We start from the raw sequence: 108,041 nt of genomic DNA, 5'->3' as shown, positions 1-108,041 counted from the left end.
TGGAGTGAACAGGTTCACACAGCTAGGCTGCTGACATTAAGTGACTCAATAGATAAACCGTGAAGGAAGCCCATGTTTGGCGAGGAAGACCCATCCATGAGTTCGACTAAAAGCAGCACGCCAGAGTAAACACGGCTGATAAATGGAGAGTATGTAAACATTTGAGCTGAGAGAGAAATGAAGGGAGTCAGGCAATGACTCTGGAAACACAGGGGACGTCAATGGAGAGAATCTGCTGCAGAGAGGGAGGTGTCGCCAGCCTAATCATGTGACCACGTGTTATCGTGGGCTAACAATCCTGTGAAGATAAAGATAACAAGTCTTTTGTTCAATGCTCTGTGAGAGGGCCTAGGTGGCTAGAAATGCAAGTCCATGCATGACAGAAGTGGGTCAGTGTAAGGGATGAAGAGGCCCTTTGATGAACGCTGTAATGGTGGTAGAAACTGTATGTCGTGAGTTCAGCAATTCAAATAGTCAAGTGTAAGCTCCTGGTATGATATTTCACAGCAGATTTAAGACCGTTAATAGGTTGGCTTTTACTGTATTATTAGTGTATAGACTGTTGACTAAAGACAGAGAAATCCAATCTTCTAAACTTCAGTTATTTTGAATGACACAAACGTCACAGTATGATTTAGTAATAGTGACTGGACACACAAATCGACACAACGACATACAGATGAACATCCACACACATCATATGGTTAAATGGATCAGTAATGCAAGTCTGGAGTGTTAGGGAGACATTAGGAGTTTGTTGGACCAAGCATCAATACTGTATGGGTCATAGAGGTGTGGTTGGTCAAAGCAAAAAGATAAGGACTATGTAGAGGAGATCAGTACCATGTTGAACTATCCTGGAAATTGTGTCTTGTGGTTGGAAGGTTGGAGTGCTTTTCGTAGCCTGTAGGTTTATCCTCTATGTAAGTTGTGGTTTAAAAAAAAATATATAATAATAGTTAGTAACATTTTTATAGCACCTTTTTCAGAGCTCAAGGACGCTTTTTCGCATTGTGTTTTGTGCTTTGTATTTGTTTAGAGTCCATCTTTCCAGAATACAAACATGCCGCACATTCCAGCGCTGGAAGTTATACTGTTCGACTGTCTAGCTAGGCCCGTTGACTTAATTTAAAAGTTTATTATCCAGCTAAGTAAATATAGGCTACTGTGTCAACTTATTCTCAAAATAAAATACAGTGTTTGCTCAAATTATGAAATTGTGTCTAACCATTCTAGGCAGTTTTGTCAACCAATAGCAATAGCATGTAGGTTACTTAGAAGAAGTCTGAATTAATACAAAACCTAAATAAATAAAACAGGACATGACGATTCTTCATTGTCTTTTTATTTACTTGACGTGTACAGTTAGGGCCTACATCAGTAAGAGGGCAGTAATGGATTTAAAAGGGCAAAACGCTGCCTTTGTAGTCCATGAATGTGCCATTCTGCTTCTCAGTGAGGGACTTCATCACACGCAGAAGTCCTTCCACACTCTCTGGTGCGTCTATCTCCCCCTGGTGGTCATAAACACACACCACACGGTGTCAGCTCAGAAACAGATCAGCACAGAAGAGTCCCTTGATAAGAATTTCCGAGCATTTGTGTTCCTGTGACAGTTGAGGCTCCCGTTCCCACATCACAGTCACCAGAATGTGGAATGCCCCTCCCTCACACAGACCTGCACCCCATTCACTTGAGAAGTTCCCCTCCCTTACTCTGTCACTGTCTTTATACCATTCAAGCCCTGATACTTCCCTGGAAAGTCTTTTCAGTGTTTAGCCTGCAATTCTGAGGATTTAGAATCAATCTAAATTCATCAGTATAACGGGTGTACAGACTCTGTCTTTGCCCAACCTTGTCTCTACTCTCCCTTATTGACTATCTATAGAAGTTGTGATAATCGACTGTGGGTGCAGTGAATTGACATCCACACCAACCCTTGCCTGTCCCCCCCGTACCTGCTCTGTCCAGCCTTGGATAACTCCCTGCTCCCGTACGACCCATACCTCTGACCTGGCTCCCCCTTTTGGATATTCTACTCAGTCTGCCTGTTGTCAATAAAGCTTCCCTTGAGTCGATGCAGTTCCATGTCTAAACACTTTCCATTAAAGCCTTGCTGCTTGCCACAACTCAGTCCGTTTGTGGATTGCTTAAATACAGTTTTTCTCAATTGTTTACACACAAATACTGGTACTTGAGACACAATGACCACAACATGTAACTCATGCACCAACCCCATGAACCAATTCTGCTAAACTACAAGCACAATTCCTGCTTTACACTCAAATTGCAGTTCTAAAACACACTTTTTTCAAAACACTACACACAATTCTCTGCATTTGGAACAATTTTCATGAAGAAAATCTTTTGTTTTCACAAGGAACACACTGCCATTCAAATACGCACTCTGACTCATCGCAAGGACAAACACCTGTCACACAGTTTTACAATTAGCAATCAGAGCTTTAGCATAAAAGGGCAACAAGTGACCTCTTCTGTTTTTGAGCAATGGATGCCAACATTGGAAACGGAGGCAGAGGAGTGAGAGTAAGAGGAGGAGGACGGGGAGGACGAGGATGAGGAAGGCCAAGGACCATAATCTCTGATGAGATCCGAGCCGCTTTGGTTGACCATGTAGTCAACCATGGTCTAACAATGAAGGAGGTTGGGCAAAGAGTACAGCCAAATTTGAGCAGGTACACTGTAGCATCCATCATCCGGACTTTCCGAAATGAGAATAGGTAAGAAATCTACTCTCACTACAAAATTGCAGTAGGCCTACTGCATATCAATACAGTACTCAATGAGTACAGTAGTACAGTATTGCCTGTGGACTGTTCTGTAGGACTGTACAAATAAAGTATGTTTCAAGTATTTGGGAAATGTATTCCTACTTTGTATTCCTACACAGTATTTACAGTATTTTACTATTTGTTTGGCAGAACTGAAAGATTACCAACACAAGGTGGTCGGGAACATCTTCTGTCTCCTGAACAGAAAACTGAAATCATGAACATGGTCCTAGAAAATAACGCCATAACATTGCGGCAAATACAAAGAAAAATAATAATAATGTAACTGTGTACACTATACAGTAAATGATTATGTTGTTTTGTATGTAGAGCACTGTATGTGCAACTTTGTGTTGGTTGGGATGTACACTGCTTACATTGTTTTTCTGGGAAAAATACGTGAAATATATTTGTTACCGTGTATTTCTGTGATCTGAGTATAAAAACAATATTCTCAATATTTTATAACACACTGAACAAAAAAAGGCCTAAATCACTATGATGATAGTGTTTTACATTGAGCACATCAGTGTTCAAATGGTTCTTATAAATGTCGATTCATATGATGGGTTGTGTGTGTCATTTGAAGACAAAATACCATTTTGAGAAGAAATAACATTGTTTTGAATGTAAAGTTTAATTTTGCAGGAGAAGTGAGGGGTTTTGCCCATTGTGTGTGTGTTTTCTTGATTTGTGTGTAGAGTTCTGAGAGTATGAGATATGCATTCAGAAAATGTGTGTAACCAATCGAGAAAAACTGTAATACTCCCACGCAACGATGCGGTCAGTTGAAACAGTCAGACTCACCCCCTCTCCTCCCATGTCAGTGCGAACCCAGCCGGGGTGCAAGTTAGCAAACAGAATCTCATCCTTTTTGAACTCTTCCACTGTACACATGGTCAGCATGTTCAAACCTGCCTGAGAGAGAGAGAGAGAGAGAGAGAGAGAGAGAGAGAGAGAGAGAGAGAGAGAGAGAGAGAGAGAGAGAGAGAGAGAGAGAGAGAGAGAGAGAGAGAGAGAGAGAGAGAGAGAGAGAGAGAGAGAGAGAGAGAGAGAGAGAGAGAGAGAGAGAGAGAGAGAGAGAAAGGTAGAGGGTGTGAAGGAGGGAACAGGAAAAGAGGAGGGAGGGTGTCAAAGAGGAGAGGATGCAGGACAATAGAATCGACTGGATGGTCATGGCTGTGAGAAGGCCGGGTGAGGTAAGATTAGTTGACGCTGGAAAGGGAGAGAGAGTTCACCTCACCTTGCTGACACGATAGGACACGGCGGGGAAGAATGAGTATGACGCTTCAACCAAAGCCATGGATGCTAGCGCACTGGAAATGTTGATAACAGCTGCCTTGCTGCAGGACATCCCTGGTTTCCCACTGGCTTTGGCTGCTGTCTGTAGATAGGGCAGAAACTCCTAAGGAGGGCCAGAAAATGAACAATGAGAATGATCCAAAAATAAACAATCAATCAGATGTTTGCAAATACCAATACCTTTTATTGTCATTGCAACTGTACAAAGGAGTGAATTGCCTCCACTGTGGATCAGAAGTGGGTTCTTTAGAACCCGCTCACCTTAATGATGTTCATTGGGCCCATCACGTTTGTGTTGAAGGCAGACTGCATGTCTTCAGAGCTGGTGGTCTGTATGGTGCCATGGGCTAAGACGCCCGCGTTGTTCACCAGCATGTTGAGCCCCTCCTTCCCCAGCAGGGAGCCCACGCGCTGGGCAGACTCCTTAATGCTGCAGGGGTCCGTGGCATCTGATGGGGATAGGGCAACATCAGGACTCACAAACTGACAAGCGGCAATTGGGACTCTTACACTAAATGTGGAGTTTGTGGAGTCAGGTGGCTGAGCGGTTAGAGAATCGGGCTAGTAATCAGAAGGTCGCTGGGTCGATTCCTGGTGTCAAATGACGTTGTGTCCTTGGGCAAGGCACTTCACCCTACTTGCCTCGGGGGGAATGTCCCTGTACTTACTGTGAGTCGCTCTGGATAAGAGCGTCTGCTGAATGACTAAATGTAAATGACAGCACATGCTAGGTTAATCAGAGAGAGAGAGAGGGATAGAGAGAGAGAGAAAAAGGGAGAGTAAGTAGATAAGTGGTTACCTAGACGAATGACGGTGATGATTTTAGGGTGCTTCTTGGCCAGGTTTCGGAGATTCTACAACACAAACGGTCCACGGTTACTCACAGGGATTGTGGGGACAAGAGCCTGTATCAGATTCAAGACCCTGGTATTGACCTTCCGAGCAGTGAACGGGACTGCACCCGTCTACATCAAGTCTCTCCTGCAGCCTTACACCCCCACCCGTCACCTAAGGTCTTCTTCAGACAACCGCCTGGTGGTCCCACCGCTCAAGACCGCCCGGTCCCAACACAAGCTCTTCTCCTGTCTGGCCCCCCAGTGGTGGAATCAACTCCCCACCTCCATCAGAGACACTGACTGTCTCTCCACCTTCAAGAAAAGGCTCAAGACGCACTTGTTCCGGGAGTACAACGGTACTTAGGAACGGTTCGCTTGACCCGATGTTAGTTTCCTCAAGGATCACAATGACTCTTGCTCAGAGACTTGTTGCTCTTGTGGTTAGTGGTAACTGATTTAAATTTTTGTTCTCGCTGTGATATATTGTTTTATTACTGTTGCTTTTTTCCACAGGTACACTTGCACTTATAGCTGTTCATGTTGTTTAATTGTAACTTGTTTAACTACATGCTCTTATGGTTCTTCCCTTTGGCACTTACTTTGGTTGTTCACAATGTGTGCTTCATATTTTGGCTACTCGCGATGTTTTTTGGCTATCTTGTTGTTATGATCAGTGACCTATGCACTTTGTAAAGCTCTCTCTTGGAAGTCGCTTTGGATAAAAGCGTCTGCTAAATGAATAAATGTAATATAGAAGGGCTCCTCTCACCTCAGCTTTGGGACCCTCTGGGTCTCTGCAGCAGGCGAACAACTGGCGGACAGGCTGTGGAGCCTCCATCATCTGTTTGACCATCTCCAGACCCAGGCCTCGGTTTGCTCCTGTGATCAGGACGCTACAGGCTTTAGTTGCTGCCATTCTCAGTGTGTACTTCGGCCTCAGTCAAGACGATGTGAGGGTGGAATAAATAAGAGCTGGAGGCTCCATTTATAAGACCTGAGTGGTTGAGTGAGTTGTTGGCCTGGGAAACACTTCACAAAGGAAAACAAGAAGTCATGGATGCTGAGTCACTCTGCAACAGAGAAACTGTGTATCTGTGTGAAACGTACACAAGGCTTATATAAGTGACAGGCTGACTAACAGGACATGACATCTGTATCAACGGTCCCGCTCTGAAAGGGAGGCATGACAGCCTAATCACAGTGACTTGGCACTTGTGTCTACATGTTATGAGTGACTCTATAAAGATGTCTAACTGGCAATGAAAAGGTTTTTGTACCAACAAAAATGTGTGTGTGAGGTTCTAGGTGCGTATCAGTAATCAAATGACGCATTACATGGAGATGGAATGTTTGCAGTAGGAAGATTGAGTCAATAATGCACAGAAAGTGGGTCTTAGTGAGAAATGATAGAATCCTTTTGATGATAGCTTTTAGTGTAGCGAACACATAGCCATCGCATATGAGTGCTGTGAGTCATGTAGGACACACACATCATCACATACAGATGCACACATACACACACACACACACACAAAAAAACACACACACACACACACACACATAAATGAATCAGAATCTGGAATCAGAATCAGAATTTGGTTTATTCGCCATGTAAATTTATACAAACACGGAATTTCCTGTGGCAGGAAGGTGCATACAATAAATATACAGATCTTAAATATAAAAAAGTAGAAATGTACAACAGTCTAATTCTAAAAACCAAAAAATTTAAAATATAGAATATATATAAAAATAATAATAATAATAATAAGAAGAAGAATAGGACAACATAGTGCAAATGAGGTCAAGGTGGCTTGTGCGGAGTGGAAATAGGTACCGGATGAGGTCAATGATTCAGTAGTGCAGGTCTTGGCACCCTCACAGTATGAGTCATTGAATGGTCGACGAAAGCAGAAAGAAAAGGACCGTGTGGAGACCAGAGATATGTGGGTATTGTATCTACTTTAGGTAAAGGGGACATTGGGTTATGTGATGATATGCAAATGTGGGAAAAGGAGAGGGCAGAGGGCTGTGGCCACGATACAACAGACCTATGAACCAACTTCCTGTTTGGTGTTTTTGCTGCCGAATTTGATTGGCTGTACCGGATGCCAACACAGCAGGATTGATAGGAAGTGCAGTTGTAAGTGATTGAGGGATACACGTTCCTCTGACTCACAGCCAAATGCACTCTCGTTACTTTATATTATATTTTATTGCATACTGTTCAGTTTTTGTTAGTATTTTGTAGTATTTTGTTGTAAATAAGAAAAGAAAAAAAATACATTTTATACTTTTTATATTTAAAGACTGCACACACTTTGAGAATGCTTATATGTTTACTGTATGCACCAAGCCACCAAAGTAAATTCCTTGTTGTGTAAAATACTTGGCTAATAAACTGTATTCTGATTCTGATTCATAGGAAGGAATCCACGACTTCCATGTGCACGTTAAGTCAACAGTTACGCGGAAACATTCAACTGGCGTCAGAACCATAGTGAGACAGACAAACATGAGATTGACTGACTTTATTCATATCTACATATTTTCGTCTGGTTGATGGTACTGTAGGTGTGCTGGCACCACTGCAGTACAAGGATGCAGGGCAGCATGCTGACCACTAGGGTGCACTGTCTCTCACACACATTCACATAGGCTCGATCAGCCAAAGTACTTGCTCAATACATGCATGAACCTCCAACATGCATGCCAACCACAGCAAGCTGGTGACACGACATGGCACACTGGATGGTGACTAAGGGAGACAGAGAAGGGCTCTGCCTGTCGACAGCTCCTCACTGAGATACACAGAAAGCAAGAAAACCAGAACAAGCTTCGCTCGACGAAATGTGTCTCGCTTCACAAACAGTCCCTTACGCCGTTTGTCACACACACTTCAAAACACGATTATAGAAAACCCATGAGTGCTCGGTGCCTGCTAACTCTCTATATGGCAACATGCTGCTCTTTGGATCCCTCTGGTGCTGGTGAGCTGAATGTTTGAGCAATACAGCAGACAGTGAAAAGCTACAAAAAGAAGTGTTGAAAACCGAAGGCTTTTCCTGTTTGGTACACAGTGTAACAGAAGCCCCCCCCAGTGCGACAAGAACTACGACATAAAGAGACACTGAAAATAAATGTATCGCTCAAAATCCATTTGGGTTCCTTTGGCTGTCCAGAGAAAATGGCAGTGTCTGGCTCTCTACATACATATTATCACATGCACATACACAGACACAAACATGGGGCACTTCTGGCTCTCCTGTGCTCCACTATGAACATAAACCGGTGCATAACTGTGGTTCAAAAGGGTCCATGCAAAGTCCTCTGACTTCAATGTGACAAAGTTCGCAAAGGATGTGGAGCACATGCTGTATCTCTGACCTTTGGACTCTCTCCGTGTCTGTCTGTCTGTCTGTCTGTGTCTGTCTCTCTCTCTCTCTCTCTCTCTCTCTCTCTCTCTCTCTCTCTCTCTCTCTCTCTCTCTCTCTTCATCTCTGTCTCTCTTTCTCTCCCCTCTCTCCCTCTCTCTCTCTCTCTCTCTCTCTCTCTCTCTCTCTCTCGGTCATCTCTCTCGTCGTAGGCCCCCGTTCCCTCTCTCCCTCTCTTGTCTCTTCCTGTCTGTGATGTGCTTCATGGTTCATGTCCTCCTCTGGCAGGGCTCATGCGATCGTCTCTTCCCTTTTACAGATGGGTGCTGTCCTGGGTGTCAAACCTGTGACCCTCCGATCTCCCTGCGTTGCCCTTCCGGCTGCTCCCCTGGCTGGGCACCAAAGACAGGGGGTCGGGCCTGATCAGGTATCTGGAGGGGGGGACCACACACAGGGAGGCACACTCAGATGGGGCCTAGATAAGTGTTCACCTGTGTGACAGGAATGCGTGCATTGAATTGTAGCCCGGTTTCGATGTGATCAAGCGTCCTGTACTCACACTACGTCGCGCAGCTCCAGCCTGGTGTCGGGGGAGGGGTTGATGAGAATGTAGGATAACCTGTTGCCCTGGTCTGACATCCCATCTGACACAGGAAGAACACGGTATAGCACAAGTATTCAACAAGACCGTCATACGACAGCACAGCGACTACACAGTTACACTACAGCACAGCTACTCCACAGCTGTACGACAGCACAGCTACACGACAGCACAGCTAAACCGCTCCACAACTGTGCTACTGTACAGCTGTACTACAACACAACTATAGTAAAACCCAGCTATACTACAACCCAGCTATACTACAACCCAGCTATACTACAACACAGCTATACTACAACCCAGCTATACTACAACACGAGTAGATACTCACTAAACCCGGAAGGCGAGAGGCCCAGGTGTTTCATGCGCGTGCGGACCAGAGCGTTCAGCTCCTGTCTCTCAGAGCGTCTGAACAGGGTGAGTCTCTGCTGGCTGATCCTCTCCGCCGCGCTCCCCGGGCCTCCCTTGGAGCCACTGGGCCCACGGCCCCCCCTTCCTGCTCAGCCTCCGCGCCCACTGCATGCTCTTCCTCCTGAGCAGGGGGTGGTCCGAGGAGTGGGAGGAGGAGGGGGGCTCGGAGGAGGTGGAGTTGCGATGGGGGCCCGGTCCTGGATAGCAGGGGCTCTCTGGGTTCCCGTGTGTCCTCGTAGTCTTCCACGGTAATGGACACCTGGGACTGAGACCCACACATATACACACACATGCACACACGCCCCCCACACACACACACACATTTTTGGTTTGTTTATCATTGAATTGGTATTCGGCGAGTGACTGCAAATCTTGGATTCCTCGTATCGATCTGTTGTTCCACAGGCTGAATTGAAACTGTAATGAACTTATTTAGAGATAGGCTTCTAAACTGTGTGTGGAAGCAAAGTGCTGGGCCCGGGTGGGGTACCTCAGAGACAGGAAGCTTGTGGGCCTCAGTGCGATAGATGCCAATGGGAATGTCGCCATTGGAGGAGCACAGCTTCTGGTAGAGTCTGCCGTAGGTGCGGATCCACAGGTCTTCCTCTGTGATTTTCATCTAACAGAACCCAGACACCAGCCCTCGTCACCCTGATTTCTGGGCAGATACACTGCTGTCTGACCAGCATCAGTATACAATAGACTACAAGGGGAATGGTCACATTGGGTCTCATGGCTATGGATCTATTTTGTGTCGTGTGAATCAAGGGATCTGGCAGGGTCTGAGGTAGCCTACTTACAGCACACAGGAAGCCGGAACCAGGCATGGAGTCCAGCCCTAGTAACAGTCTGGTGATGGAGATCATGTAGTCCTTCACAAAAGACTGGCAGGAACCCCCCCCCCCCCACACACACACACACACACACACACGCACACACACACAAGAGTTCACATGCACGCAAACACAGGAATGCACACCCATGCAGGCACGCGTGCGCAAAAGACAAGGAAAGGTCATGAATGTGATCCACAGACAAACATCTTCAAGGTTTCGCCACATTTGCTACCGCTCCATTGAATTTGCTCTGAATGGGTTTGTTTGGAATGTGTAGCCGGACTCAGAGTTACCTGATAGAGCAGTGTGTCCAGCATACTGACGCTGAACACCTTCCCTGCAGCGAAGGGCAGACGGAACATGAAGACCAGATTGGAGCCTTTCTCTCTTTCCTTCTACAGAGAAGACACTCACACACACACACACACACACACACACACACAGAGAAACATGGAAGACGTGGAGGAAGTTAGGAGGGAGCAGAATTCTTGGTCGAATTGGATGCAGAGTCACAAGCTGGAGAGAACAGACAGGTCACAGGCCAAGTCAGACGAATACCTTCTCCAGCTTGGAGAGAGCCAGGGAGTAGTGGTCTTTGACCTTGAACTGCATGAAGCGCATGTTGGCAGGGTGAGTGAGCTCAGTGATGATGCTGAGGGCTGGGAACAGTCTGGGAGGAGAGAGGGAGACCAAGAGAACGAGTGAGAGAGATAGAGAGGACGAGAGACCGAGCGAGTTTCGACATAGAGAAGACGAGAGAGAGCGAGTAGAGAGAGAGAGAGAGAGACACGCGCAGAGAGAAAGATGGAGAACACAGAGAACGAGATTGAATGAAGAAAGAGAGTTGAAGAGATTTAAAACAGACACACGTTGACCCATCCCTCTGAGAGTTGAGCGAAATGGGGGCCGGGCTCACCTGAAGAGAGTCTGGACGTTGACGATGGTCTTGGCGTCAGCCATGTAGTCCTCCTCAGCGATCATGGAGCTCTCCTTGTCCACCACCACCATGGTGTCAGCAAACGTCACGCCGCACCGCAGCAAACTGTCCAGACTAGAGAGCGAGAGAGAGAGTTGTACAAAGCTGTACACCTGTGTGGTGTTGTTACACGTATGCATATGTTGAACCGTGCGCGTCTCTCTGTATGTGAGTGTAGGATCAATATATATAAGGCTGTGATTTATATCGATTAATATTTCTGTAATTCCACCGTTGCTCTGGCAATATGAACATTTGTTTTTTTTTCATGCCAATAAAGCCCATTGAACTGAATTGAGAGAGAGAGAGAGAGAGAGAGAGAGAGAGAGAGAGAGAGGAGAGAGAGAGAGAGAGAGAGAGAGAGAGAGAGAGAGGGAGAGAAGACAGACACGGAGAGTCCAAAGGTCAGAGAAACAGCATGTACTCCACAGAGAGAGAGAGAGAGAGAGAGAGAGAGAGAGAGAGAGAGAGTGAGAGTGAGAGTGAGAGAGAGAGAGAGAGAGAGAGAGAGAAGGAAAATGAGACGCAGAAAGAGAAACAGAGAGCGTTAGCGATGGCATAGCGCAGGGAGAAAGGGTGAAAGGGGGATTCCAAATGAAACTCCATCAACATGCACCACGGGAACGCAGAGAGAAAACGAACAAACAGGCAAGAGGGCCACAAGAGTACAACTCGAGTGGATCAGAGGCAATGCTAGAAGCCGCCTTACTTGTCGACGGATCCAACCGTGTAGAACACCATGGGGAACCAGCAGATGGCCTCCAGGAAGTCCGCTTCTGGTCTGGATCAATCACAACATACACGGCTCGTTTCCTGCCTCTCAACATCTGAATTTCATGCGTGTCACAACAAAGCGACAGATCCCCACCGTGACCTAGCAGAAAGACCACAGCTCCACCGGACGATGCTGCCAGCTCTTTGGGCAACAGAACACATATTACAGCATGACTCAGCCTTTTATCGGCCCTTCATTGGATTCCGGCTCGATTTGTCAACTCACGTTTGTGAACCAGACACATGTGCGGTCATGCACAGTGTACAGCACCTCTATTGCTGTAATGTGGTACACCTTGTTTTGGGCGGTCTGTGTGTAAGTGTGTGCGTGCATGTGTGTGTGTGTGTGTGTGTGTGTGGGGGGGGGGGGTTACTCACATGCTTTCCAGCAGCAGCACTATGGGGTTGAGTTCCTTCCTGGGTCTGTAGTAGGCCCTCAGTGGGACTATGAAGTTGTATAGCCCGTTCCCTGCACTCTCGGCCGACACGATGATGAGCTTGTTCTTAAAGCCGTAGGAACGCGCATCCTCAAATGGGATGTGGTGGCAGGCCTGGGGGAGAGGCGGTGGGGGTCATCAGTCAGTGTGTGTGTGTGCTGTATGGGGTGTAAGGCTGTGTGAGTGTGTGCTGTGTTGGGTGGGTGAGAGGCTGCGTGGGGGGTAAGGGTGTGTGTGGAGTGTTGGGTGGGTGAGAGGCTGCGTGGGGGGTAAGGGTGTGTGTGGAGTGTTGGGTGGGTGAGAGGCTGTGTGGGGTGTAAGGGTGTGTGTGGAGTGTTGGGTGGGTGAGAGGCTGCGTGGGGTGTAAGGGTGTGTGTGTGGAGTGTACGGTGGCTGAGGTCCCACCTTGTCCATCCGCAGGCAGCAGAAGGGCATCTTCTCCTGTAGTAGGTGGCAGAGCGCAGGAGAACTGCCAATGTAGGGAGAGTTCAGCGGGTACCCCTTCACCCACCTGCCACACACACACACACAGACAAACACACACACACACAGTTACTCCAAATGACTCAGAGTACCTAAGCAACATACTGTATAGTTTCCAGAAGGACAAAACCCTGTCTAGCAGACAGTGGTCTGTACTCACTCGCAGTGTCCTCCCCACCAGTTGGACCTCTCGTCTCCGTCGCTCTCCTCCTTCTCCTCCTCCCCCCCCTCGTCCTCCGACTGGTCCCCCAGGAGGTCGAAGGTGGCCGTGTTGACCCCGTCCACCAGCTCCAGGACTGGGGCGATGCTGTGACGCCTCTCCTCCGCAGAGTCTGCCATAGCTGGGATGGCCAAGGTGTTGGCACCCCCTGACTCCGTCCTGGAGCCACTCCTGCTCCCTCCCCCACTGCCCAGGCCCATGCCCCCTGGACCCTGACCCTCAGGACTACTGTCACTGGAGTCCTGCAGATCTATGGCCACCGTGCCTGCAGAAGGTTCAACCAAAATATTCATGAGACATTTGGTAAACCCCATAATACAATGCACTATTATTTGCCATAAAACAAGAACTATAAGTACATGTCCCACAGGGGAAATCCCTGATTTGAAATAAATAACAGTATTTAATTTTAAGTGCGAAACGGTAGTGATTTTAAATGTGTCCACCAGGTGGTGTGATGGTTAAACCAAATTACAAACAACAAATTCATTTTCATTTGACATTTCAGTCATTTGGCAAGTTCTTCCATAAATCCAACAATAAGATACAATTGAAAATGTTGTTCCCTGTACAGCTCCCTCTTTTCGAAGTCCTCCCACTGTGCATCGCGATCAGCTCATGGTATAATCAATTTTTTTTAGAGATCAGTATCTTTCTGCGTCACTACAAGCTGGAGAATTGACGCCGAGGCAGGGTGAGAGGAGAGGAGAAGAACAAGTCGCTGTCTCAGTGACTCACTGACCCATGCTAGCGATGATGCTGTGGACGGGCAGACGAGTGAGGCCATGGTAGATGGTCTGGGGGACCCCGCCCCGGCTGCTGCCCCCTGGCCCCCCCCCTGGAGGGCTCCCTCTGGCCTCTGACGAAGGCAGAGTTCTCCTCCTTGGAAATGTTGATGTAGAAGCAGGTGTCGGAGCCCCCCATGATGTGACAGGGGCCGGGGTTGAGGAGGATGTTGGTGGTGTCGAGCCTGCGCACGCCGATCAGACACACGCCGTATCTGCCGAGAGAGGGCCAGAGGGCAAAGTGTGTTGGTCGGTTTATTTTGGTGTGTGTGTCTGTGTGCGTGTGTGTGTGCGTGTAACCTACTTCTTATGCGCATGAAAGGAGGCAAACGTGAAACTCTTCCCCTGGTACTCTCCGAAAAATTTGCTCTCCTCCAGGCGGATGTGATGCACCTCATTGGCTGAGCAGCGGCGGTACGTGCGCTGCCACTGGTCAGCTGAGCAGGCTCCGCCCTCCCTGAGACAGGAGCAAAGCCATTGATTGGAGACGGGAGCGAGCTGATTGATTGGTCATGAGCGGACAAAGCTGACCTTTGAAACGCAGCGCACACAGCTATCACCTCAGCATCGCCGGCACATCAGACACATTTCCTCACAAGGCTGACGCAACGATGGTTTACATCTCTGTCAGAGGCCGGGATCGATACCATGAGACCACTGACTAAGGCAAGGGCACAGAGCTCTTTAAGAGCAGGGCGACCCTGCAGCTCAGTCGCTGCTAGGTCGACCGGAGCAACACATTCACACACAAGCCGTGCTCAAGCGGACAGCCTCCATGGAGGCCGAGGGGGCGAGTGTCTGGAAGTGAGAACTGAAGGACAGCGGTGTGGGGGAGTGTGACGGCGTGGGCGGGCACCCCGTGGAAAAGAAAAGGATTGCATCGCACAAACAATCGCTGTGCCAAATTCACAGTTCATAGGGACAGTGTGCCATGCTGGGTTGATGTCATGACACATCAGGGGGCACATTCTGGCAGGGGGGGAGGGGAGGGGGGGCGGTCGGGGCAGGGAAGGTGGGTGGCGACACGCCGACTGACCTGATGAGGGGCTGGAAGACTCTTGCACGTTGCTTGAAGGCCTCTGGGGGCACTGTTCTGAGAGGAGAGGCGTGGTGAGGCAGCAGACTGCGACTATATTGCCAAAAGGATTTCACTCGTCTGCCTTCACACGCATATGAACGCGAGTGTCATCCCGTTCTTAAACCATAGGATTCAACATGATGTCGGCCCACCCTTTGCAGCTATAACTTCAACTCTTCTAGGAAGGCTTTCCACAAGGTTTAGGAGTGTGTTTATTTGGACCCTTCTTCCAGAAGTGCATTTGTGAGGTCAGACAGATGTTGGACGCGAAGACCTGGCACGCAGTCTCCGCCCTACTTCATCCCAAAGGTGTTCTATCGGGTTGAGGTCAGGACTGCAGGCCAGTCAAGTTCTACCACACCAAACTCGGTCATCCCAGTCTTTATGACCCTTGCTTTGTGCACCTGAATTCAATGATTTGGATAGCTGAGTGAATACTTTCGGCAATATAGTGTATATCTGGTCTACTCTATAGCTGGGCCACCACAGGTCTACTGTAAGTTAGGATCAACCGGCTCTAGATTCAATACACAGCCTTCAGTGGTCTGTCTTTGGCAGATCAGATAGAGAGAAAGAGAGGGAAAGAGAGAGAAAAGAGAGTGAGACAGAGAGAGAGACGGACATAAAGAGAGAGAGAGAAATAGAGAGAGGGAGAGAGAAGAGAGAGAGAGAGAGAGAGAGAGAGAGAGAGAGAGAGAGAGAGAGAGAGAGAGAGAGAGAGAAGAGAGAGAGAGAGAGAGAGGGAGAGAGGAATGGAGGGAAATAAAAGAGAGTACTCACTGTCCTCTGGAGGAGTGGATCAAGAGGGTGATCAGGGTGGAGGTGGCTGGACACACACAGTTCAGGGCCAGCATGGCGTACTTGAACTCCTCTTCACACACCACATGATCTGCACACGGGAAACAACATTCAGCTCAGAGCGGGGAAACGTCCCACGGTAAACACAACCTCTGCCTCACCTCCTGCCGCATACTGTAAAGTCACTTCTGACTGACAGACTGAACGAGAGTCTGTTCGTATTCGTACGTGTGGAACAGAGGGAGACAGTGTGTGTGTATGTGTGTGTGTGTGTGTGTGTGTGCGTGTGCGTGCGTGTGTGCAGGAGGCTAATGGATTTATGCCAGTAAGCAAAGCAGCCTCATTAGTGTAGGTGCAGCCTAAATGGTTCCGTAATTGGTGGTGCAGAGGCTAAGATTAAGTTAGACCCACAAGCTCCTGCAAACGCACATTTATGTATTTGACCAATTACCTCTGACAAAAACAAAAATCACCCAGCTCCTCCTTTCGTGAGTGCAACTAGCCCACCTTTATCCTTTTTTTTTTTTACTACATGAAACCTGACAACAAACAAGAAGGCAACGTGTAAAGTGAAACAACCAGCGCTCTCGCCTCAGCTGACTTTTACCCTCTAATCCTCCTCACTCACTTTGTTCAGCCTTCTGGTGTCTATTCTGGGTTGTTGTTTTGGCCTGTGTTTCATCTTGGGGTGTTCGGACACCCTGGGTGGAGGGGCTTATTACACAGCCTTCTACTTCCCCACACATTCAACTCATCCTGGGATGGAGCCAAGCGACACAAAACTGAGCTAACACGGATAACGGGTCGTAGCTTGCCCCTTAGCTTGTTGCCCTTGGCGTCTCTTTGCAAGCAAGAACCAATACAGCGATTAGTGTTTTATTAGCCTGTGGAATGATGACCAGGGACAAGCCATTCCTCCTGCTGTGTAACTCTTGATTACATTATCTGTAATCATAAGCAGACAGACAAATTAAGGCCACACCGTTTTCTCCAAATTTAAGCTCGTGTTTTAAAAGCCCAGTGTTCTCTGCATTCGAAATGGATGATAGAATTGCCCCAGTAAAGCGATGGGTCAGAGAAGGATTGACAGTTGTCAAGCTGCACAGTTGACTAACGAGCTGTAGAAAAATATACACAAGGCTTGGTTTTTTTTACGAGGCTTTCAGGTTTGGCGTCAATAGGAATACTCCAAGCAGTCTACTGCTTTTAAAACTCCAAAAATCTATTCAAACTCGATTAAAACTCCTTACTACTTCAAAAAGGCTGATTTGGCACAAACATATTGGAAGAAAGCGCCAGCTAGTGAAATTAGAAAGGACACACAATAAACGTGGATTCGAAGTATAACCACGGATGGCATCAGAGAGCCGTCGGTGAAATGAACCGTACATCATACGTGCTCTCACACAAATCCTTACGCATGTCCGACACACACCTAATGAGCTTCTCTCTCCCAACGTGGTTTTCTTTACCACTCTCAGCGTTTGTCTTCCCTCCATTTACCCCCATCTCCTCCTCTCCCACTCCTGCCCTCCGCCACCCCTCCACCCTGCCCTCTCTCCTTGAGATCTACAGTGCCAGTGTCTCCGATTAACCAATTGCAACCAATTACCTGACCGCATCAGCCGAGTTTGCTGTGACAGCTCAGATAAAACAATACTGTGTTTCTTCCCTTTCAAGGCTGCATGTTGTGTCTCCCCATATGAGGCGTGATGCATTGCGTTTGTGTGGGTGTCGATGCGTGTGTGTGTGTGTGTGTGAGTACACACACACAATACAGCTGAGCCTCTGCGTGTTTGTGTGTGCGGCGAACAATTTGAGCTGATTATAATTGCGGACCATAAAGTGGACCACCCAAAGCTAACATGAGCAGGAGACTGTAGCTCGGAACGATTGACCACTGACGTGACCACACCCCACAGAAAACCAGGGACAGAGCTAGACTATTGTTGCTTAAAAGAATAGCAGCTACATTATTTCCTAGTTTAGCACCCACAAGCCAGTGTTGTGTCAGGATAGTTGCTCTGTCTTCAGACAGCTCACATCTGCTTTTTAGAAAGGATTTTTCCGCCAGATATGATCCTTCCTAGTGAACATTAGGCCGTTGTTAAGCTATTTGTGGGGATCAAATCAAGTCTTCACTCCATCTCATTAATGCCACCCACGCTGGCACTTAGCGCCTCTATTCAGAGCGATGTCACAACGTGGAGACAGTTCTAAAAGCCCATGTGATTGCATATTGATTTGGTCCTCTAGCAGGCTCGCTGAGGCCGCTTGACCGATGAAAGGAGGCTAAATAATAAAGGCCCCGTTATATTCATGCGAAGGTCTCTTGCTGTTTGGGATTTACATAAACGTGGGGTTCTCGGAGGAAAGTGGACCTGCATTAAAAGTGACACCAGGGGTAGCACTCTCAATCATCATCAATCAACTATTCATGTATTGTAAATAAAGTAAGGATATTGAATGCGAAATGCCTGGTAGTAACTGCCCAGTACTAAACATGAAGCCTCACCTCTTCACATCAAAGCATCCCTGTACACATTGCACCATCCCCCCCCCAAAGCCCCCCCCACCCCCCACACACACACACACACAGCACCAGCCAGGACAGCCACTCCACTCCTACCCCCTCACCCCAACACAGCCATTCAGATAGGCAGAGAGATGGAGCAGATAGGCAGGGAGACAAGATTAGATAGCTGCATGCTATTTCATCATCTCCCCTCTAATGCCTCAACCTGAACTCATGCAAACCCAATTATAGAGATGGAATTCAGGCTGGAAAAATGGCAGGTTGGGCCAACGGATGACTGGTTGTCTGCCTGTATGATACCTTGTCTGAGGCACACTGCTGAGGGAGGAATCGGAGAAACTGGCTTTTCCGTAACTAGCGAAGGTAACCGCTAGTTCAGTGATTTCAGACAGCTGGGATGAAGGAGCGAAGCTAGAATTGAGTTCCCAGGGCTGTAGTCAGAGAAGTGAGACAAAGAGAGAGAGAGCAAGAGAGCGAGAAATAGAGAGGAAGGGAAGGATGGAGGTAGGGGAGGGAGGGAGGGAGGGGGAAGGAAGGAAGGAGAAACAGCAGGAGTGAGAGTGGTGTTGGCCTCCTCATCTTTCTCTCTTCCTCCTCCTCCTAACAAGTGCTTCTCTATTGGAGCTTTCTGTTGGTAGGCTGGCGACTGGAAGATAAGCTTTTTTTCCCAGAAGGCAATGTGCATACTCACAGACACCCCTTGTGGGGATACTGCCAACGCAATCTGTCCATCACAGCACAGTCGAGGCAGAGTAGAGAAGGGGAATTTATGGGGTGAGTGTCTGTATCTGATAGGACTGAACGGAGGTTGAAGGCATTTGGAAGCTTGTTGTAAATCAGACAACAAGCTCAGGTGGAAAACAACAAGAGGATGATACATATGACAGACTGCCCACGCTACCCACACACTGACAAACACACTCACATACACACACACACATACACCCACACACAAACTATACTAAACTACAAACAGGCAGGCAGGCAGACAGGCATGTTTCCCTGCCGCATGTTAATGCCTGCCCACCCAGGGATTTCCACAGCTAACTGCCCTGACCTGCGAACTTGACGTGGAACTTGTTCTCAGGCTTGAGGATCTGGACGTATAAGGGGCAGTTTGGGGCAAAGTCCTTCACCGCCCAGGCTCTCAGAATGGTCTGGTGGTCCTGGGGGAAGAAGAGAAAGAGAGAGAGAGCTTCTTATCGTTAGGAGCGGGAGGTTAGACGTGAGCTCATCCTTGGAGCCCGTCTAATAGGCCCCGTCAGCCGACGTTAGCCCACATCTGTTTCTGGATGGGGGGACATGCTGACATGCTCCACAGGTGCAAGCAAGTAGGTGCGTTAACAACCACACGACGGTCGAGGAAGAAAGGGAACAAAGGCACCGGCCCTCCGAAACGAGCCATTCTTTTTTTTTTTTTTTTTTTACTACTGCAAAAAACGGTCTTAAGATGTGGTCGTGTGGGCACGGACAACGGGAGGGGGAAAAAAGCACAGATGGATTCTGAGTGAGGTGAAATAGGGGAGGGTGGAGGGGGGGGGGGGGAGGAGGGGGGGGAACCATGACAGCTAGCGTATCGAAGTAAATAGAAAATGGTTGAGGAACATACAGCGGCAAAGCGATCCACCTCGAAGCGGTTACTGAGGATAAAGCATGCCTCGGCGTCGTCCATCCTGCGGCCCGTTAGCAGAGCGGGGCGGGCCGAGCCGGGGGGCACAGGGCCGTACAGACGGCGACGGGGAGGGGGGGGGGGGGGGGGGGGAGAGGGAGAACGGGGAGGAGAAACGAGGGGAGGAGAGAGAAGAGGAGGAGGAGGAGGGGAGGGAGGGGGGAGATTATTGAGCGAGAACAGAGGAGAAGCAAGAACGATCGAACAATAAACGTGTCATTCGAGCCCACGCCGTTCGGCGCCGAGATGTGTGCGGCAGAGCCGGGGACACGACGTACGTTCTCCTCGGGTCCTCTATTGTGTCGGGCAATTCCAGTGTATGCAGCTTGTTTCGTTGTTATTGTTATTATGGGATGCTTGAGGAAAAGCCCGATCAATCTAGAACTCATTCAGAACAATGACTTGGTTGGTTGTTGTCTGGGTCTTTGGGGAAGTTGGTTGACTCACTTGGCCCTCATGAGGTCCTGGTCCTTGAGGGCCGACCCCTGCAGGTAGATGACCCTCTGGGCCCACAGGGGGACATGAAGGACCCTCCGCACCTGGACATCCATCTCCGCTGGGCACAGGATCACCACATAGTAGTCCTAAGCACACATTCCCAAAGTGCCACCACACTTGGTTAGTTACATGAATATTAACCGCCACACACAGACACACACGCGCGCGCACACACACACAGACAGACACACACACACACGCACATCCAGTCTTCCTCTCAGCCAGGGGCTCAGTTAGTAGAGACACACACTCCGGCATCTGTTCCTCCTGAAATAAGCGCTGTGTGTTTGATCTTTGCAAATACTGACTTAATCCCATGTTTTCACCTCAGCTGGTTCTGCTCCTGGAGAGGATTAGAGAGACATCAAAAACACATACACAGACACACACACACGTGTCCTATTTCATGTGATTAGAAGAGACCTGCAGCCTGGGATGAGCGAAGAACTCGTTGAGGAAGTCCATGAGGAGGTCGATCTTAAGGCAGCTGACACACAGCACCACATGCTTCTCCGTCTGCGCCCGGTAGCGGCTGTAGTTCCCGCCAGACTTCTGTCTCTCCATCCACAGGAAGGCCAGCTGTTCAAACTACACACGAGACGGGGGGAAATCCAGCCAATTGAAAAGAGAATGTGATTACGTGAGGCGGGAATGGGAGGGAGGGGACATGTGGGACTTCGGAGGCCGGGGCGGTGGGGGGGGGGGGGGGCGGGGCGGGGGGGGGGGGGGGGCATGAGAGGCAGGAGAGGTGTGGGAGTGGGAAGGTAAGCGGCGATGTGATTGACGAGGCCGGCGACGGCGGGCTAGGCTGCACAGCGTGGCCGGGTTGGAACGGAGAGCCGGCCGGGGGGAGGAGTGCGTGTCGTGTGTCGGATGAGGGAGACGGCCAGACATCTGTGTAGGGCTGCAGACACAGCACGGCCAGCGATGGAGAGCAGCGTGCAAGGGGGGAGGGCGGGAGGTACAGTAGCGACAGAGAGTTAAAGTGGGGTAGAAGGGCTGTGTGCTCCAGGGGGTCCCAGGCAACGCGGCAGGCAGACGGACGGGCAGACTGCCGGCTCTCCATGACAGGCCTGAGACCCACACACACACAGGGGGGTCGAGGGTTTGAGGGGGGGGGGGGGGGAGAGGGTAAGGGGCGGGGGCGGTGGGGGGAGGGGGGTAGCCGGTAAATGTCAGGGGGTATTTATGGATGAAAGACAGGAAGGCGGTGCGGGTGGGCGACATGGCTCGGTGTGCCATTTTTCTGTCCTGCGTGGACACGCTATCCCCCCCCCCCCCCCCCCCCCCCCCCCCCCCAATCTCCCCCCTTTGCAGCAAGGCAGTCCCTCAAACACTCAACACGCATTAAAAAAGACCTGTGACTTCAGTAACACGGTCGGTGGTGTGAATGCGGTGTGATGTGCGATGAGGTCTGCCCCCCCTGCTCTGCCCCTCAGGGGTCTCTCTAGGACACCAGGGAATGTCAGCAGTGGGATCTGGGGGGAGAGGAGCGATGACACTCATTTCCGAAAAGATAACACGCAACGCGGCGTCTTGTCACAAAGCCCACTGACACAGACACACGACGGCGTTTGGGGCTGCGGGTGCGAGTGCGCACGTGTCCCTGTCGCTACGTGTTGTCAGCGGAGTGGAGAGAGTCGCCCGTGCAGAGAAGCGGCGCCCGCGTTGAGGTCACATCGAGGCGGCCCATTAGATTCGAACCTGGATGGGAAGCACGATGAGGGCCACGAAGATCATGATGACCACCAGCAGCTGTGAAGGCCAGATCTGTGGGGTGACGTCTCCGAAGCCCACCGTGGAGAAGGTGACCACGCAGAAGTACAGAGAGTCAAACAGGGTCAGGTTGTTCCCCGCGCGCTCCAGATGCTGGATCCCACAGATACTGTGGGAGGAGGAGGGGCAGGGAGGAGGGGAGACGAGGAGAGGAGAGAGGGAGAGTAGGGCACGAGTGGATGAGAGGCGGCATGGAAGGAGAGGAGGAAGAGGAGGGGGGAGGGGAGAAATGAAAGGGGTGGATGAGAGGGGGGGATGGAGACAGATAGGGAACAGAGGGAAGAGAGGGTGGAGGAGGAGAAGAAGTAGACGGATAGAGGAGTGGAACAGGAACAGTTGGAGGAAAGGGGGAAGGGACGGGAGAGAGAGGGAGAGAAAGAGAGAGAGAGGGAGAGAGAGAGAGAGAGAGAGAGAGAGAGAGAGAGAGAGAGAGAGAGAGAGAGAGAGAGAGAGAGAGAGAGAGAGAGAGAGAGAGAGAGAGAGAGAGAGAAAGTCAGCGCAAATTAGCATGAACAGAGGGAGATGCGCAGTGGAGTGTGTGAGCTTTAGGTGTGAAAGGTTTGAAGTGTTTGATGACAGTTGGCTTACAGTGCGCGCGCGCGCGTGCGTTTGCACACGCGGACCTGTGAGTGGGTTTGCCTGTGCATGTCGGAGAGACTGTGTGTGCTTGTATGTGTGTGTGTGTGCGTGCATGTTTACCCAGTGTTGAAGGGACAGTTGAGTCAACATTCAGCTGTCAGTACTGAAAAGGTCAGATGGCCTCATTGAAGCCGCTTTTCCCCCTCTAAGACCTCCTGTTGCCCATTAGCCCGCTTTAAGCAGCAGGCAGAGATGCTACCAAGTACCCAGTAACACCTCATCGACTCTACACCTGACACCTGGCTCACACACTGTAAAATAACCCCAGCCTTTGTTTCTGTGACAGCTTATCTTCCGTAGCTCAGGCCACTAATTGTACAATAAGGGTTTTTCGACTCAGTATTTTGTCAGCATGTTGTCTCTCACAAATTCCTTACTTTCACTCTCTTCCATTGTTGTCCGCTGTCTCTTCGGTGGCCAAACATTTCTCCTGTCCCTCCCTCTGCATCCCCCCCCCCCCCTCCCTTGCAAAATGGCTGTGATTGCTGGAACTCACCAGGTGAACATGAGGCAAACCAGAGTGCTGATGAGAATGAGGACCTGGTTAAACATGGCAGAGTGGGTCCGCTGAATTGCCCGGTGCAAATCGTTCTGAGAGGAAAAAGATGATAGGTCACGGAAATTAGACAGGTAAAAGGTGCTGTGTTCGGATTCGAGACAATTCTGCTTGATGACGATCGACGTGTTGTAGTACATAAGAACAGAAGCAGACACGGGTGACGATACAGTGAGAGAGAGAGAGAACTGTAATTAAAGATCCATACAGATTAACAGACAGGTGCACACAGAGCTGTGAGAACAACAGAGATATACACACCTTCCTATGACACCTTCTGAAGAGAGAAAACCAGAGATAACATGGTGAGAGGAACGGTGTACATGTCCGTACTCACGATCATGTTCTCCAAGGCGTGTTTGGCCAACCAGCAGTTTAGAAACACCGGGATGAAGAGGTTTCTAACGGAGGGCAAAATCACCTGATGAGGAGAGAGAGAGAGACAGAGAGACATATCCTGTATGTATTTAATATGGCGGGGGGGGGGGGGGGGGGGGGGGGTGTACACAACCACACCGTTGGCACAGAAAGGCAACAAGTGGAACATGTGATTCGTATGCCAGTGGGGATTCAAAACTTTGCTCAGCCCAGAGCAGACGAAAAGCCCACAGACAGCATGTGCACTTCCTGTTTAATTAGGCGAGGCGCCACTCACAGTGATCACGAAGGGAACCGCGCTGATCATCTCCAGAATGAAGGGAACACGCAACACTTGCTCCCAAACGTTGCCCTGGAAACAACAAGCACACAGGGAACCGACGCGTCATGGCGACCTTGGGGATTACCAGATCAACTGTGGATTTGCGGGAGACACTGCCCCATTTACACAGTTGAAAAGAGAGGCGGACCAGGGTTAGTCCGCGAGTCACATTACTCACCCTATACTAAGCTCCCTGGTCAATTAAGATGTCAGAACAATCCGTTTTTATGTGGCTGCTGCCTGTCTATAGCTGACATAAGTCTGGGTAGTGTGGGCAGACAGACATTGTGTATGTGCCGACAAATTAATGGGATCAAGACATTAGGCCTTCACTAGCACCTTCAACCCCTGGCAGAATAGCAAGGCCGGCTCTTAACTGGCATTAATGGCTGGGCAACCCTCTCGCTGGTCCTCTAAAAGGGAACATTTTGGCTTGAAGGCAGAACGTTCCACGGATAGAGGATGCCCCTGTGCAAACAAACACCAGTGTATGCACTGATGAGGAGGCATTGTGTGAGGATGTCTGGAGTCCATGAAGGAGCACAGGGTCTCACCTTGTAGCTGAGATACACCAGCAACATGGTCTCAGAGAAACTGATGAAAGCCACGAGCACCTGGAGAAATAGAGGAGAGACATATAAAGAGGGAGGAAGAGAGAGAGGGAGAGAGAGAGAGACAGAGAGAGAGAGAGAGAGAGAGAGAGAGAGAGAGAGAGAGAGAGAGAGAACCACTGGGTGTCTTAAGCAAGTGATGTCATAAACCAAAGTGTCAGCAAGAACTGAAGATGTCTCTGTTTGTGTGTGTGTGAGAGAGAGATGGATATTGTGTGTATTTGTGTTTGAGAGAGAGCTGGCTATTGTGTGTATTAGTGTGTGTGTCTGTATGTGTGTTTAAGTGAGAAACCACAGCAGTCTGACCTGTAGAGCCCATAGAGGCAGCGGCCTCTCCACCCAGATTATAAGGGTCCTGACGAACGTCGATAGAGAGAAAAAAGAAATAGAGAGAAACAACATTTTGGAAAATGAAAGACATCAATACAAATGCAAGCAAATAATCATAATCATTCAAATAACATCTCATAATATTGTCCAGGCAGAGGTTCCCTGAATTACCAAGTGACCACTTGAAGAAAATCATACCAACAAAAACAATATTACACAACAGAGGAAAAAGCCATTTTTGCAGAAACATTAATGTTTTTTTGTGTGAGGCAGAGCCCTTTACGAATGTATGCTGGAACCTATCATGGCTGCCTGAGCAGCCATCGCCTGTTCTCTGGTTTGCTCCTTAGAGTCTTCTGCCTGGAGCAGGAAGCTTTATTGAGCCTATTCTGTCATGTTCCTTATTCATTTGGAGCTGGAGCCTCCACAGTGTCACCCGCCACCAACTAGATCAATAGGTCTGGGTGTATCCCAGGCCTGGCAGAGGCCTGCTATAGGCCCGCATCACTCCACCATACTTCTGATTAGGCTGTGTGGCCACTACTTATGTGCATAATGTTGGCATGTAATCCATACTGGCACTGTGATTCACTCATGTGACATGGTGAGGTTCAATATAAGGATTTCAGACCACTTTATCACGCTGAGCTCCATTGATCCTGTGGCGTCGTGTGGTCTCATTAAGCTGCTGTGTGGCTGTTCAGAGGCTGACCTCCTGTGTGAACCGCTCTGCTTTGAGACCACGGTCATGCCTCTCTTACCAGTCAAACTCACTCCGGGGACGGCTCGACGCGTTCTGCTTCGGACAATCGCTACTGCCTCGGGCAAATGAGGGAGAGAGTGAGGGGGGGTGTGGGAGGGAGGGAGGGAGAGAGGGAGAGAGAGCAGAGATAAAGGAAGATGGTCAGTGAGAGGTGCACCGGTGCTCATACCTTCTGCCTTACACTTAGTAACTGCCATTTGCATCTCGACTAGCATCTGCAGTACTATCTTGCCATATCCCCATACATTTACTCATCCCCATTTACATTTACATTTAGTCATTTAGCAGACGCTCTTATCCAGAGCGACTTACAGTAAGTACAGGGACATTCCCCCCGAAGCAAGTAGGGTGAAGTGCCTTGCCCAAGGACACAACATCAACTGACACGGCCGGGAATCGAACTGGCAACCTTCAGATTACTAGCCCGACTCCCTCACCGCTCAGCCATCTGACTCCCCCCTCCCTATTTACACATCCTTATCCTAGCCCTCCCCTGCCCTCCCTCCCTTCCCCTGCCCACCCTCCCTCCCTTCCCCTGCCCACCCTGCCTCCCTTCCCCTGCCCTCCCTCCCTTCCCCTGCCCACCCTCCCTCCCTTCCCCTGCCCACCCTCCCTCCCTTCCCCTGCCCTGCCCTCCCCTCACCAGTCTTGTCTCTGCTCCTGTGGGTTGTCCAGCAGGACTCTGACGATGTACAGGCAACAGCTCAGCACTTTCAGAGAGAAGTTGAACATGCGCACCCTCAGACCTGCAACAGAGGGCACCAGCACATGCAGTCAACAAATCCGCACGACTTAGACCATCAACACGGACACAACATCACAGGAAACAGACCCAAGCAGAGGACACGGAGCGAGTGGGTCACAGACTCACGACGGAACCCATCAAAGCACAGGAACACAGGGCACATTGAACAACCACTCCCACGGAGAAAAAGAAAAAAGGAAGTAGCACAACTGGTCGACCACTAAATGGCACAACTCATAAGACACAACCCGGTTCCCCAAACACAGACAACTCACTGGATCTTTGGTTTTTGATGAAGAACAGCTTGAGACGCTCCTTGAACGTGTTTTCGTTCACATAGAACTCGACCTGCACCCTAAGAGCGGGGTGGAGAGAGGGATGGATAAACAGGAGTGTCAGGGACGTGCGAGGTGACTTGGGGAAACAGAGGAGTGAGGGAGGAGTGCCAGAGATGTGTGGCGAGATAGACGGTCGTGGAGCGAGTCAATAATGTCAGAAGAGAGAGAGAGGATGAGAAAGAGAGATATAGACAGAGCATCATTAAAGACACCGCGGGGAGGGAGAGGATAATAATGAGTTTATGAACGTCAGTAAGTTGGCAAGTAAGGCACAGTGCAGTTTTATTCGACTAATAGGTTTTTAGAGGAAATGATGATCCTGCCTTTCTTCCCTGCTTGCCATGTCACAGACAGCGGCAGTCGGCCTCGTTATCGCTCCTGATTAAATATAGAGCAACAAATTACTTCCCTCTGATGTTCTGCCGAACATGAGAGTCCATAATTACTGCTCTTTCTCCCCTTCCAGTCCCCACTGGGTGAGGAAAGGCCTACACACTTTTGCACACCTGCATGTGGCATTAAATATATTATACACACATGTAAGAGCACTCCCAAGGATGCCACACACACACACACAGTCTGCTACATACACACTCAAACACACACAGTCTCAAGATGTCACATTTCCTGGTAGACCTTCTCAGGAGAGATTACTCCCACCTGTCCTTTCATCCTATGGGCCCTGCTGGCACGCAGAGGGAACTGGGTGACTCAGACACTGGTTGAGACCGCGGCAATGATTTCTGGTGGTCTCTGTGCCACACGCACACACACGCAAAAGGCCACCATCTAATCTTCCAGCCGGTGGGGGATCTTCAAAGGCTTCTAACGCTGCTGAAAACTAGGAACCCCCTCATGGTCAGTCAGACGCGCACTCCAAGCAACACCTGGGGAAACTTTCGCTTTGTGTTGCCATGGTGACGGAGCATCCCTCTTCTTCTCCCTCTCTCACACGTGAGCAGACGAGCAAACACACACTTGAGAGTGTGAAGTCGTTGTAACCAGCAACTGCATTCAAACTTGATAATACTGTGTAGCTCCTTTGACTTGGAGCACTGTGGGTTTGCAGTTTGTGCTTGGTCTGGACATGCAGGGCTCTAGGCACTCTGCGCCCAAAATGTGTACGGGTGCGATTACATTTTTTCCTAGGTCGCACCGGTACACCTAACCTCCTCGCATCCGCTGTCTCTCCACAAACGAAGCGTTTGTTATCATAAGACGGAACTGACACTCTTGGTTGGATCATATCGTGGTCTAAACCAATCAGAGACAGAGATGGGGCGGGTCTTTTCCTCTGATTGGCTGTGGTCCAGATATTCCTGTAGCTACGTGCTGTGTGATTGAAATTACGACCTGAGCACCAGAGTCAGTTTAGCAGACCTGGGCATTGTATGGCCCGCGGGCCATAACCGGTCACAGGCTGTCTCAATCCGGCCCGCGTGTGGTAAATCAAAAATTTAAAATAAATAAATGTGTTGAGCGGTACTAAATATTTAGTCCTGAAAGACTACAGTGATCAGGCGATTTACATATGTGCACTTGCGCAACCTCACCGACGGGAGAGTTAGCTGTTGGTTAGCCCTCGAAAATGAAAAACTTTGCCACTGATTAACTTTTAACATAGACTAACTTTTAGACATGGACTTTTAAGTATTTGTTTACTGAGGTCAAAGTGAAAGCTGTGAAGAAGAAAAAACTAACGCGGACATAATAAGAACTTGACTGATTCAGTGGGCGCGGGCTGATGGTTTGCTAGTTGAACTGCAGACCCTGATCATTACCTGTCAGCTGTCCTTCGCATATCCACCTCAGACATTCAGACAGATTTCGATGCACTTGTTCAAGCCCATTGGATTTCTCTCACAGAACAAAATGAACTGAAAAAACGTATTGCTTTTTGTATAAAGTTGATCAATTCCACATCTTTAACATACTGCAAAACAACTTTTCAGTGTTTGTGAAGATTAACTGGTTACAAATAAAATGAAACACTGTTGTTGTTGTTTATACTGTTTATTACTTCTAAAATCTTTCCTATTTGACCTACACCAAAATCTCAAATATTTATATAAATATTTACAGAATATCCTTAATCTTCTGATAACCAGTAGCAGCTAATCAAAATATATACTTTACTGCTTTTTGTTGATCAATTCCACATCTTTAACATACTGCAAAACAACTTTCAGTGTTTGTGAAGATTAACTGGTTACAAATAAAATGAAACACTGTTGTTGTTTATACTGTTTATTACTTCTATAATCTTTCCTATTTGACCTACACCAAAATCTAAAATATTTATATAAATATTTACAGAATATCCTTATTCTTCTGATAACCAGTAGCAGCTAATCAAAATATATACTTTACTGCTTTTTACAATGGGAGAAAATGAATAGTGAGCAAATTGATGAGGCCCTCCAACACATTTCAGGTTTCTCATGTGGCCCCTTGTAAAAATGAATTGCGGACCCCTGAGTTACGAAGCTGGGTCATGGAGCTAATTCATGGAGCTAGGATTTTGATGCTAGGGAGAGTGTGGCAAGATGATTTAGCCAAGGCCATAGGGCAAGAAGGCCAAATTACATGTGTTGGCCATCTGAAAGGCATGGGACAGCAAGGTGGGACCCGCTATAAGACTTTGAGCCATGAAATGTTAGGTCTCAGTTCAGGGAAGCACTTTTAAACAGTAGCACTTTCTATTTTGAAATGTTTTATTTTGCTTAAAATGTTTTAGTTTGGTAGCTCATTGAAGCACTTAAAAGATTTTTTTTATATATATATATATATACAGTATGATTGTGCTTCAAATAAAAAATATATTTACCTACACTTTATTCTTGTTTAAGATCATTTACATAATATATATGAATGTATATGGAGCGTGATAAAAAGGTGACCTTGAAATTGTGGCGACGCAAGGAAAAATTTGGGTGCACCTAAATTTTGTGCTGGTGCACCTAAATAAAAAAGTTAGGCGCACCAGTGCAACCAAGGCAACAAGTTAGTCTGGAGCCCTGACATGGGTACTCTACAACACCGGATCACTGAAAGGAAGGGTGGATGGTTGCACACTCTGAAATTAAAAGATGATCTCCAATCTAATTTAAGGAAAAAGAAAATCTTGACACTCTTACTACCAGGGTGGGACGTAAGCCTGGTAGGGGATGTACTTCATTTACTGTACACAAATCCATTCCTAGTCCTTGTAAATCCTAAAAGAAGCTACCACAACTTTCTAAACGTGCACAATACTCTCTTCCCCTCCTGGTGTTCCCTTCTGAGAGGCAGCTTTTCCAATTACAGTAAGCAATAGAAGAGGACAATTAAACTGAAGCCGCAGCCCAATAAAGATGGGGGAACTGTGGGACAGAATCTATGATGTGTTATCCAAAGGAGAGAGAGAGATAAGACACAGGGAATTAAATCTAAACAAAAACACCAACAAAAAAGAAAACAGTGAGGCAATAATTCTTTAGAAAAGGCCTGCAAAGCAGCCCTTTGGAATTTGAAGCAGGACTTGATAATTGCCCAGGATAATTGCTTTGGTAGATTAAATCGCTTAAATGATCTGAAACTGGAAAATGGTTGTCTATAGCATTTCAACCTCTTAATGCAGTGTGATGTTGCTTTCAATGTCCCCTGACATGCTCACAAAAAACATTATACCAATACAAAACTATCTTCAAATTGAATTAACATAAGTGTAACAGTTAAATTACTTAAAAGGCCACAGGTGTAATATTAAAATGACAACTGACAGTTTAAAATGTCCTCAGTATTCCATTGTATCACCGCATTTACACACTGACCGTGGAGGAAAAAATCAAATAGAGGCTCAACAAGGGCTTCTCAATGGTCCACCATGTTGTGTTTGACGAAGGTTTGTCCATTTCAAATAATCTTCCAAAGTACACCCATTTTGCGTTGAAATTAAATGTATATACCGTGGCAGAACATGTTGATGTCAGTACACAACAACAGCTGATCCCAGATGTTTAAACATTTTATTTTGTAGTAAGGGCAAAAAACTATTGAGGCATGGTGGATGCAAAGCAAGATATGCAAAATAAGGCTCATGGGAGCTCATTTGCATGTACCTTCATGGCAGAGAAAGAGAGAAAGAGATAAAGAGAGAAAGAGAAAGAGAGAGACATGGGAGAGAAGGTGAGAGATACAAAGGGAAAGGCTAATAGAGGGAGAAAGAGAGTGCAAAAAAACCCTGCTCTCCTGCTGATTCCTGTTTGTCTGTGCTCTATAATGACACAGCACTGGCACACTAATGGCAGAGAGGAGGAGTCGAGGGGCAGAGCTCTGACCATCACCATCCCTGCTGACTCACCATTACCTCAAAAGTTGTTCAAAAGAGGCAAAAAAAAAACGCTAAATTACTTGGGAGAATACCGATGTCCACTTAAACAGTTAATTGGCAAATGTACCTTCAAGGTGGCTTTTTTTCTAAGGATGATACACAGCACAGGAAGCTGAGGGGGAAAACACCTTTAAAAAGAGAAGGTTTGTATTGAGCCGTTAAAAGACTATTTCAAAATGATTTTGTATGATGAACACATTGGAATACTTTAACTGACAGAATTCCTTTTATATAAAGATGACAAACCTTATGACAATGGAGGCAAATATTCAACATTGGATGATGGAAGACGAATACAGAACATGACAGCAGTAATGGGAGAAAAACTGTCAAAGATGACATGAAACACAGGAGAGGGACGGCAGGGCAAAGCAACAATGGCAAATACACAGCCTCCAAATGAGAGGAGGGGAATTCAATGGGGCTACAGGAAGCAAATAAATTGCACACCTCCACGAGGCCTGCTTCACAGATTGAGAGGCGAGGTGTCCTCTGCTTACACCGAAAGAAGAGAGTCACAGTGGCAGCTCGACCCTGACCCACATACACGCCGTGTAGACCGAGCCAAGAAAGCACGGGGAGAAAACTTCAGGACGTGAAAACAAAACTGGGACGTACAGGAATACATTACATTTAGTCATTTAGCAGACGCTCTTATCCAGAGCGACTTACAGTAAGTACAGGAACATTCCCCCGAGGCAAGTAGGGTGAAGTGCCTTGCCCAAGGACACAACGTCATTTGGCACGGCCGGGAATCGAACTGGCAACCTTCAGATTACTAGCCCGATTCCCTAACCGCTCAGCCACCTGACTTGAATAAACGGTCGAAAGATGCGTCTGTCTCAAGTGCTAATGGGGGAAATTATCATTAGCCATCATTATTTCACTCTGTATCTCTCTCCCTCTTTCTCTCTCTCTCCGTCACAAACGCACGTTCACACACGGGCTGTGCAAGGGTCGAGAAGGAGAAGAAGCCTCCATTGTGCATGGTGACGGATGAGAGTGCGTATCCCCGTCTGAGGCAGCCGCGCTCACCCGTCCTCTGCCCCCGCGTTCACACCGCCCCGCAGACTAAATGAAAGTCGTCTTTCACTAGGACGGTGCAAGCCACAGTGACAGTAAGTAAGTGTGCTCAATCGCTTTTTAACTCAAACCCATTTCCTCACTAGGTGCGAGTCTTTGCAGACTAAGTAACGCCATACATCATCGGTTTAACTGTCATCTATTCATCCTCTCTTCATCCCTCCATCTAAGTGAGACCAATGTATCCTCCCTTATTATATCTGTCCTCCTTTTGTCTTTCGCAGGTAGCGCGGCACACAGTACACTGTACAAAGCATCTGCACTCTCGTTTGATAGAAGTCTTCTGGAGACACAGGGATAGATCTTCTTACTTAGCAGGCTTACTCACTAGGCCCTGATGCATTGCACCCTAAACAGTGTTTAGTTCGAGCCCTCATTTCACCTCGCTCGAACACACCATGAGAGAGGGACGATTAACCGTGTAGATGCTGAGCTAAACACATAAACATAAAAGATTTACAAAGTCTTTTAAAGTCTGTTCCAAATACCATATTGAATTACCCCTGCAGGGGACATAATTGCCAATGTAAATGACTGATATCAGGCATGGATTCCTCTCACGGCCCTTTCTTCGGTACCTGCAAGGCTGCTCGGAGCAGAAGACAATTCCTGCTGCTTATTAAGTTAACATGATTTGGGACTCGGGGAGATAGGATCAGTGTGTTGGTGATGCCTCCATAGCGGCTGATGTTACTGGAGCATCCAGCGCCGACTGACCCCCAGGCTAGCCCAGAAAACCACTGCCAAATAGCATCCACCATTCGATGGGTTCTTCTCAGGGGTGTCATGGCTGGCTTGGTCCCTCCTGGAAGCTGCCTCTGGCCAAGTCTTTAATGCCTGAGAAAAAGCCCAGGGCATGATGGGTAGGCCAAAGATGATCTGGAGGGATGGTTTGCCACTGAGCTCTACTGTACCTCACAGGTGCTTTTGGCATGAGCTTTCATCAATGAGACCTGGCTGGTCTTTAAAGCCACTGCATGTGATGTTTGGTGAGTGACTGAAGAACAACACACTTTGGGATACTAAAGGGATGCTTTACAGAGGGCTCTACGCTGACCGAGAAGGGGACAGGTTATATCAGCATGTCTATAATGTGGCACACATTATACACAGACAATCCTGTGAGGACAACGTTAGTGGAAATGTAAAGTAGGTAAGAGGGACAAAACAGAACACAATATTTTGTTTCCCAGTAATCCCTTAAGATGTTCGAAGAATCTCCATTTGCCCTCTCTGCAGGTCTGACTCTCCCACTAATTTATTGCGTGATGGCCTGCCCACCATGTCCAGATCTGCCACTAACCTTCTCTAAATTGACAATAATTTGGTGCTTTCTTTAATTAAAACCAGGGAAAGCGGGCAGTCTTCTATTTGTCAGTGCCCTCTAATGTTCCACTCCTGGGCAGGGGCTTCATTGTAATCTGTGCCAATCAGAACATCTCTACCCAATGAATTCCTATTAAGACCTGAGCGTTTTTAGGACGGATAACATTACATTAAACCACAGAGAGCTGGGTGACATGCTTGCTGTGACGACCTGCCAGATGTTATCAGACCAATGTGATTAGCTTTCATTTGCTCTGTGGTCATCATCCAGAATTGAAGCAAATCAGGGACCATATCTGATATCAACACCCTCCCACCAACCAGATCAGGATGGAGAGCTTTAAGGCCACACATTCGGACGAAAGGCTTGGCAACTCTATTTACTCTGTGACAAGCTTATCACCAGCCCTCGTAAGTTCTGGCTGGCCATGTTTAGTCATCTGCCATTCCCAGAGTAACACAAGAGCCTTTGCCAGTGCTTGATTAGCGCCAGTGTAGACGGTGTTTCATCAAGACTTATACAGTGCATACTGCTCTTTGCTTGCAAATGAACTACAGTAAAGAAGAAGATCCTGCCACTGCGATATCGTATGTTTATGCACGCTACATCTAAACACCTGGAGACGCCCTTCAAAGACTCCTCAAGCGCCTCTTTTATGTTTGCGAGCTACTGCTTTCACGGTGACACATAATATGGGCTGATAACACAGATAACATGAGTGGTAGAGGAGTCCCTTGGAAGGAGAAATGAGCACAGTATATGTTGGGTGTGAAGAGGTACTCCAGTAATCGGAAACAAACAACAAACAGAGAGCAGACGAGGAGGAACATTATAGGGCTGCATGTGTGGAGAAGGGAAGAGAAGAGGAGGGAGGGAGGAGGGGAGGGGAGGGAGGGAAGAAAGGGAGGGAGATGAGTGGTCCATAGGGAGGAAGAGGAAGGGATTACTGGGCTCAGCAATGTGTTTTTTTTTCCTGCACAAGATGTGTATAAGGGATATACATTACGGACATGGGAACGATGTGTGTGGTTTTACGTGTGTGTGCATTTGGGGGTGTAAAGGATTCTGTCTTGGGATTCATAGAGAGACTAAGCCAGTCCAATGCAGGACACAGAATGACTCAGGTTGTCACCATTAATTGTCCCACTCTCTTCGGCACCGCTCCATGTTATACGTGTTAATATTCTCTTGCCAGTGAGATCAACACTGTGACCCATCACAGAATGTTCACCCTGCACCCCCACCTCTGCTCTACCCTTTCACGCTGCCACACACACACACACACACACACACACACACACACACCCACACACTGGTACACACATACTCCACTCCTCCACACCAGTCTCACCATGCAGTTTTGTCACATTGCTTGCATTAAAATCCCAGTCTGATATGAGAAGAGTGGCACTTAGTTCTCTGTTCATGTCATTACAGCAGAGGAAGTGTGTGTATATGCCAGACCAAGAGGGATCCAAAGTGAACAAGCCATGAGTGTCATGCAACTCAATGCCCACTAGAACCTGTGAAGTGAGAACCATCAAGTCGTCTCTCTCACTTAAGCCGACATTTCCCGGGGAACACATTCGATATGGAGCAGTGTTCTCTGGGAGTAGTTGGAGTGCATTGGCTGCAGTCTGTAACCTGGGCTCTCAACCAGACAATGAGGACAGTCACAATGTTTACAGCTTCGGTTGTCCCCAAAAAACGCCTACTTGCTTTCTGACACATTCAATCCTTGCAGACACTTGGATACGGAATTTCGGTTAGCCATCACCTCAGCCTCCCGCTCAAATACTCAGACACCCACACAGTATGACTTTCTCTTCAGTGGTAACAGTGACCTACTGTAAACAACCAGCCTCTCATACCACCTATAACCAGATTTTACAGATCTGGATGAGGTTACAATGTCCTTTCTCTCTGTAATATCAGTCCCTGGGCCATTATTGAAACTTGAATGAAGGCCACTGGTGAGAGGGAAGAGGTCCAGACACAGTATTGTGGGGCCTTCAGGAGGACAAGGCGAGTGATGAAGATGTAAGAGAGATCTGTATCTGTGAGACATGTAATATAAATGTAATATCAAATCATCAGTCCTTGAGCGTTCCAGGATAGATATTGTTTCAGTAATATTATACCCGTTATTGACAGGGCAAAAGTTGTGTAAGCCTCTGTGTTAGTCTCTTTCATTGTATAACGTGGCTTAAACGGCCACTTTCTCAAACCCTTTCAAAAGCAAGGGTTGCCAATTATCTGATTCAAAACACCCACTCAAGACCACAAGAAAGTGTTCTGGTCCTCATTTCTAACCTGGCAACCAGGGGGGGCAAGTGTGGAATGGAGGTTCCATTTTCCATTAATCTCTATAATGAAATAGCCAGACCAAGTGTTGCACATCCTTATGTAATATATATGCATGTGGAAAAGGGTGCCAAGTATATTGTGCTTGAAATGGGAAGCATGCACAGGTTAATTGACAGTTGGGGGGGATACCTATAAATTGCCCGGGCATATTGTGAAATTGTCTGACCTGTGTAAATGTCTTTGATTATGTCAGGGACATATATATATATATATATCTATATATATATATATCTATTATGTCAAATATATGAATAATTACATGGAAGCTTTTACTGTAAAGATCAAAAACCATGGTGGTTGCCTGATAATAAAATTGATTTATGCTCCAAATGCCTGTTTTATATCACGCGCACACACACCGCAATTTATTTTTCCTTCTCATGTCTGCATTATATCAGTAGTAGTCTTACATAATTATACCATGAAAACTAATCACTGAACCTTTTATATTTAATAATCTGCATTTGATTTTACAACGCAGACATTTCTTACGTATGTGATGATCTGAAAATAAAAGAGCACTGAATTATCAATGTTCAAAACGACGGTGTCTATTGCTTCTTTTAGGAAGTTCCTTACCTGTCGTCTGCCTGCCAGTCACCGAGCAACAGGTCTCGGAACCGGTACCGTGGCGGTAGCGGGAGTACCTCCTTCTCGAGCTCAACCATTGTCCACGCTTCAGCCCCGAACCCACCGGCGAAAGGTATCAAAACTGGAAACGCAAACGGAGACGCCTCGATTTGAGGATATTCTCCAAACCAACCACTCTATTGTTACATAAAATTATTTTGGTCTACGAAATACAAATCATGGCATTCCAAATTAAGTTGTTTTGTTGCTGTCACTGCTACTTTTCTACAACAGCAACAGGTCGAAGATGCTCTGCGGTGAAGCGTAGGTACTTTTGGCGTGACAGCTTGAGAGCAACTGGTTGTCTCATGAAAAATCCCCTGGTTCCTACAGACGCGCTCTACCACTTCTGACCGGTTGGACACGCATCTTTACAATATGATACTTATGTCAAAAACCACATACCTTTAATCTATGACATTCTCTTACATTTCACATGGTTTACGTGCAAAATCTCCATTAATTCTGCTCACGCTTGATTCTTAATGTTCACAGGGTAAATAAATTAGTTGACACATTTTCTCAGAATTTATGTTAATCCATTTAGTGGCATCAAATTTCATTTTGGTAAAAAAAATCTGAGCTTAATAATTATGTATGAGGCAACATCCCAGTTTTATTTGCAGCACTCCGATAAAGAAACCTCTGCGCTTTAATTTCCCAGACACGATTCCGCCACGCAATATTTTCAAGGCAACAGTGCGACACAGATATAGGCAATAAGCACGTTCGTTTACACCATTCAAACAATGGTAACTCAACCATCAATGCAAAATACTGATTACATCAATTTAGTAAGCGTCGGCTGTTTGTCTGATGAACTTTATTACATTTAATAGCCAATTGTGAAGCAGCCCCATACAAAAACAGTTTACCATATTTGAATTATTCAATTGACAATTGTTTTTTTTATCAAACTGTATACAAATCAATGTATTGAGCATAGTTGAAAGGTTGCCTGCATTATTGGGTCTACTCTGTTTAACTTGCTAGTCTAATAAAGTCCAAAACATTATATTTTTTACATATTTCAATGTACAAATGACAATACCATTTAACAGAATTATTTATTTGTCAAAATCACAATGCAAAAATTAGCAATACAACTTTGTTCAACTGTTTCTTCCAAGTTGTGGGTTTGTATAAATATGCTTTGTTCTCCTGGGTTATTATGACAGCGGCAAGTCATAATACTAGGCATCATCATGTGTTCATGACAGTAATGCTTGGAAACAGACACAGGAAATTGTGATGCTAAAAAGCCTCCCCCAGAGGACTGCTTTGAGTCTCTGCCTTCTGCATGCAAATCAGACAGAACCATTTACATCTGGGCCAATGTCCTTTCTTCTTCTTCTAGGAAACATCTCCAGCGTGTCAAACAAGCAGAGAATGTAATCAATTCATTGAGTAATTTTTCCACAGATTGTCTATTTTGCCCTCTAGTGGCTCAATATCACAAGCACATAAACTCAATCTGTCCATGAGTCCACTAAAACATCCCAACAAAACAGAACAGAACCTTCACTGGTTCATTACCTCTGGCAAAGAGTGATTACAAACCTCTAGAAACCTTCATAAATAAGCAACAAAACAGCATGGCATTTACAGAGGAAAGGCCGCTGGTCTGTAGCCATGGTAACAACAAAAAGTGCCTGAATAAATGAGGAGACAGTTCCTGGATTTCAACATTCATCCGGTCTCACATTACCATACTCCCAAGTCTACAGTCAAGACCACTGGTTCACAGGGTCTGACTACTGTCAGCTAAAATGAGATGTCTGGTGCACAGCATGCAGCACTCTGTTTGGAGAACTCCAATGATTTAGCATAGCCAATGGATGAAAATCCAAACAAACACGAAATAAAATGTGACTGCCAAGTAAGCGGGCTGCAAGACCACCAACCTAAGAGACCTATGCTCATATGTAGACAAGAGTGTAAAAAAAAAAAAATTCTGTCGGAATGTGTTTTTCCAAAAGGCATTTTCCCATAAAATCCCACAGGTCTCTGTAGGGGACAGTTCCAAAGTTTCTAATTAGCGATTCAATCCAGTGTGATGTTGACTGATGCTAAAGCGTCAACTGCCCAAGTGGGATACTGGGCACTGTTGGGGTACATCCTCTTCATGAAGGCTCGCACAAATTCAGGGAACTGACCCTCCACAATACTCTGTCTCACTGACCGCATAAGAGTGAGCTGGGTAGGAAATAAACAATGAGATTATCAACAATCGATTCCAATAATTAACATTCTTCCAGTGCACTAAATTATGAATGAAATTAAGACTTTTGCCTTGTCTACTGTACCTGGTAGACAATGTTGTGGATGGTGATGTGATGCATAGCTGCAGGGTCACTCTTGAACAGGGCATGCAGGTAGGCCCGGGTGTGTCTGACAAGATCGAAGGACAAGTAAACACCAAGTACACTTACATTTCTATTTCCTTTTTTGTTCCCAGCCAGATTCAAGACTTATAACCAGTTGTCAAAAAACATTAGGAAGATAACACAAATCAGGGAAATCCATCTTGCAATTAAAAACAGTAAGATAAGAACTGCACTGCAAACTCAAGCAGGTAGTGTCACATGTTTTTTAGGCACACATCTATCACTGACCCCATCCCCTGTGACATGATTACCAGATCCATGTTATTTCTTTAACCCTCGCACATTAGAGAACAATATTTTGGGCTATAGACTCTCTATAAACTTTTTCCCCTAAATGTGGTACTCTCATGGCTTGGCTGTCAGTCTGGAGTTCAGTAGAAAAGCACACGAATGGGCAATCCCATCATCTTTCTTCAGAAGAGGTACCAGTGAATAGCAATTTGTGTGCATTTGACAAGTAACAAAAGCACAATTTAATAGACTAGAAATGTCACTGCAACAGCAAGCAGGCCTGCAGACTTGTGAAATTCTAATTATTCTCATTTGTGAAAAACCTAGGTTTAGTTTCCAAATGATGAGCTTTCCAAGAGAAGCAAACAAATTTCTATACTTTAACTTGAATATAGTTTGGTAAAGCATGAAGCGTGGTTAGACCTTTTACCTCTTACAGGTGGGACACTGGCAGTCTGGGTCAATGGGCTGGAAGTCTTTTGAAAACTGCTTATGTTTGATCTGGAGAGATCCCCATGGCACCAGGGCTGATCCGAACCTCTGAGACAAGAGTAACAACATAAGGATAATCCGATAGACAGCCTGGCATATATGCTCCGTAAATTATCAATATTGCTGACAAAATCAGATGAGTACTTACTGCAGTACGGGTAGGGAACACGCAGTCAAACATGTCACAGCCCAGAGCGACACATACCACCAGGTCCACAGCATAGCTGGAACATTCATAACAGTCACACATAACCTCCTGTATATTTGATACCGTTTTTTGACAGATAAACATGCAGAAATACAAAGAGATGGTAGCAGCCGTACCCAACACCCATTAGGTAGCGAGGCTTCTCGCGGGGCAGGTGATCGGTGCTGAGTGTAACCATCCTCCAGAAGTCATCTTTCTCTTCACCTCCACTCAGACCACCAATGGCAAAGCCGGGCACGTCTCGTTTGGTCATTTCTACGAAGGTGTCAGAGATACTTGGGTATTTTAAATGTATGTTTAAGAAAAAGTCTGTGCATGTTTAAGAAAGGCATCAAGTCCTACCATCTAAACAGGCCCTTCGCAGCCCTGGGTTCAACCCTCCCTGAATAATGGCAAACAAATTCTGCTTGTCTGGATTTTTATTAGCGGCTATGCAGCGGTCAAGCCAGCGAATCGACCTCTTCATAGCCTCCTCTACCCGGGGTCCGGTAACTGTACTGCTGACCACATCGTCCAACTGCATCATGATGTCAGAGCCTGGAAAACACATACGTTTTCAAACGTGAACTAGTCCTAAAGTATATGGATGTACAACTGTTCTGTGTCATGTTTACCTAGACTATTCTGAATACTGATGGACTGTTCAGGACTCAACAGGATCTCCTTGCCGTCATAAGGGGATCTGAACTTGACCCCTTTCTCGGTAACTTCTGAAAGTTCAACAAGAGACACCATCTGGAACCCTCCACTGTCCTGTGAGGAAATAATACATTGAGTCCAGAATGGGTGGAGTGGATGGAAAGATGCATTGAATTTTAAAATGGATTTGTTCGAAATAACAATACTCACTGTCAAAAGGTTTCTCTTCCAGTTCATGAAGCCATGCAGGCCATTTGCCTTCTCAATCAGTTCAGGACCCTGAGGAATAAAATAAAGGAAAACAGTTATGGGGCACTAGCTATCATGCACACCAGACCTGAACAGCTCTCTGTCTAGCGAGCTGATGATACATTATTATGTAAATACAAATCCTGGAGGAGTGAGCACGTATTAAAAATTATCCTTATAAAACATTCAGATATGTAACATCACCTACCGGCCTCATACCTAAGTGGTATGTGTTGCCAAGACAAATTTGACATCCAAGTCCCTCCAACTGATCCACCGTGATTCCCTTCAATGTACCTTGAGTTCCTACCGGCATGAAAACGGGGGTGCTGACCGTACAGTGTGGAAGTGTAAGATCACAAGCTCTCGCTTTGGTTACCGGGCATTCAGCAACAATTCGCAAAGCTAAAGGAGAAACAGTGGAAACAACTTTCTTAACAGACATACCAGTTTCAGATTCTTTCAGCACATTCGCAGCCATGTTGTTGTATGAGCACGTGAACAAATGGCAACTGTTGTATGATTGACACTTCAGTTGATCACTAACAGCCAATAACGAGACGGTATAGAGAGAGAGGCAGTGTGATTGACCAATGATTTCGATGGTTTCTATGACAGGGTGGGAATCACCGGCCAGGTCGGATGTCGACGACCGGATGGTGTTTGGTGGAGGAAGTTTTGTGAGTTTCCCGTCCGTTTTGGTTGACTTCGTATATTTTACGTGTTTATAAAAACACGTAATGACATTTCATTTGATTTGTGAAGGACACAAGTGATAATACCTTAATTTTCTTTGACAAAAAAGAGCACTGACGGGTTCGTAGGTGGTGGACCTCAACACTTCAGAGTAACCTGAGCACCAGTCTCCAGCAAAAGAGCCTTTCGTTTGGGAGCCGAACCGATCCAACGAAGCCATGGGGAACCGGGGGATGGAAGATTTGATCCCCCTTATCAACAAACTTCAGGATGCTTTCAGTACCATCGGCCAGAGCTGCAACTTAGACCTGCCTCAAATTGCTGTAGTCGGTGGACAGAGCGCTGGGAAAAGCTCTGTCTTGGAAAATTTTGTTGGCAGGTTGGTTCGGCGCTTCAAACTATCTCGTTAGCTGTGTGTCGCTAGGCTAACTAGCCTAGCTAGCTAATATATTCCCTAGCTAATGAATGTGAAAATAATAATTATGACCAGGTAGTTTGCTACTTGTACAATGTAATTCCTTGCTAGCTAGCTGTATTTGCATAGATATGTTCTAATTGTTCACACTGGTCGGGTTTTTAGCTAACAAGCACTAGCTAGCTCTAAAGACAAAGTTAGTATTCTTGATATGCAATGTTTGCTAGCTATCTAGCTATTGATTGTTAAAATTAGCTAATTATAAGAACCATTCTCAAAAACCATTTACACTACCATTAGCAAGAGAGCACTGTGTACTTGTCTTTTAGAGAAGAGCAATAAGTGACAGTGAGTGGCACAAACATTTTACATAAGTTACTAGTTAGCTACTGTAGCTCTACTGGGTTGGGGCGACGTTTGCCTGACTGAAACGCTTCGGGAGGTGAACCATAATAGAAAGTTGTTTTGAGATAACAATGGAGAGTTACCAAATCACATGATTTATTTTATTGCTGAAGGTTATGGAAAGGAAGTTAAATTCCCCGAGAGGTATCTAACGTTACTTCCAGAGCCTGGACTTTAATAAACAATGTAAGGCCGAACGCGGAAATGCAGTTGACTGATGTTTGGCTTCCCTGCAGCAAGATGTCATGTATAGTTCATAGCAGTAATGTTGTGGCATCTCTTGCTAAGTTTTCCTATGTTACATTGTGTGTATGCTTTGAAACGACATGTTGCTCCTCCATATTAAATGGTTTAGTGTACAATACTTTTCTAACCAGCATTGTTTGTTTTTCCAGTGGTGTTTACACAGCTCACCTCTCCCATTTATAATGGCGATGACGTGGGATATTGTTAGAGTTAGATGTTCTCAGCATCTAGTCTATAATAGTGTTATTATGAGCTAGGCAGGCAATATGGTTTCCCTAATAAAATACCATTCTGTTGCCTTTAGCCCCAGGCAGTTTCCTGAGTGAGTTGAGTGTACTGTAGACTGTAAGTCTAGCTAATGAGTAGTGAATTGTCTTGTGTCATGCCTCTGTTTGGCCCTGGCTACAAAGGAAACTGGAGTGTGCCTTTCCTTCCCATCTTTTTATAGTTTCATGCCACACCCAGATTACTACAGCAGGAGGCAGTGGACTTAATGCTTTTTGTTTGAAGTGTACTGCTACCCTCTCTCATGTACACTATTCCCTGAGGCTTCTGAAGTGAAATGTATATTCTCTACCGTTGCCCAATAGTCTGTCATCCGCCTTCTTAGTATTGTTGTGTTGTGACTCCAGTAACACAGGGAAGGTATAGCAAACAAGTGTTAAACTACTCGCCTCAGGATATGGACTAAGGTCTCACTGATGTTTGGGTTTGGTACACTTCCTATTTCCCAGCAGTCAGTAGAGAAGAGCTCTTTTTTGTTTAATTTGTTTGTATTGGCTTTTGCAAAGAAGCGTCGTCACTCGAGACGTCCTGTGTGAAATGGGGGTTACATGTCTCATAGTGGGAGTTTCTCCCATTCCTCTGCCACCCACTCTGTTGTGCAGTTTAACCCAAAGGCCTTTTTAACAGGCTGGTCCTGTCTCTCTATCCTGCATCAGCACTGGGTGAGGTCAGCCCTGCAGATAAAGGAACAAAACAAGTGCTCTCAATAGCAGCTTGTTGAGCAGGTTTCTGTATTCACACTGAAAAACCGAACCTGACCCAACCCACAACACATGACTGTGTTTATACGCACACTCATGCGGACGCGCTCACAGACACTGGGTCAAATGCGCTGCATTACATCTGCTAATCGTCGACGCTAGGTCTAACGCATACAAAATGCCAGTATTGTTGAATATGTACCCTAGCTGCACACACAGATTAGCTTAGCCTACCACTCAACACGCTTGTGTGTTCAAATGAGAGGGACTTTGTACAGCAGGGGCTCCTGACACTTTTCAGCTGTAATTAACATTAGTCAGTTGCAGTTGACCTCAATTTTCCCGCCTGAGCGGGCCTTCTGCATTGCCTCTGTTGACAGCTCTTAAACACACACGCACGCTGCACACACAGACGCACACCAACAGTCACTTCTGCTATTAGGGCTTTGAAAAGTGGGCGTGCGGGCTAGACATAAGTGTGATCTAGGTTCAAGAATGCAGACATGTCGTCTTACAAAACGGCATCCAGGATGTGTAAAATATTCTTCAGCAATAGATGATTAATACCCTTAGTGTGCGGGGGCGTAAACTAGGAATTGCCGAAGGGCACAGTTTGACAGGAACAAGCCCTTGGTGTCCGTACGTGGGCACTGTATGAGAACAGTTCCACATGCAAGCTTGGTTTCAAGGTCAAGACTAACTGAAACACGGAAGGGTTCGGTTGTTGTAGCTGATTACTATGACGACAGCAGTGATTGCCGCTTGCATTGAGTTGCAATAGCATAGAGGTAGCATGCCAGAGAAAATCTGTCTGACCGGCTGGACAATGGTTTCATGCAGGGAATTTGTGGGTTTCGTTTCATATTTTGATTGCACAAACTGAAATGAAGCAACACCTCCACGCTGTTGCGAGGGTGAGAACTCTCGGCTGTGGTGCTGTTTGAGAGTGAGAAGGCTGTGAAACGTGTTGGAGATGTTGCCGTGTCCTCATCGCTCCTTCATTCTGCTGCACCACCAAAACTAGAGAAGCTAGCGGTGGGAAACCACCAGGGGAAATAGTCTAACAAGCCGCCCCTGGTTCCGTTCTGCCTGTGTCTTCTGCATTCACCACTAGTGCTCTGATGTCATTCGGCTGCAATTGCAGTACTGTGCAATGCAAATCTTGGTGACATTTGACCTTTTACAGAAGACTCTCAGGTGCTCTGATGCAGATCCATGCTCTAATAGTCCAGGTGCCATTGAGTTTGTCTTGTATTTAGGCCTTGTGGGAAATTGAGTTTCCCCAGAAGTTGTTCTGCGCTGATCTGACCAAAATGGGTCGTGTCTGCTAGCCATTTTTCTTCATCCAATCTTCTAGCGCCATTCTGACTCAGGAGCACTGGTGTTGAGCTCATGTCGATGATCTAGTCTTCAATCTCTACAGAGAATGAAGACGTACTGAATACTGGCTGACATCTCAGACATTATGTGACACTTAAGAAATATTCTAAAAGCCTGTATGCATTAAGCTGCACACTCTCCCTCGCAATCTTTAGAAATACACAATGTTTTCTTATTTGCCCATGCCTGCTTAAATGTCATTAGGCGTGCAATAATCAACAAACACACTAAATTAAAATAAAAAACAACAACTCTGACCCGCCTAATCCTTTTTACCAAAAAGGAAAAGGAAAATGGTACCATTAACTCAAATGGCTTCCCCGTGAGCAGAATTATCCTGGGTCTCGCTCACTGTTATTTTGCCAGACGGCCTTTCAGCCATTTAATGTGTACTATTGAACCGTGAATAACATTTCAATTTATTCCAAGAGGAGGATCAGAAAGTCCCCATCTTGGCTTTGTTTGCGCGCGGGCTGATGTCATAGTCCCTGGGGGCAGGAGTTATAGAGGTCATATCTGGCACAGCAGGCTGCGCAGGGCGGGGCTCTTATCTGCTCCACTGTCACAGTTGTAGGCAGGCTAAACTGGACCCACAATCAGCAATGCGAGGTTGATGACAAAGAATGGGGCCGTTACGCAAGATCCGTATGGTCTGCTGTTGCAAGGAGACCTCCTGGCTTTTGGTCTTGCTCGGTTCCCCTGCACGGGCGGACTGAGGCTGGAGTCCCAGCTTTTAGCCCCCGGACACTTGTTTTGCGTTGCACGCCCTATTGTAGGACCACGTTGGGACCGCCTCCCTGTTTCCCAAGCACGCGGCCCCGCTGAAGTGCTCTGTCGAGGAGGTGTGCTGCTCTCACGCCTCCCTCCAAGGCCCCCCTCGCTGTGGCAGGAGGAGGAGTCCCCCATCCCTGGGGCCGTAGCTAGCCAGCATGCCTGGCTGAGAGAGGCAGAGGCTGGCAGAGCAGGGAGCGGAGGAGGGGACTTGGCTCTGTGTGGGATTCTGTCTCCCCTCTCCCTCTCCCCCTCTCTCCCTCTGCCCTTCTCTCCTTCTCTTTCTTTCACTCTGCCCTTCTCTCCCTCCTCCCTCTCTCCATCCCTCTGCCCCTCTCCATCTCTCCTCCCCTCTCCCCCCTCGCTCTTGCTCTCTCACTCTCTCTCTCTCTCTCTCTCTCTCTCTCTCTCGGTCCATGGTGTTGGTTGACGCTCAGAGAGACTGCTAGATGTGGCCTCGTCCATCCATAATGCATGCAGATGATACACAATCTGCTCAGCCTCCTCTATCATTTACAGCACATCAATAATAGACACGCCCCCCCCCCCCCCCCGGAGCCCCATTGCCTCGTACAGTAGGAGCGTGAGGACGCAGCTCTGCGTGGGCGTGTGGCTGGTCTGTCTGATCAGCCGGTCGGGTTCTGGATGCGTTTGTCCCTGTTGTCGGCTGATTCTGATCAGGCTGTTCTCCATGTACGCGGAGCGGAGGCTGGCTCTGCTCCGACGGGCCCCGGCTGGGCCTTTTGAGGCCCAGCGCAGGTGAGGCTCGCCGGAGTGTCTCGCTGGGGCAGCTCAGCGAGAGGGGTGTAACTACAGACGCGCTAATGCACTAACACTCGCAGAGGTCGGCCCTCGGCCCCCCCCCTCCCTCCCACTTACCACCACCACCTCAGCGGCATCCAGTCCATTTAGCTCCTCTACATCATCCTCTGCTCCCCCCCCCTCTCCCTCTCTCTACCCCTTTATGTTCTCTCCCTCTTAGTGACAAACGGCTGGCCGCTCTGCATTGTGTGCAGCGGACAACACTAGCGCTGAACCCAGGGCCATCCAGAACGTTCCCCACTGTTCGGCAGAGGGAGAGAAACCCGGCCTGTCGCTCGGTGGTTTGCCCACGCACCAGTACCCTGCCCTGGGCGCCGAATGGGAAGAAAAGACCCCTCCTCTACTCCCCCCACTCCCTTCAGGCTAGTCTGCATGTGGAATTAGTTGGTTGAGGAGGAGGAGAAATGTGGGTTATGGCCATCTTGTTAGACGTTTCCTGCCCCCCCCCCCTGGTCCTTCAGCTAATGATCCCCTCCAGATGTAGCCTAGCATGTTGTACTCGTTCCAGCCAAGGCAGGCAGACGGACAGCCAGGGGGAGGGAGAGGAAGGAAGGGGACTGCAGGGTGGGGTAGGGGCTCTGCCCTGCTCTAAGGGGCTGACTCGGCGCTCCTGCTGGGGCTGGAATTCCTTAAGGGGGTGGGGGCTGTCACCATAAGAGGACGAGAGACCCACTGGACGGTGTCTCACCCCCTGACGGAGCAGCTCTGCGGGCCGTCTGGGGAAAGGGGATTTCAGAACTGTGTGGTCGGTTCTCCACCCGTAGGAGGTTTTTATGATTATTTGCACTGCGTTGCACCATGGACGCCAGAGATAAGCGAATGCCTTAGTGTTTTAAGTAGGCTACATAAAACGGTGGTATTTTCCTGTTCGACATAACGAGGGGGAAGAACTCGAGCTTTGATATCGGCCTCTCTTAGCATTCTGGCGTCGCCCCTTCAGACAGAAAAAACATGGTAAATTGCGTGGCAAGATATGAGAGTGAAGTGCCTCAGTAGCACTCCGTTTCCAAATCGATGCATCCATGATGACGGGAGTGGGTGTAGACGACATGTCAGGAATCGATCAGCAAGGGCATTATGATGTGACTGGTGAGGAGTCAAGTCGGAGGGTGCGTGACCCTTTCCCCTTGGCTTTTCAATCTAGAGGCACGGTCAGAGAGAAAGATCCTGACTGTAATAAAGATTTTCTTTCGTTCTCTCTTTTGTTCTCTCTCGTTCTCTGTGTATATTTATTTTCTTTTGGCAATTTGTATAATTGTCTGCTCATTTCTTCCTCCGCCTTTCTGCCTTTCACTTTCTCGCTCTCGCTCTCTCTCTAACGCACACTCGCTCTCTCTCTCTGCCTTTGTCTTTCCTCTCTCTAACCGCAGGGACTTTCTTCCGCGCGGGTCAGGCATCGTCACCCGGCGACCCCTCATCCTGCAGCTGGTCAACAACAAAGCCGGTGAGCTTCCCTCCTCCGGCAGGCCTGCCCTGCTGTGCGGCCCCACTCGCACAGCACACCGCCGCCGGCTCAACCCACCGTCTGCCCGGAACCTGTGTGTTGTTGTCCCTCTCACCATGCCTCTCTCCCTCTCTCTCTGTCTCTCTGTCACACTTTCACTCACCGTTCCTCTTTGTCGCCTTGTCATTCTCTGTCTGCCTCTGGCCTGTCTCTCTCTCTCCCCCTCCTTTTCTCCTGTCTCTCTCCCTCCTCATTCCATCTGTAGAATATGCCGAGTTCCTGCACTGTAAAGGGAAGAAGTTTGTGGACTTTGACGAGGTGCGGAGTGAGATTGAGGCGGAGACGGAGAGGATCACAGGCTCCAATAAGGGCATCTCTCCCATCCCCATCAACCTGAGGGTCTACTCCCCAAATGGTACTTACACACACACACACACACACACACACACACACACACACACACACACACACACACACACACACACCGGTACACACATACTCCAGTCTCTCCATGTTGGTACTACATTCGATCAGTCGATCCAGAATAAGGATTCCCCATTTTGAATGTTTCTTTGTTATAACCCTATGTTACTGTCTGTGCCCGCAGTGCTCAACCTGACCCTGATCGACCTGCCGGGGATGACCAAGGTGGCCGTCGGGGACCAGCCTGTGGACATCGAGCACCAGATCAGGGACATGCTGCTGCAGTTCATCACCAAGGAGAGCTGCCTCATCCTGGCCGTCACGCCAGCCAACACCGATCTGGCCAACTCCGACGCCCTCAAGATCTCCAAGGAGGTGGACCCGCAGGGTGAGGGTCCGGCTGGGCCCGGTGCTGCCGACCGCCTCGGTGTTGGTAGGGGTGGGGTGGGGGCAGGACTCACTGATCACTTCTCCCCGTCTGGCTGTGTTGTCAGGGCTGCGCACCATCGGCGTGATCACCAAACTGGACCTGATGGACGAGGGGACGGACGCCAAGGACATCCTGGAGAACAAGCTGCTGCCGCTGCGTCGAGGTGAGGATGAGGACACACACACACACACACACACATTGTCTATCACCGGCTGTAGAGCGGCGTGTTAAGCCTGCGCGTGTTGCCAGGCTACATCGGCGTGGTGAACCGCAGTCAGAAGGACATCGACGGGAAGAAGGACATCCGCGTGGCCCTGGCGTCCGAGAGGAAGTTCTTCCTGTCCCACCCGGCCTACAGGCACATGGCCGAGCGCATGGGCACCTCGCACCTGCAGAAAGCCCTCAACCAGGTCAGCGTGCGCCCACTGCCGACCAACCCCCCTCTCAAACCCCATCCTCCAAATACCGCCACCCTGTGTCCCCTCTCTCCTCCTCACGTGGGTGTCTCTCCTCAGCAACTGACCAACCACATCCGGGACACCCTGCCGGGGCTCCGCAGCAAGCTGCAGAGCCAGCTCCTCTCCCTGGAGAAGGAGGTGGAGGAGTACAAGAACTTCCGCCCCGACGACCCCACGCGCAAGACCAAGGCCCTGCTGCAGTGAGTAGAGGACGCATCCGGGGTGGAGGTTTAGGAAACAAGGCGGGGGGGTGATCCTAAAGCTAACCCGCTTGAGTCGTTCACTACCCCCCCCACCCGCTCGACTGTTTTAATACAAACCAATGCCTCTTGAGTGAGAACCCGCGAACCTCCGTTCAACCCCCTCTGAGAGCTGCTTCCCTGTGCCCCCCCTGCCCAGGATGGTGCAGCAGTTCGGGGTGGACTTTGAGAAGTGCATCGAGGGCTCCGGAGACCAGGTGGACACCAACGAGCTGTCGGGAGGCGCCAAGATCAACCGCATCTTCCATGAGCGCTTCCCCTTCGAGCTGGTCAAGGTAAGGCCCCTGCTCGCCATCAGGCCCTCAGCCTCGTGGACGCCGCCGTACTGACTCTCTCTCTCTCTCTCTCCCTCTCAGATTGTGTTTGACGAGAAGGAGCTGAGGAGAGAGATCAGCCACGCCATTAAGAACGTCCATGGTGTCAGGCAAGTGGAGAGGAGAGGCCCAGAGAGACGCAGCAGGCCTTGCAGTGTAGCACCACACCACAGAAGCCCCTACCTGTACCCCAACACTAGCCTCCTCACTGCCCCTACCTGACCCCCAAAACTAGTCTCCTCACTGCCCCTACCTGAACCCCAACACTAGCCTCCTCACTGCCCCTACCTGACCCCCAAAACTAGTCTCCTCACTGCCCCTACCTGAACCCCAAAACTAGTCTCCTCACTGCCCCTACCTGAACCCCAAAACTAGTCTCCTCACTGCCCCTACCTGAACCCCAAAACTAGTCTCCTCACTGCCCCTACCTGACCCCCAAAACTAGTCTCCTCACTGCCCCTACCTGACCCCCAACACCAGCCTCCTCACTGCCCCTACCTGAACCCCAACACCAGCCTCCTCACTGCCCCTACCTGAACCCCAACACCAGCCTCCTCACTGCCCCTACCTGAACCCCAACACCAGCCTCCTCACTGCCCCTACCTGAACCCCAACACCAGCCTCCTCACTGCCCCTACCTGAACCCCAACACCAGCCTCCTCACTGCCCCTACCTGAACCCCAACACCAGCCTCCTCACTGCCCCTACCTGAACCCCAACACCAGCCTCCTCACTGCCCCTACCTGAACCCCAACACCAGCCTCCTCACTGCCCCTACCTGAACCCCAACACCAGCCTCCTCACTGCTCTCACTCTGGCAGCTGGCCTCTTTCTCATAAATCTGCCCCCATCACTCATGTCTGCCCCACTGCAAGGGCAGCCGACACAGACCAGCACAGAACGCACTCCTCTCTCCTGAAACATGTTTACCTGTCGTATGTGAGATCCTAACATGATCCCCTTTCTCCCACTGCCTTTCCTCTTCCGCTTTGAGTGTGTCCGTTCCTCCTCTGCCCATCCGTTCTGTGTGTGTGTGTGTGTGTGTCACTGTCCGTCACGACGCTGTGGCGTGCTTGAGTCTGTGTGACTCTGTTTGTTTTGCTGTTTGTTTTTGATTTGTCTCTGCATGTTCATGTCTTCCTGTTGGTCGCTGGTGCGATAAACGTCTTACGATTGTTGATTCTGGATCGTTCTCGTCTCTCTGCTTCTTTCTGATGGTGTTTGAATGTCTCTCTCTCTCTGTCTCTCTGTCTCTGTCTCTCTCTCTCTCTCTCTCTCTCTGCCTATTGTTGTCGGTCTCCTAACCCTTTATCTCTGGACTGTGGATTAACCTGTCTGTCCATGTCCTTGTCCGCCTGTCGTCTTGTCTGCCTGGCGCGTCTCACCTGTCCGTCTGTCTGTCTCTGTCTTCCTGTGCGTCCTCAGAACGGGCCTGTTCACCCCAGACCTGGCGTTTGAGGCCATCGTGAAAAAGCAGATCATTAAGCTGAAAACGCCCTGTCTCAAATGTATCGATCTGGTCATTCAAGAGCTCATCAACACAGTCAGGCAGTGCACCAACAAGGTATTGCAGGTGTCCGGCATCTCCCGACCAAGCCCGGCCACAGGGGGGGGGGGGGGCGGCGCACCTGGGGGGGGGGCACACCGGCACAGAGAATCCTCTCCACCCGTCCACGGCCTCCGTAGATGCCCTAGAGTTACCTCTCTCTCACCTGTAGCCCAGTGGTCCTCAGGGCCCCCCCCCTCTGCCCCTGCATGTTTTAGATGTGTCCCTCTTCCAACACACCTGCTTCAAATGAACGGCTCGTTACCAGGCTTCCGCTCAGCTCCATAACGAGCCCTTCATTTGAATCAGGTGTGTCGGAAGAAGGAAACATGGGTAAAACATGCGGGGGGGGGGGGGGGGGCACTAGGACACTGTCCTCGTGTTCCCTCTCCCACCTGTAGCCCCTGGTCCCCCGCCCTAGCCCGGCCCAGCGTCCTGTCAGGGCCAGCGGAGGGCGGAGTCTGTGCAGTGTGCCCCTCCCTCGTGCCGCCGTCTTCGCTCCTGTGGACGGGGCGGCGCTGTCGTCTCGTGGAGTGTTGTGACGGGTGTGGTGGTGTCGTCGTGGAGACGGGATGCTCAGGGGACGTACGGTCCCCCCCGAGCATTTTTCCGTCTCTCCCGGACAAGCTGCAGGTTGCTTAGAAGCAGGGTGCGCCTAGTTGCCGTGACAACAACACGGTGTCTGACTGTCATAGGCCTTAGTTGCTTAGGTATGAGTTGAAGGTGCTGTACTCGCCTACAGATCCTAGTTAGATGCCTATCTCAGGTAGTTTGATAGAAGGGGCCCTGATCAGGGAAGATAATAAAATAAAATAAACCTGCGGCTTGTCCTGTAGTACTGGTTTGTTTGTCCTTAATTAGATAGACATGACTAACTAAACTAAAGTGCTCTATTTCTGTCTTCCTCTGCCCTCTTTCTGTTTCTATTTCTCTCTCTCTCCCTCCACCGCCCTGCCGCACAAACAATCCCCCCCACCCTCCCTCCCCCAGAACGGGCTTGTTCACCCCAGACCTGGCCTTCGAGGCCATAGTGAAAAAGCAGATCCTCAAACTGAAAGAGCCCAGCCTGAAATGCGTGGACCTAGTGGTGTCCGAGCTCACCGCGCTCGTCATGAAGTGTGCCGTCAAGGTAACCGTGGGTAGACCACTCCCACCCAGCCGCCCCTCCCTTTCCCACGGCGAAGACGGGAAGGCCTCGCGACAATCACCTCGATAGACTGTCGAGCATAGCCGCTCACCTGTGAATGCTCATCCTTTTACAAATGCTCTCCCCCTTCACCCAATCAGAACCCCCCACCCCCACCCTCCCCCCCATAATCAGCTCCACACCATCCTCAGACTACGTGCGCTCGTCCCCTCTGATTAAGCCATGTCTTGCGAATCAGGTGTGGAATTTTAAGCCCGTCTTAAAATGCCCCCCCAGTACCTTCCACACATGCGCCCCCACCGTTTTTGATTTCAGCATATGAATGTGATTGTTCATCACCCTCCACTCCCCTCCACTCCCCTCCCCTCCTCCAGGCTCAGGCACGGTGTGTCAGACTTGGACGAGGCCACGGCAGAGCCCTGCTGGTGCGCCCCCACAAACCCAGCTCCCCAGATCTGACACTCTTGACATCCTCCCGCCTCCCCTGACCGTCACCGGGAGGCTCGGGGAACAAAACCAGGCCTGGCCTCTGATGCCGGGGGCCGAGCCTGAAACCAGAGTGGGATTGTGGGGGGGGTGGGGGGGATGTGGAGCGTTACCATAGCAACGGCGCTCCTCTGCCACCTGGTGGACGGAGGAGGGATCTCCGTGACGTCGCCCACGTCCCCCGTCCTGCAGCCCGCCGTCGCCCCGGCCTGCCGTCCGTCACAGAACCGCAGCTTCAGGAACCGTCTCCCACTTGCCTGTCACTTTCCTCTCCATCTGTCTCTCCCCCCCCCCACCACCACCACCTCCTCCTCCTCACTAACCTCTAACCACACCAGGAGTCACCCCTAGCAGGGAAAGACCAGTGTTATACGTGAGCCTTCAGTAAACGTGTCCCACGCCACATGAATGTGAACCAGCGCGGTAGAGCGGGGTGTTTTTCCACTGGGGCTTCAGAAGGCTCCTCTGTCGTAAACTGGAAGTAATTAAGGCAGCATTACTCATTGTTTCCTCCCTGGTCCTCCTCTGCTGAGGGTGAACAACTCGCTGCTTCATAAACCGCAGGCATTCATCATAGCCTGCCTTTGTAGCCGAGTGCGTGCGTGCGTGTCTGTCTATCAGTCAGTAAATATGCAAATTCCCTTGCTGAAAATGTCTTGCTCTGTCTTGGGTGTTTGCGTTTCCTTTCGCTCTTCTGCGTTTCCCTCCACCGGTAAGTCTGTAACTTCACCTGGGCTTATGAGTGGGCGTGTGTTAGTGTGTGTCAGTGTGTGTGTGTCTGTCTATACTGTCTGTGCTGCAGTGTGGTATGCTTTCTTGCAGTTGAACTCTTACCCCAGACTGAGAGAGGAGACTGAGAGAATTGTCACCACCTACGTCAGAGAGAGGGAGGGCAAGACCAAGGACCAGGTTAGTTCAGAACACTGCAAAAACACCCGAGGAAATTGAAGTGCATACATATTAGTGACAAGCTTAAAACTAGTACATTTTGCTGCCAGTGCAGTAATACAACGTTTTACAAGACAAGATTTCTTAAAATAACGTTGTTTACTCACCAGATAAACCATTTATCCTAGAAACAAGTCCAACAAGATTTCTAAATCGAAAAACAAGATCATCAAACTTGGTTAGATGTAGAGTTTTTGCAGTGAATGCATTTACATTTAGTCATTTAGCAGACGCTCTTATCCAGAGCGACTTACAGTAAGTACAGGGACATTCCCCCCGAGGCAAGTAGGGTGAAATGCCTTGCCCAAGGACACAACGTCATTTTGCACGGCCGGGAATCGAACTGGCAACCTTCAGATTACTAGCCCGATTCCCTAACCGCTCAGCCACCTGACTCCCATTTCCTTTGACGCATTTCCTTTTATTGGGTAACAAGTAGGAGGCTCACATTGAACCGCACAGGACATACAGTCGAGTGTGTCAGCGCTGAGACGCACCAGCCCATTTGCTCTGCCTCCGTTCTGATCGTGTCTCCCCCACCCAAGGTCCTGCTGCTGATCGACATCGAGCTGTCCTACATCAACACCAACCACGAGGACTTCATCGGCTTTGCCAAGTACGCATCCTCTCCCCCGGCCCCTCCCTCCCCCTTGCTGTGACGTGTAGCGTCTTCCCAATTCCTCCCCTACAGATGCCCCTCCACCCGAACCACCCTTTCCCATCCTGTTCCCCTCCATCCCTTCCCCCTCCTCCCCCTCCTCCCCACCCTGCTGCCTGTGTTCCCCCATGCAAGCAGCACAGCCTGGTGTGTGAGACGAGAGCTCTCCACTAACTCCCCGCTGCCCCAGAGGCAAGCCTGTTGTAAATGCTTTCTGACAGCCCCCCCCTCCTTCCCTCCCCCCGGCCAGGGGTGAGGGTGGGAAACCCTGTACGCGAGGGGATCTGTAGGACGGGCGTTGGGACATGACTGTCTTCTAGGAATACCTCAGTCGCCTGTATACTCACTGTAGAAATGCAGAGGTTGAATACGGGAGTTCAAAGCTCAGAGTTGGAAGCTGTTTTTTATTTTTATTTTTATTTTTGTGCGAAAGTGGGGGAGGATGAGAGGCAGGGGAGGGGGGAGGGTGGTTGGGGGGAGGGGACGGAGAGAGTGTGAGAGAGGGATGGGGGGAGGGGGGGGATGGAAATCTCTACCATTGATCCTGGCCTCTGTTGGGGATGAGCGGTCCTCCATCTCTCCTGCATGGTCGTCCACAGCCCTCCCTCACCTCCCTAACCAGCCCAATCAAGCATGCTCCACGCTGTGTGCTGGTTGTGGTGTGCCCCCTGACTGACCCATTCGATTGCGAGGAGCCTTAACGGGAGTGCCCTCGCTTCCCGAGAGGCGACGGGAACGGTGTCGTGGTTAGCACCGATCGGCGACACAGCAGTGTGGTGGTGTGCGGGACCTTGATTGCACGCTGCCGGGCCAACTAGCCGCTTATGAGAACAATTCCTTGGTTAGTCTTTGCCTAGTCCCCAGAGTAGCATTGACTGTAGGCCCGGACTTGGAGCATGGAGCTGTCTGGAGCTCTCTCCCCAAGGTCTGGTGCCTGCCTCCCAGCCGGGTGGTGCCTGCCTGCCTGCCTGCCTGCCTGCTTGCGTGGGGTTTCCCGCATGGAGAGTGCTGCAGTGCGCGGTTGAGGCCAGGTTAGGGCTGTTTTTAATGGCTCTCCCCGACATCACTTTCAGTCTAGACTTCAGGAGGATGGATCATGATGGTAGCCCCCCGGGGTACAGCAACAACAGGTGGGCTGTCACGTGCCACGTGTCACGGCAGGGGTGGGTGAGTGTGTCACCCGCACCCTACCCCCCAGCCAGACACCCCCCCCCCCTTTCCAAACACCTTTTTGTTTGTGTTATTGTAGTTCACTCTCCCCCCACCCACCCCCACCCTCACCCTTTCTTCCACTCTCCCCGCAGAACTCCTGTCCAAAACAGTTATTGTTATACTGTTTATCTTTCTTCTCTCTCTCTGTCTCTCCCCCCCCCCCCTTTCTCCCCTCCCTCCCTGGTTGTGTTCTGATCTCTTGTCCTCTCCTTCCAGCGCACAGCAGAGGAACACCGCCACTAACAAGAAGAGAGCCATTCCCAACCAGGTACCCTGTCGTCTCCACCACGACCACAATCCCCCCCCAGCTTCCCATCAATCCTTAGTGTCTACAGTAGCTGCCCCCCCCCCTTCAACTCACTCCCCAATCACCTGACTAGAAAGTAAACCCACGTTATCAACGACTATATCCCCATTTCATAAATTACAGATCGAAACTGACCTTATCCCATCCAATCCATTTCCTATTATCTGTCCCCGACGATTCCCCCTTGGGGCCCCTATTATGCTCATGACAATGACAGTGTAGTCCTGTCTCATCTACATCCTGTCACTAATGCCATGTCAGGGGACATGTGAACACACCGCTCACGTTCCAAGGATTGAAATGTCTTGTGTTTTGTGTTTTCTAAATTGCACAATGGTGACACACACTCGCACAGATATGCTATTTGACGAACACTTTAAAGTGCACCTTTGTCAGTTCCCCCCCCACCCAGGCAGGCTGAGTGCGCGACAGGATAAAGCTATGGTCAACTATGTGAGGGGAGAGTTGTTGTAGAGTCACAGCCCCCCCCCCTCCCCCTTCCCCTTGCTTGACTGCACCTTGAAACCAACAGCTATGTTTCCCCCACTATGACCTAATCACTGTTTGCACGTTGCTCCTTAATTCAAGGCATGTTACCCCTCAACATCAACACGACAATTAATCACTGAATGAGTTTATTTTGTTTGGTTTTGTTGTCTAATAATTGCAGCATTTTTTTTTTTTTGTATAGAGATTCAGAAAGTGCATGGACTCAGCCAACATTAATGAAGCACCCGATATGTCATAACAGATTTGTGGTATACTTGGAAGTAATTCTAATTGCATGTCACTTTTTTCTTGGTCCCCCCCCCCCCCTTTCACACTTCTCTCTCTTTCACTCTCTCTTTCTGTTTCTCTCTCTCTCTCCCCTCGCTCTCTCTCTGTCTCCCGTGCTGTGGTAATTGCTTCATCCATCCATTTTCCAAACTGCCATACCTACTATTCCACTGTCTGTTCTTTCATTCTCCTCCTCCTTCTTCTCTCATCCTCCTTACCCTTCATCTCCTCTCTCTCTCTCTCTCTCTCTCTCATATCGCTTGCTGGCTTCCTCCTTTCTCTTTGCTATGTATTTTGCCATTCTTTGCTTTAACCCCCCTCCCATCACTGCAGGGTGAGATTCTGGTAAGTACCGCTTAGATCGCAGCCACGCCCAGTTAGGGGTCAGCAGGGGTCACCCGTGCAGGAGAACTGAGGCCAATGCAGGGCAGGTAACCAGGGAAGCTAGCCAGGGCAGTTGTCAGGGTGGGTGGGGGGAGGGTGGAGGGGGGAGGCTAGGGCTCTTCCAGGCAGCTAGCCCCCGGCACCCACCCACACACGACTCAGTGCTTCTCCAGGTGATGCTGTCGTGTGTTCCCCACTCTACAGCCAGGCGGACTGAATGCTGTCGTGTGTTCCCCACTCTACAGCCAGGCGGACTGAGAGAGGCTGAGGCAGAGAAGGTAGAGTCTGAAGTCTCCAGACTGATGGCAATCCTCAGATCAATTACAATCGTAGAGATGTAACTTGTCATCAGCTCACTGTTACCCTTAATCGGTAACGGTACTCTCAATAACCGGGTTATGCCAAGTAATTGTTGGTTTCACCTAACAAGCCAGTAATTGTCTTAATTTGAAAAGTAGATAGAACACTACTAACCTTTTTATATATTCCCAACTGGACTGAAACCAGCTCTGTACATTACAGAACATGTTGTGCATATCCTGTTTTCCATCCTACTGTTGTGCTCGGTGTCTAAGAGGGTAGTGGAGCGGGAGGCCAGCGTCAGTTCTCCTGCCCTTGGTGTGTGTCCCTGTTGCCCTTAACAGGGCTGACCAACACTGTTTGATTTGTGGAGAATCGTCCTAAACATCACAGGGGCAAATGGGGAAGGCCGGGATGGGGCAGACCAATCACCACCCAGACACACCTCCGTGATTCGTAGGAAAAGTTGTCTTTTCGAAGTTCTCTCTCTCTCTCTGCACACTCCCAGCGAAATTAACAGAAATTTGCATGCGAAATCTCTCTACTCTCCCATCATGAATATATTTGAATTGCACACCTACTCACAGTTCATCAAACAGTTTCACCATCTGAGGGGGAGGGGGGGGTCATTTCCTCAACTTTTCCTGGGCTCTTTGTCATGTAAATTCCAGATCAGAGGGTAGCAGTGGTGGAGGAAGGTGAGTTGTAGCACAGGGCTATATGATCCATATGACTTTCTGCTAATTGGCACCACTGTAATTCTCACGGAGCACCTTTCCAATGATCTGATTTTCCTCATCAAACGTGACTGGACGTAATTGAGTCATGTGTGTTTGAAAAAAATGCCTAAATCCGCACATTCGGCGCGATAGTGAAGCGCAACGGGAGGAGAGACGCATGGAGATTTGAGTGTGTTCGTTTCATGTTTTACAGAGCAGGGAAGGGTAGCTTATCTCTAGTTAGTTCCCGTAATTTGTGTTTTTGTGGGGTTTTTCTCATATGTATTTATGTTTCAAAATGACAAAAATACACGTTGAAATGAGAACTGTCACAGTACAAAAGCATCTCCCCTATCTTTCATCACACACACACCTCTCTTCTCATGAACACACAGGTCGTCATAACGGTCGCAGCTGATATTAAAACCAGCGGGGTCATCTCGACCTTGTTTCTGAGTAGGGCTGAGGCCAAGGCAAACTCACCATTTAGCCCCTGTCGTTTAGACTCCTCTCCCATGTTGCTCTTGGCCATGGCCATGGCCATGGCCCCCCCCCCCCCCCCCCACTAAACTCATTCCAGTCCTCCTGAAAACACGAGAGGGAGAAGGAGAGGCAGAAAGCAGTTTAAAGTGGACCGCTCTCTTCGCCTGCACAGCTTGTAGCTTCAAATGATTCCTTTCTCGGTTCAGTACGTGCACCTTTTTGGATGCTTCTAGCACCACGTTATTGATTTTGAGAATGTTAAATCGGGCACTGGCTGAGAGGGTAACTCTTAACCCGTTAAGGAGTAGCGTCACACATATGTGATTCTGAACATTCCAACCTACTATTTTCCGATAGACAAAAACTATATGACAAACGCTATAGTATGGCTTCAAAATTTACAATTAGGAGGCTAACAAGTAACACTAGCAGGTAGTAGCATTGCTACGAGTATTATGCTAGGTTGCTAGGTAACGGAAGCTAACTAAAACTAGCTAGCTTCCGTTTTGGAAAAATAACTCACTCCTTATTAATCGGAATACTCGAGCTCAGGTCCACAGACGAGCTGTCGACTCGACCTCTCCTCTCCCTGGTTCCCCCTCCCTCTTCTCCCCAGGCTTCTGTCGCCCCAGCTCTGTGTTTTCACGGCCCTCTCTCTCTCTCATCCACACGGCCCTGTGTTCCGTCTGTGTACCCCTAGTTCTTTCTCCGCATCTGCCCTTCCCACGTTCCGCCACCTCTCCCTCTCCCCTTCGCCTCTCTCCTTCACCTCTCCCCTCGCGCCAGTATCGAGCGTCCCTCCCCCACGCCGGAGGGCGCATCCGTGCCCAGTTAACCGCTCTAACTTTGTTTGAACTAACCGTGTATAGGTTTGCTAGTACTGACGTTCTAACCCTAACATACCACCGCCGACCCTTGCTCCTTGACCCCTTGTGGGCCTAGTCTGGACACCATCTGGTTGTTTGAGGGGTTCTGATAGGAGAGAAAGAACCACTTTTTTTGTACTCCACCTTCAACCAATTCTCCCCTTTAAAAAAAAAATGATGCTTTTGTATACTGTATGCACAGGGAACACACATCATAATCACAGAGTAAGTAACGAATAATTACAGGGTAAGTAAGGGTAATTGAAAGTGTTGAGGCGAGCGGAGTCTCCGAGAATAGTTCTGTTTCACCAGGAGTAGGAAGGGAGTAGGCGAGGTCAACGGACTGTTAGGACTGGAGGAAAACGAAGAAAAAAAAAGTCACTCCGTAATCAGTTGCAGCTTTTATTTCGTCAGGACAGGGTTTAGATGCCACACAGCATGGCCTCGTGAGCAGCTGAACTGCTCACTGATGCCTCACATCACTAATTCAATCAGTCTGAATGACAAACCTGTTTCTCACTCCAACCTCCTGGCACCCCCCCCCACCCCTTCTTCATCTCCCAGGTGATCCGCAAAGGCTGGCTCACCCTCAACATCAGCATCATGAAGGGCGGGTCCAAAGAGTACTGGTTCGTCCTGACGGCAGAGTCCCTCTCCTGGTACAAAGACGAGGAGGTGAGAGACTCCCCTTCCGGCATGCAGGCACACTCAAACACGGGGGGGGGGGGGGGGGGGGGGGCACCTGATGGAGCCAGCCTGGGAGAGCAGCTCTGATTCCGCTGGGAGCCAGGCTGTCACACCAGGCGGTCACACCAGGCGGTCACACCAGGCGGTCACACCAGGCGGTCACACCAGGCGGTCACACCAGGCGGTCACACCAGGCAGTCACACCAGGCAGTCACACCAGGCAGTCACACCAGGCAGTCACACCAGGCAGTCACACCAGGCAGTCACACCAGGCAGTCACACCAGGCAGTCACACCAGGCAGTCACACCAGGCAGTCACACCAGGCAGTCACACCAGGCAGTCACACCAGGCAGTCACACCAGGCAGTCACACCAGGCAGTCACACCAGGCAGTCACACCAGGCAGTCACACCAGGCAGTCACACCAGGCTGCTTCCTGGGGACCCCGCTCGCTCCGTCGATGTCGACCCGAGACCACGCTCAGAGGTCCTCCTGGCTTGTGTGTGTGTGTGTCCCGGCCCAGCCTAACCAATGTGCAGACTACTGTTCAGCTGCAGCCTGATGAACAGGTAGTCTGAACACTGGGCAGACGGGGGGGTGAGGGGGGGCCGCGGGGAGGAAGGGCCTCGAGGTCGTTCTGCCTGCAGGTCAGTGCCCTAGGGACGAGAGAGGGCGGGGGAAGGGGGGGGGGAGGTAGGTAATGGAGGATAAACATTCCCCGGGATAAACCAAGCAAACTCCCAAAAACAACTATTCAAAGACTCGTAGAGATATATCTGACATTACTAAACTTAGAGGATTTAAATGAGACTTGGATGAAATGAGTTAAACAGCAGCAACAATGTACAGCGGCCTGCTCTCTCAACTTCTGCACCGTCAGCGAAAAAAAAAAAAAAAGATTCCGCTGACGCTATTTATTTGAGATCACCTCAAAACTCGTTGGCGGGTTTGAGTTCTTACAAACGTGAAAACAATTAAAGACGTTAAGAGCGTTCTTCCCCCGCCCCAGCAAATGGCCTAGGATTTGAAATGACGAGAAATCCCCCGCAAATGGCAGACAAAAAGATTTCGAGACGGATCGATTAAACTCACCCGAGATCCAGCGAAGACCTGGTCCCTCAGTCCCCAGGCCACGACACTCTCCACCAGGACGGCTAAAGAACCCTGGGTTGTGACGAGAACACCGCTGGTCAGAGACAAACCTTTTAACCTAAAACCTTGACCACGGTCAAAGCCTCCAGCAGTCCTCGTCGCTGTGAAGGAGAGAAAGGGGGCGAAGGAGAAGTAGAGAGAGAGGGAGGGAGGGAGGGAGAGAGAGAGAGAGGGAGAGAGAGAGGGAGAGAGAGAGAGAGAGAGAGGGAGGATGGTGAAGGCAAACTGACGTGGCAGGCGGGCTGAAATGTTCCAGCCGGGATCTGACTTTGGAATTTGCAGGAAATCGTACTGGGTTACTGGGGGCGTGTTGGGGGATGTGGTGTGTGCGCGTGTGTGTGCGAGCGAGCGATCCTGTGATCTTATTTGAAAGTGTTGTGTGAATGTATACCCTGTTTGTATGCGTATTTGCTACCGACTTTGTGCGCACAATAGCACACATGGAAACATGTATGACTTCATGTGTGTCAAGTTTTTGAACTTTGTCCAGTGTGTGTGTGTGGCGTGCGTGCGTGCATGCGAGTGTGTGTGTGTGTGTGTGTGTGTGTGTGTGTGTGTGTGTGTGCGCGTGCAGGGCGCTGGGGCTTGTGTGCTGCTCTGAGTGATGTAACCACTGGGACTGTGCTGTTCTCTGTTTTAGTACAGACATAAACGTTTCCAGATGCTTCTCCTCAACAGGCAAAGCTGGCACCCCCTCCCCCACACTCCTCCTCATCCTCCTAGTCTCCCTCGCGTTCTCCCCCACTCTCTCTCTCTGTCCATCTCTCTCCGTCTCTCTCTCTGTGTCCGTCTCTCTCTCTATCTCTCTCTCTGTCCCTCTCTCTGTCTCTATCTCTCTGTCTCTCTCTCTCTCTCTCTCCGTGTCTCCCTCTTGCCAGCCTGGTGGTCTCCCAGACAGAGGAAGCACATTCCAGCCTGTCTGCTCATTGGTGGAGCGGCGCTGCGCTGCAGTCCGCTGTGCCGTTTCCAAAAGCCCCTTTTATGTGACTGCAGCTTATGGCTGTCGCCTTTTGTGTGTTGCGTGTCCAATCCAGGAGAAAGAAAAGAAGTACATGCTGCCCTTGGACAACCTGAAGCTGAGAGATGTGGAGAAAGGCTTCATGTCCACAAAACACATCTTTGGCATTTTCAATACAGAGCAGAGGTCAGGGATGTGTGCGTGTGTGCGTGTGTGTGTTTCCCAAATATTTGGTATAGACAGCAATTCCGTGTAATTTTTGAAGATAAAATGTTTTTGTTCCTGGCAATGTGGTATCCACAGCCATTCAGACTGGTTTCTAGAGCCTTTCTAAAAAGTCGTCCCGTGTTTGTCCGTTCTCTGGGTTTACTTTTTTCGTGAAGTGTTTCGTACAGCTTTTATTTCCACAGCCCTTTCCCTAAGTGACCGCGTGTATGTGTGTGGGTGCGCGCGCCCTCTCGGTTCCACAGGAATGTGTATAAGGACCTGCGCCAGGTGGAGCTGGCCTGTGACTCCCAGGAGGACGTAGACAGCTGGAAGGCCTCCTTCCTCAGGGCTGGAGTCTACCCTGAGAAGGACCAGGTACGGCTGCCCCACCACCACCACCACCAGGAGGGCTGCCCACAGCCACACTTCAGGAGATGCAGAACGAGAAAAATAAACGCCACGCACACACAGGATGTACCACTATGGGATTGTTGAGGTTGTGTGTGTGTGTGTGTGTGTGTGTGTGTGTGTTCTGGCCCAGGTGGAAAACGAGGACGCCACCCCAGCAGACACCTTCTCCATGGACCCCCAGCTGGAGCGGCAGGTGGAGACCATCCGTAACCTGGTGGACTCGTACAGCGGCATCGTCAACAAGTCCATCAGGGACCTCATGCCCAAGACCATCATGCACCTCATGATCAACAGCGTGAGTGGGGAGGGACGGTCACCTGTCCAGTACAGCTCTCTGAATCAACACGGCGGCGTGGGTCCTCGCCCGGATTTCCAGGCTGGCTATCCGCTAAAAGGAGGAGGGACTCACTCTGTTTCCACCCCCAATCCCCTCCGCAGGCCAAGGACTTCATCCACTCCGAGCTGCTGGCCTACCTGTACTCGTCCGGCGACCAGAACAGCCTGATGGAGGAGTCGGTGGACCAGGCCCAGCGCCGGGACGAGCTGCTGCGCATGTACCACGCCCTCAAGGAGGCACTGCACATCATCGGAGACATCAGCACCACCACCATCTCCACGCCCGTGCCCCCGCCCGTCAACGACGGCCGGATGCCGGAGGCCAGGTGAGGGGGGGGTGGCGGGGGTGAGGTGGGGGGGGACTTGGAAAAGTCCTGAGTTTCATGACACTGAACAAGGCTTTTCGACGTAATCCAATGACTTCCTCTGTCTTTGTTTTTCTGTCTCTCTCCTCTCTCTCTCGTTTTGCTGTTGTACTTCCTGTCCCACGCCAGCCCCACCCCTCAGCGCAGGCCGGCCGCAGCAGCCCCTCCCCCCAGCCGTCCGCCCGGCGTGCGAGGCCAAACCCCGGGGCCGCCCTTAAACCCCTCTCCTGCGTTCGGGGCTCCTCCCATCCCCTCTCGCCCCGGCCCACCTATGAATGCCTTTAACAGCAACAGCGGCCTGGACCCCTTCAGCGCCCCCCCTCTGATCCCCTCTCGGCCAGCCCGTATCCCCCCTGGTGTTCCCAGGTAAGACCCCGCCGCCCTGGTCCCCTCCCCCCCCCACCGGGGGTGTCATATCTCAACCTCATGTCATACCTCCTGTGCGCCATTGGATTCCCAATCTAACAATGATGCTCTTGTACTGCAGCACCATAACTCTTGACAAGTTGGAATAGCTTCCTGTGTGTGTACGTACGCTGTACGTCTGCCTGCTGCTCGCTCCTCCGTCTCTCTCTGTCTCTCTCTCCGTCTCTGTCTCTCTATCCATCCTTCTGCGTTCAACCCTTCTTGTATCTGTTTCTTGTCTCATATCCCCTCTCTCTTTTTCCTCCTTCTCCCGTCTCTCTCTGTCTCTCTCTCTCCCTCCCTCTGTGAGCTTGTCTTACCCCTTTGTCTTCCTCTTCTCTCCCCCTTGCAGCAGAAGACCACCAGGCGCACCTCAACGGCCCACCATTATCCGCCCCGCCGAACCCTCCCTGCTAGACTAGAACCAAGCCCAGGCCCACCTACGTGTGTGTTTGTGTTTTGTTTCAGCACTGGGGCCGAGAAGGGGGGGGGGGGGGGGGGGGGGCGGGGGGGACGAGTCCAGCCTTACTTTCACGTCGTCGACTCAACTGTTGTCAAGCTGCTTAATTCTCTCTCTAATCTCAGACCCGTGTCGGCCACTCCCCCTCGTGCTAAACAAGTACAGAAACCTTAACATCTCGAGTATTTCGAAGCTGGTTTGAGATTGGGATGGGACTGGTGTGGGTATGCCTTCGCTGCTGTCTCATGTTGGGCCAGCAGGGAGCAGCCTAGCAGAGGGTTGTCTAGGTACGGAGAGCTGTGGTAACCTGCCTCTCGACAATGATCTGTCAGGACCTATTGCCCTGGATAAACCCCACGGTTCATTTCGGGTTTGACGAAAGTTCATCGCGGCTTCTGTTGAAGTCGTAAATCCCCCCCCCCCCCCCCCCCAAAAAAAAGGCTGTCCTCTCCCCCTCCCCCCCCCGGCGTGCCTTAGTGACTGAACCTAGACCTCTGTGAGATATAAAACACACACATTCTGTTGTTCATTTGTTCTTGGTTTCATACTGAAAGGAAAAAAAAAACAATAGGTTATTATTGCTGTTATTATGATGATGATGGTGGTGTTGATGTTAATTACTTTGTGTCATGTTATTTTTATTTCAGTGTCCGTTTAACGACCCCCCCCCCCCCCCCCCATCCATAGCTTCCAAGCAGCTCTCTAACCCCACCAGAAAGAGGCACATAGAGACTATTTAGCAGGGCTACTAATGACAAACTCGGTAGCTTTTGTCCGTTATCAAAATATCCTGCCATGATGAGAAGTTGTCAGCTAGCTTGACCACTTAAACCAAGCACTTCTAACTGTGTATCCTTCCAGGCCACTCACAGGCTTGTGGGGGCTACTTTCATTACTATGAGACTATGCACAACAAACATAGGCGGGAGAGAGCTAATTCTCAGTTGTAGAACCTCCTAGAACAGAACCTTTAAGTCTAACCTCGTCGATAGAATCGTTCTTCTCTCGGGGCAGAAACAGGCGAGAGGGGAGAGATGTCACCTTTTCAGTGAGAACAGGAACAGAAAGGGGGGGGAGGGGGGGGGGGAAGGGTGGGTGGGTGGGTGGGTGGGTGGAAGTTGTAGGCACGCAAAGAGACGTCTTCCTAGCCTGACCCAGAACCAGAGGCCACGAGTGATAGATCTGCCTGGTGTCTATAGAATGCCTTTGTACATAACTTTATGCTGGATGGAGAGGCTCCATTTACACAAATAAAAAAGAGAGGGATGTCTCATTTTAACAAAAAAAAATCAATAAACAAAAGGAAAGCTAAAAACGTTGTTATGGACTATAATCGACGCCAAACATTTTAATTGTAAATGTAGTGATCGTACTAATGGAAGCACTAACACAGCCGTTCTAGCTTGGTGTAGGGAAGAGATGACTCATCTCCTGATGCATTATTTATAACCCGGGCATTTTGTCATTGTATTGTTTTGATGGCAACCATGCCGGCTGTATAGAATACCTTCCCCCTGAGAGCAGATGGCACAGGTGTCCCAGGGGCCTCGTCTACGGGGTCTCTCAACCCAGAGGGTCAACAGGAGTAGAGAGCATCTCCACAGCTGTGATTATTTGCTGATGAATAACTTTTGATTGCTCTGCAGGGGCATTTGATCATTGATTTTCTTTTTCTTTTTTTTCCTTCTTCCTTGATTTCACTTTATTTTCTTGGGGTTTTAGAGGGAAGGGAACGTGAAGATGAGTGATGGTGGACTACTTACATTTTCCTCTTTTTGAATTCTAATCGAGGTTTAGCGGGTGGTGGGAGTTAAACTCTTCGGTGTTTGCATATTCTGCCCAGAAAGGCTGTCTGGACTATCCCTGACGCTCATCTCCGGAAGCCTTCATAGCCTCAGCCCCTCTGCATGATGGAACTGGCTGAAGGTGTTAAACCACAGACTCTCTGGGCAGGATGTTGTCTTCTCTTAAGTTTCATACCAGGTCTGGCTACCATGGCAGCACAACAGAAACTCCCGTTAAATAAGGAGCAGTAATGTATCCGAACTCAAACACAAGAGGTCTATATTCTGCAACCCCCAGTGCTGATGTGTAAATGTTATGGGGGTTCCACATAGACCCAGGTGGACAAAATTCCTATTTCGGACTGTCACTGTAGCCTGTATCTGGTCACACCCCCCGTGTCCTGTAATTGGTAAGGTTGTGCCGACTGTCTGTTTCCCTGATGGATGTCCCCTGCTTCCATCCCCTGTTCCCCCAGCCCTCCCCTCCCCTCTCTGGGTCTGATGGGATAGGGCAAGGAGCTGACCTGCGGATACCTTTCTTTTGTTTTTACAAAGCCTTTGTCAAGTGCCTCTGTAGCAATGAATGGATTTGAATAAACAAATGAAGCGATTTGGGAAAAAAGGCGAGCTAATAAAGAGGTATTGTGTACAATAAAGGGACTGGCTGTGGTGGTTGGTGTCTCCTTGTGTCCTGTGGTATCCTCTAGATGTACCGTCCAGGGGGCCTCAAAAGTCGCGTCTCGCTTCCTCACGTCCTCCCCTGAGTTGTGAGGTCCTGATAGGCCTCTCAACTTGTAGAAGGAAGGAATTGCTTCCGACACGTGAAGGAATCTAGACCGACTTTTGAGACTCGTCTCTAGTTTTTTTTTCCTCTCCCTGCTTGCATTCCTCTGTCCCGTCCTCTTCTGTCCTCAAGACGTTACCGTGGGAACCCCACTGTCAAAGGCTGGGCGCCTTTTGATCCTTAATCAGAGAGATGATCATCTTTTATTCCTTGCGCAAGCATTTGTACTGAACGGGCAGTGCGCATTCAACGTAATCCCCCAGTAGTACATATTTGGTGGTGATGGTCCTTTTAATGTTACAGATTTAAACCGTTTGTTTTACTGACTACCTCATCAATACATGGAACTGACCTTTTCGCCATGACGGCCATCATGTCACTGTAAATAAGCCTAAAGAAAGCAGTATGTTCTCATCCAGAATGGGAAAGACAAGATGGGCAGCGTTCAACTCTGACATGGATGTTGCCTTGATCCAACAGCACTGCGCCTGGGAGAAAATGCCAAGGAGAAAGTGTTTAATCCCGGTCTTGTCATTACGCTTGTCTCTGAACAGGCGCCCTGCTCCTCGACGGAACCAGTGGTGACCCTGCTACAAAGCAGGCGACTGGACACGCCTGCTCTACAGTCCAACAGACCGCCGGACCCATAGAAGACCCACTAGGAACACCTTACATCCATAACATCAAACCATAGCATACAGCAGTACAGTACGTTCCACAATTGTTGGGTTTGCCCTATTTTGCGTAGCTACAATCCATTATGTACACTTTAAGTGAAGTGTCGTCATCGGAAACTCACACATTCCCCCCCCCCCCCCCCTCAAAAAAAAACTAAACAAAAACCTGGCTCATCTCAGACAGTTCATGTTATTTATAAATGAACCAGAGAGATTGTGTTGATAAGTGTGTGCCAAAATCAACGAGAACATTTGATGTTTTTCATAAAAGTAACATTTACTTGAGCACATACCCAGGCCTTGGTCCCAATGTTTTTTGTACATGAGGGAAACTCAAATTTGTGCCAAGTGCTTCTACAATCCACATGTTGTCACGGGTAATCCCTGGATGGAGAGTTAGACTATGTGCAACTGTTGAATGTTGTTTTTCCAGAGGTAACTGATAAACCGTTTGGGGTATTTAGTGTTAAAAAGTGAGATTAGCTAACCTTTTTTATGTTACGTTAAATGACATGGTTGGGCCAGGAGCTGGTAACTATGGAAACAAACCTGTAGATGAAATATTAGCCTATCTTAACAGAAGGCCTTAGGTATGGTCTATTAGCCCACACAATTTATAACTATTAAGTGCAATTGTACAGAGGCTTTATGTTATTAGACTGGATTATGGACCCATAACACAAAAAATGGTACTAGTTTGCCTTATACCATCTGCCTTCTGTGACATTAACATTAACTATTATTAAGTTTTATTACATGGAAGGTAAAGTCATTAATCAGGGAGATTGCTGGTATGAATATTAACAGGCATTTGATCCATTTCCTAAATTATTGTGTCTAGTTTCTAGTAACGTTTCTATTAAGTTAATGACGTTGTGACTGGTTTGCTGTACAAAAGGAAATTACATCTTAAGGACAGTATTTGCTTTATATTCTGGTTGCACATTCCATTGAATGTCGCAGCAGGGTTCACACAATAATGTAAAATATGTGTGAAAACAACATCCTTGATAGAAGTGATTTCTTTTACCAAAGGCAATAATTAAACAGCCTTATGGAGAGAAAAAAATCTGCATATAAGATATGTAATACCAATGTTGTAAATAAATAATTGCATTGTCACTCATTTTAAAACTCTTAATTACATCTTTCATCTTGTACCACTGCATCTCCACAGATAGATTTATGATGAGTGGTCACAACATTCTTACATAGTGTTCATTAAACAAGTAGGCACTTTTCCGGCTTGTCAAGCTTTACCCATCACTACAAAAGTTGTGTTCAACAACTGATACAGAACATCACGTACACAAGCTCTAGGAGAGACCATTACTCCACAAAAGGGTCATGTTGGTTTCATCACCCTTGTGCCTTGGATATGGGAGATACCAGAGATCATGGGGGTGGTAGCAGCTATGTTCGTACGCTCCTCTTCTCGTCGAAGAGGCTTCTGAGTGTGCAGACCTGGGTTACAGCCACGGTGAAGATGACCAGCAGGTTGAGGCAGGACCAGAAGGAGACCCTCCACAGGTTGTCCTCCAACAGGTAGCGGTCACGAGCCTCAAACGCCCTGAGGATGCTCTGGACCTGCCGGCTTTTCTCCAGGTGACGATGCACTGACTCTGTGGTCTCCTACAATGAGAGAGTACAACCTCTGTATTACCTGTCTTAATCCACTTAATGTTCTCTCAAGACATACACTACCATTGATGTGTATACAATACACGGAGCAGAGGTACACACAGGAGTGAATCTGATTGGAGCTGTGGAAAACAGCTGTGGAGTCAAGAGAAATGAGAGGATGAACTCTGGAAGTTCCGTCCAAAGTTATGCAGGAAACGTAAAAACACGAGCAGTGGAAATTTCTAGAATTGCAATTTGAGTGGTCCACCTCACCCTCATGTATTCCAGTTTGAACTCCACCAGGCTCTCTGGTTGGCCCATCTCAACCCAGCTGTCGCCTCCATCAGCGGCCCCCGCCTGGCCCTCGAGGATCACCTCGAAGAACACCATCTTCTCAGACAGCTTACTGAAGCTGTTGTCAAAGCACAGGCGGTAGTCTCCATCCTCTGTGGGCTCCACCCTGGGGCAGTGACAGAGAAGAACATGACACCACACCCAGAAAGGGCAGACGGCTGTGTTTGGGGGGTGGGGGTTGAGGGGGGGGGGAGAGAGAGATACACAGAGGTCGTAGCGCGGCTGCTCTCACTCACGTGTGGATGCCGTCAGACCTCCGGAAGTCAGAGGCCAGCCGGTAGCCACTGGGGGAGATCAGGGTGAAGCCCACATCCAGACCTGCTCCTGCTATCACCTGCAGGAAAGACACATCAATAAGAATGGTAATCACATTTCAGACGCGCTGTTATAACACTGTCTGCTCATGCAGACTCCCAAACGAAAAGGGATCCCTGATCTTAACACACTCCACTTTCAAAAAAAGGAAATGGGACATACATGAATAGGCCCAGTTAGTTGACCCGGGCCTCATCCTTTTATCTGCTACCCTGATTTCCCTATTCAAATATGTCTGGCCCCAAGTCACTTTGGTCTCCATTCAACGGGATACTACTATATCTCTTCTGAGTTTGAGTATAGCTGAGAAATTAAGAGTACAGTAGCATTTAGGCTACAGCAGCTAATTGTACATGGTTATCTGCTCAAATGATCCTAAGATGTGTGTAGGGTAGGTTAAATCAGCTGGTATCTTAAAGCAGTTGTAATATTTCTCTGACAGCATTGAGGAGATGGGATGCTTCGTTTCTTCGATTCACTACGACACAGTTGTCATAGTCTCAGTTGAGGCAAGGGGAGAGCAAAGGCTCAAGAACTCAGGACCTTCATATACTATCTAGTATCTCTCTGCCAATCCAGTGTCAGCTGTTCCTGAGTGGATCCCTCAGTAAGCCAGCCAGGCTCCATCTGAATGCAACCCAGCCCACAGAAATGTGTCACGGCTAGTCCATCCAGGGGTGTGAAATCACTCTGCAGTCATGTGTCGGCCAGGACGCTGCAGGAATAGTAGCTATATGGGCTGGGCATGGAGTGTAATTATGTACAATATACAATAATACAAATTGCAATAGCCTAATGTCAGTAATAAAATAGGAGGATGAAGAACATTTTATGTGTTGGATTCAAAATCTGGACTACAAAATATCTGATTTAGGAAAGGCTGATGCATAATCATGAGTATTCTCATCTTATCTGCAGACAAAAAACATCAATTTGGTTATAGACAGTCTATATAGCCTGCTATGGGATTCTGGATACTAACATGGAAGGATTGTTGTGTTATCTTTTGCCCTGTACCTGAGCAAAGTCCGTTGGGGAAATGGCTAGCGTATTTTGTACAAATAAAACACTAAGACATATTGTTATAAAGTACTCCAAATACAGTACAGTATGCTACAGGTGGAGAGAGCGAAAAACAAAAGAGAGCCAGAGAAAGAAAATACTTTTACCTGATACTCTACTTCCAAGCTCCCGTTCTTCACAGTAGTTTGAAAAAAACATTCTGTTGTGCCAGCAGGCAATAGAAAAGTAAACTCGGTGTCTTGACTTTGTCCCGAGCACAAAGTAAAGTGTAAATTTGCTACAAAATATGTGAGCAGCAAACCAAGGGTTACACCTGACACAGTTTGACAAGTCATCACGTCCGTAAAAAACGTCTCACTCAGTAGCGGTTGTTTCACTCACGTAACTTTTAACCCACTCAATGACACTAATGACTTGCACTCTATACAACACAACTTACACTAAGACGCATGTTGAACACTGCAGTTTCGCGACTGGTCCAAGCAATCCAGCAGGGCAGAGTCGCCACTGATCTGATATATTGAAAGGGTGGTTGTAAGATGCTGTATGTCAGTTGAGTTGACCAAAGATTGGTGTAAGTGTAACTGATATGCGCACATGTACAGTTGGGCTGTTTGCCTTTGATTTGGTGAAAACTGGATAGGCTAAATGGGTTGAAATGTTTTTTAACATTTTGATCAAGCGCAATACGGCATACGCTATAAGTGCAGTATACTGCATTTAGGACTCATCAATTAAGTAGAGAGATAAAGGACGGTGCATCTAAAAATCAAAACATATTTTCCCTCTTACCTGTAGGGCCATTTATCCATAGGCTATTGTTTTGATGTGAGATGCCTATGGTGCTCAAAGCGCTGTTACGTTTCTAGGCCAAGGGGCTGCCATAGACTTCAGTGGTAAATGTAGATAAGCGTAAGCAGGCTATAACAATAAAAGGTAGAAACTCAATGGGCAATTACGCAGATTTGCTGCTTGCCGCCAATAAAGGTGCAGGGGTTCCAAACGGGCACATGTGTTAGGCCTATATGACGAAATTGTTAGGATTGATGGCGCAGCGGTCACGTTTTGGGAGTTTGCTAAACAAATGTAGCCTATGCTGCCTGTGCACGTGCATACTGGCTTCCTGTGCTGTAGAGTGTAGACCACCAGATGCGGTTGGGGTGATAGAAAGAGAACAAGAGCAAGAAAAAACAATAAAGATAATTATTTAATTTTAATACAACACATTGCTCAATTCACTCATCGATAGGCTTACTGGAAGAAACATGTTAATCTGCAATCATCCTACTGAAAGAAAAATGTATTTAAATAAATAATAATAATAAATGTAATCTATTTGTCTACAAGACAAAAATATTTAGCCTAGTTAATCCCCCAACAGTGCACATGTTGGCAGTTATTATAAAGATCAATAAAATGATATCAACTACTATTGAATGTTGGGTTGTTTTCCATTGATCAAAAAGATCTTACACAGCAGACAATGAGTGTCCCTAAGTGTCAAAAAAGAGGTAATGATCCTGAGAGATGAGGGAGAGAGTGAGAGAGAGCGGGGGAGAGAGAGCGAGAGAGAAAGAGAGAGTAAAACAGAAAGATAGAGTGAGAGTAAGAACCAGAGACTGACAAAATCCATGTGAAAGAGGAAAGTAAAGTATGAACAGAAAGCGTAGTTCGTCTGTTACAGTGGAGTGGGCGGGCTTCGAGTGTTGCTGTAGATGCACTGTGCATGGTCACTGTCTCGCCACAATGCTCATTTGCATGCCCCGACTTATCAAGGAGACTGAGAACTGATACAGTGTAAGGTGGTACTCAGACAGTTGTGTTTTGTCTAACCAAAACGTTCCGGTCTCTTCTGTGAGTGGACAGTGGTCTCCGTGACTACTGGACTTCTCCGGACTGATTACTGAAAAAGGACTTCTAGGTTCTTTGTATGTTGAGGTGGCAGCTTTCATCTATCTACATCCCACGTGATTTCTCTTCTAGTGAAGCTCCTCGTTGCTTTAGGACTCAGTTTACTGCTTCTCATTGTTAGCTGAGACCACCTGGGTGCGGACCGCAGTTCAGTCGAACTACAGGATCAGCTCTTTTCCCCCATCCCTGGTTATAGAGAGATTTTTTAGTTTTTGGTCATGGCAGAAGGTGGTATCGCGTACCCCTCTGTGTTTATGGTGGACAGCAGTGCTGTCTACCCCCGACTGCCGTCCAAGCCTCCCCCAGCACAACAGAGGCCTGGGATCCAGGTCATTCTGTTCCTGCTGGTCAGCCTGGCTCTCTGTGGCATGGTCATAGAGGCCTTCTTCATCTACCACCTCTACCGCGCTGACACTGTGAGTACGACATTTACTCTGCCCGACTGTCTGACCGTCCGACGATATTACCGCACCTGTCTTACTGTCCGTCTTTCCAATCTCCTGATTTTCTAGCTGATTGTCTGCCTGCGTGTCTGTCTGTCCATCTGACTGTCAGTCTGAATGTCCATGGGGTTGTCTGTTTGTTCAAGCACATTAATTCATGTACTCATTTTTCATATCTTTCAATCTAGCTGTTGTCACTCAAGATTCTCTTTCTTCTTTTGTTGTAACTTTTCATAATTTTCTCTTAACACCTCTTGTTTTCAACTTATCTTTATTGCTGACGACAGAAATATAATTAAATGGTTAACAGGACTTTGTACTAGTATTGCACTGATGATTCAGATTAATGGCAGAGTAGGAAGCAAATGACTTCATATAAAGGACAAATACGGTGCAGTGATGCATTGTTTTGTCTACATTTTATTGTGAAATAAAATGGGGGGGGGGGGGGAATTTGGAGGGGAGTGGAGGGGGGGGGGCTACGGTCTGTGAGCTACTTTTTCTCATTGCCGGAAACCTAAGCGTGTCCTACGTGCCTTCCTGTACATTACCTCAGAATGACCTAGTGTAAGGCCTCATGCACAAATCCAATCTCACTGTCTGTCTCTCTTTTTCTCTCTTTCTCACACACACACAAGATGCACAAAAGCACAGAACCACACTTACGTATCATTTTGTATCTGTTGCAGAGAGGATTTGGAGTGCTTAGTAAGAGTATTCAAGGTATGTCAAGGTTTACTACTTCTTTTTCTGTCACTAATGAAATATAAGTCAGACATTCTCTAAAATGCTAATCACACGAAAAACGCCATAACCTTTAACAGACCAATCTGAAGTTGTTACCCTGGCCCCAACCAAAGCATCGACTGTAATGGTGCCTTCAAAACCTCTCGCCCATCTGATTGGTATGACAACTACAATACATTCAGTCTCAGTAAACCTGTGTGTAAATGCTATTTACACTCTATAACCTTTTGTTTACTCTTAACTTGCTCTCCGCTCTCCAGCTGGACCTCCAAGGCGTCATTCAAATGGGATCATGCAATGGGTCAGGGAGGAACCCCCCTTTGTCTATGACATGGACTACAGAGATGGAAAGCTGGTCATAAAGAGAGAGGGATTCTACTATGTCTACTCCAAGCTCTATTTTAAAGACTCCATCCACTTCACACACACTGTCCTCAAATATTCAGATCGTTATCTTGCGAAACCCATCCCCCTCCTTCAGTCCCAGTGGTTCCACACTAAAGACAAGATAGGATTATCTAATAGTTATCTGGGAGGGGTGTTCCAGTTCTTTAGGAATGACTCCATCTTTGTGACAGCGTCAGACACCTCTAATGTCATACGCTCCAAGGCATACGAGAACTACTTCGGTGTCGTCATGATCTGTTGATCTCCGTTTATCACCGAGGGTAAAAAAGTAATGAAAGAGTTGGAAAGCAAACATTTCGAAATCGATTTATATGATTAATCATCGTCACGAATCATGATTTACAAAATAATTACAAAATGTAATACATATTTGAATTTGTTTTGCCATTGTGAGGTCAGGTCAGGTCAACACTGTTTCAGGTCCGAATTTAGGAAAGGGTGTAATAGAGTCTGCAGGGACTGTCAAGAGCTTATCACATGGGTATTCTTAACCTCCAAGACTCTGCAAGTAAGTTCTGTCATACTGGGAAGTCTCAATACAGAACAGTACAGATATATTATTTTCACAATTGTATACAGTTTAATGAAGATAGTTTATTGACTTTATTAGAGACGATAGAACTTCTTTTTTTTTTATTTTACATTACGGTATATATTGATAAAATTATGGAGAGCTAAATATACATGTTAATGTTATCCAACCAATGAATGTTAAGAGTACCTGACATTCAGGTGCTTAGTGCTGTTTATTAACCATTGCTGTGTTTATGCAAAAAAAAAAAAAAAGTGAAATTCATTGTCCTTGTGTAATACTACCATACAATAGCCTAATTAACTGCATTTTGCTTTCATGTGTATCAGATGTATTTATACGATACCTAATTAAATCACTTTATCATTATTCTTTCTAGAATTCCGTGTCAGAATTGTTTTCACACACACACAAAACACTGCATGCGAGTTTGCAGACATCATTTGTGTAATGGTTGCATTGAGTTAAATGGAGAGAGTGGTCGCATTATCAGCGGATGTTGCACCCACTTTGTAGCATCAGACAAACATAGAGCTGAGAGCCTTCTCCTGCTCCCCCCCCCCCCACACACACACACACACACTGACCCAAAAGAATGCCCCGGTGACACATGACCATACACCTTTTGTTCGCCAAAGCCTAGGTGAGCACATGAAATAAATTTGTCTCAAAACAGACAAACAACACAACTTCAAAGTGACATAACGCACACAGGTACATGTGTTTATCTCTGAATGAGAATAAGTGCGTATGCAGTCACAGAGATAAGCTGGCAAAGACCTGTGCTGAAACACATGCAGAGACACAATACGATTCAATTGTGCGCCTCGACGTTCTTATCTATCTCGAAGGCAGCTCTTTCCTTTTTTCAGGCCCTCCTCTGCGCGTCGTCGTCGTCTTCCTGCTCTTTCCCCTCTGTGGCGTCCTCTTCTAAGAAGCTGCTCTTTGACTGCGCCCACGCCACAGGCCCGGGTTGTATATCTGTAAGCTGTAGAGGAAGTGGGGGAGGTGGGGGGGTGGGTGGAGGTGGGGGGGTGGGTGGAGGTGGGGGGTTACCGGGGGGGGGGATGGAGGGTGGAGATGTGAGTAGCAGTTAGCTCGCTTGCTCTGTTTCGCTGACTCAGTTTCCGACCCATTGGAAAAGGGTACACGAAGAGCGGGGACAAGACACTGCACTTGTCACGCTGTGACACGGCATGTGAGTGTGTGCGCGATTGTGTTTGAATCATTGGTCATCGAACATATTCAAATTCTTCTTGCCTCCCAATTTGCACCAGCCACATGACGGTACGGACGACTCATGAATTAGTCCACTTGTCCGCCCTGGGTCAGCTCTATCTTCTCTGTCTGCTGTAGCAAAAAAGGTCACGTGACGCTTAACAAGTCTTCCCGTTTTAGTCATCTGCTCTCCTTCTGATTTCTCGGTGGTCACACCACTGGTTTTATGTCTGTGCTACAATGGCAGGAAGATTGCACTTTTTCTGTGTGGTTGGGTTTTCCACATTAGTCATATATACCATACTGTCCACAGATCAGAGGTGTATGGAGAACATTTCAACCAGTACCTACCACTAAATGGAAAAAGCAATATGTCATAATAAGTAGCATTCAATAAATGATTAAGCAGTCATACAGTACATTATTTGGTTGCCAGGCTGCCATTGTAACTAAGAATACGTTCTTAAGTACTTGCCGGGTTAAATAAAGGTTTCCATCTTTTTGGAGGATGCAGGAGGTTAAGAGAAGTCATGGTTATGGTTCATCTGTTTTTCTAGCTTCTGTGAGAGATGTGCTTTCACATCTGAAGCAGGAGAAGGTTCCATCATGTTCCCTCAGCAGTGGAACTACTGTACACCGTCTCAGCTAACAGCTAAACACTGTCCCCTGCTGTCTTTCACAGTAACGTTGCTTCCATGGGGTCCTGAGATACTGTCGGCTTGAAACCTATTTTTTTCGATCAACTTGACAGAAAATATTTTGATACTGTATCAACAACAATATGATGAGCAGTGTGTGCTAAAAATCATATCAAGTTGCTGCACAGGACTGTGTTACAAAGAGATGGAAATGTGTGTCACTCTACTTCACTGGACCTAACTGTGATTGAACATAGTGCACCTGGTCCCTCCTCTAAGACAGGCAAACAGTAGTCAGTGTGTGGTTAACTATATGACACATCAAACACACATTCCTATGTGTCAGTTTCACATTTTAGAACATGAAAATCTCAGAACGACCACATATTTTGTTTTTGAATCAAAAGTTGTTTTGAATTGAATCAAAAACCCAGACAAAAAACACGATACAATGGGACACGATGGGAAGACAAATCAGTGATTCCATGGCATTTTCCATTGACTATGGAAATAATAGAGTAGAGGAGAGATTAGAGAGATGTTTTAAAGAGAACTGAGTTGACAGAGGAAACTCATCATGACACAAAACGTCACGGTTGGATCTGAATCTGCGCTCCACACATATGCACACATGCACACAGTCATATGTGCCCAAAACTCCGGTCCCTGCTCTCACATCCGGCAGGGGAGAAGCATTGGCATGAAGGAACCTGAGTTAGACATCGGATTTCCTCAGCGGAGTGGGTGGGAGAGTGGAGGCTGAGAAGTCAACATAAGCTAGCATCCTAGACAGGCTTCCTTTAGCAGAAACTTGTGGTCACAGGATCTAATACACAGTAATGAGATAGCGAATGTACGACATTCTGATCGGTGGAAAATCGGTGTTTCCCTGCCGGTTGGAAAAAATGTGTATCTATTTGGATAGTAAATGCGTATGTGTTCCAACTGGTAACCTTCTGTCTCGCTTAGATTATAAATACGATTTATTGATGTGAGTCCCTGAAGGCCATGTTTGGATGGTCTCGCATTCAGGGAAGATTGTTCTTCGACAGCGTGACACAGGGTGGTCCATGACTCAGGCATGATTCAGGGGGATGCACTGTGCAAACCTTTTGCTTTCTCTTCATGTCTGGGGTCTTATGGTTGAGTCACAGCAACACAATAACACTAACGTAAAACTCAGTAGCACACAACACCGTGTGACCTAACCTTTCACTTGTCACTTGTTCAGGGGCGAATCTAGGTTCCCACTTTTGGGGGGGCTAAGCCCCTAGATAAAACCTATTATTTTTCCTGTGACCCAGCAAAACTAGGGGGGTCTGGGGGCATGTTCCCCCAGAATATATTTTTTTAAATATCCTTTTCAATAGTGTCCTCTAGTGGGTTTTAGGAAGAGAAATTAACAAATTTAGATGTTTTTTATTTTTTTGGGGGGGGCTAATGAAACTTTTGTAGGGCTAGATACGTGCATGCACTTGTTTACATTTACAATATGTGGTGTTTTTTATACAATATTCCTGTCAGCAACAGCTGCTCTAAAGCACAGAGGTGAATACAGTGTGCATGAACTAGAGAATGGTGATACTTCACAGTTAACGTCTGTACATAACCATAAAGCTGACTGGTTGTGGTTTCTAGACTCAGATTTGAAAGATTTAGGAATGTTTTGATTAGAACGGTTGAAACCAAATTAAAAAAATACTATAGAAACATTTATCCAAAAATTAAACTAATACAAGAAAAAAACGATACAAAACACATCCGGTAGTAAATACATTTGTTCACGTTATACATTATTTTATAATTTATTAAAATAGGTACAAAATAAGCAATACATTCCAGTGAATTTGTAACATTGTTTTTCGAGTTTAAAGCAGTATAAAGTTAGTCACACAATGACATACAGTACATTCATGGGGTATGATCTTCCCTGTCATTATTCCCTTATATATAATCATTCAATAAAAAAGCAAATAAATAAACATAGATAATATAATATAAAACACTAAATCTCAATCTATAATTGTGTAATGTTTAAGTAAATACAAAGGCAAAAGCAAACATAAATAACAAATTACTAAATTACAAATTGCCAAAAAAAAAAAAATTAAATCATACTTCAATGTGGCACGTGGACAATTTCCCTTTTATTGTCTCACTGGACACAGGTGAAGATCAGGAGGCATTCTGGTTGCTGACTAGGCTATTAGTATAGCCTATAAGTAAGTTCCTAAATGTCCTTATTTAAGTGACCTTTATTAAACCTGTCAATCCACTAGTTTCCTTTTTCTTCTCCCCTTTTCTCAGTTTATGACTTGGGTTCGTTCAGGCTTGAGTTTATGGGGTGACTTAGTGGGGAAACTTGTAGATGCCCATATAGGTGGCACAATGTGTGTTGTTCACAGTGCTTTTGGGGGAAATTGTGACCTCCAGCTTGTCTTCGGCAGATAGCAGCACAGCCTTACCCAGGAACCCAGTGGTACGGGTAAGATTACACACTCGACCCTCCAGGATCACTGATGCTTGTTCTGTGTGTAGCACCACCTTGACCGTGTGTTCAGGCGCCGTTATCTCGATCAGGCTCACCTGTACATACAGGAAGTAACTGCCATCTTCGGGGACGGTCATCATTTCATTCTCTGTTCTCTGCATCATTTCATTCTCTGGTCTCTGCTTATTCTGCAAAAGCCACTGGAGTCTGTAATCTCCACGATCATTGGATGGCTTTAGTCCTGCAGTGGAAAACATGTTTAAGCCTTTCATCAGCATTTCATCTGAAAACATTTAAAAAACACAGTTAAACATTGAGTGGAAGAGTTGTTGCCTGGCTTTTTATATTTCACATATGCTTTTGCCACAATTCATTTTCTTAATTCCTCAGACTTTCCTAGCTCCAACAGATATGTGGGTAAACATGATAAGATTATTCCGTATTTCACTGACTCATTACTATAGGTCTTGGTGTTTGTTTATCATTTTGTAAATCAATAGATGTAATAACATGTAATAACGTGTGAAGACAATTATACCGGTGTATGCATAAATGAGTATTCTTCCTGATGTCATGCTTGCCTCTGCAGTTGTTCTCTGTAGAGACAAAAATAACACACAAACAATGATGTCATTCTTGATGGTTTAAAGAAACACAAACATATGAAAAGTGTATTGACAACAAGAAACAGAAGTGAATTTCCCAGAATGTAGTTATGTGTGATGTTATTCTTCCTTGTGGTGACAATGGCGGTCTGGTTAGGATGAGTAAGACTGAGAAACACAATCACTTTTGATCTCTGCACCTGCATCAAATGCCAATTCCACCATAAAGGAAAGGCGATACATGGTTTGAAAAGCTTTACAGATTTTTGTCACAACTCAAAAGTTGTGGTCCACTCCAGAGCTGCAGTCAGCATACCTGTGTTGATTCCACAATCTTCGGGTTCTCTGGGAGTTTGGTTGTTAATTCCTTTTGTTGGAGAGGGGGAGAGAAGACAGTCTACCGTCGAGTTACAAGTGATAAACAAATGAGTCATTCAATCATAATAGTTACTCTGGTAATATTCAGAATACAGTATATGGAGCCAGACCAATGTTTTTACATAGCAGGCGTTTGAGTAAAACATAAATAATAATAATATATATATACGTATGTATGTATGTATATATGTATATATGTATGTATGTATGTCTGGAAAATAAATGTCACAAAAGTTTCCTTATTTACTACAGTTATGCAGCTATAACTTACTGAGCTAACTAGATTAACACAGAACTTCTGTGGACATAAAGGATTTTCTGGCTCTCAGGATGATATTTATCCGATACAAGTCAGTCCATCTATGTATCTAACACAGTCTCTGTGACAGGTTGACAGAGAGCTCTATCGTAACCTTACCTAGACCACAGGCTACGGTATTGTTCAAACCAGCTGTTATTCAGCTAACCACGACCGAGGGATGCAACATCAGATGCGCAAGGCAGGTGTGAACACGACAACATGAATAGCTGCGTTAACCATCAATCCTCCAACAAACAAGATGAAGTGACAGGCATTTAATGACCTTATTGACCACATACTGTATCTTAAATGTTTCCATGTTACGGCTGGTGAGGATACCTATCAAACGGTCACACATGACAGTTGTGGCCAACTACACTATCAGCATCTCACTTAAAACATTCAGCTAATACCTCTATGGAAATACTCAAATCCAATTTCTTGGCACAGTATAAAGTGTATATGTGTGTGTGTGAGCTGTAGGGAGTTGCGCAGTCTTACCGGGACATGTGCTCCAAATGTGAGGTAGAGAGTGATGGAGAGCACCTGACCAATAGTAAGGACAGACACCCACAGAAGGAGTATGGTGACCAGCCTGTGATGGAAGCCTTGGGTCGGGAGGTGCTGGTGCTGGCTGATCTCCACCATCTCACAGTGCTCCACAGTCTGCGACATCCTCATCCTGCGATGGCCGAGGAGGAGAGAGGCTGAGGCGGTGAAGCTTCAGCCCTGGGAGAGCAGTACCCGAGAGACAGAGAGAGAGAGAGAGAGAGAGAGAGAGAGGAGTGCTACTGTACTTTTGTCCTCTCGGCTTCCTCTACAGAAAAACCTCAGTGCAATCAGCTTCCTGAGCAGGTTTTGCACACCTTAATCTGATGAGGACGTGTTGATCTCTGAGCTGTGCTCGGTTCCTTTGTAGAGTGCAGCTGTCCAGGAGACAGGCAGCCAGGCCGACCACCTGCGAGGTACTTTCCCTGTTTGTAAACACAAAGAGCCACTGAGAGCCCCGACAAATATCGCAGCACTCTCTCTGCTTCGGGGACGGCCCTCCTACCAGTGTCACCACAACTTAGGCAGAAAAGGGAAACAACAGGTCACAAACAGGGAGAAAGAAAGAAAAGGAAGGATGCAACAACGTCACCTTTAAACAAGAAGTCTTCTTTTTTTTTTACAACGTCAGCAAGATGTGTTGTGTTTATGAGACATCATGTACACAGAGAAAGTTCTTATTTTCTTAAAACATCAGGGGTTTGATTCCTTTTATTGTCTGCTTTCTAAAGTGGACGTCTTTCTGTTTCTCATTCAGAAGCGCTTTAGTGAAAATGAAGTTCCATACTTCCGGTCACAATTTTCCTTCTTTTTTTTTTGTCTCTCCGGAAAACTTTGTTTTTTTTATGTCACACATTTGTTATGACTAACTGATGCTTCTTAAAACTCCTGAGGCATGTTTGTTCATGTCTGGCTTATTCTACTCACATTCTAGTGCCAGCTTGTGGTCGCCGAAAGGAAAGTTTCAGGACAGAAACTGTGTGATCAGTAGTTCAGGTATCACTCCTGGTTTGTGTCACCAACTAGGACAGTGTACTAAAAAGCCCAAATGAACACCTACTGTAGACTGATGTAGTACCATATTTCAGAGACAAGTGATGTGAACATAACGCACGATACCATCAGCATCTAACCTTTATTCCCACTGACCCCCCAGCTCACTGACAACAATCTGTGGTCAGTGAGCTGGGGTGTTTATTGCTAATTTAAGAGAAACAATCATTAAAATCGTGGAAAATATTAGAACTGTGAGTCTGGGATTGAGGAACTGAGATCATGTATCACAGTACATATTCTGAAAAGCAAGACTTTAAGACTGCTTGTGCTTGAAAATAACTGGGGAAGTGTCGGTGGCATTATAGTATGTTTAGGACAGACACAACAGAGATATAAAGAGAAGTAAATTATGTGGGTTGTGTAACCATTGTGACTAATCTAGTTCCTCATTTAAACATCATGATCATATTTTGCAAGCTTCCAGAAAGTGAACGTGGCCCTTGGGTTCTTTCATAGGTTCATCTGTAGGACGGGTTCCAATCTCTGGGTCATAGTTCATCTTATTCCACGCTGAATAGGGCCATGGGGAGAAGAGGCAGATTGTCTCTGTGCGTGTATGCTGTTATTCATTAATGAAAACACAGTCAACTGTGACCTTTGTGAAATGGTTCTCCAGAGAAGGGGAAGCCACCCGCCCGCCTTGTGTATCAGTGTGGGACCTGACTGTATAAATCAGTAATCCCCATATCATCAATTTGACATATCATGAAAGAATCGTAAACAATAATACAATAATTTATTCTGGCAAAATCAATTATCATTTTAATATGGTCTTTTGATACATAGCAATTTGTTAAAAAGAAAGCACATGATAAAAAGAAAAAGTATAAATATAAGCATATTGTCAGGCATATGCCTGACAAGCTTGAAGAATGAGCTTATACTGGATGTTTGGAAGGTGCAAGAAAAATCGAAATACCTTCTCCTAATTCAGTGGAGACCTTCAGGCCAAGCCAAGCGTGTGGACGTGTTTTGTGTAGTCAGAAGCTCTCCGCTGCAAAAAGATGTACAGGTACATAGGGGCTTTTTTTTGACATGTAGGGAGTTTTTGTTTTGTTGCTGCTTTCTGTCAAAAGAATTCCCAGCGGTTGGCTCATCTACTTTCTCTACACAGAGATGTCCAGTTGACATTCTCATCGATACTAGTGCAACACTTGTAATGAATCTGACAGAACTGTAACATACCGATTTGAACCGGCTTCAATTTGTGATCAGCGTCATGAATGAGTATGGTGTACTAGCCAAAGAGCCCGTGTGGGAGTGTCTTTTTGAAATAATTTCAGTCAAAATATGATTAAAACACAAATGATATGCTTGAGGATGATATGCTTTGTTTACGTTTCCAAATTTAAGCTTTCTCACCCCCCCCCCACCCCCTTATGTAACTGAACTGAAAGCAAATGGGTCTTCCCCTTTAAGAGTTCAGTAAATTATTCTGTGCAGCCATCTAGTGCCTGTTTCTTATAACTGCTGTTTATCAGACAGCAATAACTCTTCTTCAGAGACTATAGTCTGTTTACTGACCAGGGTTGGAATATCTGACCACCTGTAGGTATACTCATAAGGTCAAAGGTCAGTCCTAGGGAGGAGGAGATTTAGATCATAGGGAACCTATACAAAACCTACATGTTTACATTTAGTAGACGCTCTTATCCAGAGCGACTTACAGTAAGTACAGGGACATTCCCCCGAGGCAAGTAGGGAAAAGTGCCTTGCCCAAGGTCACAACGTCATTTTGCATGGCCAGGAATCGAACCAGTGACCTTCTGATTACTAGCCCGATTCTCTAACCGCTCAGCCACCTGACTCCCCAAAAACAGTATTCTATTCAAATGTTTGTGTGTATGGATACTTGTGGAATGAAGCGCTGCAATATCAGGCCAAACATTGGTCCAATGAATATCTGTCAGATTTGTCACCTGACATAATGGACATCGATGTAGTCTGGCAACATTGGTTTTCGCCTGTCAATAACTCACTGATGTAGTTTTAAATGGGAAGCAGTCACTTTACGTCAGGCATGTATGTAAAGTATGTGCGAGTACTGTAACTATCTTATATGTGTAACTTTCCATGGCAATAGTTCCTTAGAAATACATTCTACCGTTACTTTTTTCTTTAAGTATAGTTGTACAGTATCAAACCTACAGAATAGGTTTCCTTGGTACTGGACCTTTCCTTTCACCAGGTGGCACACTCCTCCTGGTCTTGTGCACTCTGATAGCTGCAAGGCACGTTTGATATAAGCATAGCCCTTTAGAACATGCTCCTCAAATTAAGCCCCTGTTTTGTTAGCTTATTAAAATAGATGGCCATGGAGAAATAAGTGGATATACTCTGTATGCCACCACACACCTTTGACAACACTGACTTTATAAAAACTGGTGAAGGCCATTGCTAGGCAAGTCTCTACGTCTCAATCAAAATACTTTAAGTTAAACTGAAAGTCGTCCTCTCATCTAATGTACCAGAGGTTCTGAGGGGAAACATAGGCCGGGATACTTATAAATACATTTAAAATAATTAATTAATACAATTTTAGGGGACAAGATGTTTACATTTACATTTTTAGTCATTTAGCAGAACTTTAGGTGAAAAATGGTACGGATCTTTAACATTAATTTACCCAGGGCATACATTTTGTTAAAACAGAACAGGTATAAGCCGCACACTGTAAAAAGAAACGGGGAAATCGGGTCGTTTGTGCAGAAGTGTAGGTTGCTTGTCAATGTCAAACTGGGGCGAAGGACTTTCTCTAATGAAAACAAAGTTTCCCAAAGTCTGCCTGGTTTGGGGAGGGGCAAAACGAGGGAACGGAAAATAGTGCATCAACTAACACATGGATAGCGCGCTCTAGTTGAATAGTAGTGACATATGGACAGTCAGATAACTCGAAAGTTGACAGACAATTTGAACTATGCGTTCTCCGTGTGAACGTTTCTTTAGAGTTGGTTGATTCAGCGACACTTTTCTTATTAACGTAAGAGACTGTCGAAACACGATACAGCAACATTGCTAGTTGTAAAAGTTCGTTTTCTTCAAGTGCTTTTAATCGACAGTACAAACATATACTGTATCATTTTCCTCTGCGGTTTACCGTTTTCTCTAGCTACTAAACTTTATTTTACTGACAACCTCAACGGTGTGGTGGTGTGGTACCTTTTAATTTTGTGGTTTGTAGTTTTTGTACATGGATTTCCAGGTACCAGTCAATCATATTTTCTAACAACGGATGGACTGAAACTTTTTGGATACATTTCCATTGTCAGTTAAACTTAGGCCTACCAGCCTAAAGACAATCATTATTTATATTTTGACTAGCTAGCGTGCTAGCTAACTTGCTTTGAAGACATGCAAAAGTTCAACACAACCCACACCAACACGCTTCCTAGGGACGCAGAACTTCAACAGCGCCTGGCAGACAACGGGGGTGCTGGGGAGACAACGAAGGAGAACGGCGCTGGGAAGAAGCATATTCTCGCAGAACCTGCGGAAGAATCCTTCTGCACCAAGCGAAAGATGCTGGTCGGGTTGGATGTACTATGTCTGTTTGTAGGTAAGGACGGCACATTTCGGCTATTTACGTTCGAAAGGACGTATTCCTAGCAAATTACAATCCTGACTATTTATGGAACGCTCTATATAGTAGGCTATATTGTTATCTTCACGATGCTTCACACGTGCAGTATGTTATTCGTATTTCATAAATGTAAATCTTGGTAGGCTATTCAAGTTCACCAGGTCATAATGCAAGAATGGTCTTTTTAAACTCAATTCAGCTCTGCAAAATGGGTAAAAAAAAAGTTCACAGACCCCAGACACACGTGGTCAAGTTTGTATTCTGAGCACCAGAACCAGCGGCCAGGAGAGATGTCCCGGGAATTCTTCAGTTCCCATGACAACCACAGTTCTCAAGAAGTACATGGGAATGAAAAAAAACATGTTCCTACCCCGTGCTTATGTTCCCGTGCTAGAATTACAGTTGCTCATTGTTTGCCTTGCTTCACTGCCTTATCCCTAATGTGCACAACAAAATTACTCTGCCAAATTAAGAAGCGATTATGTAATTCAATATAGCATCAGAGAATGGGCCTACAGTTTGGATGTTTATGGGGTTATGGTTAAAACCGTAATATGGAGCATGTGGCAGGTTGAATAATCACAAAAACATAATGCCGTGGGGACTCAAAACTGTATTTTCACTCCAAAATATCATTATAGTTTCGTATTTAATCAAATGTATGCATTGACAACTACTGTCAAATCTACCGAAGTGTACTTACTGTAAGTCGCTCTGGAGAAGAGCGACTATATGATGACTAAAAAATGACTAAATGTAAAGTGCAGCATTGACCTGAGACATCAGAGTGGAGAGAGGGAATGTCGAGCTGTTTGAGAGCTGTTAAACATGGGGCAGGCGCAACCAGTCTAGGCAGACAGACAGGTCTGCTCACACTGGCAGTTGTGTACAGACAGACAGGTCTGCTCACACGGGCAGTTGTGGACAGGCAGACAGGTGTTTGCAGATAGGACCAGACTGTCTCTGTAAGCCCACCACCACTGGAGCCAGCCTTCAGCCTGTGTGTTGAGAGCAGGAAGTGGTGACACGTAGAGGAAAGTGACTCAGAAACAGGGGAGCAACTCGGCTGTGAGTGACTGGGCCTCCATGTTGACCTCGCCTACCCACCGCATGCTCCATTTCAACACAGGGATGGAGTCACTCGTGGTCACGATAGAGGTGTCGTGTCTGTTTACGTGTCTCTGCGGGCCTTGTGTGTGTGAGAGAGACCACTTTTCGTCTCATGTCCTCTCATAACCTACCACTTGCCTGTGGCCCTACCAGAGAGGGCTGCTGTCTGTCTGTCCGTCCCGGACTGGTGCCACCCACCCATAGTGACATGTGATGGATGAGAATCAGCTCATTGGAAACAGACCGGGGCCTGGTCGCCTTGGTGGTTTCTCCGTCATATCGAACAGGGTTCCTAACAGTGTCTTTCACAGGGAGTTCAAACCCAACGTTCCCTAAATGCCGGCAGATTCCTCAGGCTGTTGACCTCTCGTTGTCACTCCTGTCAAGAGACTCATTCATTGCTGTAACTGTGGAATTCCCCCAAGGCAGGCCATGCTTATTGCGTTAACAGTTGAAGAGAGTGATGCCTTTATTTTCCCTCAGCGGCATCTTCATCCTTAGTCTAAAATGTTTACCAGACTTAAAAGTGGTAAACACTTATGGTGGCATGGTATTTGTAATTATAGTCTTTTTTTTTACCATAGCCTCAAGCTTGGTTAACGAGAGCTTTCTCTTGGGGTTTGACTTGGGGCTGTTTAGTGTCCTGGAGGGGGACCAGGTAGGATAATACTATTGACCTCATTCCTCACTAAGGCACTGTTTATATGCACTCTTTGGTGTGATCTGACACACTGATGTTTCACAGAGAGAGATTCTTCTGGCTCACCTCAGTGTCTCTCTCTCAGTATACTCATGTGTACCCATGTCTCAATCTGTGTTGAGCGTGTGTGTGTGGATGTGTTTATCCTGCCTGTCGTGGTGTTGAAAGGAGGAGCACAGGTCTAAACAGAATCCAGGCTGCCCTGTGGCCGCTCGCGAGAGACGCCGTGTCCGGCCGACCTCTGGCCCTGAGGTCAGAGGTCGTTCACATACCTGCAGGGCATGCCGGGACAGGTCTACCGGCTTGCACTGCCGTTTCACATCTGGACAGGTGGTCCCTTCTCTGTCAGCACCTTTAATAGGGGGCCAGTTATTTAACCACTTAAAAGTCATTTGAAAACAATTTGGTTGAATGGGTTCTGAAAAGGAAGATTAGGCCGCAGCTGGGTTCACAGTGAGGTCATTAATACCCTTGACTGAAAAGCGCCTTGAATTTATTCAAATAGAATGTTGGATTACATTTGTATCTGTTGTATCGCAGTATAGCTTAGTGTTATTTAAATGTCTATGGCTTGATTCTATGTTTTTTCTTCTTCTTACATTTGTGGCCAAAGTAGACAGCTCCAGCTGCAGACACCATAATTGTGTCAGGTAGATGGCTGGAAGTGTGTGTGTGTGTGTGTGTGTTTGTGAGGCAGCACATGCCAGGAAAAGAAGGCTCCCAAACCCCTTTCCGTCTTATATACACACACTCTTTCTTGAATTATTTCTTAAGCTGAAAAGCCCTTTGTGATGGAAGGTGTCCCTGCAATGAGCAGTATCTGTGATTTGAGTGTCTGCGTTTGTCTTGCCTGTGTGTGTGTGTGTGTATGTGTTATGGGTGGGTATTATGTTTGTGCAAGTTCAACTGGCAGAGAAAGTTGTAGAGTAAGACTGACAATGGCCAGCATGCTGCAACCTGTCAGTGTTCACAAGCCCAGGACAATTTACCAGCTTGTGTGTGTGTGTGCGCGCCTGCCTCGTTAAATCCACATGCGTCTGTATTTTTGTGGGAAGCTTGAGTGCATGTTGCCGTCTGTTGGCAACTCTCCTGCTCCCATTTCTCTGAATGTTCAAACCTAATCAAACACATGATGAAGTCATGGGACACGATATTCTCGATGTGACAGATGGAACACTGGAAAAAAAAATCATTACCCAAAGTAAAGAGTGACACCCGCCTTAGATAATCAATGTCTCAACCTTTTTTTTATCACAAAGAAACTATGTTAAAAGCCCATTAGCTGGGTACGTGACATTACCCCAGATACAGTAGCCTGCAGTCCATAGTCCTGTTCCTGCCCCTGTCTGGCATTACAACACCAGTCTCAGACTAGGTCCTGCAGGGCCCTGGGATACGCTGGGGAGCTGGGGGGAGGGAGGACTCGGGCAGCAGGTCTGGACATGGATACGGCCCCAGGGAGGGCGGAGCAGGGTGGGGCGTGGGAGTGCTGTCTGCTGGGGGTAGAATAGGGCAGGAGTCAGAGGGGGGTCAGGCTGAAGCGCTGCACCGAAGAGCTCCCCCACCACATCTGTCTACCCGTGTGCTAAGAGACGAGACACCGCTCCAGGAAAGCAGGATCAGACAGCAAATTGCTCCAAATGAGTCACGCTAATCTTCTAGTGGCTCCGTGGGTGGAGGAATGAGTGTGTGTGTGTGTGTGTGCGTGCGCTGGCCCTCGTCTTTCAGTACCGATGAGCCCCCCTCCCAGCCCCCCTATGCCTTCCTCCCAGACGTGGCGCCGCACTGTTCGCATCCCGCACGTCCTCGTGTGATGACACGTCTCACCTGGCTCCCGCCCCCCCAGCCTCTGTCCCCCCCGTCGGAGGATCTGAAGCCGTTTCCGGCCACAGATGAACCACCAAACACAGACAGCCCCCACCTCTCCCCACACGAACCGCAGACACTCTGCCTCATGCCACGGCCCCCCCCAACCCGTCCCACCCGACCTGTAGACAGACATGCTCTCTCTCTCTCCCTCCACACACAACCTTGCCGCCACACCACAAACCACAAGTACCCCTTTAAAGTTCCTGCAGAACCTCTCTGACGGGCCCTTTAATGGTCCTGCTCGAGACAGAAGCAGCCATACACACACACACACACCTTGGGTTCAGAGCGCCACACATGCCCTGATCTCCCTTCTCCACAGCCCGCCTCCACTCCAGGAAGCAGGTCAGCAGACTGTGGCGAGAACAGAGAGCATGCTGGGGGATGCATGCCTGGACCTGGCCAGAGCCACTCTTAACACCAAGGTGGTTCCCCTGACTTTGCTTGGGAGGAGAGAGCACAAGGTTATACAGTGTAGGCTTGTTAGTGTCAGCTAGTGTACATGTTCACATTTTATTCATTTGGCAGACGCTTTTTACGCAAAGTGACATGGACATTGTGTGCGTAGTCAGTCCAGCAGGTAAGCTCTGAAGTGCACAGTTCTAACGGCACTCTTGTCTCACAGCAGATAGAAGTATAGTATAAGTATAAAGATGAATACAACTTGTAGCAAGCAGTTAGCCTATTGGCCGTATCGGGTGCAGTACTGTGCTTCCATGGTAGCATGGAAACACATAGGTGTCCCAGGGGACATGTTGGGTCCAGCTGCAGCAGATGATTGCAGATGATCACGAGATCTTCTTCACGGCTGCTTTTGTTCTCCCGCTTCCCTCTCTTTGTTCGTCTGTGATCAGGGCTTTTGTGCTTCCATCAGGGCAGACCAAACAGCCAGCCAGGATAGACCCATCCAGCCAGTTCAGAGAGTAGGGGGATAAAGAGACCCGCACCCTCCGCCAACCCACTCCTTCTCACCCTGCCTCCTATACCTGCCACCCGGGCTCGCCCACCAAGGAAGCGCTGGGGCCCAAGACCCATGGAGGGCTTATCTACTCGCTCCCCCACAAAACCCACCCACCCACCCGCCCACACAAGGTTTTTATAGACACATCAAAGCATCTCTCGCACAAAAGCCCAGCTTTTAGTCAGGTATGTGTCAGCTTGTGGTGTTTTTGCGTTGCCAGTTCTTAAACGCAGACTTGGTGCACATGACATCATATCCTGTCTACGACTGCTTGGTTTCCAACCGCCGCCGTCAGCTTTTGTCCGCCGCGTGTCTGTGTGACGCGTGTGGCGGGCTGCAAACGCGCTTCTTCGCACACCTAACCACCAGCGGGTGAGGGCTTTTGTGTATTCCAGTTAGACAGGGCTTATGCGCTTAGAACTGAAACCCGTGCCGTCAACCTGTACATCCTCACAATAGCCCTGGACGAACCCACATGCTCATACTGCTATTACTACGGATTACAGGCCTGTCCGAGATTAGCATTGCGACACCTCTCGATGATTCAGTGCAGCAACGTACTCTGTGGGAGATTGACTTCTGGATAAACGAGCAGCTTACGTCTTAGGCTGGGAGCCCATGCGGTGGCATGAGTGGAGAGACCACCCTGGAGGGGAGCCGAGGTACCTCTCCTGCCCGGCCCAGCCCCCGCAGGCTAGCTGGCTAGGTCCAGCACGGGTCCCCTCTCCATAGTTTTACCTGCGTTTTAAATGGAGAGTTATAATCAGGTACTGGAGCTTTGGTGTACGGCAGCATGGACCATGTACTGGGACCACATGTCCAGTATTGATATTACCCTGTGATAGCCTTACTGTGCTGTGCCATTGAGGCGTTGGTCTGGGTCTGTGTTAGTGTGGTCAGTGTGCTTCACTGCCTGTCTATACAGTTGTTTGGTTTCGTGCGGTTGAATGGCTCCAGGGTGGTTTATTTGGTTAGTTGAGGTTGGATGAGGTTTTTGTGGGTCATTGGGGATTTTTTTTTTGCGGTTTGTTTAGTTGTGTGTTGGTCTGTGTGGTGCTGTTTGTTGTTTGCACGGTGTGTGTGTGTGTGTGTGTGAGAGAGAGAGAGAGCAAGGAAGATTCTGCTGGTTGAGGCGGGGTCCTGTTTACAGAGCGGGTCCCAGCAGAGCCCAGATCTCTGACCCTCACATTCCAGAACCACCACTAATCGCCTCCGTCTGCCTTTCTCCACATCTCTCCTTTCTCAATCTCTCCTTTTTCTCCGTTCCCCTTATTCATCCCGTCTGCCATTAACTATTAGTCAATATGTCTAGCCTCGCGGACATGTTTTATGCTCTGACTTTAGGCATGGCAGTTTATTGACCGGTACACATCAAGCAGTATGCCCCTCGAAACATCCGCATAAATTCCCCCCCCCCCCCCCCATTCCCTCCTCCACTCGCCATTGTTATTCACAGTTTTTCTCGCTCTGGTCCTTGTTGTTCTCACAGTGAGCTCATTCTGGGCTGTGGTCATAGATGTGTAAATTAGAACCAGAGGAGTCTCAAAGAGGGAGAAACATATCCTCTCTCTCGCTCTCTCGCTCTCTCTCTCTCTCTCTCTCTCTCTCTCTCTCTCTCTCTCTCTCAGTTGACCTTTCTCTCCCTCCCTTTCTCTCTTCCTCCCCCCTCTCTCCCCCTTTTCTTTCGAAACCCACTCTCTCCTTCCCTCCTTTCTTCTCTTCTCTCCTTTTTGGACAATTTGAAAGCATTCCTCCTCCTCCTTGTGGAAGAACCGGGTCCAGCCCGCGGCACATTTTGGCCGCGGCGTTTGTCCTGCCCTTTTTGGAGGTTCCCCAGCCGAGCCGGCCAGGCCGGGGGCCCCCCGCCTCCCGCTCCTCCGTGGCATTCTTGGCCAGGTGCGGAGCTTTGCTCACAGCTGCCTGACAGATGATGTGTGGGGCTCTGGAGAGCTTTGTGTCTTGTTGTGAAACCGTTGAGTGCCAGTTGCAAAGCCAGGAGGGTTTGCTGGGCCGGGGCTTCACAGAGCCAGGGTTTGTATGGGACTGTGTGGAGTATAAAAGCACTATTGGATTTGGTTTGGGGAGGTTTGTGTGTAGTTGAAGGTGCATTGGGGGTATTGAGGGCAGTTTTAGGTAAGGACATTGCTGTCTGAGTTGTGTGGTTTTGAACCACTCGCGATCACCGGGGCCACAGTAATCTGATTCGACCTCGTTTATGGACCTTGACACGACACGCACCAGTCAATATCATCACGGTCCCAGATGAGGTCATAAACATGATGTTATCTGATTGGAGAGCTTGATGGCTCCCATTACCTTCTGAAAGTATTGAAATGACTATTTAATGGACGCGCGCGCACACACTCCGGGCGTGACCACAGCTGCAAAACTTTCCCCCTCGACGGTAATGGAGGATCAGTCCATTACAGGAGCGGCAGGGCGAGAGAAACATCGATCGTTCCGAGAAGACCCGCGCTACCTCGGCCCTGACGAGAGGAGGGAGGGTGCGGGCGGAGGCCGTGATGGATGGAGACTAGCTTTGGCCGTGACACCGCCCGGGCTGGAGACCCGATAGGGTTTCACACCTCTGACCCCGGCACAGTGTGGTTCACCTCAACGACAGGCTCTTTTCATCAGATGAAAGAACTTGGAGCTGTCAAACGAAAACCCTCCCTAGGCCCAGTTGAAAGGATTCAACGGCTCTCTGGGGAGTCAGGTGGCTGAGCGGTTAGAGAATCGGGCTAGTAATCAGAAGGTCGCTGGTTCGATTCCCGGCCGTGTCAAATGACGTTGTGTCCTTCACCCTATTTGCCTCGGGGGGAATGTCCCTGTACTTACTGTAAATCGCTCTGGATAAGAGCGTCTGCTAAATGACTAAATGTAAAATGTCTGCGTGAGGCAGTGTGAAGGGCTCCTGGCCAGGCACTGACCGGACCGCTGGCCGTTCACATCCGCATCGAAGGTCACTCCCCGTCGCGGGTAAGGAACGAGGTGAGGTGGACCACCGTGGATTTCTCAACCGGTACAGGTGTATGACGGGGTTAGAATGGACTCAGGCTCGTATCTCTTCACTGGATTTCCTATCCCCACCCATGTGTGAACACACACACACACTGATAAGAAGATTAAGGTTGGCGCGATGTTGAATCTCACAGGGCCCGGTCAGTACAGGTACCAGGAAGTCCCTTATATGGGCCTGGGGGAAAACGGGATCGCACGGTTCTGATTGGATCAGGAGCAGGCAGACTGGAATCTCGAGTTGTTTGTAGCCGGAAGAAACTCCAGTTACCTTCTTTCCACTGCTACGACAGGGCCGTCTGCATGACAAGGCAGCGTCACCGCTCTCCCCACGAGGCTTGAATCGTCTGTCAGAGCATGTCATTGGTTGTGTGTGCGTGTGTGTGCGTACATTAGTGTTTGTCAGAGAGAAAGTGCGGAGTGTGTGATGCAGGTGGGAGGAGAAGGAGATCAGATGAGAGAGATGTTTGTGCTATCTCGCCCTCCGCTGCCGTCACAACCTCTGGTATCTGCCTGCGACGTGTCTTCCCTTCCTCCCTTCCTCCCTCCCCTCCCCCGGTCCTCTCCTCAAGCAGAGGATTCCTTTATCTGTGTCGGGTCTTTCCGCCAGAGCAGCATAGTTCCAGTGACTGTGGAGGTCATCAGCAGCCTGTTTACTGCAGTCTTACTTAGTAGGATAATAAGGCTAACAGATGTCAGCTGCAGTGCATCGTTTCTCACGCAAACCTGCTCTAGTCATGTGTCTTCGAACCACCGAAGGGTCCACGAGAGCAGGTTTACGATCGCTGCGGCAGTCTCGCCTGTTTCTATGAGCCGTAAAGGATGAAGGTCTATTCTGGGTAAACCTGTTGAACTGTGCTCCACGACGATTGGTCGCTGAGCCATGAACACGCTCTGGTTTTCTAAGTGTGTGTGTGTGTGTGTGTGTGTGTGTGTGTGTGTGTGTGTGTGTGTGTGTGTGTGTGTGTGTGTGTGTGTGTGTGTGTGTGTGTGTGTGTGTGTGTGTGTGTGTGTGTGTGTGTGTGTGTGTGTGTGTGTGTGTGTGTGTGTGTGTGTGTGTGTGTGTGTGTGTGTGACACCGAAGCTCTGTCACGTATACTGAGAGATTCCCTGGCAGGGGTCAGTGTTTTGGGCCTGGGATTGTTCCAGTGCTGGGAGGACAGGGAGGTTAATGATTAGCCCCATGCTCTCCCTGAGGGAGAAGGGACGGGGGGGGGGGGGGTTGGGGCATGAGACTTCTCCATGAGACCTGTGGGGGGTGGGGTGGGGTTAGGGGGAGGCACGCTTCAGTACAGTAGGCCTACATGGCATAGAGACTGAATTTCTGCTGCCGAAACGTTTGGTTCCATCTCTCCTGTGTCGCCACCTTTCAGAGTTGCACAACTTTTACTCTGTGAACTTTCGCCAGCCGGAGCTGGTGCTTGTTTGCTTAGCTAGACCTTGACCACCTCCCTGAACTGCAGCTAAAGCACGCTTATAATTTTTTACCAACCAGGAAGCATGTGGGAATCGCATGTCATTCCAATACTTTCCTCTTATCAGTTAATCCAGGAAAAAATGTGAGGCAACAGCAATCTTATATTGTTCTACCTTATCGGGTTTGTTGAAGCTAGTGTTTCCATGTAGACGCCTCCTTTATTGCTGTGCGTACTGACTTTGTGTCTTCGCAGGGGTGCCCCAGTAGTACAGTAGTACAGTAGTTTACTGTGCAACCACACCATCATCACGTTGTCATTTTCTGACTTTGTCCACTCTTTCCCTCCCGTTCTCCTTTTGATCCATCCCGTATTCTGAACAGTCACCTTCCCCTCCCCGTCCCACCCCCACAAGCTATGTGAGGAATGCTAGGATCCGAAGGATCTTGTCAGTGGATGAGTGACACCGCTGAGACCCGTCCGGTCCTCAGGTTTCAGGGGCCCGAGCGTGGGGGGAGACCGATATCCTAACCCGCTCTCCCTTTCTCCCTCGCGCGCCGCACACGCATTCCTCCTCGTGTCCCCTCGCCGACAGCCCCTGTCTCTCCGTGTCCCCAGCCTCCATCCCGTTCTTTGCGTGTGAGCTGAAGGCGGTGACCCCGTACAGGAGGGGCTTCTTCTGTGGAGACTCCAGCATCACCTACCCCTACCTGGAGAGGGAAGCCATCCCCGACGTCCTGCTCATCGCCGGGGGCATCATCATAACAGGCCTCACGGTGAGACAGCACACACACACACACACACACACACACACACAGAAAGACAGACACACACACACACAGACTCATACAGACACGCACACACTTACACTGACTCTTGGGAAAACCCAAATGCTAACCTCTACCTCTCCTCCTTCCTCTCTCCTGCTCCCTCCACGACGCCCGCCGTCTCCTGTTCAGATTGCCCTGGGAGAGTGTTACCGAGTGCGTTTCCGTGGCGTCCACTCCAAGGCCTTCGTGCGTAACCTGTACGTGTCGTGTCTCTACAAGGAGCTGGGCAGCTTCCTGTTTGGCTGCTGCATTGGCCAATCACTGACCAACATGGCCAAGCTTAGCATAGGGCGCTTGCGTCCCAACTTCCTGTCTGTGTGCAACATTACCTACGCCTCTATCAACTGCACTCCCGGGAGCTATGTGTCCCAAGTCACCTGCCAACAGCCCAACCACAAGATGGTGGAGGAGGCCAGGTCAGTACAGTACAGTACAGGTGGGGTGTGTGTTTGTTGGTTGAGGTCATGAATAACAGGACCGTTTTATTCCTTTCTCTTTCAGGAAGTCTTTTTTCTCCGGCCACGCTTCTTTTGCCATGTACACCATGCTCTACCTGGCTGTAAGTATTCACTCTCGCTCTCTCTCTTCTCTCTCTCTCTCTCTCTCTCTCTCTCTCTCTCTCTCTCTCTCTCTCTCTCTCTCTCTCTCTCTCTCTCTCTCTCTCTCACAGTCATACACATGGATGTCAATAATAAACCATATACACATCTTCTGTGTGACCTTCAAGTGAAACTGAGCCCTCACCTGCTTGCAGTGGAATGACTTGAGTCTCATTTGGGGGGATTTACAACTTTCACTTTCAGTAAGGGGCCAAACACTCACACAGACACACACAAACACATAAACACACTTCCCAACTGTGAAAAAGAAAAGACCTTTGAGAAAACAGCTCTCAAAAGGCATCCATCATCGAACATAAAGAGAAAGGAGAGAGAGAGTGGGAGAGACTGTGTGTGTGTGTGTGTGAGAGAGAGACAGAGAAACAGAGAGAGAGACTGTGTGTGTGTGTGAGAGAGAAAATGAGAGAGTGGGAGTGAGAGAAACTGTGTGTGTGTGAGAGAGAGAGAGAGAGAGAGAGAGAAAGTGAGAGAAAGAGAGACTGTGTGTGTGAGAGCGAGAGAGACTGTGTGTGTGAGAGAGAGAGAAAGACTGTGTGTGTGTGTGTGTGTGTGAGAGAGTGAGTTTTCCAGAGGGAAAATGAATAGATGAAGAGACTATGCAAGCAGACAGAAGAGTCCTTGTTTTGGGCCTGGCTGAGGGGAAGGGGGGGGCGGGGCGAGCGGGGGGGTGTGCCTGCTGAGAGATCGACAGACTTCTTTCAACAGGACCCCCCCCCCCCCCCATCTCTCTCTCCCACTCTCACTCTCCCACTCACTCTCTCACTCTCCCACTCTCTCTCTCTCTCTCTCTCTCTCTTCTGTTCTTCTCTCTCTCTTTCTGTTCTTCTCCAGGCCGGCCGTTCAGGGGGTGGGTTGTGGGGGGAAAATGACAGTTGGAGGGAGACAAAAGCCCGTCATAGTTCAGTCTTTAGCTTAATGTATTCACTCTCCTAATGGATTCCTCTCCATTTGGCTTCACATCATCGTTCTGAATGGGACTGGAATAGCACGTCTGCCGCTCTCTAATACGCCAAATGAGCGAAGCCAAGTGCAGGAGATCCGAAGAATGAGATGTTGATGTGGATGGAGATTTTGAACTCCGGCGGTAATAGGTTTCCTTGGTCCTTTTTCTTCCACGGCCGCTCCCGCTCCGTCGAGGCCAGGGAGAGAGAGGCTGCTCGTCACCCTCCGCTGGCCAGGGAGCTCCGGAGGCTGGGGGAGAGAGGGAGAGAAAGTGGTGCATTGAAGAGTGGAGTGGCCTAAGAGGAACGAGGGCCTCCTCCTTTGTTCCCCTCCCTCCATCCCTCCCTCCCTCCCATACGTCCGCGTTCCTGGGCTGCAGTAGCTAGTGTAGCTGCAGACTGTAGCGACGGAGGGACTGGGACCTGCAGCTACATGCCGGCAGGGCCCGGAGCGAACAAAGGTTGACGGGACACCTGTTCCAGGAGAGAGGGACAGAAGAGGGGGGGGGGGGGGGGGGAGGGGAGGGGAGGGGAGAGGGTCGGCCCCGCCACAGGAATGTGTCTGCAACCCCCCCCCCCCGCCACGTGGAGCTTCCTGTGACAGGCCCGGACAGACACCTCCCAACACAGCTCCATGCCCCCCCCCCCCTCCACCCCATCAGTTGCTGTAATGAGGGGCCAAGGGCCTACACAGGGCTGCGCACACACACACACACACTCTCGCACGCACGCGTCCACGCCCTCGGGGGGTAACCGACACCGTCTCGCCTCCTCTCTCCCCACAGTTCTACCTGCAGGCGCGGCTGTCGTGGCGAGGGGCTCGCCTGCTGCGCCCGCTGGTGCAGTTCCTGCTGGTGATGATCGCCATCTACACGGGCCTGAGCCGCATCTCCGACTACCGCCACCACCCCACCGACGTGCTCACCGGCTTCGTCCAGGGAGGCCTCACAGCCTACTGGGTGGTAAGTGTCACGTGTCCCCACCCCCCTCCCCTCACCAGCCTGGCCTGCCTGTCATCTAGTCAGGACGGGTCTCCGTCGTGTACACATCCTCCCCTGACAAGGACAGCTTGTCATTTTTTCCCCCGCTTATCTGTCGGCACTGACAGTCTATTCGGCCAGATGTTGTGAGAGGTGTGTGCCTGTAGCCATGTAGCAAGTAGACGAGCTGCACTCCCGAAGGGGTTTGAGTGAGTGCTGCGCGCGCGTCTGTTTGACTGACTGTGTGGCGTCTTCCTCTGCAGGCCTTCTACATCTCCTCCATGTTTAAGACGGTCTGTCCGGACCTGTCTCCCGCCAGCATGTCCCTGGAGAGCCCCCTGTCCAGCCAGCAAACTGTCTGCTAGCACACACACACACACACACACACACACACACCCTACCGGCATCCCCAAGCTGGGATTCACACAGTCAGAGAGAGAGAGACAGCGAGAGAGAGAGAGAGACAGCGAGAGAGAATAGGAAAGTCGGGACACAGGTGACCAGCGGATGGAAAGGCAAGGGGAGGAGATAAAGAAACATGTGAACGAGTGCAAGGGGAACAAGTCAGAGCAGGAGGGGGAGGAGGAGGAGGAGGAGGTGAAGAGGGGGAAGATGGTAGATAGAGCACAATCTAGCACACTCGTACTCGTGACGAGCACAAGCGATTCCCACAAACACGCGTTCAGTACGTGCATGCATTCAGTAGCAAGCGTCACTAACACTCACTAGCAGCTAACCTGCTCGCTCTCTCTTTCTCTCACACACACACACACACACACACACACAGTTAAGCACACGACTGTAAATCAATCCCGTCCAGACAGGATACTTGCATACCATATGGCAGATATTTTTATATATGAAAAACAAATGTATCTATTTTTCAAATGGAGTTTAGATGAAGCTGCTAATGATTTTATCCCTGTTATTAGTTGAATATAGTTGAAATATAGTTCTTTATATAAACATTATGAGGGGTGAAGCAGTTAGCTCAGTGTCAGAGCTCTTCATTGGTCTAACTGTGGACTCGCATGAGGAGAGGCAACGCCGTGACCTCTTCCGATTGGATCATCTGCTCAACCATGAGTATCGAACAGCATCCGCTGGACTCTCTGAAATGTGATCTTCGGACCCGCGGCAGAAAGACGACCGGCCGCGGGCACGTCTAAGCTGGCACCAACTGAGGAATGTATAAACCGAACTTTATACCTTTTCCCTTGCACCGATCACGAACAAGCACTGTCTCCACTTTCCCTCCGTCGGTCGCCAGCCCCGCGTCTGCACGCAGAGCCTATCCTGCACACCCCACCGTGGACAGGGAAGCAGTAGGCCCCCCCCCCCCACCCCTGGCTTCTCTCAGGAGGGACAGGGTGGAATCTGGTAGCCCAGATTGCCCCCCCCCCCCCCGTCTTACTCTTCTACCCTACTAACCACTTTTGACTGCGTCTCGGAGGCGGAGCCATGACTGAACCCCTGTAACCCCTGACCTCCGACCTCTGAGCTGCACCTTGAGTTATGCCACTCCCACAGGGGGCCAAGATGGCCGCCAGCCACTGGAGCCCTCTGTGGATTCTCTCTCAATAGCACTTGAAATACGTAGTGGAAGCTTATAATTGTAATCAATATTATATATTTTATCTCAAGTTTGAATAATCAGTGTTTATATTCTCTATTGCCAGACTCATACAGTATATTAGTTCTTTTTGTTTTTTTTTCCCAAATGATAATTCTTCAAATTGAATGTACATAGTAATGTCCTTTTATAAACCACACAGATTTTCAGAAGTATTAGTGTCATTGTGGGCAGTTTTACATGTTTCGATGTGTTTGTGTTGATCAGGTACGCTGTGTGTGTTGTCGTAAGGACTAGACTGAGCCAGAGATATTATCACAAAGCTATATTTCTTGTTTCCAGTTCTACATTGTTTTGTTTGTATGTTTCTTCTGTGAATGCCGTGAAGGCTAAAATAACCACTGTACTCAAAAAACCAAACCAATAAAATGAATGTTGAATCTTTTGGTGCCTATTGTTCAATGTCAAACTCACACACACACACACACACACACACACACACTCACAGACACATTTACAGTGTCCTCAGCGACTCATGCTGTCATAACTGCATGCTCAATGTTGCGTGAGAGGAAAGTCCCAATGTTTTCTTCTAACTTTTAATTTGGCTGAACGCTAAAGTGTTACGGGATTCTACCTCTAACCTAACTGGCAACTCCCAATATATCACTATTTAACTTCTCCCAGCACTTCCTTGTATGCACCCCCACCCCCCTCTCTCAGTCCTTTAGCGGTGCAGCAGACCGTGTGTGGGCCGTTTCGGGGCCTGCGCTGTCATGGCGACGCCTGGCCAGGTTGGAGAGGTGGAGGCTTTTCTTTGAGTCGCTCTCTTTCTCTCCGGTCCACTTCCAGGCTGAGGGAGGAGAATAAAGGCAGCAAAGATCAGAGAGAGAGGGAGAGAGAGAGAGAAGGGAAGAGAGAGAAAAGGAAGGCTGCGGTAATGAGGGCCAGCGGAGCTGAGGTAAGGGGTAACGGGCCTGGAGAGAAAAGGGAGTTACAAGGGGGGTTCCGTAATGAAGGGAAAGGAGTAATGGAGCAGTTGGCAGCATGGAGGGGGGGGGGGGGGGGGGGGGGAGGGATGGAAGGAGGGGTATGGGTGTGCGGCTCGGGGTTGGGAAGGAATGTGAGGTTTTCAAGCCTCTTTCGGTTCATAATACTGTTACTAAGAGACACATTTTCATCCCTAACAAATGCATAGCACCCTTTTTTGCCTGTGTGTGTGTGTGTGTGTCGTCGCTGCCGTTTAGGTCTTTGCCTGTGTGCGCATGCGGACAAGCCGGAGGAAGCTCGGGACTCCTTGCGCACCCTGTCAAGCGTGACGTGTTGTTTACAGTGTGGAGGGCCTCGTCCTCAGTGACCCTTGGCCCTTGTTGTTGAAGGTGAAAGCAGGCTGACAGACAGGCAGGACCGGGTCATGTCATGGCGTCAGTGGGCCAGGCTGACAGACCCCTCTGGGACGGTGCACACAGCAGCAGTAGTCGTGGTCTGGGCTCGGTTAGACGGGGCCTGATTAGGCTACACTGGGAGAGCGATTACCACCACCACGTTCCATTGTGAAGGAAAAGAAAGCCCACGTTCTCCTACTCCCCAACACGTCCGTTGGGGGAATTTCTTTGATGGAATTTCTTTGGGTCTAAAAATAGTTCCCTGGTTGTAACGGCGGATGGTAGGGTAGGTTGTCTCGATCCAGATCGGTATCCGGGAGTCCTGATATGAGTGTGTGCCTTAGCGACTGACACGTAGCTCACCTGCATACCTGCATAAGGGGAGAGGACACACTATATCATACCTGGCCTCTGTCTGCATCCGATAGCATCTCTCTGGCTTCTGCAAATAAACCCAGACGTCATTAAGTCCTCCTGCTCTGCCCAGGTCTCAAGTGAAGTAGTGGCCGTTTTAATAGACACACAATCCCAGCTGAACCCTCCCCCAGTCCAGAAATACCACAGATAATAATGCTAATCGTTGTTTATTACCACTTTAAAGCAGCTTACAGCTGTAAATTGAATCAGCTGTTGGAGAAAGAGAAATTTCCCTGCATATGAATTTTAGCGAGGTAAGCTTTTTCTCCTGGTCTCCATGGCATCACAGACGTCGTTTCTGGAACTTAGGGCTCGGTCTTATCCGCCGGCAGCCCAATTCCTAATAGAATTAAACAGGATTAATGGGCTCTTTAGTATGCTGCAGTTCAGGCCTGCTCCCTCGCTCCTCTGCTTTGCATAGTTCTCCGTCTCTCTGGAATGACTGGGTGAATGCAGAGCTGCCTGTATTAGGAGTGCCAGCAACACAGTGTGTCCTGATGCTAGCCTGAAAAAGGCATGAGTCTGTGTGTGCTCCGACACACATTTATCTGCTGTGGTAAATACATCTCCCTCTCCCCACCGTCCCCTCATAGCACCATGGGGAGCGGGGAGGAGGGGGGAGCATGGGGGGGGGACCAGGGAGGGGGAACAGGGAGGAGGGGGTACCATGGGGGGGGATAAGGGAGGAGGGAGGAGGGGATAGCATGGTGGGGGAACAGGGAGGGGGAACAGGCAGGGGGAACAGGGAGGAGGGAGGGGGAACAGGCAGGGGGAACAGGCAGGGGGAACAGGGAGGAGGGAGGGGGAACAGGCAGGGGGAACAGGGAGGAGGGAGGGGGAACAGGCAGGGGGAACAGGGAGTAGGGAGGATGGAGGGGGAACAGGGAGGAGGGAGGAGGGGGGGGGGGGATGGAGGGGGAGGAGGGAGGGGGAACAGGGAGGAGGGAGGAGGGGGGAGGATGGCGGGGGAGCAGAGAGGAGAGGGGAGGATGGAGGGGGAGCAGGGAGGAGGGTCTTGAAGGGGTGAGGGAGAAGGGTAGACCAGGTAGGAGGCTGAGCCAGACATGAGGAAACACAAAGACGGTGCCAGTGCGTGTCCCTTCAGAACGACACACCATCCCCCTCCGTGTGACGCGTTCCCGAACCCGCGGCGCGTCAGTCTCGTCACACACGTCACAGCGGCCACCTCCAGTCTGGCGCATTCCGCAGGGAGTCCCCACCTGCATCTCTCTTCCCTATCAGATGCATCTGCTTCAGTACCACAGCGCCTTGGCAGGACATCAGGACATCAGTCACCCTGAGCGATCAACAGCTAATGCCCCAGGAACGGCACGTTCTGTTATACTGAGAAGTGGCAATGCCTAGAAATATCTAGCATGCAGTGACAGCATTCACACATGCTGTACAGTGTGAATCACTTCTAAATATGAACGTGAGAAAGTCCCCTTACTGGCTTCTGCAAAAACAATGTGTACGGTACTGCATGTCCTAGTCTACATTTATAGTCATAACATAATGTGCATTCAATACAGAAATGTGCACCAGGCCCTCTGAGACTGCCTCTGTTTTCTGCTGCCAAGTTTTAAGAGAGCGACCGTAACCTTTATGTAGCCTTTCAGAGCTGGAGATTTCCCCGGAGCAGTGTGTGCAAATAATCAGTTAATCATGTTGTGGAAGACCAGCAAAGTCCCAGGTGAGGGGCCCCTGCCTTGCTCTGACGTATCCACGCCACAGTGAGGGGACCGGGGGGACCGGAGCGGGCCTCACTGGCCCCAGAACCTCCACCTGCCTGGATCACCTTGTGTTGTCCCTGCAAGTGTAATGAGGTGAGGCGTGATTGCAGCACGGCGAGAAAGGTCACCTGATTGGAGCTGGCGCCGCCAAACGTTTGTTTATGCGAGTGTGTCGGTGTGAAACCCGCAACACTGATGGCGAGGCAACCCTGTCAGCATGTGACTCCGGTGTCGTCAGGGCCGCTTCGACCTTTATCGCTCACGTGCCGGTGCGCCGACACAAACGAGCGCACGCCGCGTGCGAACACACACGCGCGCGCATACGAAACACACTGGCACATTCTACACACATGCAAACTCGCCACGCCTTACCGATAAGGACAGATAGAGAGTCTAAAGGATCATACTGTGTCAGAGCAATAACAAGCTTATCTGTGGACCTGAGACCAGTCGCGGTGTCATGCGATATTCGACTTCATGTTTATACCGTGCTGTGTGTCCAACACACTTCATGCTTTGTGTGTGCGTGCGCGCGTGTTCTGTCGGCAGGCTATACATTGTGTGTTTTTAAAGACGGATCGGAATGCAAAACAAACGGAAGAAGTGTGTGAGGGAAGAGAGAGACATGTGCAGCAGAGGCCAGGGAGGGGGAGGGGAGGAACCAAGAGGGTCCTAAGGTCAGTAGACAGAAATGGACACTCCCTCCTGAACTCCCTCACACACACGCACACACACACGCACACACCTACACCGTCGTTATAAAGCGAAGATGACACAAAGGCCTAGTCAACAGGGACACAGCATCTGTGTACATCACAAGCCCATTTGAGTCATGTTGGAAACACACCTTATTCCAGCTCACGTATGTTTCCCAACTTCCTAACTGCATTGCGCCGTTTGCACGTGTGCGCACGCAGGAATGCGCGTGTGTGCGCGTCAGGGCTGCTCGGTCGGTTGGCATCGGTGTAGCGGTACAGTCCGGGGTAATTACTGTACCGTCCACCCTTCCACACAGCTGGATAACAAGCAGGACAGGTCATCCTGTGGAGATGCTGAGGTCACACTTATTACAGCTAACACTGCAGCTACCACGCTCCCTCAGCTGTGCGTGTGGGGTGCGCGTGTGGTGGACAGTGTGTGTGTGGTGTGTGTATGTGTGCAGGTGTAGAAGCAGGCTCCTGTGGGAATGACCTGTTCACTCCTGGAAGGCTGCCCTCTTCCTTTGGCGTCAGTGTAATGACTAATGCGTGCTTCTGTCCTGAGGATGAAATACCGCCCCTCTGACAGGACACCTGAGAACAGCTTGTCTGATGAACAGGTCTCCATAAATATGACACAGACCAGAGTCATCTCTATGGAGTGAGAAGATGTGTTGTCTCAGAACCTGTCCTCCTCCTCATCGCTGGTAATAGATATTGTTCTGGAATGGGCTCATGGTCCAGATGGGTCTGACCACAGGACTTATTTGATGTGTTTTTTTAAATTTGCTGAATGACAGCGATTGACAGAGTTAAGGGTACCGGCTGGTTACCACGGTGATTAGCGTCACCCGAGGGCTGAGTTATGCCACCGTCTCTCCTGTAATTATGGCTCTCCTTCCTTTAGTCACAGTGACGGATGGGACGATCCAATGATGGAATGTTCCGGAGCGGGGATGAAGAATGAACCCGGATGAGGAATGTCGGGAGCACGGAGACATTCCGGGCGTGGAGAGGATCCTGCCTGTCTGGGCAGGGCCTTGTGCTGCCCTGGGGAGTTCCGACGTGCTCTCACCTGCTCCTCCTGCCTGCCCCCCCCCCCCCCCCCCCCCCCCCCCCCCCCCTCCCCCCCGCCCCCCTCCTCAGGTGAGAGTGCCTTCCCCGATCCAGCACCCAGCGGAGGCTAGACAGAGCAGCAGAGCCGCAGCCAGACAAAGGCTCTGTTTATCTAACAACACGGTCCTCCTCAGGGTGGACGAGCAGGCCTCCTTACATAAACAAGGAGTGATAGAGAGGGGTCACCCCCCACCCCCCTCGTCCCCCCCGTCCCCCGCACTGAGACTCTAGACCCCCCCCTTTCCACCCTGCAGTCACTCGTTGCTCGTGTAACAGATGTAAACATCTGTTATATATATATATTCTGTATAGAATTACACAATGTTCGCTGTGTACCTGATGTGTATGTATGTGTCTCTCCCTTTAATATTCTGTGTTTGCAATGTGTTGGTCATGTATTTCCTGTTTATGCTCCGCCTCTTCCTTTTTGTTACGTTTCCTGCATGGGAAAGGTGTGTAATTTCAGCTCAATTTTTCATCATATTAATCTTAGTCTTTCAAATCCTTTTTATACATACATTTTTCTATTATTTTAAGTAAGGCAGTTATTTTGATGGTGTGGTTGATTATTTATATGTTTTTGCCTGTATTGGGCTATTTGGGATTTTATTTGTCATTGGGCCTGAACGCGTGCTACATTGCAGAATATATCAGGATAAAAGTTCCTGGGTTGTCATTAGGTAATTCACAAAGAAAACAACACAACGCAGACTACACCGGTTACACTGGTAGAACGGCTGGGCTTTGGACTGAAATACGAATAAATAAATACCTATAGTAAGCAGATGCACAAACTCTAAAATCCCAGACGTGGTGGTTTGCCGTGAGTACTCTTTCACATACTTTCACACGGTGCCAGCACATGCTCAAGCCTGTGCTGGCAAGGCAGCCTGTGTACTAATGTGTTTATTTGTGGGTGAGGGAGTGAAGTCCTTGTTTCGGAGGATTATTCCTCACAATACTGCGCTTTATCAAGAGGGCCCGTACCGCTGTAACCAGACCCGCTCCACCCAGGCTTCACCCAGCCTCCACCACAGCCCACGCCAGCGCGGATCAGCTCCAAGGGAGAGAGAGTGAGAAAGAGAGACAGCGACGAGATATAGAGCGAGAGGGAGGGAGGGAACGAAGGGAGGGAAAAGTTTAACAAGTTTAACATAAGGCAGCGGTTCAAGAAGAGCGATTTGTTTGTTTGACAAGGATCTCTCTCAGGAGAGAGAGAGCTGGAAAATAGATGAATAGGCCCCATCCAAGTGACTCCCTGGGGTTGCGCAATACATATCTCAGGCTCCACATGAATAAGCTGCATCATGCTGCCATAGAGGAGTAGGACGTTATTGACAAATATATATCTCCAGTAAAACATCTTATGAATCTGCAGCAACGCCCGGGGGTATGTCTGCTGACTGGGTTGTGTGTGTGTGTGTGTGTGTGTGACGTGAGATATCGGAAATCAGATGGGACTGTGTGAGGGAGAGGTGTGCTTGATTGGATTGCTTTATTTGCTTCCTTTTATAAGACTTTCTCAGCAGGCTCAGGTTGCTCTGCTGGGCTGAGGGGAGATGTGGTCAGGAGCGGGTGGGGGGGGCGGGGGGCGGACTTGGCAGGCTGCAGGAGAGGGGCCCTGATACAGGGGGGTACGGGGGGGGGGGGGGTGGAGGGGGTAGGAGGCTCTGTGGGTTCACATACTCCCATGCCACCTCCACTCCTAGCTCCCATAAAGCACATTCTCTATGACTCTGTAATTCACTCACTTTTATGAGTCACACCTTCATCCTGACACATTCATGCGCTCGACGTAACGCCGTGGCTGTGTGCGTCAGAAAGAGGGCGAGAGAGAGGAATCGAGAGAGGGCAGGCGACAGTGAGAGATGGTGCGAGGGAAAGAGAGAGGCAAAGAAAGAATGAGAGAAGAACGCGTGTGTGTGTGCGTGTGTGTGTTTGTGTGTGCTGACCGTCCATCAGATTACATCCAGGGTTCATGTGTGTTTAGTATATGAAGGTATGTGTGTGAGAGAACAAAACATGCTGGCACAGCACTGAGTCGCGGGCACGCTGGATGAAGCTCAGACCGTTGTGATTAGAGTGCCAATGTGTGTCGGCTTGTGTGTGTGTTTGTGTGTGTTTGCTCGCGTGTAAATGCGTGCACGTGTTAGTGAATGTGTGCTTATATATATGTGTGTGTGCGTTTTCAGTGACTGTGTGTGTGTATTCGTTGCATGTGTGCGTCTGTGTATTTCAATTGTGTGTGTGTGTGTACAAACCTCCCGCTGAGACGGCTTGAAAGGCAGAGCCACTTCTCTTGTCCTGACCAGACCGGCCCTCCTCTTTGATCTCTCACCATCACAGTGGAGGTTAATGCTGCTTAGGACCGTTTATACAAATCCTGTTCTGACAGTTGACAAAGTCCTGCTGCTGGAAGCTCCTTCTTAGACCTGGTTGCCACAGTTCCAAGGTTAGCTGTCGGGACTGTGCCATTGAAAATCATATTTCTTTTCTTCTTTGCCTGGACATACTGTGTTGAAAGGCTGACTTGTTAGGAGTTGAG

The 108,041-nt window shown here is 48.5% G+C and overlaps 7 protein-coding genes across 11 annotated transcripts; 3 read left to right on the top strand and 4 right to left on the bottom strand.

Moving 5' to 3' along the window:
- Positions 1-1,337: 1,337 nt before the first annotated feature.
- On the bottom strand, positions 1,338-5,846 carry LOC136940421 (C-signal-like). Its single transcript, XM_067232565.1, has 6 exons — positions 5,700-5,846; positions 4,894-4,948; positions 4,356-4,543; positions 4,036-4,197; positions 3,600-3,710; positions 1,338-1,514 (listed from the first exon to the last, which is right to left on the bottom strand). Exons 1-6 carry the CDS (start codon positions 5,844-5,846, stop codon positions 1,401-1,403), a joined length of 777 nt encoding a protein of 258 aa, XP_067088666.1. The 3' UTR covers positions 1,338-1,400.
- A 2,771-nt stretch (positions 5,847-8,617) lies between these two features.
- Positions 8,618-36,681, bottom strand: kcnt2b (potassium sodium-activated channel subfamily T member 2b). Its single transcript, XM_067232564.1, is given in 33 exon segments — positions 8,618-8,735; positions 8,864-8,948; positions 9,237-9,396; positions 9,398-9,508; positions 9,510-9,581; positions 9,807-9,935; positions 10,117-10,200; positions 10,446-10,547; positions 10,711-10,822; positions 11,069-11,203; positions 11,838-11,909; positions 12,281-12,453; positions 12,745-12,850; positions 12,983-13,307; positions 13,785-13,878; positions 13,880-14,042; positions 14,132-14,284; positions 14,864-14,920; positions 15,686-15,794; positions 19,297-19,405; positions 19,849-19,912; positions 20,356-20,492; positions 20,830-20,994; positions 22,111-22,291; positions 23,318-23,412; positions 23,715-23,798; positions 24,033-24,107; positions 24,632-24,691; positions 24,995-25,043; positions 25,780-25,833; positions 26,425-26,527; positions 26,802-26,881; positions 36,593-36,681. Coding segments are annotated over 33 exon segments (3,705 nt in total).
- Positions 36,682-37,259: 578 nt separating this feature from the next.
- qtrt1 (queuine tRNA-ribosyltransferase 1) lies at positions 37,260-41,330 on the bottom strand. Of its 2 annotated transcripts, XM_067233143.1 has the most exons (10): positions 41,297-41,324; positions 41,058-41,155; positions 40,811-40,879; positions 40,576-40,714; positions 40,304-40,498; positions 40,078-40,216; positions 39,902-39,977; positions 39,692-39,801; positions 38,950-39,034; positions 37,260-38,839 (listed from the first exon to the last, which is right to left on the bottom strand). In XM_067233143.1, the coding sequence occupies exons 2-10, from the start codon at positions 41,064-41,066 to the stop codon at positions 38,687-38,689; spliced, it is 975 nt and encodes a 324-aa protein (XP_067089244.1). In that variant the 5' UTR covers positions 41,067-41,155; positions 41,297-41,324; the 3' UTR covers positions 37,260-38,686. The 2 variants fall into 2 exon arrangements, with proteins under 2 accessions (XP_067089244.1, XP_067089243.1); XM_067233142.1 differs by having other exon boundaries at positions 41,058-41,330.
- A 165-nt stretch (positions 41,331-41,495) lies between these two features.
- dnm2a (dynamin 2a) lies at positions 41,496-68,096 on the top strand. Its single transcript, XM_067233331.1, has 24 exons — positions 41,496-41,529; positions 41,655-41,924; positions 47,941-48,014; positions 48,280-48,429; positions 48,622-48,825; positions 48,932-49,030; positions 49,117-49,277; positions 49,383-49,525; positions 49,725-49,860; positions 49,942-50,009; positions 51,325-51,463; positions 53,901-53,987; positions 54,572-54,642; positions 55,758-55,814; positions 56,113-56,164; positions 57,314-57,325; positions 60,297-60,407; positions 62,606-62,715; positions 63,000-63,111; positions 63,278-63,442; positions 63,586-63,809; positions 63,978-64,214; positions 64,606-64,697; positions 67,836-68,096. The coding sequence occupies exons 2-23, from the start codon at positions 41,764-41,766 to the stop codon at positions 64,673-64,675; spliced, it is 2,643 nt and encodes an 880-aa protein (XP_067089432.1). The 5' UTR covers positions 41,496-41,529; positions 41,655-41,763; the 3' UTR covers positions 64,676-64,697; positions 67,836-68,096.
- Positions 68,097-68,749: 653 nt separating this feature from the next.
- Positions 68,750-71,654, bottom strand: LOC136940976 (transmembrane emp24 domain-containing protein 1-like). Of its 2 annotated transcripts, XM_067233332.1 has the most exons (5): positions 71,420-71,654; positions 70,172-70,269; positions 69,855-70,041; positions 69,663-69,734; positions 68,750-69,590 (listed from the first exon to the last, which is right to left on the bottom strand). In XM_067233332.1, the coding sequence occupies exons 1-5, from the start codon at positions 71,606-71,608 to the stop codon at positions 69,372-69,374; spliced, it is 765 nt and encodes a 254-aa protein (XP_067089433.1). In that variant the 5' UTR covers positions 71,609-71,654; the 3' UTR covers positions 68,750-69,371. The 2 variants fall into 2 exon arrangements, with proteins under 2 accessions (XP_067089433.1, XP_067089434.1); XM_067233333.1 differs by lacking the exon at positions 69,663-69,734.
- Positions 71,655-73,360: 1,706 nt separating this feature from the next.
- tnfsf14 (TNF superfamily member 14) lies at positions 73,361-75,604 on the top strand. The gene is made up of 4 exons (XM_067233335.1): positions 73,361-73,600; positions 74,317-74,350; positions 74,452-74,532; positions 74,635-75,604. The coding sequence occupies exons 1-4, from the start codon at positions 73,403-73,405 to the stop codon at positions 75,021-75,023; spliced, it is 702 nt and encodes a 233-aa protein (XP_067089436.1). The 5' UTR covers positions 73,361-73,402; the 3' UTR covers positions 75,024-75,604.
- Positions 75,605-85,444: 9,840 nt separating this feature from the next.
- ppap2d (phosphatidic acid phosphatase type 2D) lies at positions 85,445-105,386 on the top strand. Of its 3 annotated transcripts, none has more exons than XM_067233558.1 (6): positions 85,445-86,106; positions 95,822-95,979; positions 96,163-96,449; positions 96,535-96,592; positions 98,380-98,556; positions 105,288-105,386. In XM_067233558.1, exons 1-6 carry the CDS (start codon positions 85,902-85,904, stop codon positions 105,294-105,296), a joined length of 894 nt encoding a protein of 297 aa, XP_067089659.1. In that variant the 5' UTR covers positions 85,445-85,901; the 3' UTR covers positions 105,297-105,386. The 3 variants fall into 3 exon arrangements, with proteins under 3 accessions (XP_067089659.1, XP_067089658.1, XP_067089660.1); XM_067233557.1 differs by lacking the exon at positions 105,288-105,386 and adding an exon at positions 98,838-100,585; XM_067233559.1 differs by lacking the exon at positions 105,288-105,386 and adding an exon at positions 98,838-100,585 and having other exon boundaries at positions 85,952-86,106; positions 95,799-95,979.
- The last annotated feature ends 2,655 nt before the right edge of the window (positions 105,387-108,041 follow it).

The sequence above is a fragment of the Osmerus mordax genome, chromosome 3, assembly GCF_038355195.1.
Source record: "Osmerus mordax isolate fOsmMor3 chromosome 3, fOsmMor3.pri, whole genome shotgun sequence".
Classification (NCBI taxonomy): Eukaryota; Metazoa; Chordata; class Actinopteri; order Osmeriformes; family Osmeridae; genus Osmerus; species Osmerus mordax.
Note: the sequence above shows the minus strand (reverse complement) of the source record. Positions and strands in the feature narration are given on the sequence as shown.

Bases quoted from the DNA above. Each gene is read 5' to 3' on its own strand.
- LOC136940421 (XM_067232565.1), bottom strand. From the start codon at position 5,846: ATGGCAGCAACTAAAGCCTGTAGCGTCCTGATCACAGGAGCAAACCGA. The intron at 4,949-5,699 runs GTGAGAGGAGCC...TTTGTGTTGTAG, and splicing joins CAGAGGGTCCCAAAGCTGAG to AATCTCCGAAACCTGGCCAA. The intron at 4,544-4,893 runs GTAACCACTTAT...TATCCCCATCAG, and splicing joins CATCACCGTCATTCGTCTAG to ATGCCACGGACCCCTGCAGC.
- qtrt1 (XM_067233142.1), bottom strand. From the start codon at position 41,330: ATGGCTGCGAATGTGCTGAAAGAATCTGAAACTGGTATGTCTGTTAAG. The intron at 40,715-40,810 runs GTGAGTATTGTT...ATTTCCTCACAG, and splicing joins GGAAGAGAAACCTTTTGACA to GACAGTGGAGGGTTCCAGAT. The intron at 40,499-40,575 runs GTAAACATGACA...TGTGTTTTCCAG, and splicing joins CAGTATTCAGAATAGTCTAG to GCTCTGACATCATGATGCAG.
- dnm2a (XM_067233331.1), top strand. From the start codon at position 41,764: ATGGGGAACCGGGGGATGGAAGATTTGATCCCCCTTATCAACAAACTT. The intron at 48,015-48,279 runs GTGAGCTTCCCT...TTCCATCTGTAG, and splicing joins GCTGGTCAACAACAAAGCCG to AATATGCCGAGTTCCTGCAC. The intron at 55,815-56,112 runs GTGGGCTGTCAC...CTCTCCTTCCAG, and splicing joins CCGGGGTACAGCAACAACAG to CGCACAGCAGAGGAACACCG.
- LOC136940976 (XM_067233332.1), bottom strand. From the start codon at position 71,608: ATGACTTGTCAAACTGTGTCAGGTGTAACCCTTGGTTTGCTGCTCACA. The intron at 70,270-71,419 runs GTAAAAGTATTT...TCTTTCCTGCAG, and splicing joins GCTTGGAAGTAGAGTATCAG to GTGATAGCAGGAGCAGGTCT. The intron at 70,042-70,171 runs GTGAGTGAGAGC...TCACTGCCCCAG, and splicing joins AGGTCTGACGGCATCCACAC to GGTGGAGCCCACAGAGGATG.
- tnfsf14 (XM_067233335.1), top strand. From the start codon at position 73,403: ATGGCAGAAGGTGGTATCGCGTACCCCTCTGTGTTTATGGTGGACAGC. The intron at 74,351-74,451 runs GTATGTCAAGGT...AACCTTTAACAG, and splicing joins GCTTAGTAAGAGTATTCAAG to ACCAATCTGAAGTTGTTACC. The intron at 74,533-74,634 runs GTATGACAACTA...TCCGCTCTCCAG, and splicing joins ACCTCTCGCCCATCTGATTG to CTGGACCTCCAAGGCGTCAT.
- ppap2d (XM_067233557.1), top strand. From the start codon at position 85,902: ATGCAAAAGTTCAACACAACCCACACCAACACGCTTCCTAGGGACGCA. The intron at 96,450-96,534 runs GTCAGTACAGTA...TTTCTCTTTCAG, and splicing joins AAGATGGTGGAGGAGGCCAG to GAAGTCTTTTTTCTCCGGCC. The intron at 96,593-98,379 runs GTAAGTATTCAC...CTCTCCCCACAG, and splicing joins ACACCATGCTCTACCTGGCT to TTCTACCTGCAGGCGCGGCT.